Raw genomic sequence first — 144,179 nt, 5'->3', positions numbered from 1 at the left:
GATACGGCAGGGCACTGGAGGCAAGGCGAGAGAGAGAGAGAGATGGCTTCCCGAGGGACTAGTTATACCCCTCCTGGGAGTCCTTATCTCCCGCCAGATCAGCTTGTTCCTTTGTCTGACCTGGACGTGTTGAAGCTTATACAAAGGAAACCGATCTGGGCCCATCGACCTGGATGGCCGGTTAATCGGTTTTTGAACGTCTCATAAGTGTTTCCCTTTGTCCCACTGGTTTCGTGATGGGGCCATTCCAGTTTGAATGCCCCGTTGATCGTTTGCAAACAGTGCTGATGTCCTCTAACAAAGGTTTGAACGCAGCTATTACATATTGATTGACTGTGCAAACGGCCTTGATGGGTTTTAATCAGAGGCCCGAATGCCACTGGTTTGCTTCTCATGCATAAATGCAGAAGGTTTGCCTGCCTTCTAATTTCTGTAAAGTTCCTTCTTTGTCAGTGTGGTAAACCACTTTTATCGTTCACTATCGTTACACTATAGTTATCACTGTTGTATTGTTATCACTGTTCTCACTGTTGTATCACTATACGAGGTCGCCTCTTGTCGCGCTGTTATACCTGGGCTGACCACCTCCGACTCCGCCCATGGCTCCACCTACCTGCCCAGGTATAAAGGTAGTCGACTGGCTGGTATTCCTCCTTGTTGGACCCGATCACCCACGAGGGTGGGCTCTGTTATTTAGTCAATAAAAACCTTTAGTTACGTTCCTAACTCGTCGCTTTTTATTGGACGAATTGATAGGTATATCAATTTTATTGACTAAATTTTAAAGATGTCTACTACTGGCCAGCCAGAAGCCCTCCCAGAAGCACAGCCACAGCAGCTTTCAGACACCGGGCTACACCAGCCACACCAGCCGGCTTGGCTGCAAGCCCTCAAACCACCGTACCTGGATCTAAACCCACAGGCAGCAAACTCAGCCCTCAATTTCAAACACTGGCTGGACTGCTTCGAATCCTACCTGGAAGAATCCGGCGTCCCTCAGAGATCCAAACTAAGAGTTCTGAACGCCCAAGCGAGCCCGAGAGTATACGCACTCATCCAGGACACGACTACATACGAGGCCGCTATCAACCTACTGAAACAGCAGTACCGGAGCCCGGTAAATTACATGTACACCAGGCACCTCCTGAGATCCCACCCGCAACAGCCAGGAGAGTCTGTAGCTGAATTTTTACGGGCGCTAAGAGCACTCGGCAGGAACTGTGACTTTAAAGCGGTGACGGCTGTTGAAAATACGGAAGACAATATCCGCGATGCCTTTGTGAAAGGCCTACGGTCCGACTACTCACGGCAAAGACTGCTTGAAGCTAAAGACCTCGACCTGGACAAAGCTGAAGCCCTCGCTCTCTCCCTAGAGGTGGCCCATCAGGACCAGGAGGCGTTTTCCAGGTACTGCTCGCGACCCTGGGACTCGGGCCCGACCCCTACCGCAATACCCTTCGCAGCGCCGCCCCCGGGACCTACCTCAGCGTCGGCGTCCCGGACCCGACCGGGACCGCCACCCCCGGTACCGGCTCCGACATCGGGCACCCGCGATCGGGCCACTGGCTGCTTCTTTTGCGGCCAGGAGAAGCACCCGAGGTCGCGCTGCCCAGCCAGGAACTCTACCTGCTCAACCTGCAGGAAGAAAGGCCACTTCTCTAAGGCCTGCAGGAGCGGATCTTCAGAGGCCAGCAGTGCCTCATGCGAACTGTGGGGGCGGCCATCTTCTTTCAAGGCAACTGAGGCCAGCATCCCCACACGTGAGTCATGGGGGCGGCCATCTTTGATCAAGGCAACCGACCCCAGTAGTGCCTCATGTGAGTTATGGGGGCAGCCATCTTCTCCGCCATTTTGTCCTACCTCGTGGGAGACGCCATTTTACCCACCACGCCCGACTGCCACCGGGCCCCCGGACCTGACGACCGCCTCGCCCGCAGACGACAACGACTCGCTTACCTACACACTAGCCTCCGTCACTCTGGATCAAGCCCGCCCACACCACCTGTCCAAGTCGATGATGGACATCAAAGTAAACGGCCACGCCACGACCTGCCTGTTCGACAGCGGAAGCACGGAGAGCTTCATCCACCCAGACACGGTGAGCCACTACTCCCTCCCTGTCCTGCCAACGCGCAACCGAATCTCGATGGCATCGAGGTCCCACACCACGGACATTAGCGGCTACTGTGTTGTGACCTTGTCGGTTAAGGGTACGGAGTATAAAAATTTTAAACTCCTCGTCCTCCCCCAGCTCTGCGCTGCCGTCCTACTAGGGCTGGACTTCCAATCCCACCTCCAAAGTGTAACCCTAGCATACGGTGGACCCCTCCCCCCACTCACAGTCGACAACCAGCGAATGTTAAACCGCCCACCGCGTAACACCTGCAGCCTATCCACCCTCAAGGTGCCGCCACCTTCCCTGTTCGCTAACCTCACCCCCGACTGCAAACCCGTCGCTACCAAGAGCAGGCGGTACAGCGCTGGGGACAGAGCCTTCATTAGCTCTGAGGTGCGGCGCCTCCTGAAAGAGGGCATTATCGAGGGGAGCAACAGCCCCTGGCGTGCCCAGGTCGTGGTCATTAAGACCGGCGATAAAAATCGCCTGGTCATCGACTACAGCCAGACCATAAACAGATACACCCAGCTGGACGCATACCCCCTTCCCCGCATATCTGACATGGTCAATCAGATTGCACAATACCGCGTATTCTCGACCATCGACCTTAAGTTGGCCTACCACCAACTCCCTATCCACCCCGAGGACCGCCAGTACACCGCCTTCGAGGCGAATGGGCGCCTATACCACTTCCTTAGGGTCCCCTTCGGTGTCACCAACGGGGTCTCGGTCTTCCAAAGGGAGATGGACCGGATGGTTGACCAGAACGGACTGCAGGCCACATTCCCCTATCTAGATAACGTCACCATCTGCGGCTGCGACCGGCAGGACCATGACGTGAATCTGGAGAAATTCCTCCGTACGGCCCAACGGCTGAACCTCACCTACAATAAGGAGAAATGTGTGTTTAACACCTCGCGCCTTGCCATCCTTGGCTGTGTAGTAGAGAACGGACTCATCGGCCCTGACCCCGAAAGAATGCGCCCCCTCATGGAGCTACCCCTCCCCCACTGCCCTAAGGCACTTAAGAGAACCCTGGGGCTCTTCGCCTACTCTGCCCAATGGGTGCCCAATTATGCGGACAAAGCCAGACCCCTCATGAAGTCCACATCCTTCCCCCTCACGGAGGAAGCGTGCGCGGCCTTCTCCCTCATCAAGGGAGACATAGCCAAGGCCACAATGCACGCAGTGGATGAGTCCATCCCCTTCCAAGTGGAGAGCGATGCATCCGACTTCGCCCTAGCCGCTACCCTTAACCAGGAGGGGAGGCCGGTGGCCTTCTTCTCAAGGACCCTACAGGGCCCCGAGATCCGACACTCGTCGGTCGAGAAGGAAGCCCAGGCAATTGTGGAGGCGGTACGGTGCTGGAGGCATTACCTGGCAGGCAAACGATTTACCCTTCTCACCGACCAACGTTCGGTTGCTTTCATGTTTAATAACAATCTGAGGGGCAAAATCAAGAATGACAAGATCTTGAGGTGGAGAATCGAGCTATCCACCTACGATTATGATATCTTGTACCGGCCAGGTAAGCTGAACGAACCCCCTGATGCTCTTTCACGAATTACATGCGCCAGCGCGCATATTGATAGACTTCAGACCCTCCACAACGACCTCTGCCACCCCGGGGTCACCAGACTTTACCATTTCATTAAGGCCCGCAACCTGACCTACTCCATCGAGGAGGTCAGGACCATGACCAGGAACTGCCAGACCTGCGCCGAGTGCAAACCGCACTTCTATAGGCCGGACAGAGCAAGCCTGATCAAGGCCACCCGCCCCTTCGAGCGCCTGAGCATCGACTTTAAGGGGCCTCTACCGTCATCTGACCGCAATGTGTACTTCCTCAACATCGTTGATGAGTACTCCCGTTTCCCTTTTGCCTTCCCCTGCCCAGACATGACCAGTACCACGGTCATCAAGTGCCTGAACGACCTCTTCGCCTTGTTCGGGTTCCCGAACTATATACATAGTGACCGGGGCTCCTCCTTCATGAGCGAGGAACTCCGTCAGTTCCTACTAGCGAGAGGTATTGCAGCAAGTAGGACCACCAGCTACAACCCCCGAGGGAACGGCCAGGTGGAAAGAGAGAACGCGACGGTATGGAAGGCCGTCCTCTTAGCCTTAAAGTCTAAGAGCCTCCCAACCTCCCGCTGGCAGGAAGTCCTCCCGACAGCGCTGCACTCCATCCGGTCACTACTTTGCACTGCCGTTAATGCCACCCCCCATGAACGAATGTTTGTTTTCCCCAGGAAGTCGACTACGGGAACCACTCTACCAACCTGGCTGACCTCTCCGGGGCCCGTCTTGCTGCGAAAGCACGTGAGGGCCCATAAAACGGACCCCCTGGTCGAGAGGGTGAACCTCCTGCACGCCAACCCCCAGTACGCCTACGTGGCTTACCCAGACGGGCGGGAGGACACTGTCTCCTTACGAGACCTCGCACCCTCGGGCACTCCGGAGACACCACCTTTACCCCCCCCACCACCCCCCCAATTCCAGCCCAGGTAGACGGCATGCCGGAACCCCACGAGCCTTCGCCGACCACGCAGACACCAGCATTAACACCGGATAATGCAGCACCGCCGCTGCGACGATCGGAGAGGCTTACGAGGCCTCCGGACAGACTGACATACCAGAACTGGTAGTACACTTCACCCCGCCGGACTCAAATCTAAACAAGGGGTGAATGTGGTAAACCACTTTTATCGTTCACTATCGTTACACTATAGTTATCACTGTTGTATTGTTATCACTGTTCTCACTGTTGTATCACTATACGAGGTCGCCTCTTGTCGCGCTGTTATACCTGGGCTGACCACCTCTGAGTCCGCCCATGGCTCCACCTACCTGCCCAGGTATAAAGGTAGTCGACTGGCTGGTATTCCTCCTTGTTGGACCCGATCACCCACGAGGGTGGGCTCTGTTATTTAGTCAATAAAAACCTTTAGTTACGTTCCTAACTCGTCGCTTTTTATTGGATGAATTGATAGGTATATCAGTCAGCCCAAACTGAAACTTACAGGCCTTGGCCATGAGGTTGACCGCAGCCATCTTGTTGAGCCCTGGAGCCCTGGATTTTAAACCCAGTCCAGCCAGGGTTTCTCCAATAAGCCAAAAGTAAATCTTCGGGGGAGACATGAAATTTGTGAATCCTTTCAGTCCCCCCTAGGATACTGAAACTTGCTTGAAGTGTCCAATCAAGGTGAGCAAATTTCTGACCCCCCCACAAACAACCTTCCCCTATATTTATCTATCCATGATCCCTCGACACATACATTCCCCTTACTTAGAGAAAACCGCAGTGCACGACAGGCATCTATCGATAGAAACAATTACTATCTGTTACAATAGTCCAAGCACGGAGGGGGTCCAACACCCCTGCACTACTTGGGACATCATAAAACTTCATTACAACACACAACCTTTAATGAAAATAAACATCAGGCCAAAAAAACATATTTATTAAAAATAACAAATGGAAGGAACGAGTTTTATTAAAAATAGCAAACGGATCTGCCATTACTCGGCAGTGATATGACACAAAACTCACACGGGTGTTTCTTCTTCCACCCGGGCATACTGGTCCTTCCACAACCCTTTTGCTTTAAATTCTACCCCGGGACCCTTTCTCCTACACTGGACACAAACCAGGTAGAGGACGATCCCTAGCTGACAGACTACTAAGATGTGAGGCGCCATTCGAATCCAGGAGGGGACCTCTATACTCTCAAAAACATCCCACCAGGGCGGGGTCGTAATATCTAAAATGTCGGCCCCTATCTGTACAGTCTTCTGTTCCAAAGTGTAGAAGTGCTTTTGTGACACTAGAATGGCTTTTAATAATTTGGTAAGGTGCTCTGGGAGAGGGGGAATCAAGTAACTGAAGTGGGCGACATATTTCTGGAAGTGGGTAAAATTCTCCTCCACAGTGAGGTGAACAGTGGATGGTTCAGGAATGGGGACAATTCGTATCTGTGCCACTTGAACTTCTGCATCAGGTTTGAAACAGAAGCTGCTGTCACTCACCGCGCACCAGCTGTGCTGTCCGTGCTGGTAGTGAGACGCTCCTGTGGTGACGCAATATATCCCACCTCCTATATATGCTACCTGTGGGGGAACATGGCCTTGTGCCATGGCTTCCATGGTACAATTTATAGGTAGTGCGTCAGCAGCTCTGAACCCGCATTGTGGTTTTGAATAGGCATTCAAGTGCTGGGGACACAGGATGATGTGTGCTCCCCGGCTACGGCACCCGGAGAGGTCAGTACCCATCATAGCGTGCTCCCACTTTATGACATAGGGCGAGACCGCTGCAAAACGAATGTGTGCACCCCCTTGAATGATTCCAATGTTCTCCACCCATGACCGGCATTCTTACAATTATCCCTATGATGGTGTGGTTGGACCGCCCACAGTCCACTGGGACTGGGTAGGCCTCAGAAGCTAACCGGAGCTGGCATGGGCTTAATGCGTTCTCAGAAGGGTGGAGGGCTGCGAGGTGTTTGTTGCTGATCCAGGAGGGGACTAAACCTTGCTTTAAATCCTCCAGATTTCTGCGGCCCTCGTCCAGCAACCATGCCCCATACAGCACGCACACCTCGTTTTGCGCAGCCTGGTCAGAAGTGTTTCTGTCCTCCCTGATGAGAGCATTTACCGTCTTCGCATGTTTTTCCAGCTCCGCGATGATCTCCTTCAAATGGAGAGTCATGGCCTGGTCTTCATGCAACTCAGAACCTACCATCTTATTCTCATCAGTTAAAATGCCCTTTAATTGTGTTTTTAGACTATTAATCTGGGTCTGCAGTTCGATGTCATCTAGACTGTTGATGACCGAGGACCCTGTGTTAAAACCAGTTAAATCGTCATTAAAAACACCCCTTCTTTGCCTCCCAACCCCGTCCCAAATCTCGTGGTGAGTATACAATGCGGTCTTATTGACCACCGAAAAGTCAAATTCACAGAACTTTCAAAACATGTCTGTTAATAGGGCTTGATACAATTTGGCAGTCTCTGCAGGGCACCATGTGGGTAAGTGTACCTCAGTGAGGTTTAAAATCACCGAGGCCACCACGTAATGCACCCCTTGGTACAGCACCTGGTCTGTGGGTACTAGTGCCAAGCCGTTCCCTGGTCCCTTGGTGGTGGCGGGGCATCCCTCTGCTACTGTCCGTGACGTCGGGGTCGTGGGCAGGGGCCGTCGGGGGCGGGTCACTAGTTCAGTGGCATTAACCGAGATTGGGGAGTACGGGATCGCCCATGCATCCAGGCGGGACTCCCAGTCCATCCCCCTCCCGTTATTTTGCCACTGGCTGCGGAAAATGATGGAAACGCCTGTGGGGCAGTCTTTCTCTGATCCCCACATACAGACGTAGAACCCCTGATCCGGTTCCCACCAATTATCCCAGCACAGGCTTAACCTTCCCTGGGTCCCTGTAATGGTCCTGTGAGTGTCATTCCCTAACCTTTCCCACTCTACCCTGGGGTTCCCCATGTCTTTGCTTAACTTTCTGAGCCACCACCACCTATCCAGGGGAACGTTCCCTTTACAGGTCAAACATATTCTTTTGCCCACGGTGACGCTAATCCTTGGGGTGACGATTCATATCCTCGGGCACTGGAGGGAGGCCTCCATACGTGAAGCCGGTCTCGCTAGAATACTGGGTTGAATTGGATCCCAGCCATCCTGGCCAGCTCCCCTTGTGGACATACGAGGTGATTTCATCTGCCTCCCGTAGACCACTTCCATCGTGTGCTAGGGGCGCTCTCTTCCCCGAGCATCCGAAGATATGATGGTCCTCGAATTCGCCCCTTCTCGCGAGGCTCAGCCCGAACAGGGCGAGCAGGATTAGGTCTCCACACATTTCGAAATTCTGAAAAAACACATAAAAGCATCTAGCCAGGTTCCCTGGAGGCTCCCTGGCTCGGAGGAAGTGTGATCGGGTCCCGCGACCTTGGCTCACGTAGACAGCACTCTGGAATGGTTCCAAGCATAAAACTTATAGACTACCGGTTCCTTACGTAGAATTAAATCAAAAACACCCTAACTTAACCCTCTATACACATTACTTAGAATTATACTACCTAAACTATATACACCCGCCGCCCGTCTCCGGTCGGCCAGCCTAATCCCTGTTTGGGCTGCTGCAATGCCTGCGGCGTGGCTGCACTGATCTCCACTTCTGGTCCCTTGCAGTTTATGGCTGCTGGCTGGGGACCTCTGTCTTTTGGCTTCTCCCTGACACGAGAGTCCGCCCTTTTTAACTGAAGAGCCGGTGACCATACTTTTCTGGGCTGGGGTGGCCGAGGAGACCTCCTAGGGAGTGCTACTGGTGGGGCTACCCTGGCGAGCGGACCCTTGGCCCGTGTGTGATGAAATATTCCATTCATCACTGCCTGTGACTGTGGTTGGTTTCAGGTTTCAGTTCCCTTACCTCTATTGTATATTGTAATGTATTGTGTGTAGGGCTCCGCCCATACCTGGCCCCTATGTAAGCAAGCTCAGTCTGGCCTCATATCCAGTACTGCAGACCTCCAGATGGAAGATACCTCTCTCCACTGCGTGTTACCTTCTAAGTTAATAAAAGCCTTGTTTTGTTTCGCTAACATCGAGTCTCGGAATTATTGAGGCACATCAATTTTATTAACTTATTTTTCAACACAATGGATCAACTCCTAAAACCCGAACGTTTGGATTTGGACCAGCATGCTTCGGACGCATCGGCATGCTTCGGACACTGGTTTATGTGTATGGAATCCTTCCTGGACAATTCCGCAGCCGTCAAAGACGCTACGGACGCTGCGAGTATGAAACTCGGAATTCTGCGGAATTGGGTAAGCCACCGGGTTTACCCCCTCATCCAAGACGCCGACACGTACCTGGCCGCCTGCGACATCTTAAAGGCGCATTACCAGCAGCCTACGAATGAGGTGTATGCTAGGCATCTGCTCGCTACTCGCGCACAGCGACCTGGGGAATCGGTGGAGGAGTTCCTAGGCACCCTGAAAATGCTTGGCAAAGACTGCAAGTGCCAAGATGTAAAAGCCGCAGTGTACACTGACGAGCTTGTTCGCGATGCCTTTATCACAGGCCTCAGCTCCACTTACATCCGGCAGAGACTGCTGGAAAAAACGGGATTGGACCTGAAACAGGCTGCGGACACCGTGCGATCCCTGGATGTGGCCCAGAGAAACTCGGACGCCTACTCTTCAGCCCGCGCCGTCCACGCCGCCACGTGTGCACCAACGGCGCCGCCATCTTGGAAGGCATCTTCCCCGCCCGGCAGCCCGACACCGTCGGGGCCCCGCTCTCCCCCCCAGAAGCCCTACGACAGCTGCGACGCGTCGGGGACCCAACTGCTACTTCTGCGGGCAGCCAAAGCACACCAGAAACCTGTGCCCGGCGAAAGGCACCACCTGCTTTAAGTGCGGTAAGAAGGGGCACTTCGGGAAGGTGTGCAGAGGGAACCCCGCCGGAAAACCCGCCACCGCCGCGTGTGCACCGTGGGAGCGGCCATCTTGGACGCCATCTTGCCCGACCTCGTGGGGTCCGCCATCTCATGAGCAGACAGCGTGGACGCCATCTTGTCTCGATCAGGGCCCTACAGTGGCATCGGTCACAGTGGACCAGACCAGGCCGCACCCGCTATCCAAATCAATGGTGGACATCGAGGTAAACGGGTGCCGGGTTAAATGTTTAATTGACAGTGGAAGCACGGAGAGTTTTATCCACCCTGAACTGGCACAACAACTCTCCCTAAAGGTGGTCCCTACTCAGGGTACCATCTCTATGGCTGATAAAACCCAGACATCGACCATTCTGGGTTACTGCACGGTACAATTGTCCGTTAACGGAACTGTATACGATAATTTTAAAGTATTAATCATGAAGAATCTATGTGCGAGCGTGATCTTGGGCCTGGATTTCCAGTGCAACCACCAAAGCATCACGCTCAAGTACGGTGGGTCCCAGCCGCCCCTCACAGTCTGCGGTCTGGCTACCCTGAAGGTAAAGCCGCCTTCGCTATTCGTGAACCTTACCCCTAACTGCCGGCCAATAGCGACCAAAAGCAGGAGGTACAGCTGGGAGGACAGGCGGTTTATCGCGACCGAGGTAGACAGGCTCCTGAAAGAGCGCATTATTGAACGCAGCAACAGCCCGTGGCGCGCCCAAGTGGTAGTGGTAAGGGGTAGCGAGAAGAAACAGATGGTGATCGACTATAGCCAAACGATCAACAGGTACACCCAACTAGACGCCTACCCGCTACCCCGCATATCAGAAATGGTGAACCAAATCGCCCAATACCGGGTGTTCTCCACCATCGACCTCAAGTCAGCGTACCACCAGCTCCCTATCAGACCAGAGGACCGCCCGTACACCGCCTTCGAGGCGAACGGACGCCTCTACCAATTCCTCAGAGTCCCCTTTGGGGTGACGAATGGGGTCTCGGTCTTCCAGAGGGAGATGGACCGCATGGTCGATGACCACCACTTGCAGGCAACCTTCCCCTACCTCGACAACGTCACCATCTGCGGTCACAACCAGCAGGATCACGACTCGAACCTCGAGAGGTTCCTGAAAACCGCACAAAAACTCAACCTCACCTACAACGAGGACAAGTGCGTTTTCAACACCACGCGTCTCTGCATACTAGGCAGCGTGGTGGAGAATGGGGAAATCGGACCAGACCCCGACCGATTGCGCCCCCTACGGGAGCTGCCCCTGCCCAACACTCCCAAAGCCCTGAAAAGGTGCCTGGGGCTATTTTCTTATTATTCCCAATGGGTCCCCAACTACTCCGACAAAGCCCGCCCCCTCTTGAAAGCATCCTCTTTTCCGCTCTCTGCTGAGGCCCACGCCGCCTTCAAAAGCACTAAGCAGGATATTGAGCGGGCCACGCTACAGGCAGTGGACGAGAACACTCCCTTTCAAGTGGAAAGTGATGCGTCTGACTTTGCCTTGGCGGCCACCCTCAACCAGGCGGGGCGGCCCGTAGCTTTCTTCTCGAGGACCCTCCAAGGGCCCGAGATCAGACACTCCTCCGTAGAAAAGGAGGCCCAAGCCATCGTGGAGGCAGTGCGCCACTGGCGCCACTACCTAGACGGCAAACGCTTCACCCTACTTACCGACCAGCGGTCGGTAGCGTTTATGTTCAATAATAAACAGAGGGGGAAGATTAAAAATGATAAGATTCTTAGGTGGCGGATCGAGCTCTCCACCTTCGAGTATGACATCATTTACCGGCCAGGGGCCCTTAACGAATCCCCTGACGCCCTCTCACGAGGGATGTGTGCCAGTGCCACCGGGGATCGGCTACAGACCCTCCACAACGACCTCTGCCACCCAGGGGCCACGCGGCTGTTCCACTTCATAAAGTCCCGTAACTTACCCTACTCGATTGAGGAAGTTCGGTCTCTGACCAGGAACTGCCGCACTTGCGCTGAGTGCAAGCCTCGGTTCTACCGCCCAGATAGAGCCCACTTAATCAAAGCTACACGGCCCTTTGAGCAGCTCAGCTTAGATTTCAAGGGCCCCCTCCCGTCAGCCGACCGCAATGTTTACTTCCTGAACATTGTGGACGAATACTCCCGTTTCCCATTCGCCTTCCCCTGCCCAGACATGACCAGCGCCACGGTCATTAAATGCCTCAACAGCCTGTTCTGCCTGTTCGGTATGCCGAGCTACATCCATACGGATAGGGGGGCGTCCTTCATGAGTGAAGAGCTACGCCAGTACATGCTGTCCAGGGGGATCGCCACGAGCCGTACCACCAGCTACAACCCCCGGGGTAACGGTCAAGTGGAGCGAGAGAACGGGACAGTATGGAAAGCAGTCACTTTAGCTCTAAGGACCAAGGGCCTCCCTATCTCCCGCTGGCAGGAAGTCCTCTCAGATGTGCTCCATTCGATACGGTCGCTATTGTGTACTGCCACTAATGCCACGCCTCATGAACGAATGTTTGTCTTTCCCCAGAAATCCACCTCAGGCGTATCCATGCCGTCATGGCTCTCCACCCCAGGTCCGGTATTCGTGCAAAGGCATGTGAGGGGCCACAAGACGGACCCTCTCGTGGAGCCAGTGCACCTAATCCACGCCAACCCCCAATACGCGTATGTCCGGCACGCCGACGGAAGGGAGAACACCGTGTCCATAAAAGACGTCGCCCCAGCCGGTAACGACAACAACCACGGCAATAGCAACAACAACGATCACAGCAACTCTTACCCACCCACTACTCTTTCATCACCCCCGGAAGAACATCGACCAACGGCACCCCCACCAACTACCCCTTCAACAACCCTGGCGGCACCCCCGGCAGAGACCCAGGGGGCCACCGGGGACACCCAGCCGACACCCGCGACACCACAACAGCCACGTCGGTCGCAGAGGACTATCAAACCCCCGAGCAGACTAAATCTATAGAAGGGGTGAATGTGATGAAATATTCCATTCATCACTGCCTGTGACTGTGGTTGGTTTCAGGTTTCAGTTCCCTTACCTCTATTGTATATTGTAATGTATTGTGTGTAGGGCTCCGCCCATACCTGGCCCCTATGTAAGCAAGCTCAGTCTGGCCTCATATCCAGTACTGCAGACCTCCAGATGGAAGATACCTCTCTCCACTGCGTGTTACCTTCTAAGTTAATAAAAGCCTTGTTTTGTTTCGCTAACATCGAGTCTCGGAATTATTGAGGCACATCACCGTGTCACAGTCCTCGCTGGCTGGGGGCCTTCTCCCTCATGTCCCTTCCCTCCCAAACCCGAACTGAGGACGGGCAATCCCTCGCCACCGGCTGCCGGCGGCTGAGGGTCTTCCCCTCCAGGCTCAAAACCTGGTTCGGGCTCGGGGCCATCTGATTCAGGTTCCTTCTCCTCGGAATCCCATAAGAGGGGGGGAGTGGTCTGGACAAAGTGCTGGGGAACTTCTCCCTTGACGCACGCGACTGCGCCTGCGTGTGCAGCCTGCGTGCGCGTACCCACTGCGGGCTGAGGATCTCTATCCTCAGACCTTGTCCCAACTGGCTGCTCTTTCTTTTCGGGTTTAAACAACTTACATCGTTTAATATAACTAGCAGCCTGCCAGTAACCCTGTTCTAAATTCTTTCTCCTTACCAGGGCGGCCTTAAAGGCGGAATTTTGGGCTTGGACCTGCTTTTGGTCCGGGGCCAAAGCTATCCCCTGTGTGCCTCCCTTGTCCCGGATTGCTGCTACCGGGCCTGCTCTACAGGGGTCCCAGAACTCTCCTTCCCTGTCCCCCTGTTTGGCCACCTCGTCGGTCTTTTGGTTACCCTCCCACGTGATATGGAGGGATCCTAAACCTATGGCCAAAGGTTTTGACCTTTCCCCAGCCTGCTCGTTCCCTGTGGATCCCATTAAGCTAAATGGGACCTTGTTAGACCGGGGTGAATTGGTCAGGTCTTCTGAATGGACCACCGTGCTGGAAGCTCCAGTGTCCACCAAATATCTCCCCTGCACCGTCTTCACCCCCATCTTAACATAGGGCCTGCTCCCCTCAGCATTTTCGTGGGGACACAGGTCGACAGGCTGCGCTGGTTCTAGTCATTGCTGGGAGTGGGATGGGGCAGACGGGGTCAAAGCACTGGTGGTGGCTGCTATTTTCCCCTGGCTGGTCAGGAGGAGAGATCGTATCGACTTCAAGAGTGGCTCAATTGCAGCGGGAGGGATACCTGGCTCTGTCTTTTGGGCTGGGGCTGATGAATTCCCCTTCCAGGGATTCTTACAATCCTTGCACCAGTGGCCATCCTTCCCGCACCTGTTAGATCCGTGTATCTTAATGTTGTGTCCTTCAATAATCAGACAACAGACTGCAGGGAACGATTCAACAGGTGTTTACTGAATGAGGGTTACTCTAGAACTAACTGTACAGATCACTACTCAGGGTTTATATACAGGTGTGGTCACTGCCGGTACTACAGTATACAGGAGCTGTAAAAAGTAGTTCTCTCCCTTAAGGTATATATACATTACATACATTACAATTCCTCCCCTTTTAGATTAACAGTACCATAATACTCATTTAACAATTAACATTTTTAATATACAATGTTATATGAAAATAGTCCATTCATATATTCAGTCTCTGGGGAGGCTTCCTGATTCTTTTTGGATAACGCCTTTCCCGAGTGTCTCGCTCTTGGTGCGGAGGCGATTCTAGCACCCTGTCGTCAGTTGATTCATCAGCTTCCAATACTATTGTTTCTGAGGTAGATGCGACCTGTACGTCGGGTTCCTCACCAGGTACGTATGGCCGAGACATGGGGTTGACTCGTTCCTGTGACTCTAGGATCTGGTCAGCATGGCGTCTCACAATGTTCTCCCCAACATCCACTGTGTACATTAGTGGCCCCTGCCGTGTGCATATCGTTCCTGGTTGCCATTTCTCTGTTCGGTAGTCGCGGGCCAAGACTGGTTGCCCTACATTGAAGCTCCTTGTCGGCTTCTCATTGATGTGCTGGAATTGCTTACTCTCAACATCTCTTCGTACATTTGGTCTGAGCAAATCCAGACGAGATCTCAACCTTCGGTTAAAGAACATCATGGCCGGGGCCTGGTTGGTGACTGCATGTGTCGCATTTCTGTAGGCTAACAGGAAATTGTCCACCTTATGCTGTAGTGGAATGTCGTCATCGCACATGGCCTTTACTGCTTTTTTAAAGGTTTGTACGAACCTCTCAGCCAATCCATTTGTGGCTGGATGATACGGGGCGGATGTGTAATGCCTTACCCCACTCCTTTTCATAAACCTTCGAAACTCTTCGGACACAAACTGTGGTCCGTTATCAGAGCAAATCTGCTCTGGCAAGCCGTTCCTGGCAAAAATGGTCCGTAGGACTGCAATAGTTTTCTCCGTGCTGGTGGAGGACATTTTGATCACCTCAGGCCATTTCGAGTGCGCATCCACGGCTATTAAAAACATTGAGTCCATGAATGGACCAGCAAAATCAATATGCACCCGTTGCCATGGAGATGAGGGCCACTCCCATGGGTGTAGAGGGGCATGTGGTGTTGCATTTTGGACCTTCTGGCATCCTGAGCAGCTCTTTGTCAGGTCCTCGATTTGCTGATCGATCCCCGGCCACCACACATAAGCCCTAGCAAGGCTTTTCATTTTCACCCCTCCCAGATGACCTTCGTGAAGCTCATTGAGCACTCTCTCCCTTAACTTGGGTGGAATTACCACTCGGGATCCACACATCAAGGTCCCCTGGCATACTGACAGCTGTTCTCTTCTGGATGAGAATGCTGGCAACAGTGAGTCGCCATGTGCTGGCCATCCCTTCACCGTCAAATCATATATCCGAGACAGTGTCGGGTCATTTCGGGTCTCCTTCTCTATACCAGTGTTAGTTACCGGCAAGCATTCAATTATAGTCGAATGAAATATTTCGACAGGATCCACTGCTGGTGCTTCCTCCGCAGTAGGCAGTGGCAGGCGTGATAGCCCATCAGCGTTTCCATGCTGTTTCGTGCCTTTATACTCAATTTCATATTGGTGCGCCCCTAGAAAAAGGGACCATCTTTGTAGCCGTTGCGCAGTCATCACCGGAACACCCTTCTTTGGATTAAAGATGGAGACAAGTGGTTGGTGGTCAGTCAGCAAGGTGAACTTCTGCCCGTGCAGATAGTGATTGAACTTTTTCACTCCCCACACTAGGCTGAGGGCCTCCCTGTCAATCTGGGCGTAGTTATGCTCGGCTGAGGTTAGTGATCGTGACGCAAAGGCTATTGGCCTCTCTGAGCCGTCCGAGAATTTGTGCGACAGCACCGCTCCAATGCCGTAGGGTGACGCATCACATGCCAACCGAATTGGTAATGCCGGGTTGTAATGGGCCAATACCTCTTTCGATGTGATTAGTGTTTTGCTCTTCTGGAAAGCTCGTCTACATTCGTCACTCCACTTCCATGACACCCCAGTTTGCAGTAGGGTGTTCAGTGGGTGTAGTATTGCAGACAAATTTAGCAAGAACTTATGGTAGTAGTTTACCAGCCCGAGGAACGACCTCAGTTGTGACACATTTTCTGGTGCTGGAGCCTTGACTACTGCCTCAATCTTCTCTGGGGACTTATGTAACCCCTCTTTATCGATAACGTGGCCACAATACGAGATCTGTTTTCTAAAAAACTCGCATTTGGGGCGGTTAGCTCGGAGCCCATATTCCTGCAATCTAGTGAGCACCTGCTCCAGGTTGGCAAGGTGCTCACTGTCATTTTCGCCCGTGACCAGGATGTCGTCCAAATAACACTGGGTCCCTGGGATCCCTTGCAGGACTTGTTCCATTGCCCTCTGCCAAATAGCCAGATCTGATGCTACCCCGAATACCAGCCGGTTGTGTTGGTAGAGACCTTTATGGGTGTTGATTGTGAGGTCTTTTTTTAATGCTTCTTCTACCTCCATTTGCAGATACGCCTGGGCCAGATCAATCTTAGTGAAGCGTTTCCCTCCAGATAGCGAAGCGAAAATATCTTCAATCCGCGGAAGTGGATATTGTACGGTGTGAAGGACCGGGTTCACTGTTACCTTAAAGTCCCCACAGATGCGAACCTTCCTTGGTTCCCCAGGCGTGCTGCTCAACGACTTTTTCATCACAGGGACGATGGGTGTAGCCCACTCACTCCAGTCTACCTTGGACAGTACACCTGAACGTTCCAGACTCTCCAGCTCTGCTTCGACGGCTGGGCGGATCGCATAAGGTACCGGTCTGGCCTTAAAAAATTTTGGGCTTGCGTTTTCTTCAATTTTAATCATCGCTGTCATGCCTTTTAATGTTCCGAGTCCTTGCTGGAACACTTCTTTCGCGTCAGTTAGGATCTTTGACAGTCGCCCAGGTGTGACGTCGTCATCCTTTTTGTCAGCCACAGTCAGTGCCTGTATAGAATGCCAATCTAGCTGTGTCTTCTGGATCCATTCACGTCCTAGTAGTGGTGGTCCTCCATCTGGCAATACATATAGGTCCATTTTTGGTGTTTCCTTGCCGTTATATATAATGTTCACCCTTATTTTTCCTTTGGGGTAGACTTTTTGCCCCGTGTACGTCTTCAAGACAATCTTTGTATCTCTCAAGGGTATATGTGAGAATAGCCGCTTGTAGTCCCTTCGGTTTATGACTGTTAGGGCTGATCCTGTGTCCAATTCCATTTTCACTTGGACTCCTGCTATCTTGAGCGTGACCCAGATAGTTTGGTGATCCTCCGTTTTGATCACATTATGTAGTTTCAGACAACCCAGCTCCTTGCTTCCGGAGTCTGTATCACTCTTCTGTTCGTCTGAACTACTCTCCGTCACCTTATGTACCTTCTTGGACTTCTCCTGTGGAGATTTCTTGCTGCTGGTTTTCTTTCCCGACCTGCAGACTTTTGCTATGTGTCCTACTTTTCCACACTGTCTGCACACTTTGTCCTTGAACCAGCAATCATTATGGTCATGTGTTGTTCTGCCGCAGCGATAGCACTTCACTGTTCTGTATGACATTTCATTTGTGCCATATTCTTGCGGTCTCCGTTGTATCTCTGCAGTGCCCCGTGCTGCTGCTTCGTGTGATACTGCAACGCTGAAAGCCTTGTCCAGCGTAAGATCCTTTTCTGATAGAAGCCGTTTCTGGGTTCCTTCACTTTGAAGCCCACACACAAACTTGTCCCTTAAAGTATCTGCTAGTCCCGTTCCAAACTGGCAGTGTTTCGATAGCTTGCGCAGTGCCGTTAAATACTTAGCATTACTTTCATCTTTATGCTGGTTCCTTTTGTGAAACTTAAATCTTTCTGCTATCAGCAACGGTGTGGGGTTTAAGTGGTCCTGTAGGATTGACACTATGTTTTCAAAATCCTTTTCTACTGGCTTCTCTGGGGTTACTAGGTTTTGTAGTAAGCCATACATTTTTGCACCCATTGAATTCAACAATACCAGTGCTTTCTTGTCATCTGGCACTTCATTCGCCTTGCAGTATACTTCTATGCATTCGACATATGTCGTCCAATTTTCGACTTCATTGTCGAACGCTGTGATACTGCCACTCTTCGGCATTTTTGGGTGTGGTTAGACTGGCTTAAAATGGCGTCTCCCGCGCTTTCCTTTCTTCCCCGCTGCGGCTTAAAATGGCGTCTCCCGCGCTGCTGCCAACGCCGCTCTCGGCGATCCTCGTGGCAAATGGCAACGCCCTGTGGGTTTCGTGCACTGCTGCCAGCGCCGTTCTCTGCGGTCCTCGTGGCAATGGCAGCGCCTCACGTTTTCCTGCGCACCTCTCTCCCCCGTCGACGCTGCTCGGCCCTTGAACACCGGCTGCGCTCTGCTCTCTCTCGTCTCTCTCCCCCGTTGACGCCGCTCGGTCCTGAACACCGGCTGCGCCCTGTGCGCTCTGCCCTCTCTCTCTCCCCCGTCGACGCTGCTCGGCCTTTTTCTGTGCCGCTCGGTCGGGCTCTAGCCCGCAGCTGTCCGGGAAGGGTCTGCGCAGTACCTGTTGCCAGCCCGTTTCGCTGGACCACCGTGACTGGAAAGCCAAGCCTGGCTCTCGACAGCCTCCCCTGCGATGCTCAAATCTCCGCTGGATGACTGGGCGGTTGCCCATGGTCGACGCCCGTGCTTCTGGACTCGACCTTCTTCCACTGTTCTCCAGGAGCGAATCCCTGGGAGGTGATGCAGAGTTGCAGGTAGGTTCGAATCTGCCTCGTCGCCAATGTTAGATCCGTGTATCTTAATGTTGTGTCCTTCAATAATCAGACAACAGACTGCAGGGAACGATTCAACAGGTGTTTACTGAATGAGGGTTACTCTAGAACTAACTGTACAGATCACTACTCAGGGTTTATATACAGGTGTGGTCACTGCGGTACTACAGTATACAGGAGCTGTAAAAAGTAGTTCTCTCCCTTAAGGTATATATACATTACATACATTACAGCACCCATAGCAGTTTAACTTAGTCTGGGAGGGACGGTTCCCCTCCTGGTGCCACTCTTTCTTACTCTGGCCCCCAGGTTTAACCTCATGGACTTTTCCCTTGGGTTGGGGCGTCTCGATACCCCTCATATTTTTAAATGCTATCGTGAGCTGGCAGATCACTGTTTCCTCGGTGGTCTGGGGGCTACTAGGGTCAAACCAGGCCGCAGCCGGGCTCGGATTTGGGGCAGGCAGTTTGACATTAGACAACGGAGCCAGTGGGTCAATTGGACTTGATTCAGTAATGTCCGCGCTGGCATTCCCGGGCATGCGCCGCTCCGGTAGACTGGCCACAGCCTGTCTGCGAATGCCTGCGGGGACTCCCCTGGGAGCTGTATCGTTGTTTCCACCCGGGCGAACGGACTACCGTCATTGAGTCCCATTGCCTCCAATATCTCGTTCCTCAAATCCTCATAATCGTTCTGCCCCTTTTTATATTCATCAGACAGGGTCTGGAGGAGATCACTCCCCAGAGAAAACAGCAGCATCTTAGCTTGTTCTGCGTCATCGCAGTCATTGACGCACGCTGCCTGTTCTATCTCCCTGAAGTGCAGAGAGGGGTCTCCCTTTTCAGTGAGCTTGGGGATGTGACTAACCATGGCCCTGAGCTGTTGGGTGCCATGCAGCACCACAAACTGATTTTGGATGGCCCCTGGGTCCTCGTCATCAACAGGCGAGCCGTGCCTCCGTTGTCGGAGGGGGTACACCGGTCCTGGTCCCGGCCTATCTAGCGGGGCCTGCTGTGCTTCCCCTACCACTTCATCATCCACCCCCCTTTGCTGCCAGCACTCCTGAAAACTCGGAGCTATGGGTGGCGGCCGTGGGACCTCTGATTCCCTAGCCAACTTTGTTCTGGGTGCTGCCTGTGGGACGGTTCTGTTTGGGTTGCCGGTAAAGACCGACTGGCCCGCCTTCGGGCTGATAAGGCATATCATCCCCTTAGCCCTCGCTAAAGCCATACTCAAGGTTTCTATCTCTTCCCTACAGGGGCCATGATCTGCTTCCTCAAACCCCTGTTCGCAGGCTAGCTTGTATGCTGCCTTTACCTCCCTTACTTTCTCCTCCTGCTCTTTTAATTTTTGGGTGAGGCCGCAAATCGTGTCCTGCAGCCTTATCTCGCTGCCCCTCGCCTCTCTGACCTGGTATTCTAAGTGCTCCATCTTGCGCCTAGCGCTGGCTTTACTTTCAGCGGTCTGGTATTCCAGGCGCTCTACCCTTGCCTGATGTTCCCGTTGCACCTCGACGGCCCGGGCCTCCAGGTGCTCTACCTTTGCCTGGTGTTCCCGTTGCACTCCAAGGGCCTGGGCCTCCAGGCACTCTACCTTTGCCTGGTGTACCCGTTGCACTCCAAGGGCCTGGGCCTCCAGGCACTCTACCTTTCCCTGGTGTTCCTTGGCCGTCTGCTCTCTTTCTTGGCTTAACGCCTGAAGCGCCACTAGCACCTTCTCTTCCGCTAAAACCTTATCCTGCATTTCTAGGGCCAAAATCTTGAGCTTGGCAACCTGTGCTGCTACAACCCTGTCCAGCACTAGGACCTGTTTCTTATAACACATTAACCAGACTGCCTTTTCAATTGCCCTCTTATACTGTTTACTCGCCGTCCACTGGGCGGCGGCGTCTATGGGACGCTTGGCCTTTAACATAGCGCCCACCCATTTCTTGGCGATATTAACCTTTCTACACACATAAGTGGACAACCGCTCTTCCATTGCGGTTTCTCCCTCCGTACCACTGTCTGTCATATCGCATACCGTCACCGATGCTCCTACCTGGCTCGCCATTTCTGTAGGGGGGTTTTGGTTTGGGGTTTTTGTCTGGTCAGTCAGTCGTGTGCCTGAGCTGCCCCAGCCCCGTGTGGTTCGAATCGCTTCCCCCTTTTTAGTTCTGAGCACCGGACTTATTTATGAGTAGCGATATAGACAAACGCGACCAATGTTTATTAAAATAGAGAAATAATTATTATACAGATAAAATCACTATGGATGCAACACAATTACACTTAGCGGGGGAGGAGAAACGGACACATCGAGGGAAAATGACTAAAATGACAATTTTAGCAATCCCCTTTAATCCCACCCTTTACACCTATCTAGGTTGTCTTGTGATGGGCCAGAAAATTGATGCTCACCAGTCTGGGATGTTGAAACGCCTGCTCTGTGCCCTGTTGCCTGCCGATGTTTTAGGTTTTCACCGCCCCAGAGCAGAGATACCCCAGTAATTCAAACGTAACTGCGGGTGTCCTACTTCCCTGGACGGGCTCTTCGTCAACGATCCTCTCGCTGAGTTGATGATACGGCAGGGCACTGGAGGCGAGGTGAGAGAGAGAGAGAGATGGCTTCCCGAGGGACTAGTTATACCCCTCCTGGGAGTCCTTACCTCCCGCCAGATCAGCTTGTTCCTTTGTCTGACCTGGACGTGTTGAAGCTTATACAAAGGAAACCGATCTGGGCCCATCGACCTGGATGGCCGGTTAATCGGTTTTTGAACGTCTCATAAGTGTTTCCCTTTGTCCCACTGGTTTCGTGATGGGGCCATTCCAGTTTGAATGCCCCGTTGATCGTTTGCAAACAGTGCTGATGTCCTCTAACAAAGGTCTGAACGCAGCTATTACACATTGATTGACTGTGCAAGCGGCCTTGATGGGTTTTAATCAGAGGCCCGAATGCCACAGGGTTTGCTTCTCATACATAAATGCAGAAGGTTTGCCTGCCTTCTAATTTCTGGAAAGTTCCTTCTTTGTCAGCCCAAACTGAAACTTACAGGCCTTGGCCATGAGGTTGACCGCAGCCATCTTGTTGAGACCTGGAGCCCTGGATTTTAAACCCAGTCCAGCCAGGGTTTCTCCAATAAGCCAAAAGTAAATCTTCGGGGGAGACATGAAATTTGCAAATCCTTTCACCTTAGTTTTGGTCTTCTTATTTAAAAGGAGGGATATACTTGCATTGGAGGCAGTTCAGAGAAGGTTCACTAGGTTGATTCCTGGGATGAAGGGGTTGTCTTATGAGGAAAGGTTGAGCCTGTTGAGCCTATACTCATTGGAGTTTAGAGGTGATCTTATTGAAACATATGATTCTGAGGGGGCTTGACAGGGTAGATGCTGAGAGGAGGTTTCCTCTTGTGGGGGAAATCTAGAACTAGGGGGGCATAGTTTCAGAATAAGGGGTTGCCCATTTAAGATGCAGATGAGGGGGAATTTCTTCTTTAAGAGGGTCGTGAATCTTTGGAATTCTCTACCCCAGAGCTGTGGAGGCTGAGTCAGTGAATATATTCAAATGTAAGAAGTCACACAACACCAGGTTATAGCCCAACAGCTTTATTTGAAGTCACAAGCTTTCGGAGCGCTGCTCCTTCGTCAGGTGAAGTGGAGAGATGCATAAAGACACAACTTATATAATCAGAGAATAATGTCAGATGTTTACAGGTAATCTTTCTAACTGCCATTTATCACACCTCGGCAGAGAGATAATCACAGCAATCAAAGGTGTGAATGGTGTCCAAACAGGTCAGTCAGGAAAACATTACATCTTACAGAAACTCAGCACCCACGGACCAGTTGAACCAGGAACACTCCTCACCACGATGGATGTCTCGGCACTCTACACCAGTATCCCCCATGATGACGGCATCGCTGCGACAGCCTCAGTACTCAACACCAACAACAGCCAATCTCCAGACGCCCTCCTACAACTCATCTGCTTCATCCTTGACCACAATGTCTTCACCTTCGACAACCAGTTCTTTACCCAAACACACGGAACAGCCATGGGGACCAAATTCGCACCCTAATACGCCAACATCTTCATGGACAAGTTCGAGCAAGACTTCTTCGCTGCACAGGACCTCCAACCAATGCTATACACTAGATACATCGACGACATTTTCTTCCTATGGACCCATGGCGAAGAATCACTGAAAAGACTACACGGTAACATCAACAAGTTCCATCCCACCATCAAACTCACCATGGACTACTCCTCAGAATCGATTTCATTCTTGGACACACGAATCTCCATCAAAGACGGACACCTCGGCACTTCACTCTACCGCAAGCCCACGGACAACCTCACGATGCTCCACTTCTCCAGCTTCCACCCTAACCATGTTAAAGAAGCCATCCCCTATGGACAAGCCCTGCGAATACACAGGATCTGCTCAGACGAGGAGGAATGCGATGGACACCTACAGACGCTGAAAGACACCCTCGTAAGAACGGGATATGACGCTCGACTCGTCGATCGACAGTTCCGATGGGCCACAGCGAAAAATCGCATAGACCTCCTCAGAAGACAAACACGGGACACAACCAACAGAGTACCCTTCGTCGTCCAGTACTTCCCCGGAGCAGAGAAACTATGCCATGTTCTTCGCAGCCTTCAACATGTCATCGATGACGACGAACACCTCGCTAAGGCCATCCCCAAGCCTCCACTACTCGCCTTCAAACAGCCGCCTAACCTCAAACAGACCATCGTTCGCAGCAAATTACCCAGCTTTCAGGAGAACAGCGACCACGACACCACACAACCCTGCCACAGCAACCTCTGCAAGACATGCCAGATCATCAACACAGATACCATCATCACACGTGAGGACACCACCCACCAGGTACATGGTACATACTCATGTGACTCAGCCAACGTTGTCTACCTCATACGTTGCAGGAAAGGATGCCCCGGAGCATGGTACATCAACGAGACCATGCAGACACTGCGACAACAGATGAACGGACACCGCGCAACAATCGCCAGGCAGGAGTGTTCCCTCCCAGTCGGGGAACACTTCAGCAGTCAAGGACATTCAGCCTCCGATCTTCAGGTAAGCATTCTCCAAGGCGGCCTTCGAGACACACGACAACGCAAAATCGTCGAGCAGAAACTGATAGCCAAGTTCCACACCCATGAGGACGGCCTGAACCGGGATCTTGGGTTCATGTCACGCTACATGTAACCCCACCTGATGTAGGGTCATCCAGACTCGAGTCGTTGTTGGCTTGTTCTCTCTACACAGATGCGGCCGGACCTGCTGTGATTTCCAGCAATAAAAATGTTTTTTGTCTGTTTTTTTTGTTCTTCACACAGACCCCAGCATCTGCAACATTTGACCCCTTGTGACCCCACCTCATTGTTCTTTGATGTAATGTTTTCCTGACTGACCTGTTTGGACACCATTCACACCTTTGATTGCTGTAATTATCTCTCTGCCGAGGTGTGATAAATGGCAGTTAGAAAGATTACCTGTAAACATCTGACATTATTCTCTGGCTATATAAGCTGTGTCTTTATGCATCTCTCCACTTCACCTGACGAAGGAGCAGCGCTCCGAAAGCTTGTGACTTCAAATAAAGCTGTTGGACTATAACCTGGTGTTGTGTGACTTCTTACATTTGTCCACCCCAGTCCAACTCCGGCATCTCCACACCAGGGCAATATATTCAAGGCTGAGATAGTCAGATTTTTGAACTACAGGGGAGTCAAGGGTTATGGGTAACAGGCAAAAAAGTGGAGTTGAGGCCAAGATCAGATCAGCCATGATCGTATTGAATGGCGGAGCAAGCTCGAGGGGCCGAATGGCCTACTCCTGCTGCTATGTCTTATGTTCTTTCCAATCTTTCCTCATCGCTAAAATTCTCCAGTCCTGGCAACATCCTCATAAATCTCCTCTGTACCCTCTCTAGTGCAATCACATCTTTCCTTTAATGTGGTGACCAGAACTGTATGCAGTCCTCTAGCTGTGGCCTAACTAGTGTTTTTATATAGTTCAAGCATAACCTCCCTGCTCTTATATTCTATGCCCTACCAAACCTCTATTTAATAGACTACTAACTAAATTTCTTAGTTTAACCCACCGACCTACCTTGGAGAGAAAAGACAAAAAATATTTACTCAAGTTTAACAAGAACCACGGAGATACTAAACACAAAGAAATTAAATATCTAGATACTTAATTTAAAGTCCTCCTTTTGAGTTGGACATGAAAAACTGCCTTCCGATTCCTATCACCAAATTCTTCCACTCCACTCGCAATTTATGCAGATCTGTGCTTTTGCAAACTATTTATACCTTTTGAGAGTCAAACAAGTTACAACTGCTTAATCAGCTTCTAGCGCACAGCTTTTTACTACCTAATCAAGCAACCGCTTACAGCTGATAACTGCTAACTGCCACTGACCATACAGTTTCTTTTATGTTACAAGACAAAGCTAAATTCCAATCTGATGATTACTTACCTTATACCTACCAGTGAATTCCTCCTCTCCACCTATTCCTATAATCACGCTGCTTGCGATTCACTCTGATTGCAATTTACTCAGCTCTGTCTCCAAGCAATTTGTTGTTTACTGGATGTGCTAATCTTAAAAGCCACACTGGAACCAATAACAGACTATACAAACACATACACCCTTATTGCTTTTGTCCTATTGTACTCTACCTCTTTATTTTGTTTCACATGTTTATTTCCTTTCTCCTGCCACTCTGTGCTGTGATCCATTTATCAGCAGCAACCCCATTACAGGCATTAACATGTTAAAATATCTGAAGGCGACAGACATTTTCACATTCAAGGTCATTCAGGGGATAGTATTTTTAGCCTCCAAACCAGGCATGTTTTATTTTACTTATTTTAAATGAGGACAGGATATCATCAATTAAATACAGAATGTGCTGGAAATGCACAGCCTTCTCCGACGTGTCCATCCATGATCCCCTTTCCTTCATCATTTACAGGCTACCCTTCAGCAATATTATCTGGAACCATAAGGTAAGCTTCCTCAAATTGCCCACAAGTGCTCACTGTCCAGTTTCACGCATGAAAAATGGCTACTTGGATAAGGTACTGGAAGGCTTCAGGGGAGGAAGAGCAGCGGCAGAGAGTTGGAGGGAAAATAAATTGTAGTAATTGGAATCGCTAATTAAAAACTGCATTCTAATACAGAGAGAGTGAATCCTCACTGTTAATAACAAAAGAAAAAACAGGAACTGTCAGTTTTAGTCAGCAGCTTCCAGTGAAGGGATCAGGACTATATAATGTATCACCTTCACTGAACACCCCAAAGCCATTTGAAGCTCAGGTTCCAGCTACATGCAACTGGCGTCAGGAGGTAAAGCAAAATTATACAGGGGACACTTAATCACTGGAGGGTCAATAAAATCATCTGATACAGTTGAAGAGATTGTGCTAGGGTGATGTAAATGTCTGAGACATCCTTATTCAGTAAGAACTCCCCTGATGGCTTAGGAAGTAAAGGGACCACCTGGTGTGCTAGCAAGCCAGACTTATCAGAACATCCCAATCCCAACTTTGATCCTCAGTCTGTGCTGAGTTAGCTGACCTCAGCTAAGGCAGCATTATGGCTGCTAGACTTTGTCTCAGTGCCCTCTGACCTCAGCTAGGGCAGCAATATGGCTGCTAGCCTTTGCCTCAGTGCCCCCAGGTTAAGGAGGGAAAATAGCCAGGGTTTCCATTCCTAATGTGACACCTGCTTGAAAGTACATGTGTGGACTTTGTGAGAACAGAATTGAATGCAATTGTGATTCCCCACTGTTGAATAACCTGCTGATACTGACCATCACTTATGAAGAATGGCCAGTCAGGTGAGGTATCAGAGGGCTGTCAACACCTGTGGAACTGTACTTTAACATGGGTCAATGCCTTGAAGAGGAGAGATTTGGGAAAATGTTTTTCTTAAAACTTGTTTGCTATCAACTGCACCTGGTAATGCCCTCCACTGCATTCTCTCTTCCGACACAAGCACCAAGTGACAGAATTAGTCCATTTTGGATGGCATCTGTCAGTCATGAGGCAACCTCCAAGGAAAGCAGCAGGGATAAATGACATTCGAGCATGTGCACATGATGAGCAGAATGAGAGACTTGGGACGCTTGCCAATAATTTAATCATAAGGTAATTTCATAAGTATCCACAGCAACAAAATAAGCATTAATTTTCTGAGTATATCCACAGATCAATATTACACAAAGTGACATTGAAGCAAAAAGCAAGCAGAATAAAAAGTAAAGATAAAAAAGAAAAAAATGGAAACCAGAAGTAAAGTCTTACTTTTATATGGTGCTTTATTGTGTCTCCCAGAAAGGTCTCACTTACAATAAATTAATTTGAAATTCAATGACTCTTGTTGTGCAAGCTGGTGTGGACGACACCCAGCTCTCTCTCCCTCTACCACCTTTCTCGACCCCTCCACCACAAACGCCAGCATCGATTCTATTCCCCCTCCTTTGCCATTATATCAGGTTGAATCAGACTGTTAACAACCTCAGTGTACTATTTGACCCAAAGCTGAGCTTCTGACTCCATATCCTTTCCGTTACAAAGACTGCCTCTTCCACCTCCCTAACATTGCCCGCCTCCACCATGCCTTTGTTACCTCCAAACTAGACTATTCAAGTGCTCTCCTGCCCGGCCTACCATTCTCCACCCTTCATAAACTTCAGCTCATCCAAAACTCTGCTGCCTGACTCCTATCCAGCACCAAGTCCCGTTTCCCCATCACACTCTTGTCCACTGACCTACATTGGTTTCTAGTCCTCCAACACCTATAATTAAAAATTCTCATCCTTGTATTCAATCCCTTTTTCGTCTCACTCCTCCCTATCATTGTAACTTCCTTGAGCCCTACAACCCTCCAAGAACTCTGCATTCCTCTGAATCTGGCCCCTTGCGCAACCCCTTCGCCCCACTTTTGGCGGTCATGCCTTCAGTCATGTAGGCCCTATGCTCTGGAACACCCTCACTAAACCTCACTGTCTCTCCTTTAAGGCCCTCCTTAAAACTCACCTCTTTCCCCTCCTATTATCTCCTTGTTTGGCTCGTGTCGATTTTTGTCTGATTATGCTTTTGTGACGTGTCTTGGAATGTTTTTCTACATTAAAGGCACTATATAAATGCAAAAAAAAAATACTGCAGATGCTGGAAATCTGAAATAAAAACAGAAAATGCTGGAAATACTCAGCAGGTCAGGCAGCATCTGTGAAGAGAGAAACAGAGTTAACGTTTCAGGTCGATGATCTTTCGTCAGAACTGGAAAAAAGCAGGAAATGGAACAGATTTTTAAGCAAGTGTAGGAGCTGGGAAAGGGGGGAGGGGATGAAAGAACAAAAGGGAAGGTCTGTGATAGGATAGAAGGCAGGAGAGGTTAAGAGACATTAACGGATATTCAAGGCAAAAGGAGATGGTAATGGGACAGATTAAGAAACAAAAGATGGCTCCAGATGAAATGTAAATTGCGCTGGCAGAATGAAAGACAGCTGCCATGTGGGAGAGAAGAAAAGAAAACACAAAAAAAAGTGTGAAAAATATATGATAGGGGCAGAAGTTATGGTCCGAAATTGTTGAACTCTATCTTGAGTCCAGAAGGCTGTAAAGTGTCTAATCGAAAGATGAGGTGCTGTTCCTCGAGCTTACGTTGAGCTTCATTGGAACAGTGCAAGAGGCCGAGGACGGTGAGGTCTGAGTGGGAGTGGAGCGGAGAATTAAAGTGACAGGCGACCGGAAGCTCGGGGTCATCCTTACAGACTGAACGGAGGTGTTCCGCAAAGCGGTCACCCAATCTGCGTTTGATCTCCCCAATGTAGAGGAGACCGCATCGTGAGCAGGGAATACAGTATACTAAATTGCAAGAAGTACAAATAAATCACTGTTTCACCTGGAAGGGGTGTTTGGGGCCCTGGACAGTGGGAAGGGAGGAGGTAAAAGGGCAGGTGTTGCATCTCCTGCACTTGCATGGGAAGGTGCCGGGCGAAGGGGAAGGGGTGTAGGGGGTGGTGGAGGAGTGGACCAGGATGTCGAGTGGGAGCGGTCCCTTCGGAATGCTGAAAGGGGAGGTGAGGGGAAGATGTGTTTGGTGGTGGGATCACACTGGAGGTGGCAGAAATGGCGGAGGATGATCCGTTGAATGTGGAGGCTGGTGGGGTGAAAGGTGAAGACAAGGGGAACCCTATTGTGGTTCCGGGAGGGAGGGGCAGCGGTGAGGGCAGAAGTGCGGGAGATAGAACGGACACGGGCAAGGGCCGTGTCAACCACGGTAGAGGGGAATCCTCGGTTGAGGAAAAAGGAAGACATGTCGGAAGCACTGGTATGGAAGGTGGCATCGTCTGAGCAGATGTGGCGGAGACGGAGAAACTGGGAGAATAGAATAGAGTCCTTACAGGAAGCAGGGTGGGAGGAAGTGTAGTCCAGGTAGCTGTGGGAGTCAGTGGGCTTGTAGTGAATGTTGGTCAATAACCTGTCCCCAGAGATGGAGACGGAGAAGTCGAGGAAGGGAGGGAAGAGTCGGAGATGGACCATGTGAAGGTGAGGGAAGAGTGGAAATTGGAAGCAAAGTGAATTAAATTATCTAGTTCAGGGTGAGAGCAAGAAATGGCACTGATACAGTCATTAATGTACTAGAATAAGAGGTGAGGAATGGGACCTGAGTAGGACTGGAACAAAGAATGTTCCACCTATCCCATGAAAAAGCAGGCATAGCTAGGACCGATAGCAACACCTTGATTTGGAGGAAGTGAGTGGAGTCAAAGGACAAGTTGTTCAATGTGAGAACAAGTTCAGCCAGGCGGAGGAGGGTGCTGGTGGATGGGGAGTGGTTGGGCCTCTGTGCAAGGAAGAAGCGGAGCGCCCTCAGGCCATCCTGGTGGGGGAAGGAGGTGTAGAGGGATTGTACGTCCATAGTGAAAAGGAGGTGGTTGGGGCCAGGAAACTGGAAACTGTTAAAGTGGTGGAGGGCGTCGGAAGAGTCGCGGATGTGGGTGGGAAGAGACTGGACAAGGGGAGAAAAGATAGAGTCGAGATAGGAAGAGATAAGTTCCGTGGGGCAAGAACAGGCTGAAACGATGGGTCTACCAGGGCAGTCCTGTTTGTGGATCTTGGGAAGGAGGTAGGAGCGGGCTGTGCGGGGTTGGGGAACTATGAGGTTGGCAGCCGTGGGGGGGAAGATCTCCAGAGGAGATGAGGTCAGTGACAGTCGGTGAGTCGTCGGAGAGTTGGCGTTCAGCTTCCGCTAGGTAGAGGTCGGTTCGCCAAACAACAACAGCACCACCCTTGTCAGCAGGTTTAATGAAAATGTTGGGGTTGGATCTGAGAGAATGGAGTGCTGCAAGTTCAGAGGGAGGTAGGTTGGAGTGAGTGAGGGGAGCAGAGAAATTGAGATGGCCGATGTCACACCGGCAGTTTGCAATGAAAAGATCTAGAGAGGTTAAGAGGCCAGAGGGAGAGGTCCAGGTAGAATGAGAATTCTGAAAGCGGGAGAAAGGGTCAGCTGTGCGGGGGGAAGACTCCTGGCCAGAGAAGTGGGCACGGAGACGAAGGCGGCGGAAAAAGAGCTCAGCATTGTGCCGAGCTCGAAATTCATTGAGGTGGGGGCGTAAGGGGATGAAGCTCAAGCCTTTGCTGAGGACTGATCGTTCAGGGTCAGAGAGGGGATGGTCAGAGGGGATAGTGAAAACGCGGCAGGGGGTGAGATTGGGAGAAGGGATGGGGTCAGAGGAAAGTGAAGGGGAAGAAGTTTCTGGAGGGGCATTGGTGTCCATGAGTTGTTGAAGCTTGCGATCCTTGACACCTGAAAGGAAGAAAAAAGTTTTTTTTTAAAGCGCCGGATGAGGTGAAGGATGAAATGGAACTGCGGACCAGGACAGCTTTGAGATAGAGTGAGTCGGTGCTGCTGAAGAGAGAGGTCGAGAGTGTTCATGTGAGCGCATGGCATTCAGTGTGGATCTCAGGATACGGCGAGAGCAGTGGTTCAAGGAACGCTGAATGTCTTGGAGATATCTGTAGTCCTGGGTGGATCCAAAACACGAAGGGTGGAATTTCAGTTGGAATCCATGTGGAGTAAGTTGGAGCCGGAGACAGTTGCTGAGGAAAGATATGTGGCTGTGAAAGCAACCTGAAACGTTAACTCTGTTTCTCTCTTCACAGATGCTGCCTGACCTGCTGAGTATTTCCAGCATGGTCTGTTTTTATTCTATATAAATGCAAGTTGTTGTTGTTGAGCCTTTTTGCACATTGCAAGATTTCACTAACAATGAAGAGATGTTACTGAAAGACTACTTCATCTGTTTTTAGTAGTGTTTGTTGAGGGAGAAATGTTGTCCAGGCCACTGGGAGAGCTTCCTGTTGTTCCCCATTCATGCCATGGGAGTTTTATCACCCAAAATGAGCCAACAGAACAGGCAGACAGAACATCTCGCCTCCAAGTTCTCCTTCAAGTCACACACTATCCTAACGGACTGATAGCATCAATCGATCAATATCCTGGAATTCTGTACCTAATACGATTCTGAGAGCACCATCACCACAAGGACTGCAGTAGTTCAAGGGGAAAACCCACACTCCAAGAACAAATCTAAAACATAATTAATAATGGAAATCACCTATGTAAATTCATTAACCTGTAATTGCAAAATTTAACCACTGCAAGGCTTTCCCCCACAAATTACTCAAAACATTTTCTCAAAATTTTTCATCTGAAAATTTTTGAGTGCAATTTTTTTTCTTAGTAACTGAAATTTCCAATGTCTAAAAAAAACTTCTTAAAACCAGGAAACTTTTTTATCCGGCACCAGCGGGACCGGCGTGGTGCCAGTTTATCAAAAAGTCCGGATTACAGAGAGGTATAGTAAAAGGTACGAGAGCCCCGTACATGGCCACAGATCCAGGCGTCCCTGTTGCATGGCAACAGGTGCAGGAACCCCGGCCACAGACCAAACGTCCCTGTTGCACAGCAACAGGTGCAGGAACCTCGGTTTCACGGCCACGGATCCAGGAACGGCCACTAATATGTAGTAAAACTTACCTGAACCTACTCCTGAATTTTGCCGGTTAACAGAGATTTCTGGTTATTTAGATGCCGGTAAATCGAGAGTTTCCTGTATTTCACAATATGATTAAATTTATCAATTAAATCATCATTTGTGACTGTTAATGCTTTCATTAAAGTTTTTACTTAGAGTCATAGAGTCATAACGCCACAGAAGGAGACCATTGAGTCTGCACCGGCTCTCTGTAGAGCAATCCACTCAGTCCCATTCCCCCGCTCTATCCCCATAGCCCTGCAAGTTTATTTCCCTCAAGTGCCTATCCAGTCTCCCCTTGAAAACACTGAGTGTCTCCGCTTCCACCACTTCCATCGGCAGCGAGTTCCAGGACCTCACTACTTGCACCGATAGAAAGTACTCATTGAGTATTCTAGCCTTGCCCTGCGCCTCTAAGCATATATCACCTTCTTTGTCCCTAATAGGCCCCACCCCGCCTCTTACTACCCGCTTACTGTTCACATGCCGGTAGAAGACTTTTGGGTTCCCTTTTATGTTAACCGACATTCTACTCTCATATTCTCTCTTTGCCAATCTTATTTACATCTTCACTTCCCCTCTCAACTTATTGTATTTGGCCTGGTCACGGAGTGCAGCTCGGAACAGAGTGTAAAGCTATGAGTTTTGTGAGTGAGGGAGTTCGGGGAGGGAGGTGTTCCTTTCTTTTTCTATCTTTGTCAGCTTCCAGGAGAGCAGGAGTTAAAAAGCTGCACAAGAGGGGACAGAGAACCAGCGGGAGTTCGGCTCTGTGACACCCCCCAATCATATTTGGAGAAAAATAAAAGGTGACATCACAGGGAAAAGGCTAAGTGATTGGTTGGTGAGTCTTTTGCTCACTTCCCTTATCTTTTAAAGCCCAGGAAATGTATTAGTAATTGTAAGGTTTCATTAGTACTAGTTTACTAGCAGTAATAAATCTTATTAGGTGTAGTAGGGTTTATTAATTATTAATAAAAATAAATAAATTAAGACTCAATAAAGATGGCAGGGCAGGTGCTGTGTTGCGACTGCAGTATGTGGGAGCTCCTGGACGCCAGTGTGACCCAGGACGAACACGTCTGCGGCCTGAGGAGCTTCAGCTCAGAGTTGATGAGCTGGAGGCCGAGCTGCAGACACTGCGATGCATCAGGAAGGGGGAAAGTTACCTGGACACTTTATTCCAGGAGGCAGTCACACCCCTTAGGATAGGGTCTTCTGATTTAGTCAGTGGTCAGAGACAGGAGGATGTGACTGCGAGTGAGGCAGGTATGGGGACCCAGGAGGTGGAGGAGCCTCAGCCTTTGCAATTGTCCAACAGGTTTGAGGTTCTTGCGGCCTGTATGGATGAAAGTGGTGGCTGCAGGGTGGATGAGCAAACTGACCATGGCACCGAGGTACAGGAAGCCATTCAAGCGGGGGGAGTTAATAGGAATGTAGTGGTAATTGGGAACAGCATAGTCAGGGGGATAGATACAGTTCTCTGCGGCCAAGAGCGAGAGTCCAGATGGCGGTGTTGCCTGCCCAGTGCCAGGGTTCGGGACATCTGCTCTGGGCTGGAGTGGAACTTGCAGTGGGAGGGGGAGGAGCCAGTGGTCGTGGTCCATGTAGGTACCAACGACATAGGTAGAACTAGGAAAGAGGTTCTGCTGAGAGAGTATGAGCAGCTGGGGGCTAAATTAAAAAGCAGAACCTCAAGGGTAATAATGTCTGCATTATTACCTGAGCCATGAGCAAATTGGCATAGGGTAAGTAAAATTAGAGAGGAATGCGTGGCTCAAAGACTGGTGTGGGAGAAATGGGTTTCAATTCCTGGGGCACTGGGGAAAGTGGGATCTGTATCGTTGGGACGGTCTTTACCTGAACCGTGCTGGGACCAGTGTTCTGGTGAGTTGTATAACTAGGGTGGTAGAGAGGGCTTTAAACTAAATATTGGGGGCATAGGATCAAATTTGGGAAGATGTGGTAATTCAAAGATTAGAGACAAGGCAATAGAGAAAGGTATTAATATGGGAAATGATAAACAGACCGTGACAGGAAGGGATAGAGCGTACTAATCTAAGAGTAAATCAACAGATAAGGCTAGAGGTGACAAAAATAATAAAAGGACATAACTAAAGGCTCTGCATTTGAATGCACGTAGCATTTGAAACAAAACAGATGAACTGACAGCGCAAATAGAAATAAATAAATATGATCTGATAGCCATTACAGAAACATGGCTGCAGGATGACATAGATTGGAACCTGAATATTGAAGAGTACATGACATTTAGGAAGGACAGGAAGGTGGGAAAAGGTGGAGGGGTGGCTCTGTTAATTAATGATGGTATTAGCACAATAGAGAGGGATGACCTATGTTCAGGAAACCAGGATGTAGAAGCGGTTTGGGTAGAGATGAGAAATAATAAAGGCAAGAAGTCACTTGTGGGAGTGGTGTACAGCCCCCTAACAGTAACCACATGGTAGGATGGAGTATAAAGGAAGAAATAATGGGAGTTTGTCAGAAGGGTACGGCAATAATCATGGGGGATTTTAATCTGCATATAGACTGGAAAAATCAGATGGGCAAAGGTAGCATAGATGAAGAGTTCATGGAATATTTTCAGGATAGTTTCTTACAACAGCACATTCTGGAGCCAACCAGAGAGCAGGCTATACTAGACCTGGTATTGTGCAATGAGATAGGATTAATTAATGACCTCATAGTAAAGGCGCCCCTAGGTAGCAGCGATCATAATATGATTGAATTTTACATTTGGTTTGAGAGAAGAGTGGGTCCAAGATTAGTATTTTAAACTTAATTAAGGGCAATTATGAGGGCATGAAAGCAGAGCTAGCTAAAGTGAACTGGCAAATTAGGTTAAGGGATAGGTCAATAGAGTTGCAGTGGCAGACATTTAAGGGGACATTTCAAAATACACAGAATATATACATTCCAACAAGAAAGAAAAATTCCAAGGGGAGGACCCACCATCCGTGGTTAACTAAAAAAGTTAAAGATAGTATTAAACTTAAAGAAAAAGCATATAATTGCGCAAAGATGGGTGGCAGGTCAGAAGATTGGACAGAATATAAAAAACAGCAAAGAATGACTAAAAGATTAATAAGGAGAGAAAAATTAGAGTACGAGAGAAAGCTAGCTAGAAATATAAAAACAGATAGTAAGAGTTTCTATAGATATTTAAAAAAGAGTTAACAAAGTGAGCATTGATCCTATAAAAAGTGAGTCTGGGGAATTAATAATGGAAAATAAGGAGATGGCAGTTGAATTGAACAAGTATTTTGCATCGGTCTTCACTATAGAGGATACAAGTAATATCCCAGAAATAGTTGTAAATCAGGAAATGGAAGGGAGGGAGGAATTCAAGAAAATTATAATCACCAGGGAAGTGGTACTGAGCAAATTGTTGGAGCTGCGGGCTGACAAGTCCCCAGGTCCTGATGGACTTCATCCTAGGGTCTTAAAAGAAGTGGCTAGTGAGATAGTTGATGCGTTGGTGTTAATTTTCCAAAATTCCCTAGATTCGGGGAAGTTTCCATTAGATTGGAAAATAGTGAATGTAACTCCTTTATTCAAAAAGGGAGGGAGACAGAAAGCAGGAAACTACAGGCCAGTTAGCTTAACATCTGTCATAGGGAAGATGTTAGAAGCTATTATTAAAGATGTTTTAGCAGGGCACTTAGAAAAGTTCAAAGTAATCAGGCAGAGTCAACATGGTTTTGTGCAAGGGAAATCATGTTTAACCAATTTATTGGAGTTCTTTGAGGAAGTAACATATGCTGTAGATAAAGGGGAACCGGTGGATGTACAGGAAACTTTGGTTTATCCGGAGGTTAACTGTCTGGAATGCTCGAGCCACCGGCAAAATTCAGGAGTCAGTTCAGTAAGTTTTTTTTCTTTTCGTTGCTTTTTTTTCACTAGTCAGGCTCTGCAAGGTCTAGCTAAAGCTGCTGCTTAGCTACAGAGATGCTTGCAAGCTACAGCCGACTGTTTAGAAGCTGTTGCTAAGCAACAGGGTTTGTTGCTAGATACGGAACTCAAAAGCTTCCATATGTTTTAACATTAGCGCTGGTTTGTCCGGCAGTTTTGATGGGACGGCAACAGCTCGGTCCCGTCGGTGCCGGATATCACAAAGTTTCCTGTACTGTACTTAGATTTCCAGAAGGCATTTGATAAGGTGCCACATCAAAGGTTATTGCGGAAAATAAAAGCTCATGGTGTAGGGGGTAACATATTGGCATGGATAGAAGATTGGCTAGCTAACAGGAAACAGAGAGTAGGCATAAATGGGTCATTTTCTGATTGGCAAGATGTAATGAGTGGTGTGCCATAGGGATCAGTGCTGGGGCCTCAACTTTTTACATTTTTATATAAATGACTTGGATGAAGGGACCGAAGGTATGGTTGCTAAATTTGCTGATGACACAAAGATAGGTAGGAAAGTAAATTGTGAAGAGGACATAAGGAGGCTACAAAGGGATATAGATAGGTTAAGTGAGTGGGCAAAGATCTGGCAAATTGAGCATAATGTAGGAAAATGTGAAGTTGTCCATTTTGACAGGTAGAATAAAAAAGCATATTATCTAAATGGTGAGAGATTGCAGAGCTCTGAGATGCAGAGAGATCTGGGTGCCCTAGTGCATGAATCGCAAAAGGTTACTATGCAGGTACAGCAAGTAATTAGGAAAGCTAATAGAATGTTATCGTTTATTGCGAGGGGAATTGAATACAAAAGTAGGGAGGTTATGCTTCAGTTATACAGGGCATTGGTGAGACCACATCTGGAGTACTGTGTACAGTATTGGTCTCCTTATTTGAGGAAGGATGTAAATGCGTTGGAAGCAGTTCAGAGAAGGTTTACTAGATTAATACCTGGAATGGGCGGGTTGTCTTATGAGGAAAGGTTGGACAGGCTAGGCTTGTATCCACTGGAGTTTAAAAGAGTAAGAGGTGACTTGATTGAAATGTACAAGATCCTGAGGGGTCTGGACAGGGTGGATGTGGAGAGGATGTTTCCTCTTGTTGGAGAATCTAGAACTGGGGTTACTATTTAAAAATAAGGGGTTGCCCATTTAAGACAAGGATGAGGAGAAATTTTTTCTCACAGAGGGCCATGAGTCTTTGGAACTCTCTTCCTCAGAGGGCGGTGGAAGCAGAATCTTAGAATATTTTTAAGGCAGCAGTAGATAGATTCTTGGTAAGCAAGGGGGTGAAAAGTTATCGGGGGTAGGCGGGAATGTGGAGTGATCGGATCAGCCATGATCTTATTGAATGGTGGAGCAGGCTCGAAGGGCCGAGTGGCCTACTCCTGCTCCTAATCCGTATGTTCTCCCTTGAGGAATTTAGCTGACATGCATCATTTTTTTGTTTCATCTTCTTCTCTATCTCCCTCATCATCCAAGGAGCCCTTGCTTTGGTTCCCTTACCCTTCCCTCTTGTTGGAATGTACCTAGCCTGTACCTGGAACATCTCCTCCTTCAAGATCACCCATTCTTCCATCACAGTTTTTCCTGTCAGTCTTTGGTTCCATTTTACCCTGGCTAGATCCTTTTGCATCCCATTGAACTTAGCCCTATTCCAGTTTAGAACTTCCACTCTAGATTGTTCCTTGCTCCTCTCCATTGCTAATCTAAATCTTATGATACAATGATCACTCGTACCCAAGAGTTCTCCCACAGACACTTGGTCGACCTGGCCCACCTCATTCCCCAGCACCAGATCCAGCAATGCCTCATTCCTAGTTGGGCTAAGAACATGCTGGTCAAGGAAATTCTCCTGAACACATTTCAGAAAATTTTCCCCCTCCTTTCCCTATACCCTAGCATTATCCCAATCGATATTTGGGTATTTAAAGTTGCCCAATATCACCACTTTATAGCTCTTGCATATCTCTGCGATTTCCCTGCAGATTTGCTCCTCTACCTCCCTCTCACTATTTGGAGGCCTTTGGAATCCCCTAAATAGCGTGATCATACCCCTTTTGCTCCTCAACTCTAACCAAATGAATTCTGTCCTTGTCCCCTCAAGAACATCCTCCCTTTCCAACACTACAATGTCTTCCTTAATCAGCACTGCCACCCCACCTCCCTTTTTTCCTTCCCTATCTTTTCTGAACTCTTGTACCCTTGAATATTAAGTGCCCAGTCCTCATCATTTTTAAGCCACGCTTCCATTATTGCCACATCATATTGCCACACGGCTAATTGTGCTTTTAGCTCACCAACCTTATTCACCACATTTTGTGCGTTTCTGTTCATGCATTCTAAACACATTTTTGAATTTTTTGTAGTCTTTCTTAGTCTGCTCCTATCTAATATGGTACTTCTTCTGCCTCTAGTACTACTTTCTTCTCTAGTACTATCCAACACACTCACTCTTTTATACACCTTATTCCTCTTTTCTACTGCTATATGCTGGTGCCCATCCCCCTGCCAAGCTAGTTTAAACCCTCCCCAACAGCACTAGCAAACCTTGATGCAGGTCAGCTAAATTCTTCAAGGGAGAACATACAGATTAGGAGCAGGAGTAGGCCATTCGGCCCTTCGAACCTGCTTCGCCATTCAATAAGATCATGGCAAATATTGGTCCCAGCTCTGTTGAGGTGTAACCCGTCCGGCTTGTACAGATCCCACCTTCCCCAGAAATGGTCCTAATGCCTCAAGAATCTAAATCCCTCCCTCTTGTACCATCTCTCCAGCCACGCATTCATCTGTTCTATCCTCCTATTCCTGTACTCACTAGCACGTGGCACCGGGAGTAATCCAGAGATTACTACCTTTGAGGTCCTGCTTTTTAATCTCTCTCCTAACTCCCTAAACTCTGCCTGCAGGACCTCATCCCTTTTCCTGCCTATGTCGTTTGTACCGATGTGGACAACAACCTCTGGCTGTTCACCGTCCCCCCTCAGAGTGTCCTGCAGCCATTCAGTGACATCCTTGACCCTAGCACCAGGGAGGCAACATACCAACCTGGAGTCACTTGAAGGGCTCATCATCTCCTAGAGGGCTCGACTTAGACTTGATATTTCTGCCCAGAGCTATGACATTGTGAGCTGAATTTGGATTGCTCAGTCTGAGCGTCTTCAGGGTACTTGATTTCACAGGATGCATCAGTACCACTGTCATTTGTACAGATGGAATATTTTTCTTCAGCTTTGATCAGTTTCTACCCAATAATTTTGAAAAATAAGGAGAAATTTCAACAGTTTTATTGAAGTAAAATTTATATTGATTTTTTTTTTAAACAGGCTGTGTGCGTTGGTGTTTGTGTATGAGAAATTGAGAAACAAATCCCAGTGTACTAACTCCACCCCCATTGAAGCTTTTGAGCGGTGTTGCATAAACTTAAGAGAAAGAGAAGGGAAAGAGAGGAGTAATTTTCACCCTCACTGCTTGGGCGGTAAACTACCCCCTTTTGCCTTGCACCATCATCCTTTTTGTCATTTAATTTCTCCTGCCTTCCACCGTACCACAGACCTTCCCTTTTGTTATTTCCTCCCCTCCCTCTGCCTCTGTATTTGCTTAAAACCTGTTACATCTCTAACTTTTTCCAGTTCTGACGAAAGATCATCAATCTGAAACATTAACTCTGTTTCTCGCGCCACAGATACTGCCTGACTTACTGAGTATTTCCAGCATTTTTTGTTTATATTTCAGATTTCCAAAATTCGCAGTATTTTGTCTTTGTATAGTGCTAATTGCCCATCTGTTATAGGTGGCACTGTGCACAATCTTTAAACACTTTCAGAGACTCACCCAATTTGCACATGGTGAGTTGCACCATTTTTATGCCAGTGGCAAGAGTTGCACCCGCCAATAGTCTGGAGAGGTATATACGGCAGTTGTGATTGGTGTCATACCCGTGTGAAATAGGCTTAATGTGCTGGTCTACATGGAAATTAGAGTGCAGCCTTTAAAATGTCAGTTTTGGCTGAAAATTGCAGCAGCAGACTGGGGGAGCAGCAGGTAAGTAGAACCCAAGTTTGGCACAGTCAGCTAACTTCACTATATGTCTCACAGCTGTTTTTGTGCCACTTTCCAAGAATATCTAACACAGGAACAGTTAGCACAAGCAGCGAAACAGGATCTTACAGTAATGATACCCATCCTTCGTAACAGCACTTTAACAGGGCAATGCCGCTATATCTTTTACTTCAGTTCTCCCATACCACTTGGCACACATTCTTCAATGACGCATAATGCCCAAGAGATGCAGGTCATTGGAGGGGGCCTGCCCAAACTAAAGCACTTATGCCCTATGAGAAGAGGACCATGAGCTTATGTGGAGACTCTGCTCCAGCTGTGTGAGATGGCAAGTTAGTGACTGAACACCTACACTGTCACTGTGGCATCCCGGTGTAGAATCACACAGCCATAAGCTTCCATCCCTTTCTCTGTCCCTTAAAGTCCAAGGAAGTAATACTCACCCATTCTTAGCTTGTACCCTCATTTCCTACAGATCCACCACAGAAATGGGGGGGGGGGGTGCATAAGAGGAAACGGTTAATGAGAAGCAACAGGGCATGAATGTCTTCCTTGTTGACTAAAACAATGATGATTAGTAGCAAATGCAAAGCTCCAAGCAACACAGGATTCCCTGGAGAATGACCCTGCCTCATGGTCCTCTGACCCAATCGCCTCAAAGTTACCCGTTGCATCACTTGCTTTCTCACTCCTAGCACAAGCGCAGAAACTTTCACCCAGGGAGAATTATATAATGTTAGTGAGAATGTGGCACTAGCTGATTCAGAGCATGAGGGAGCAAAAGGAGGGGGAAACTGGGTGAGGATGTGCCACCTTCTCAGCAGAGACTGGGGTGAAGGCCCCTAGCCTTTATCCCAGAACCCTATGCCAGTGAAACATAGGAAGGGACACCAGGCTGCCCAGGAACAAGTTTCCTGCCAATAGCTAGCTGCTGCGAGAGGAGAGCCACCTCTGTCCCATGATCCTTTTGCAAAACATGGGCAACCAACCACCACTGGTGATACTGGCCCTCAGGCTACACCTAGAAGCACTAGAATAGGTTAAAAAAAAGGCATGTTTAGCTACCTGGAGAGGAGGGGGCGAAGGGCTGGGGGTGGGGAGCAGTGTTAGGTTAACCGGAGTTCACTTTGGAATACAACAAAATTACAACACAGAAGCAGGCCATTTGACCCAACGGTCCATGACTGCTTATTTTTATATTTATTCATTCACTCATTCACAGGATGTGGGCACACTGGCAAAGCTAGCATTTATTGCCCATCCCTAGCTGTCATTGAGAAGGTGATGGTAGGGTTTATTTTTGAACCGCTGCAGTGCGTGTGGTGAAGGTACACCCGCGGTGCTTTTAGGTAGGGAGTTCCAGGATTTTCAGCCAGCGACAATGACGCCAGCCAGTGGAGAATTTTCATTGACCTTTTCTTTCGGATCCTCATTGACTTCAGTGGCTCCTTGATGCTACACTCAGTCAAATGCTGCCTTGATGTCAAGGGCAGTCACTCTCGCCTCACCACTGGAATTCAGCTCTTTTGTTCACGTTTAGACCAAGGCTGTAATGAGGTTTGGAGCCGAGTGGTCCTGGCGGAACCTAAACTGAGCATCGGTGAGCAGGTTATTGGGGAGTAATTGCTGCCTGATAGCAAAATGATGGACGGTGTCATTGACGGTGCTGACGATTAAGGGTAGGCTTGTGGGGCAGTAATTGGCCGGATTGGATTGGTCCTGCTTTTTGTGGACAGGACATACCTGGGCAGTTTTCCACATTGTCGAGTAGATGCCAGTGTTGTAGCTGTACTGGAACAGCTTGGCTAGAGGCGCAGCTAGTTCTAGAGCACAGGTCTTCAGCACTACAGCTGGGATGTTGTCAGGGCCTATAGCCTTTGCTGTATCTAGTGCGCCTAGCCATTTCTTGATATCACGTGGAATGTACTGAATTAGCTGAAGCCTGGCTTCTGTGATGGTGGGGACCTCAGGAGGCAACCAGGATGAATCATCCATTCGGCACTTCTGACTGAAGATGGTTGCCTTGTCTTTTGCACTCACATGCTGGGCTCCACCATCGAGGTAGGGGATGTTCATGGAGCCTCCTCCTGTTAGTTGTTTAATTGTCCACCACCATTCACAACTGGATGTGGCAGGACTGAGAGCTTTGATCTGATCCGTTGGTTGTGGAATCGCTTATAGAATGCTGCTCCCACTGTTTACCATGCATGTAGTCCTGTGTTGCAGCTTCACCAGGTTGGCAGCTCATTTTCAGGACACCCAGTGCTGCTCCTGGCATGCTCTTCTAAACTCCTCATTGAACCAGGGTTGGTCGCCTAGCTTGATGATAATGGTAGAGTGAAGGATAAGCTGGGCCGTGAGGTTACAAATCATGGTGGAATACAATTCTGCTGCTGCTGATGGCCCACAGTGCCTCATGGATGCCCAGTTTTGAGCTGCTGGATCTGTCCTGCATCTATCCCATTTAGCACAATGGTAGTGCCACACAACACGATGGAGGGTGTCCTCAGTGAAGACAGGACTTCGTCTCTACAAGGACTGTGCAGTGGTCACTCCTATGAATCATGGACAGATGCATCTACGCCAGTAGTTGAGGAGGATGAAGTCAAGTAGGTTTTTTCTTTGTGTTGGTCCTCACTTGCCGTAAGCCCAGTCTGGCACCTATGTCCTTCAGGACTTGGCCAGAGGTGGTATTACTGAGCCACTCTTGGTGATGGACATTGAAGTTCCCCACCCAGAGTACATTCTGTGCCCTAGCTCTCAGTGCTTTCTGCCAAGTGGTGTTCAACATGGAGGAGTACCGATTCATGAGGGCCGGAGTCAATGTTGAGGGCGCCCAGGGCCACTCGCTCCCGACTGTATACCACTGTGTCACCACCCCTGGATGGTGATGAAGGAGTCTGGGACTTTGGCTGATAGGTACGACTGAGTATGACTAGGGCAGGCTGTTGCTTGACTAGTCTGCAGGACAGCTCTCCCAACGCGGGCACAAGTCCCCAGATGTTAGTAAGGAGGACGTTGCAGGATCGACTGGGCCAGGTGTGCCTTTGTCAGTAGCCAAATTCAGTTCCCAGGTCGAAATCAAGTGGTCCGTCCAGTTTTATTCTTCTACTTATATAACAGTTTTAATACAACGGAGTGGCTTGCTAGGCCATTTCAGAGTGCAATTAAAAGTCAACCACATTGCTGTGGGTCTGGCGTCATATATAGACCAGACCAGGTAATGACAGCAGATTTTCTTTCCTATAAGACACTAGCGAACCAGTTGGGTTTTTACAACAAGCGCCTAGCTTCATGGTCACTATAACTGATACTAGCTTTTTATTCCAGATTTATTTAATTGTTTTAAAAAAACTGAATTCAAACTCCCACATTGCCATGGTGGGATTTGAACTCACTTTTTCAGATTATTACTCCAAGCCTCTGGGTTACAAGCCCAGTAATAACCACTACACTAATGTACATGTTTCCTCCACACAAGCAAATAATTCTGATCATAATTACCCACCCTGTCCCCAGATCTCATCAACTCTTTTTCCTTTATTTACCCATGTTGAAAATAGAATCTGCACTTAGGTCATGCTTCATTATTCATGGAGGTTAGAATCAGAGGACAGGGTGCACTTATTGGTGCTGATATTCAATCAGGTGATGATTATTGAGTTATGTAATGGGCTCATTATCTCTCCCCCCCCCCCCCCCCCAAAAGTCAGAGGGCTGAATTTTGAAGAATGCATCATGACATCATCCAGCATCTCACATGGACGTATAGGATCCTTTGAACACTATGTACATTCAGAGAGTGACCAACGTCAGATAGAGTGTAAAACTAGCAATGTTATAGGATTATCCAAATTTAAGATATCCACACCAAGCTTCAAGTATCTGTGTGCGTGGGCCAATTTAAACTGAATTATGGGTCATTGTCAAGTTCTAATTTCACATAGGATCCTACCAAAGTGAGAGCTTGATTTGATTTGATTTGATTTATACTGAATTTTAAACCAATGTTCTCCAACCACTCCCCATGCATTAGTGTTGCGCTCAACGCAAAACCAAATGGCTAACAGGCTGCAGAAACTCGAGTTTACAGTTTGACATTATTGCAACTATAGTATTGTATTTTAACTGATTGACATTCAACAGTTTGGTTTTATAAACTGAGGAATAAAAATAACAGAATATATCACAAACTCTTTATTAAGATTAATATTTAAAAAATGAAAGTTTCCCTCATTATTTAGCCTTTTGCACATGATTTATTTACAAAAAACCAAGAGATACTGATGACAAAACAGACCCCAACACAGCTTAGACATGCATTGCATTTGAAGTCATCATATTGAACCCTGAAATTTCACCCTCTTGGCAGAATTAAGAGTATAGCACTACAGTGTAGTGTTTGAAATACAAGGGGCTTTTTGTTAATTTTCTTTCCTTTCAAGACACACCTCTAGCTGGGATATGATTCCATGGGCACTTTCAGGAATCTTGCCGAAGTGACCATCCTGCACACAAGAGTCTAAGCAGTGTGTTGGCAGGTTATTTGTGGGGAGGAAAAAGAAAGAACCTGACCCTTTCCTCAGACCTCCCCATGTACACTTTCCACAAGGGAAAGCAAATCAGAAGTGTGAACTCTGGCCAATTTTCCAGTCCCTAGCCCAGAGGCGCTTAAACCGATTTCAACACTCCAGTATCATGCTATCCGAGATCAGCTAACTCAGCACAGGCTAGGAACAGAACCTGGTATCGTCTTGGTCCATATGGCTGGCTGTTCCCAGTACCTTTGTTCAAATGTGCCGTTCTAGAAGCTTCCAAAAACATTAATAATGGCATAATACACTTGCGGTCAAATATTCTTTAGTTAGGAAAGTATTTGTTCCAGTGGAAATGCTAGAATCCTTTTCAAAATGTGTTCAAGATGAGGGACATTCATGCTGGGAATTGGAAAGTGGCCTATTTCAAGCACCCAATATCAAGCACTCTAGGTGCAGGTGTACAGCCGGATGCACAGTAAAGCCCCTTGTACTCTGCCCCAACCCCAACTATAGAAAAGTACCCTCTACTGCACGGATAGGATCTCACCCCCCCACCCCCTCCCAAATAGGCAGTGAGCTTGCCAATTAGGGAGTTTTGTGCTGTACGCTCATGCCCACAGTATGAACTGAATTGAGACTTCCATAAGCATTTTGTACATGACCCTTACATAAGGCAGGCAGGCAGAGACTTTTATCAAATCAGGATTCGAACCCAGGCACCAAATACTACAGTCTAATGAAAATGAACTAAACAAATCCCAGTGTATTAAGATGCAAAAACCGCAAAAACAAACATGCTCAATAAAATTCCTGAAGAGCAGCTGACCAAGCTGCTTATCTGCAAAATATTTCATATATATATTGACAGAGGTAAATCAGGCAAGAAAGACGATATAAAAAAGGTCAAAAACTGTGACAGAGCAGGAGAGTTTCACTCCTTACAGTACTTGGAATGTCATTGTAAAATACCACAACAGGGACAGTTCAGTATTTCTTAAAGCCATAGGGCATGTTCTTAATGCTGTTTGATTGAGGTGGCGAATGCCAAACTGCAGAACTGGTGCGTTTCAGGTAACGTGGCTTGCTTTTGCCGAAGATGGTCTCAAGGTTGGGGGGTTGAATGACACCAAAGAATTTGTCCAGGTCAAGAGGGTGGTAATACTGCTTTATGAGTGCTTGCTGCAGTTCTTTACCTGATGATAGAAAAACAAATTCCATTACAATTATGGCAAACACACACAACGTGATACACAGGAGCTGGAAAGCCGGGCTACCATAACTCCAGAGTTGAAAATGCAAACTAATTTAGCCGGTTTAGTTGCATTGCTGATGCAAGCAGGGGGTTAGATATTTCCCCACATGAAGTGGAGGGAGGTGGAAAGGAGGAAAATCACATTTGGCCCTGATGAATGGTCCACACCTGAAACATCTGTTCCCTGCACAGATGCCATCTGACCTGCTGAATGTTTCCAGCATTTTCACAGAATCTACAGTGCAGATAGAGGCCATTTCAGCCCATCGAGCCTGCACCGACACATATCCCACCCTATCCCCGTAGCCCCACGTATTTAATCCCCTAACACTAAGGGTCAATTTATCATAGCCAAATCAACCTAACCTGCACATCTTTGGACTGTGGGAGGAAACCGGAGTACCCGGAGGAAACCCACGCAGACACAGGGAGAATGTGCAAACTCCACACAGACAGTCGCCCGAGGCCAGATTTGAACCCGGGTCCCTGGCGCTGTGAGGCAACAGTGCTAACCACTATGCCACCGTGCCCCTATTTTTATTTCAGATTTCCAATATCTCAATTTTTTTGCTTTGAGAATGACCGAGTCTGATCTATCTGTCCTCCCACTGTGGTTCAGAGAAATTCAGAGGTCTGAAAAGGAGGCAGTTTGCACATTCTGAAAGTGATTTAGGACCTCCGAGGGGAGGCGGTTTACACTTAGTTACTGGTATATGGAAAGATTCTGCCAACATGATAAAGAGGATCAACTGAAATTCAGAAGGAAGAATTTACTTGGTAATCTTAGAGGCAAAGTGCACCTTTAAGATTTTGCCTCAGGTACAGTGGCCTTCAGTGAGATGTACAGTGTTGCAATTGTAGCCAGGGTGCAACATGCATGTCTGCTCCATTAGGTAAAGTCAAGTAAACTCATCTGGCTGCAAGCCTAGGTTTTCCAGAGTCTATTGCCCTCAAAAGAGAGACACAGCACAAGAAAGAGCACAGCATGTTTTTCATTTCACGAAATTATAATCATAACTTGTATTTATATAGAGCCTTTAACATAGTGAAATGTTCCACGGTGCTTTGCGCAGTATCAAACATAATTTGGCACTGAACCACAAGGCGATATTAGGCCAGATGACCAAAGAGGTAGGTTTTAAGGAGCTTATTAAAGATGGGGAGAGGGGTAGAGAGGCGGAGAGGTTTAGGGAGGGAATTCCAGAGCTTGGGGCCTAGGCAGCTGAAGGCACAGCGCCAATGGTGGAGCAATTAAAATCGGGGCTGCGCAAAAGGCCAGAACTGGAGGAGCGCAGATATCTGGGAGGGTTGTAGGAGGTTACAGAAATAGTGAGGGGCAAGGCCATGGAGGGATTTCAAAACAAGGTTGAGAATTTTAAAACTGAGGCGTTGCCAGACCAGGAGCCAATGTAGGTCAGCAAATACGGGGGTGATGGTGAACGGGATTTGTTGCGAGTTAGGATACAGGCAGAGTTTGGGATGAGCTCAAGTTTATGTAGGGTGGAAGATGGGAGGCCGGCCAGGAGAGCATTGGAATAGTCAAGTCTCGAGGTAAAGAGAGCATGGGAAAACATGTAGATGAGAAATGGGATGGGGCCAATGAGGGATCCTTTGGGGGGGGGGGGGGGATTCCTGAGGAAACAGTGCAGGAGTGGGAAGAGAGGCCATTGCAGGTGATTCTCTGGCTACGACGGATAGACAAGATTGGGCACGGATTTGGGAGGCGACTTGTTATAGGACTTGAGATGAAAGGGAGGTTGGAGATGGGGCAAGTTTGGACAGAGGAGTCATGGGTGGGTGCACAAATTGGCTGCCACATTTCCTACATTACAACAGGGACTACACTTCAAAAGTACTTAATTGCCTATAAAGCACTTGGGACATTCCAAGGTTGTGAAAGGCACTATATAAATAGAAGTCTTTCTTTTCTCTTTATGTGGGATATAAGGAAGCGGAACAGACATGTTCTCATCTGTGATTGAGACCAAGGGAGTGGACAGGCCATGTGAGACAAGGTTGAGGAATGGGCATGAATATGCGTAGAATATTTATATGGAGGGAGGGAGACGTTTTGGGAAGGGCAGTGAATTCAAAGGCAAGGGGAAGAGACAAAAGGTATGACTTAGTGAGAAGGGCCACTACCACAGCGATTTGGGCAGGACAGGTGATGAAAAGTATAGCCAGGCAGGGCGGCTTTGGTAAGAGGTAAAGTGTTGCTACTCACAAGCCAAGTTTGTCAAAACCAACATGTCAATGCAATCATCCACAATATGGTTGTGGATGACAAAGGCCTCGTTTGCAAATAGACAGACATTCTGCAAGGAAATGCTGAAGGGGTGGGTGATTATTGATCAGAGTCGAAGAATAGTGGTAGGTGGGGGTGAGGACAGAGCTGGGTGAGGTTAGCAAACACACTGGGCAGGAAGAGAGCAGGAATGGAGCAGATGAGGTTGCTGTTCGTAAGAAGGTCCTTCAGAGAAATCCAAGAGAGGTACAGAGTAGTTGTGGGCTTATTCAAGCCTGAGATGGCAGGAGTGCAAGAGGACAGAGGTGAAGGATTAGGAATGAGATGGAAGAGACAGAGCAATTTGGTCTGTCTTCAGTAACAAAAGAAGCATTTAGTAAACTAATGCGGCTCTTTGCAAGGTTTTGGAATAATCTGCAGTACATTGGTGAAGTTCGGTCAATAGCATCCCTACCAGTTTATGCACACATCCTCCAACAACCTACAATCCCTATTTGTTAACCCATATGTAAACTAGGTTTAAGCAAAAACGAACACAGAACTGATCAAAGGTCATCAATCTGAAATGTTCATTGTTTTCCTCTCCACAGATGTTGCCTGACTTGCTGAATATTTCCAGCATTTTCTGTTTTTATTTCAGATTTTCAGCATCCGCAGTGTTTTGCTTTTGTTCCAACAAGAGTTACTGCACAACAAATAAAGAGCAGGAGGACTCGATGATATTCCCTTCCCAGACATGGCCAACTGTAGCACTCCCATTGCTGCCCTGACTGAAATCAGCTAACTGAACAGATATCAGAATCGAACTTCGGATCTTGCTGATTTGTGTGGATTAGCTGCTCACTGAATAAAATTGCTGAGCCATTGGGTGTGCTTTCAGTACAAGATTGAAAACAGCAGAGCTACAACAGGGTTTCCTAAACAAAGAAAATTGTTTCAAAAAGGTGAAGCCTCTCCCATAATAGCCTGTAAATCAGATGTGGGCAACTGTATACAATGTTTAAAAAAAATGACCCATAGAACGCCCTCTCCTTAGACAGAATGATGGCTGAAAGTGTGGGTCATGAACAGATGAACTGTAATTCAGTAAGCTTTCCATTTCATTGCAGAAATACAAAACAGATTTTCTTTCTAAATTGATCTGAAGTTAGTCACTTACCATCAGCCCAAGCAGGGATGGGTTTACGTGGCGCTCCCTCGTCATCTGTCGAGTCATCACTGTTCAGGTCCATTCCATAATTATCCAGATTTATTTTAGGCAACTTGAGTTTGGAATACCCATTGGGAGTCATAGCATAAGACTGCAATGCTGGAGAGTGCTGGAAAACAAGTTAATCCTTTAAACCCCATAAATTGTTGCATTATCAGCAATTTTTAACAAAACTCCAATTCAGTTTTTCATTTTTCAGTTTTTCCACTCATCTTTCCTCCTGCCCGCATCCCCCTCCACCTCACCCAAAACCAGATAACACTTCACTCCTAGTTTCCTCCCCTTTCCAATAACAGGCCACAGATCTCCTGTGGCTGAGTGGGTCACTTACTCCAAAGCAGGGACCAACAGCATTTTGGGCAGCTGCCAGAAGACATGCAAGCAAAGCCCATTGAAGAGTCTCCAACTTATCCCAGCAACAGGATGCACCCAACCTCTGCTCTACACCTTTCCTATGCAACGATGCTCAATTCAACAACTCTTGGAAGTGGTGGTAAGCAGGGGGCATGGAAAAAAGAGAGGATTCAAGAATATAGTTATGATTTTACATTGTTTTAATATGGAACAAAGACAGAACAGCTAATATAGCAATTATGGTTAAACCACACAAGGTGGTCAGAATTGGTTTGAACTGTATGGTCGCAAATCCTATCATTTGAGCACAGTGACACTGATAACATTGGAGAAGGGTGAAACTTCAGACAATGCAACAGGATGTTGACCAGGACACGAGGACCCCCTGTGACTGTGTGCTCAGCAATCGGTTTGATGACCCAAGGATCATAAAACACCCAAAGTTAAAATAAGCAAGAATCAGACAATGTATGATTATTTCTATACAATTTTTAAAAACAGAGATACACAAAGCAAAACTCCGTTTGTAACTTTGGCTACATTCAAGGAAAGCTACCGTGAGTCAATGTTCCCTTTAAGCTGTGTAGCTGTCTGGATCTCCTGTGCAGCCGGCTCACCAGTTTTTAAATGAAAAAACCGCACCTGCGCGGATTTTTGAACGGGCTATGTGACCCAAAAAAAGAGGGGGAATGTTGCTGTGAATGGCAATAGAATCAGATTGATGCAGTGCAGAAGGAGGCCATTCAGACCATTGTGCCTGTACCGGCTCTTTGAAAGAACTATCCAATTAGTCCCACACTCCCCTGCTCTTTCCCCATAGCCTTGCAAATGTTTTCTTTTCAAGTATTGATATACCTATCAATTCATCCAATGAAAAGCGACGAGTTAAGATAGTAACTATAGGTTTTTATTGGCTAAATAACAGAGCCCACCCTCGTGGGTGATCGGGTCCAACAAGGAGGAATACCAGCCAGTCGACCACCTTTATACCTGGGCAAGCAGGCGGAGCCATGGGCGGAGTCAGCTGTGGTCAGCCCAGGTATAACAGCGTGACAAGAGGTGACCTTGTGTAGTGATACAACAGTGTAAACAGTGATAACCATAGTGTAACGATATAAACAGTGATAACCATAAGTGTAACGATAGTGAACGATAAAAGTGGTTTACCACATTCACCCCTTGTTTAAATTTGAGTCCGGCGGGGTGAAGTGTACTACCAGTTCGGGTATGTCAGTCTGTCCGGAGGCCTCGTAAGTCTTTCTGATCGGCGCAGCAGCGGCGGCGGTGGTGCAGTATCCGATGTTAATGCTGGTGTCTGCGTGGTCGGCGAAGGCTCGTGGGGTTCCGGCATGCCGTCTACCTGGGCTGGATTTGGGGGGGGGGGGGGGGGGGTGGGGGGGTGGTGGGGGGCAACGGTGGTGTCTCAGGGGTGCCCGAGGGTGCAAGGTCTCGTAAGGAGACTGTGTCCTCCCGCCCGTCTGGGTAAGCCACATAGGCGTACTGGGGGTTGGCGTGCAGGAGGTCCACCCTCTCGACCAGGGGGTCTGTTTTATGGGCCCTCACGTGCTTTCGCAGCAAGACGGGCCCCGGAGAAGTCAGCCATGTTGGTAGCGAGGTTCCCGTAGTCGACTTCCTGGGGAAAACAAACATTCTTTCATGGGGGGTGGCGTTAATGGCCGTGCAAAGCAGTGACCGGATGGAATGCAGCGCTGCCGGGAGGACTTCCTGCCAGCGAGAGGTTGGCAGGCCCTTAGACTTTAAGGCTAAGAGAACGGCCTTCCAGACAGTCGCGTTCTCTCTTTCCACCTGGCCATTCCCTCGGGGGTTGTAGCTGGTGGTCCTGCTTGCAGCAATACCTCTCGCTAGTAGGAACTGGCGAAGTTCCTCGCTCATGAAGGATGAGCCCCGGTCGCTATGTATATAGTTCGGGAACCCGAACAAGGCGAAGAGGTCGTTCAGGCATTTGATGACCGTGGTACTGGTCATGTCTGGGCAGGGGAAGGCAAAGGGGAAACGGGAGTACTCATCAATAATGTTGAGGAAGTACACATTACGGTCAGAGGACGGGAGGGGCCCCTTAAAATCGATGCTCAAGCGCTCGAAGGGGCGGGTGGCCTTGATCAGGCTTGCTCTGTCCGGCCTAAAGAAATGCGGTTTGCATTCAGCACAGGTTTGGCAGTTCCTGGTCATGGTCCTGACCTCCTCGATGGAGTATGGCAGGTTGCGGGCCTTAATGTAGTGGTAAAGTCTGGTGACCCCGGGGTGGCAGAGGTCGTTGTGGAGGGTCTGCAGTCTATCAATTTGCGCGTTGGCGCATGTACTTCGTAAGAGCGCATCTGGGGGTTCGTTCAGTTTACCAGGCCGGTACAAGATATCATAATCATAGGTGGAGAGCTCGATTCTCCACCTCAAGATCTTGTCGTTCTTGATTTTGCCCCTCAGCTTGTTATTAAACATAAAAGCAACCGAACGCTGGTCGGTGAGGAGGGTAAATCGTTTGCCTGCCAGGTAATGCCTCCAGCGTCGTACTGCCTCCACGATCGCCTGGGCCTCCTTCTCGACCGAAGAGTGTCGGATCTCAGGGCCCTGGAGGGTCCTTGAGAAGAAGGCCACAGGTCTCCCCGCCTGGTTAAGGGTTGCAGCTAGGGCGAAGTCGGATACATCGCTCTCCACTTGGAAAGGGATAGACTCATCCACCGCGTGCATTGTGGCCTTAGCGATGTCTCCCTTTATGAGGGAGAAGGCTGCGCACGCTTCTGCCGTCAGGGGGAAGGAGGTGGACTTCATGAGGGGTCTGGCTTTGTCCGCATAATTCGGCACCCATTGGGCATAGTAGGCGAAGAGCCCCAGGGTTCTCTTCAGCGCCTTTGGACAGTGGGGGAGGGGAAGCTCCATGAGGGGGCGCATTCTTTCGGGGTCGGGGCCGATGACTCCGTTCTCTACTACACAGCCGAGGATGGCAAGACGCGAGGTGTTAAACACACATTTCTCCTTATTGTAAGTGAGGTTCAGCCGTTGGGCCGTACGGAGGAATTTCTCCAGATTAACATCGTGGTCCTGCCGGTCGCGGCCGCAGATGGTGACGTTATCTAGATAAGGGAACGTGGCCTGCAGCCCGTTCTGGTCAACCATCCGGTCCATCTCCCTTTGGAAGACCGAAACCCCGTTGGTGACGCCGAAGGGAACCCTAAGGAAGTGGTAGAGGCGGCCATTCGCCTCGAAGGCGGTATACTGGCGGTCCTCAGGGCGGATAGGGAGTTGGTGATAGGCCGACTTAAGGTCGATGGTAGAGAATACCCGGTACTGTGCAATCTGATTGACCATATCAGATATGCGGGGAAGGGGGTATGCGTCCAGCTGGATGTACCGGTTTATGGTTTGGCTGTAGTCGATGACCAGGCGGTTTTTATTGCCGGTCTTAACGACTACGACCTGGGCACGCCAGGGGCTGTTGCGCCTCTCGATGATGCCCTCCTTCAGGAAACGCTGCACCTCAGAGCTAATAAAAGCTCTGTCCCCGGCGCTGTACCGCCTGCTCTTGGTGGCGACGGGTTTACAGTCGCGGGTGAGGTTAGCGAACAGGGAGGGTGGCGGGACCTTGAGGGTGGATAGGCCGCAGGTGGTACGCAGTGGGCGGTTTAAAGGCTGCTGGTTGTCGACTGTGAGTGGGGGGAGGGGTCCACCGTATGCCAAAGTGACACTTTGAAGGTGGGATTGGAAGTCCAGCCCTAGTAGGACAGCAGCGCAGAGCTGGGGCAGGACGAGGAGTTTAAAATTTTTATACTCCGTGCCCCTAACCGACAGGGCCACAACACAGTAGCCGCTGATGTCTGTAGAATGGGACCTCGACGCCATCGAGATCCGGTTGCGTGTTGGCCGGACAGTGCGGGAGTCGTGGCTCACCGTGTCTGGATGGATGAAACTCTCCGTGCTTCCGCTGTCGAACAGGCAGGTCGTGGCGTGGCCGTTTACTTTGATGTCCATCATGGACTTGGACAGGTGACGCGGGCGAGCTTGGTCCAGTGTGACGGAGGCTAGTGTATGGCTGAGCGAGCTGCTGTAGTCTGCGGGTGAGGCGGTGGTTGGGTCTGGAGACAAGGTGGCGGTCGAGTGTGGTGGACAAAATGGCAGCGCCCACGACGTTGAATAAAATGGCGGAGAAGGTGGCCGCCCCCACAACTCACATGAGGCACTGCTGGCGTCGGTGGCCTTGATCAAAGATGGCCGCCCCCACGACTCACACGAGGGGATACTGGCATCTGTGGCCTTGATGAAAGATGGCCGCCCCACAGCTCGCATGAGGCACTGCTGGCGTCTGTGGCTCTCCCCCTGCAGGCCTTCGCGAAGTGGCCTTTCTTGTGGCAGTCGGAGCAAGTCGCGTTTCTTGCAGGGCAGCGCGTTCTCGGGTGTTTCGCCTGGCCACAGAAGAAGCAGCCGGCGGCCCGATCGCGGGGCTCCGATGTCGCAGCCGGTACCGGGGGTGGCGGTCCCGATCGGTTCTGGGATGCCGACGCTGAGGTAGGTCCCAGAGGCGGCGGTGCGAGGGGTATTGCGGCCGGGGTCGGGCCCGAGTCCCAGGGTCGCGCAGCACAGTACCTGGAGTACACCTCGAGGTCCCGATGGGCCACTTCCAGAGAGCGAGCGAGGGCTGCAGTTGTATTCAGGTCGAGGTCCTTTGATTCGAGCAGTCTTTGCCGTGAGTAGTCGGACCGAAGGCCTTTCACGAAGGCATCGCGGATATTCCCTTCAGTATTTTCTGCAGCTGTTACAGCTTTAAAGTCACAGTCCCTGCCGAGTGTTTGTAGCGCCCGTAAAAATTCATCTACAGACTCTCCTGGCTGTTGCGAGCGGGATCTTAGGAGATGTCTGGCATACATAGAATTTACCGGGCTCCGGTACTGCTCTTTCAGCAGGTTGAGGGCGTCCTCGTATGTGGCAAGGTCCCGGATGAATGCAAATACTTTAGGGCTCACCTGGGCGGTCAGAACTCTTAGTTTGGATCCCGGAGGCACGCCGGATTCTCCCAGGTAGGATTCGAAACAACTCAGCCAGTGTTCGAAGTCGAGGGCTGAGTTCGCTGCCTGTGGGTTTAGATCCAGGTATGGCGGTAGGAGGGCTCGCAGCCAAGCCAGCTGCTGTGGCTGTTGCAGCTGGCCGTTTGGCTGGTCGTTTGGCTGCTCCGATCCACTCATTTCAAAATTTAGCCAATAAAATTGATATACCTATCAATTCATCCAATGAAAAGCGACGAGTTAAGATAGTAACTATAGGTTTTTATTGGCTAAATAACAGAGCCCACCCTCGTGGGTGATCGGGTCCAACAAGGAGGAATACCAGCCAGTCGACCACCTTTATACCTGGGCAAGCAGGCGGAGCCATGGGCGGAGTCAGCTGTGGTCAGCCCAGGTATAACAGTGTGACAAGAGGTGACCTTGTGTAGTGATACAACAGTGTAAACAGTGATAACCATAATGTAACGATATAAACAGTGATAACCATAGTGTAACGATAGTGAACGATAAAAGTGGTTTACCACAAGTATTTATCTAATTTCCCTTTGAAAGCTACTATTGAATTTGCTTCCACCACCTTTTCAGGCAGCACATTCCAGATCATAACTCGCTGCATAAATCTCCCCCCCCACCTATTGATCGCCGCTGGTTCTTCTGCTAATTACCTTAAATCTGTGTCCTCTGGTTACTGACCCGTCTGCCACTGGAAACAGTTTCTTTCTATTTACTCTATCAATACCCCATATAATAATTTTGAACACCTATTAAATCTCCTCTTAACCTTCTCTGCTCAGAGAACAATTCCAGCTTCTCTAGTCTCTCCACAAAACTGAAGTCCCTTATCCCTGGTACCATTTCTAGTAAATCTCCTCTGCACCCTCTCCAAGACATCCTTCCTAAAAAGTGTGCTGCCCAGAATTGGCCACAACACTTCAGCTGGGGCCTAACCAGTATTTTATAAAGGTTAGCACAACTTCCTTGCTTTTGTACTCTATGCCTCTATTTATAAAGCCAATGAGTCTGTATTCCCTTTTAACAGACTGCTGAACGTCCTGCCACGTTCAAAAATGTGTGTACGCACACCCCCAAGTCTCTGCACCTCTTGAACCATTTAGGTTTTATTACCTCTCATTCTTACTGCCAAAATGAAGCACTTCATCTGCCATGTGTTTGCCCATTTCACCAGTTTGTCTATGTCCTCCTGAAGTCTGTTACTATCCACTTCACTGTGTACTACATTTCTAAGTTTTGTGTCAAGTGCAAACTTTGAAATTATGCTCTGTATACCAAAGTCCAGATCATTGCTTTTATCAAAAAGCGCAGTGGTCCTACTATCAACCCCTGGGGGGGTGCAAGGGGACACCACTGCATACTTCCCTCCAGTCTGAAAAACAACTGTTCACCACTACACTCTACTTTGTCCCTTAGCCAATTTCTTATCCATGCAGGCACTGCCATTTTAATCCCATGGGCTTCAATTTTGCTACAAGTCTATTATGTGGTACTTTATTAAATGCCTTTTGAAAGTCCATATACACATCTCATTTTCCAGAACTCCCTGGACTCAGGAAAGGTCCCGGCAGATTGGAAAACTGCTAATGTAACACCCTTATTTAAGAAGGGAAGTAGACAAAAAGCTGGAAACTATAGACCAGTTAGCCTAACATCTGTGGTTGGCAAAATGTTGGAGTCCATTATTAAGGAAACAGTAACAGAGCATTTGGATAAACATAATTTAAATAGGACAGAGTCAGCATGGTTTTACGAAGGGGAAGTCATGTTTGACAAATTTGCTCGAATTCTTTGAGGATGTAACATACAGGGTGGATAAAGGGGAACCAGTGGATGTAGTGTATTTGGACTTCCAAAAGGCATTTGACAAGGTTCCACACAAAAGATTACTGATCAAGATTTAAAAAAAAATCACAGGATTGGGGGTAATATACTGGCATGGGTGGAAGATTGGCTATCTAACAGAAAACACAGAGTTGGGATAAATGGTTCGTTCTCGGGCTGGCAATCAGTAACTAGCGGTGTTCCGCAGGGGTCAGTGCTGGGACCCCAACTCTTTACAATCTATATTAACGATTTGGAGGAAGGGACCGAGTGCAACATATCCAAGTTTGCCGACGATACAAAGATGGGAGGGAAAGCAGTGAGTGAGGAGGACATAAAAAACCTGCAAAAGGACATAGACAGGCTAAGTGAGTGAGCAGAGATTTGGCAGATGCAATATAATGTTGGAAAGTGTGAGGTTATGCACTTTGGGAGAAAAAAATCAAAGAGCAAGTTATTATCTAAATGGAGAGAAACTGCAAAGTGCTCCAGTACAAAGGGATCTGGGGGTCCTGGTGCTTGAAACACAAAGTTAGTATGCAGGTACAGCAGGTGATCAGGAAGGCCAATGGAATCTTGGCTTTTATTGCAAGGGGACGGAGTATAAAAACAGGGAAGTCTTGCTGCAGTTATACAGGGTATTGGTGAGGCCACACCTGGAATACTGTGTGCAGTTTTGGTTTCCATATTTAAGAAAAGATATACTTGCTCTCGAGGCGGTTCAGAGAAGGTTCACTCGGTTGATTCCGGAGATGAGGGGGTTGACGTATGAGGAAAGGTTGAGTAGGTTGGGCCTCTACTCATTGGAGTTCAGAAGAATGAGAGGCGATCTTATCGAAACATATAAGATTGTGAGGGGGCTTGATCGGGTGGATGCGGTGAGGATGTTTCCACTGATGGGTGAGACTAGAACTAGGGGGCATAATCTTAGAATAAGGGGCCGCCCTTTCAAAACTGAGATGAGGAGAAACTTCTTCACTCAGAGGGTAGTAAATCTATGGAATTTGCTACCCCAGAGAGCTGTGGAAGCTGCAACATTAAATAAATATAAAATGGAGATAGACATTTTCCTAGCAGATAAGGGAATTAGGGGTTACGGGGAGAGGGCAGGGAAGTGGACGCGAGTCTAGATTCAGAATCAGCCATGATCCTATTGAATGGCGGAGCAGGCCCAAGGGGCCGTATGGCCTACTCCTATTTCTTATGTTATGTTAAAGACACTACCCTCATCATTCCTCTCCATTACTTCAAACAACTCACTCAATCAACTTAGTCAAACACCATTTGCCTTTAACAAATCTGTGCTGGCATCCATTTATTAACCCATAATATTTTTCCAAGTGCCAATTAATTTTATTCCGGATTATTCTCTCTTAAATGTTTCCCCACTTCTGGGTATATCCCTCTTCCTTTTTTGAACAGGGGTGTAACACTCTCGAAGTTTACAATTCCCAGGAAGTTCTTTACACGTTTCTAGATGTAGTCTGAAGATGAATATTTTGAAACAGCAATAAATGTTTAATTGTCAGATATATTATTGTCTCTAGATTCCACAAATCTGTTATTAAAAAGGATAAGGATTATCCCAACAAAGGAGAGAAGAAAAAAGTGAAATGATAAAGAATGGCAATACTAACCAATATTGACCTGCACACCAGTGTTCCAACATATCCCTCAATTTAAATCTGAAGAATTTCACGATTATACTAAACTCAAATAAGAGTCTCCTGTCCTACTTCAGTCTTCCTCCCCCACCCAATTACTAAAAACACTCACATGCACCTCCACAGTGATGTTCAGTTTATTTTTGTTGGAGGCCTCTTCCTCAGCTTTCCTGTCTTGTTCTTCCTTCCATTTTCTTTCCTGATCTTCACGAAGTCTATTCTCATTTTCTTGTTGCTCATGCTCCAATTGCTCTTTTCTAGTTTTCTCTTTTTCTAAACACTTACTTGCTAGCTCTGCCAATCGCTGTTCTTCCTACAAACAGGGATATGCAAATATTAACCACAAAGCCTACGGTGTTGGAAAAGCCAAAACTCTAAAATTACTATTCCCAAAAACCATAGAAAGTTATGAATCAGCTCACCATGTTGGCTCCATTTGCTACAAGCTAGCCAGATAAGCTGAACAAATGACTAGGAATTCACTCAAGTATCTACCTAATCAAATTTTCTCTCTCCCTCCCATCATGAACAAAGTGACCCTTGCAGGGGGGGGGTGAAAAGAGAAGAGGGATAAAAAGAGTAGCGTCACACCACAGTCTAGCCCAATTTTGTCCTCACCAAGCACCTATAGGGAATTAGTGGACAGCGGTCAGAAGTGGCTCCTTCCCCCTGCTGATTTATATTGGCTCCTGGTTGAACAACGCCTCAGTTTTGAAATTCTCATCCTGGTTTTCAAATTCCTCCATGGCCTCACCCCTTGCTATCTCTAACCTTCTCCGGTCTCTGCGCTCCTCCAATTCTGGCCACTTGTGCATCCGATTTTAATCACTTCAACATTGGCAGCCGTGCCTTCTGCTGCCATGGCCCTAAGCTCTGGAACGCCCTCCCTAAACCTCTCTATCTCGCTTTCCTCCTTTAAGACGTTCCAAAAAACCTACCTCGAACCAAGCTTTTGGTCATCTGCCCCAATGTCAAATCTTTGTTTGATAATGCTCCAGTGAAGCGCCCGAGGACGTTTTACTCTGTTAAAGGCACTATATAAATGCAAGTTGCTGTTGTTGAAACCTCATTATTTTCACACCCGCTAATAGAGTCCAATTGTAGCACCCTGATTTCTCCGCAGCAGAGATCAGTTAACCCAGAGACCTTCCTGGTCTGTATAGCTCAGCTACTCACTGAATAGTTTCACCAACTTAAATTAGGGAAGCATTGGATCAGACTTTCCAAAACAGAAGCAATCTTTCGAAAGTGCAGAGACTAAAATTAGGCACCTACTTTGCATCGTCTAATTAGTGCAGTAGTGTCATTACCAATTGAAATCATACCCTAAAATTGAATTTTACCTTCAAATTGCTGAAACATGCAGTATAAATATTTCAGTAACTAGACAATTTCCCCACCCAAGCCCCTTTATTCTTTTGTACTTCTACTGCAAAACTTTCAGTCTGTGTAATTTAATAGAGAGGTCAGAGAATGTGGAGTCAGGGGACAAGTAGCAGAATGGATTGCTGGCTGGCTTCAGGACAGAAAGCAGAGAGTAGGAGTAAAGGGGTAGCTATTCAGTGGTAGAAGGTGGGTAGTGGTGTTCCACTAGGATCAGTGCTGGGACCACTGCTGTTCACAATTTACATGAATTATTTAGACTTAGGAATCAAAAACACAATTTCTAAATTTGCAGATGACACCAAATTTGGGGGGCGGGGGGAAATAGTCAATACCGAGGAGGACTGCAACAAGTTACAGGAGCACATTAATAAACTTGCAGAATGGGCATACAATGGCAAATGAAGTTCAACACAGATAAATGTGAAGTATTACATTTTGGTAGGAAGAATAGAGAGGTCACATCACTTGGAAGGTTCGAGTCTAGGTGGGATAGAGGAACAAAGGGATCTAGGAGTACAAATACACAAATCACAAAGTTACGGCACAGGTTAGCAAGGCCTTAAAAAAAAGCAAACCAAGCACTAGAGTTTATTTCTAGAGGTATAGAATTGAAAAGTAGGGAAGTTATGCTAAACCTGTATCGAACCTTGGTTAGACCACACTTGGAGTACGGCGTGCAGTTCTGGTCGCCATATTATAAAAAGGATATAGAGGCACTGGAGAGGGTGGAGAGAAGATTTACAAGGATGATACCAGAACTGTGAGGGTATACATATCAGTAAAGGATTAACAGGCTGGGTCTCTTTTCCCTTGAAAAAAGGCTGAGGGGTGACCCAGAGGTCTTTAAAATTATGAAAAATTTCAATAGAGTGGATACAGAGAGAATGCTTCCACTTGTGGGGAAGAGCATATCTAGAGGCCATCAATAAGAGTCACCAAGAAATACAATAGGGAATTCAGAAGAAACTTCTTTACCCAAAGAGTGGTGAGAATGTGGAACTCACTATCACAGGGAGTAGTTGAAGCAAATAATTATTGTGGCTATAAGTTTCGAAGGTCTGTGTATCGGGGAGTGCTAGTAACCAAGGGCCCTTGAATATATCATTTAATTGCAGTGTAATTAGTGGTATGGATTTGATTTAATTTAAATTAATGAAAGGGTAAATCATAGCAGGACAGCTCGGCCCCGTGGCATGCTCCTCCTGCGCCATGTGGGAAATCAGGTCCTGTGTCCCTGACGACCATGTGTGCGGGAAGTGTATCCAGCTGCACCTACCGACAGACCGCACTGTGGCACTGGAGCTGCAAATGGATACATACTGGAACATTCACGATGCTGAGAACATCGTGGATAGCACGTTTAGGGAGTTGGTCACACCGCAGGTAAAGGCTGTACAGGCAGGAAGGGAATGGGTGACCACCAGGCAGAGTAGTAGGTGCAGGCAGGTAGTGCAGGGGTCCCCTGTGGCCATCCCCCTCTCAAACAGATATACCACTTTGGATATTGTTGAGGGAGATGGCTTATTGGGGGAAGGCAGTAGCAGCCAACTTCCTGGCACCATGGATGGTTCTGCTGCACAGGACGGGAGGAAAAAGAGCGGGAGAGCAAAAGTGATATGGGATTCTATTGCAAGGGGAATAGATAGGCGTTTCTGCAGCTGCAAACGAGACTCCAGGATGGTATGTTGCCTCCCTGGTGCAAGGGTCAAGGATGTCGCGGGGCGGCTGCAGGGCATTCTGGAGGGGGAGGGTGAACAACCAGTTGTCGTGGTGCATATAGGTAAAAAACGGGATAAGGTCCTAAAAGCTGAATATAGGGAGTTAGGAGGCAAATTAAAAAATAGGACCTCAAAAAGGTAGTAATCTCAGGATTGCTACCAGTGCCACGTGCTAGTCAGAGTAGAAATAGAAGGATATTTCAGATGAATACGTGGCTAGAGGAATGGTGCAAGGGGGAGGGATTCAAATTCCTGGGACATTGGAACCGGTTCTGGGGGGAGGTGGGACCAGTACAAACTGGACAGTTTGCACCTGGGCAAGACCAGGGCTGATGTCCTAGGGGGAAGTGTTTGCTAGTGCTGTTGGGGAGGGTTTAAACTAAAATGGCAGGGGGTTGGGAACTTGTGCAGCGAGACAGAGGAAAGGGAAGCAAGGATAGAAACAAATGACAGGAAGGAGAATAGCAACAGTGGAAGGCAGAGAAATCAAGGGTGTAAATCAAACAGGGCTACAGTAAATAATAATTCTAAAAGGACTAAGTGTTAAAAAAACAAGCCTGAAGGCTTTGTGTCTTATGCGAGGAGCATTCGTAATTAGGTGGATGAATTAGCTGCGCAAATAGATGTAAATGGATATGATGTAATTGGAATTACGGAGACATGGCTCCAGGGTGACCAAGGCTCGGAATTCAACATCCAGGGATATTCAATATTCAGGAAGGACAGGCAAAAAGGAAGAGGTGGGGTAGCATTGCTGGTTAAAGAGATTAACACAATAGTAAGGAAGGATATTAGCTCTGATGTGGAATCTGTATGGGTAGAGCGGAGAAATACTAAGGGGCAGAAAACGTTAGTGGGAGTTGTATACAGACCCCCAAACAGTAATGCGGAGGTTGGGGATGGCATTAAATGGGAAATTAGAGACGCGTGCAATAAGGGCACAGCAGTTATCATGGGCGACTTTAGTCTACATATAGATTGGGCTAACCAAATTAGTAACAATACTGTGGAGGAGGAATTCCTAGAGTGTATACGGGATGGTTTCCTGGACCAATATGTCGAGGAACCAACCAGAGATCAGGTCATCTTAGACTGGGTATTATGTAATGAGAAATGATTAATTAGCAATGTTGTTGTGTGAGGTCAATTGGGGAAGAGCGATCATAATATGATGGAATTCTTCATTAAGATGGAGAGTGAAGTAGTTGACTCAGAGACTAGGGTCCTAAATTTAAATAAAGGAAACTACGATGGTGTAAGGCGCGAGTTGGCTAGGATGGATTGGGGAACGTTAAAGGGTTGACGGTGGATAGGCAATGGCAAACATTTAAAGATCGCATGGATGAACTACAGAATTTGTTCATCCCTGTTTGGCATAAAAAAACAAAAAAGGTGACTCAACCGTGGCTAACAAGGGAAATTAGGGATAGCATAAGATCCAAGGAGAGGACATATAAATTGGCCAGAAAAAGCAGCAAACCTGAGGACTGGGAGCAGTTTAGGATTCAGCAAAGGAGGACAAAGGGATTAATTAAGAGAGGGAAAATAGAATGAGAGTAAGCTTGCAGGGAACATAAAAACTGACTGTAAAAGCTTCTATAGGTATGTGAAGAGAAAAAGATTGGTGAAGTCAAGCGTAGGTCCCTTGAAGTCAGAATCAGGGGAATTTATAATGGGGAACAAAGAAATGACAGAACCAAAGTATGTATTTAATTGGTCTGTCTTCACAAAGGAGGACACAAATAACCTTCCAGAGATGTCGGGGAACATAGGGTCTAATGGGAGGAATTAAATGAAATCAGTATTTGTAGGGGAATGGGGTTAGGAAAATTGACGGGATTGAAGGCCGATAAATCCCCAGGGCCTGATAATCTACATCCTAGGATACTTAAGGAAGTGGCCCTAGAAATAGTAGATGCATTGTTGGTCATCTTCCAAAATTCTGTAGACTCTGGAACAGTTCCCATGGATTGGAGGGTAGCTAATGTAACCCCACTATTTAAAAAAGGTGGTAGAGAAAAACGGGGAATTATAGACCGGTAAGCCTGACATCGGTAGTGGGGAAAATGCTAGAGTCCATTATAAAAGAAGATGTAATAGCAGAGCACCTGGAAAACAGGGACAGGATCGGACAAAGTCAACATGGATTTACAAAAGCTAAATCATGCTTGACTAATCTACTGGAATTTTTTGAGGATGTAACTAGTAGAATAGATAGGGGAGAACCAGTGGATATGGTGTATTTGGACTTTCAGAAAACTTTCGATAAGGTCCCGCATAAGAGATTGGCGTGCAAAGTTAAAGCACATGGGATTGGGGGTAAGGTACTGACTTGGATAGAGAACTGGTTGGCAGACAGGAAACAAAGAGTTGTAATAAACGGATCTTTTTCCGAGTGGCAGGCAGTGACTAGTGGGGTACCGCAGGGATTGGTGCTAGGACCTCAGCTATTCACAATATATATTAATGATCTAGACGAGGGAACTAGATGTAATATCTCCAAGTTTGCAAACGACACAAAGCTGGGTGGGCGTGTGTGCTGTGAGGAGGATGCAGAGAAACTCCAGTATGATTTTGACTGGTTGGGTGATTGGGCAGATGTATGGTAGATGCAGTATAATGTGGATAAATGCGAGGTTATCCGCTTTGGTGGCAAAAACAGGAAGACAGATTATTATCTGAACGGCAACAGATTGGGAAAAGGATAAGTGCAACGAGACCTGGGTGTCCTTGTGCACCAGTCACTGAAGGTAAGCATGCAGGTGCAGCAGGCGGTTAAGAAGGCAAATGGTATGCTGGCCTTCATAGCGAGAGGATTCGAGTACAGGAGCAAGGATGTCTTGCTGCAGTTGTACAGGGCCTTGGTGAGACCACACCTTGAGTATTGTGTGCAGTTTTGGTCGCCTTATCTGAGGAAGCATGTTCTTGCCATGGAGGGAGTGCAGCGAAGAATCACCAGACTGATACCTGGGATGGCAGGAATGACATATGGAGAGAGATTGGGTCGATTAGGCTTATATTCGCTAGAGTTTAGAAGAATGAGAGGGGATCTCATTGAAACTTATAAAATTCTAACAGGACTAGACAGACTAGATGCAGGAAAGATGTTCCCGATGGCGGGGGAGTCCAGAACCAGGGGTCACAGTCGAAGGATATGGGGTAAGCCATTTAGGACTGAGATGAGGAGGAATTTCTTCACCCAGAGAGTGGTGAACCTGTGGAATTCTCTACCACAGAAGGCAGTTGAGGCCAACTTATTAAATATATTCAAGAAGGAGTTAGATATATTTCTAAAGGCTAAAGGGATCAAGGGATATGGGGAGAAAGCAGGGACCGGGTACTGAATTTGGATTAACAACAGAAAATGCTGGAAAAACTCAGCAAGTCAGGCAACATCCGTGGAGAGAAATTTGAGTTGACGTTTCGGGTTTGACCCTTCTTCAAAACTGGAGAGAAAAGGAACTAGATCGAAGGCAGGGCTGCGATCGGACAAAAGAATAAAAGAACCAAAAGAAGTAAAAGAGATTAGAAGCTAGACGAGATGGTAATAGGCTGTGATTAGGTGTAAAGTGTACTGGCAGGGCAAAAGATAGCTGCCAGGTGTGAGAGAGAAACAAAAGGAAAGGAGGGGGGGGGGGGAAAGGAAAGGAGTGGAAAAATATAAGTGAAAATGAAATAGGGGCCGAGGTTATGATCTGAAATTGTTGAACTCGATATCGAGACCGGAAGGCTGCAGACTGCCTAATCGGAAGATGAGGTGCTGTTCCTCGAGTTTACGTTGAGCTTCCGTGGAACAGTACAAGAGGCCAAGGACGGTGAGGTCCGAGTGGGAATGGAGCGGTGAATTGAAATGACAGGCGACCGGAAGCTCGGGGTCACCCTTACGGACTGAACGGAGGTGTTCCGCAAAGCGGTCACCCAATCTGCGTTTGGTCTCCCCAATGTAGAGGAGACCGCATCGTGAGCAGCGAATACAGTATACTAGATTGCGAGAAGTACAAGTAAATCGCTGTTTCACCTGGAAGGGGTGTTTGGGGCCCTGGACAGTGGGGAGGGGGGAGGTATAGGGGCAGGTGTTACATCTCCTCCGCTTGCACGGGAAGGTGCCAGGCGAAGGGGAAGGGCTGTTTGGGGTGATAGAGGAGTGGACTAGGGTGTCTCGGAGAGAGCGGTCCCTGCGGAATGCTGAAAGGGGAGGGGAGGGGAAGATACGTTTGGTGGTGGGATCACTTTGGAGGTAGCGGAAATGCCGGAGGATGATCCGTTGAATGTGGAGGCTGGTGGGGTGAAAGGTGAGGACAAGGGGAACCCTATCGTGGTTCCGGGAGGGAGGGGCAGGGGTGAGGGCAGAGGTGCGGGAGATAGAACTGACACGGTCGAGGGCAGTGTCAACTACGGTAGAGGGGAATCCTCGGTTGCGGAAAAAGGAAGACATGTCTGAAGCACCGGTGTGGAAGGTGGCATCGTCGGAGCAGATACGGCGGAGGCGGAGAAACTGGGAGAATGGAATAGAGTCCTTACAGGAAGCGGGGTGGGAGGAAGTGTAGTCCAGGTAGCTGTGGGAGTCAGTGGGCTTGTAGTAAATATTGGTCGATAACCTATCCCCAGAGATGGAGACGGAGAAGTCGAGGAAGGGAAGGGAAGAGTCAGAGATGGACCATGTGAAGGTGAGGGAAGGGTGGAAATTGGAGGCAAAGTGAATGAAATTGTCAAGTTCGGGGCGAGAGCAGGAAACTGCACCGATACAGTCATCAATGTATCGGAAAAAGAGGTGAGGGAGGGGACCTGAGTAGGACTGGAACAAAGATTGTTCCACATAGCCCACGAAAAGGCAGGCAGAATTTGGATGATCAGCCATGATCTCATCAAATGGCGGAACAGGCTTGAGGGGCCGAATGGCCTACTCGTGCTCCTATCTTATGTTTCTATAGTATAGGTGCATTTAAGAGGAGGCTAGACAAGCATGAGGGAAAAGGGAAGAGAGGGTTATGCTGATAGATTTAGATGAGGAACGACAGGAGGAGGCTCGTGTGGAGCATAAACGCTGGCATGGTCTGGTTGGGCCAAATGGCCTGTTTCTATGCTGTATCTATATATATAAATCGGTACTTCTGTCATTCTGTCTACCTGTCTGTCATCGCGTGTGCGTTGCGGGTATGCACTCAAAAGTTACAGGGCGTACCTACGCGCGCGTTACCTCCAAAGAAAGCTTACGCTTCCGAGACGGTTTTAAGCGTATTTACGTTTCGGCCGGGCTAAAATTGCGCCCGCGGTATCCCAAAAACCTTCAACATTCCGCTCATTAGCATCTCATTATCCGCTCATTAGCGACAGAGTGACCTCGAGCTCGACCAATCGTACGCCGGGTTGCTGGCGTGTGCCGCCGGGCCAATCGGTGCGCGTGTGGCCGGGCTTTATCGTTCTGAACCGAGGTGAGTCGCCGCCATCTTGATTCCAAACTTTTCATTTCTTTTTCCCGCTTTCTGCGTCTTAAAAAAAAACGTTGCTTTTAAAACACATATTGTTTTAAAAAAAAATGATTTAGAAAGTAATTAACTTATCTAATCTCATTAATTTTCCTACCTTTCCCCGTTTTTCCAGGTAGGCCTAGAAGCCTCGGCATCTCCTCCGCACCCACGCCCGAGCTAGGCACCTCCCGGCCCCACTCGAAGGCTGGAGGGCAGAGCCTCAGCCCAGCGCCGCTAGGGTGCGCGCGCAGCAGGAGCTGAGACGTCTCTCTCTGCCGGGGCTTGCTGAGCGTCCAGCGTTACCCTGGCAACGGGCGCAATCGGCGGTCTTCACCTCGGGGGGGAGGGGGGGGGCGGCCGCGACCCTCGGGGGGGGGGGGGGTGGTGGGGGGCCGCGCGCGCAGCAGGAACAGCTGAGACGCGGCGTCTCTCTCTCTGGCTTGGTCAGCGTCACGGTTGCCCGTGGCAACCCGCCGGCCGAGACACACGCCGCGTCTCAGCTCCTGCTGCGCGCGCAATCGCCGGTCTTCACCTCCGGGGGGGGGCGCGACCCTCGGGGGGGGGGGGGCGCCCGCCGCCCTCCCTCCCCTCCCGCCCTCCATCCCCCCTCCCCCCCCGCCGCCCTCCCTCCCCTCCCGCCCTCCATCCCCCCCTCCCCCCCCCCGCCCTTCCCCCCCGCTCCCCCTCCCCTCCCCCCCTGCCCTCCCTTCCCCCCCCTCCCCTCTCTTCCCCTCTCTTCCCCTCCCCCTCCCCCCCCTCTCTTCCCCCCCAGTCGCTCTCTCTCTTCCCCCCAGTCGCTCTCTCTCTTCCCCCCAGTCGCTCTCTCTCTTCCCCCCAGTCGCGCTCTCTCTTCCCCCCAGTCGCTCTCTCTCTTCCCCCCAGTCGCTCTCTCTCTCTCTCTTCCAACAACAACATGCCCTCGAAAAAGCCTCGGCACCGCCGGGCACTTCAGCTAGTATCCTATGTAATATAGGAAACTTTGCAATATCCGGCACCGGCGTGATGCCGATCTATGAAAACCTCCGGACAGACCAGCGCTAATGTTGAAGGATACGGAGGTTTTCATCTCCGTATCTGACAACAAACACTGTTGCTTAGCAACAGCTTGTAAACAGTCGGCCCGTACCTTAGAAGCGTCTCTGTAGCTTAGCAACAGCTTCAGAGAGGCTTTTCAGAGACTGTTTAAAAAAATGCTAGAAGAAAAAAAAACGAACAAAACGGCTGCTGATTTCTGCCATTAGATCGAGGTTTCCGGACATACAACCTCCGGATAAACCAAAGTTTCCTGTACATATATAGGACATTTGCTATGCAATAATGAGCAGAAATGGCATGCAACAACAGAAATTATGGTCTGAAATGGAACAGTTCCCAAAATGCTATACTGTAAATATTTTAGTTTCACATACACTTGCCCGAACCCGAAGTCATGAACATAACTTTTGTATTTCAGTTAACAGTCACACTTAGAAACTTCAAGATTGTTATATAACAGCAGTGGCGGGGGGGGGGGGGGGGGGGGAGAGAAAAAAGAGAGGAGACACTGGACTCCCAAGATGATGTCCCTTACCCGCTTTTTGTCTTTCCCTTGTGCTTCCTTGCGAAGCCTTTCCTTTTCTTGCTGAGCCTGCAGTGCAGCATCCTCCCGTGCTGTTCGCTCCAGCTCTCGCTGTAACTGGAGGGCTCTTTCTTTCTCCAGACGTTCACGTTCTCTGTTAAAAGTTAAATTTGCTATTAATTCTAGGTCTTGCACAATTCTATTTTTAGAGCAATACATTCAACATGAATCTACTAATCTTGAACTCCAGCAATGAAGGAAATGATACACATCAGGATCCCATTAAATGTAAACACATATTAAAGTATTACATTGATTCTTTGGAGATTCTCTCATTTGCTCAAGTTTGTACAGCTTATATCGGAAGCTTGTTCTATTAGCGTTGGGTTGAATCTGTTCAACTGCTTGTAGGTTCCGTTCAATGAACATCCGCATCGCACATTAAGACGGACAAATTTGGCAATTTTTGAAAAGATAGACGAGCTTTAAAAAAAAACTTGTTTGCTTTCAGAATTACATTAGGCTTGGGGAGGGTTACTAATGTTCAGTCTTTAAAAATGTAATTCACCCAGCTCCCTAATATTGTACCTAACTATATTCCAAACACATTCAACTCACTTGAATCAGGTAGTAAAATGGAAAGGAACCACCTCCAAAGAACTAATAAGTTTCAAAAGGGTGTGCAGTCAGGATTAATTCTGACTGACTGAAGATTCAAGCAATACTATCCTTATTACTTGAGTGGCCAAACAGCTTTAAGAAAGTCAGAGAAGAAAATAGGACCATATTTTCTCCAACCCCCTAAAAATGGGAACAAAAACACCTTGTTGACTTACTGAGTCAGAAACAGCTTCTGCCCCAGCAAGGTTGTAACAGATGCTGACCACACAGTAGTACAAAGAAATACCAAGAATACAGAGACCGGTTTTATTTAAAAATTAGAGCTTCCATGGTGCGCCTATTCAATCACACTCCTACCTTGAGCCTCTCCACCATCCAAGGTGGAAGTTAGGAGTGTGATAGAATACACATTGCTTGCCTGGGTGGGTAGTCACAACACAAAATATGAAACCATCCAGGACAGAGCAGTTTGCTTGACTGGTGCCCCTACCAATGGACTCAATATTCACCCCTTCCATCACTGATGCACTGTGGCTGCAGCGTGTACTATCTATAGGAAACACTGCAGCAATTTACCAAGATTACTTTGATAGCACCTCCCTCCCAGTGACCTCTACGACCTTGAAAGACAAGAGCAGCAAGGTCATGGGAATATCACTTACAATTTTTCCAAGCCACAGATCATTCTGACATGGATTTAAAATAGTCTTCCCTTCATCATTACTTAATCAATATCCTGGGCGACACAATCTTGCTAACACTATTACCATAAGGGCCCACCATCTTCCCAGGGAGTCAGTGTATATAATTATTGAGTTTGCAAAGTTAGCCCTTGCTTGCAGTTAGACATTTATTCCATCAAAACAGCACACCAATTTGAAAATGGTTATGATTTGGGTAAAAGCATGAATAACATATTCACTGGACTTCAGTGCAGTCAGCTCTCTTCCTTGGCTGAACGGGGAAGGAGGAAGGGAGGAGACAATTTACAAACAGTAAGTCCTGGGATACTGAATGACATGTCAAATAAAAAGAAAAAACCCAGCTCTTGTAGGGCAAGTTTTAGACTAACCAGTGAAAGAACATTAAACCTTCACTATAGTACTACTGCAGCTAATGTGGAAAACAGTTCCATTTCATAGGTACTACTCAGTGGCTGCAAATAGGTCCCAATATCTATAAAATCCAGTTACAGCGACACTTAAGAGGAAGAACAGCAATATAAATGAAACCAGTGTCAACACACCATTCCAAATAAGTCACATTATGGTACTGCAGGAAGACAACCAAATTTAGCTTTACTTACAAAGAACATGCATAGTAAAGAGTTTGTTATTTCAAAATCGACTGTCTCTGGAACCTTATACTGCATCTACTCCAGCCTTGCTACAAGGCAAGGGTTGGCATGGCACCAACAGAATGAATATTGCTTAAGTAGCATTTAATAAACGATTTTAATAACGTATTTATATAGCACCTTTAACGTGGTAAAACATCAAGGCACTTCACAGGAGTATTAGAAAACAAAACTTTACACCAAGCTACACAGAGAAATTAGGGCCGATGACAAAGAGGTAGGTTTTTAAGGAGTGTCTTAAGGAGGAAAGAGAAATAGAGAGGCGGAGAGGTTTAAGGAGGGAATTCCAGAGCTTAGGGCCTAGGCAGCTGAAGGCACGGCCAATAATGGTTGAGCTGTAGGAATGGCTAGATTCCTAACTAAAGGACTGAGGTCGAGTCAGTCTATCAAACAAACGATGTTTAATACCATTCAATAGAGTTTAACATGAAAACACAGGAAAACTAAATTACAGGTCTGTACTCTTTGCTGGCTCCACGAGGACTGGCTAGGGCGGCTCCCCAGCCTGACGTCATGACGTTTTCCCGCCGCTGGAGGATCACGTGATCAACGTGACGACGTCATCGCGTTTGGTCTCATTCTTAAAGGGACCGCACTATGTACATGCAATAATATGAACAAAGATACAGATTCATTCTGTAGCTAATAATTTGTTAAAGATAATTATGTACATTAGATCAGAGTCCCCTGGTGGCTCTGCCACAGAGCGATTATAATCAGGGACGCTCAAGAGGCCAGAATTAGAGCGCAGATATCTCGGGGATTGTGGGGCTGAAGGAGATTACAAAGACAGAAAGGGGAGAGTCCATGGAGGGATTTGAAACGATGAGAATTTTAAAATCAAGGCATTGCTTAACCGGGAGCCAATGTAGGTCAATGAGCACAGTGGTGATGGATGAACAGGTGCAAGTTAGGACACAGGCAGCCGAGTTTTGGATGACCTCAGGTATACGTAGGGTAGAATATGGGAAGCCAGCCAGGAGTGCGTTGGTTTCAGCAGCAGATGAGCTGAAGCAGGGGCAGAGGTAGGCGATGTTAGAGGTGGAAATAGGCAGTCTTAGTGATGGCGTGGATGTGTGCTCAGAATGAACGTTTATTGTCTCCATTAATCAAAAAAGTCTACTTGGAATGTCAGTTTCACAATACTTCAACTGCCTATCCTTTTGATATAGAACAGTGATCACTTACTGAACCAGGACTGCTACACTATGTAATAGACTCCAACTCGCCTACTTGCAAGGCAGTATAGATCGGCACTCTCCAGTTACCACAACCCATTTAAGACATCTATTCTGGTCACAACCGACTCGTTATACCTACCACTGCCCCCCAAAAAAAGACATTAATCCACCTAAAACCTGTCTTATCCTTCCAGCAGGATCGTAAATAGAGTGTTGAATGGGGGGTGGCGGGGGGGAATCTGTTGTCCAGATTTAAAATGTAAACATTTCCATCTGCTTTCTAGGAATTCTGAGAAAAGCTTAAGAGCTGGAGCACTTTTACCAGCTTGCCAATTCAAGTTGCAAGTAACAAATGGTTACTCTGATCATCTCATTAGCATAGCTCATTATACTCACTACTGTCACCAGGATTTCTGCAACAATGGATGTAATGATTTCATTTTATATCCACTTGATCTGTGTAAATACTCAGCAGTACAATTATAGGTTCTCTCCTTCAAAACCTGGGTTCAAGTCGAGTGTATTTTTAGCTGTACAATACTAAGGTAAACTACTGGAGGTTACAGTTCTCACTGGTATAGTGGGAGCAAAAATTTGAAGTCGAGGGAATGGAGCAAGAGTACCAAAGGTGGTCATCTTACATTAAAGCATTTGGTTTTAAGAGTAATTTTATCTACAATGTGAGCAGCAACGACAACCGCAGCATTTTATTGCTACATACTTCTCTGCCTGGATGCTCTCTTGTTTCCTCTTTCTTTCCTGTTCCCTATCTGCAGCCAGTTGCAGCTCACGCTGTCGCTCTCCCTCTAGCTCAGCTTGCCGCTGCTCTTGAAGCTTTCTGGCTTCTGCCATTTTACGCTGACGCTCCAGTTCTTCCTCCTTCTTGCGTTGCAGTAGCTCTTGGCGTTCTTCCTCCTGTATGGGTAAGTACTGATTAATTGTGCTCAGCTTATCATTTGAATTAAGCAGTTGGACCTGCAAGATGTCCAAGTGTTGATCAACAGGATTAAGAACCATATACAGGAAACTCTCTGGTATCCGGCACGGACGGGACCGACCTGGTGCCGGTCCATCAACAATGCCGGATAACCGAACGCTATAGTTAAAAGATACGGAGCTTCTGAGCTCCGTCTGAAGCAACAAACCCTGTTGCTTCAAAACAATCGGCACAACTTGCAAGCGTCTCTGTAGCTTAGCAACAGCTTCAGCTACATGCTTGCACAGCCACAAATGAGTAAAAAAAGTAAAAGTAAAAAAAAAGTTATCGGAATCGACTCCTGAATTTTGCCGGTGGATAGAGCGTTCCGGTTAATCGAAAGTTTCCTGTACTACAAATGGCACATTTTGCAAGTTTAAAAAAAAAGAGCTGCTGAAACAGTTGAAGAGTCTGAGTTGCAGGAAACAAAATCCAGTGTCAGCTTCCTTGTGCTCAAGAGTTCCTGTAGTTAGATACTCAAATAAAGGAAAATGATAAATCATGCACCCCATGCTGGGGGAGGGGAGAAACTTAGCCAAGGAAGGAAGGAATTGAGAACTCTGTCTTCTGACATTATAGCATTCAGCACATTGATTATGGTCACCTGCTATAATAAGGTGATAAGCAATTCATTTTTAAAAAGTATCCAACTTAACATTCCCAGGTGGGTTTTGAAGTTTGCTGCGGTAGTCCAAATATTTAATTACTAGCATTTCTTTTGGCGAGATAGAAGGAATAAGACTTTGCTAGGATAGGGTGCAGTAACTTCAACTAGTATGCCACTACGATTAAGGCTCAAGGAAAGTAGACACTTGGGTGAGGTACCAGGAGATTATCAGCTTCCATGGAACTATATCCTAGCACAAAATAACTTCTTGCCCTGGTTTACTGGAATGGGGGTGAGAGGGAAGCCCAAGAAGAGATACCAAGTAAAATATTTCATAAACATCTAGGTCCAATATTAAAAAGTGTCTCTTCTCCATCCCCAAAGAAAAATGTAAATTTTCAGAAGATCCAAAAACAGCAAAAGATAATTAACTTCATCTCATTTCATCAATAGCACATCATGTGATATCAAAACCGCCTCAGCTCATTATAGCCCATATAAACACAACTACTGCGTGCACTAGGAGAGTTACTATTCTTGTTACAGCTGTGTGAACAGAGCATCATCCCAAGTAAGCTGCATCTCCATAATACTGTAATCTTTGCTGAATATATACAGATACTCTGTCAATGCTTTACATTCCATTTGGTGAGAAAGGTCAGCCACCTCGGTGTTCTCTTACACCTCCTGGTAAACACTGGTAGAGGTTTGCAGGCGAGTTGACAATTAGCTCAAATAATGCCTCACAATTCAGGGGAGTAATCACCAAGCCAATTATCTTAAAACAGCTTCAAAGTTTTTTTTTTAAGAAAAGGTGCTACAATACTTGATGGTCTGGAGTAAAAGCACTAGAATTGGTCATTATGCCAAATTGACAAAGAAATGGAATCAGACTCAGCTATGATCCTCTCATGTCAAAAAGCCTGCTGGCACTCCTAGACTGAACGTGAAGTTGACACGAGCACTATACCAGCAAAGGTCATCACTTCAGGTTGAGGGGAAGAGAAGTAACTGAATACAAAAAGATACTTCAATGGTACAGCAGCCATACCAGTTGTTGCAATTTCTGTTTTCGCGCTTCCTCCTCTTGCCACTTTCGAGCTTCTGCCTCCTCCATCCTCTTAACAGCTGCTTTCTTTTTTGCTTTTTCGTCAGCAAATCTTTCTTCACGCACCTGTAAAAAGAGATACAGAATACTACATCAACCCCTCCAAGTGAAGGGAAAGAAATTGTGGCTGCCCCCAGCTTGTTCGATGCCTGGGTTACCTGCAATGTGCTAGGTTTAGGCAGCTTCAGTTATTGTACCTTTTCATTCTTCTCATCAATTTGAGAAAGCTTTTGTTCAATTTTTTTCTTTTTCCTCTCCTCCTCTTGCTGCTCAACTCGGGAACGAGTTTCCAAAACACGTTTCAGCCGGATCTCCCGCTTTCTGTGCAAGGTAAAAATATAAAATCAGCACTTGTATTCAGAATCGCTATTCAGAGAAGCGCAGATGGAAAAGAATGACACAGCATATCTTGCATTGCGCATGCACTTCCTTTCCACAAACCTTACTGTGTTGTCTAACTTTTGGTCATGCCAACATTACCCATTCAATTTTGCTGCATCAACTGTAATGCAGTTGAAGGTTTCAGCCATTAGATTTCACTGTAGGCAAATTTCTAAACTCTCAACTCCATCCACTGTTTTACCATCTGTAGAGGAAATACTTAACGTTTTTATTTTTATTTTACACGTTTGTTTCCTTTTCCAGGCTCTTGCCACCTTTCTGCCCAGGCTTAATTTTCAGCTACTTAGCCCAGACACACTATTCCCCAGACTGCCTTCATGGTGACCTCCCTCAGCCTTTGCCTGCCACACCCTATAGGTCCTGTCCTCAGGTCCTCCACATTGCCATCTAACTGCTAAATTGCCATCTAACTGCTAAATTCCCCCCTAAGAACCAATTCCAAGACCGACTGCTCCATTTCCATCCTGCTTTAATGAAGTACCCGCTATTCCTCTTGCTCTAATCCCCTAATGCTGCCCTGACCGCAGAGGCCTGATACTTGGTCAAACTAGGCATTTAAATGTCCTTTAGCTTCTCCTGCTGGGCCTACTACTCCTCCCCCTTCCCCACTTAAACAAAACACCTACTGCTTGCCTTTCTCCCATCTCCAAACACTGTCCCAACTCCATGACCATGTTTCTTCCCAGCCATTCTGCTCCTATTTTTTTTTTTTCCTTTGAAAAATCTCTGCTCTTTGGAAAATATGCAGCTTGCCCAGGCCACCATCTTTCCCCTGGACCCACCTCCACTCTTCACTAGTTCCCAGCACTAATCTGGGAATCAGCAATTTGTTTATCCAGTGTTTAGAGCACTATAATGCTATAAGCACTTAAAAAATAACTTCCTCATTCTAAGATTAGTGCCAAGAAATATACACTATGGGGCATAGAACAATGAACCACAGTCCCTGTCCTGACCCCATCTATACTTTTCTCCAGCTGCACTTAAAACGTCAGCCTCAACCTCTACTCCTTCCGCGCACCTCTTGCTAACTGCATATTCTGACATACTAAGAGCAATGCTACAGCACACAGTACATAAACACAAACTTCTTGTAGTGTTGTCCAGAGTCAGTTAATGAATATAAGGGTTTATTGTATGTAACCCCTTCACGGTTCTCTAGATATATGTGAGATGTGGTCTCTGTTGTAGACAGTATTCTATAGTCCAGTAAGGAGATCACTACTACAATGGCTTAATTCTAATGATCTTACTTTATAGTTTTAACGTCAGACAGTATAAGATGATTACGGGTCAATGACCTAAATTAGACATTTGCATACATTAGAATGAATCTAGACATAATAAACATACATTCTCCATTTATATGGATTCAAAGGAGAATCTGTCCCCGTGTCCAAATTCGAGTGCACTCTTTCGTTGGCGCGCTTAAGTTGGAGCTCATGGTATGTATAATGTCTGCAAGACTTACGACTCCGAACCCCTTCGTTGAATTCTCTTCACGATCACTGAATCCCACTGTGAGTTCTGGATGCAGAGCTACTAATACGAAGGGCGGCGGCCGAGTTTGGAAGCCCGGGACGGGATGCGGCAGCCATTTGCCTCCTGAGCCCTCTTTTCAGAGCTCCTGCCCGCTTTTCTTCCAGTCGCTCCCGTTTCCCGCTCGAAAAACCCGACTCCACCCATTCCTCCTGGGGTTTCTGCCTGGAGACTGCGCAGCCTCACTGTCTGCAACAGTTGATACTGGTGCAGAATTATGGAAAGTCTGCTCTTAGTCACATTGTGTCCTTAAAAGTTCTTGCCGTACCTTCACATGGGCAACTTTAACCCAGGGATTTATAACAATGATAATAGTGTCTAAGTTAAAGATTGATAACCATACTTAGCGTACATAACATTTCCAGTGGGTATTACACTCCTTCCCCCCCCCCCCCTCCCCTACCAAATATAGGCACGTCCCCATGACTAATGAACTTTACACAAGTGGTTGCATGCTTCCCAACCATGTATAAAGGGAGGTAACATATCGAAGCGTAGGGGCTATCATTACACTTGGCACTCCTAGTGTACTGTATGTCAATCTTTCAGGAACCTTAACTTGCTGTGAGCTCCTTATTTCGGATACCCGGTCTTCAGTTCCTTCAACTACGTTGGAGGCGTTGGTTCCTTTGTTATCATGCCTTTCAGTCTCTTATCTCCTTCTCGGAAGCATCTGGTTCTTCCCAGACCATGTCCAAGTCTGAGCTAAATGGTTCAGACAATTCATCCAGATTCTGTCTTATGCGTCTTTCTGGGAGGTCGTACCATAGATCCCATTCTTCATCTTCCGACTCATCAGGTTCCTCATGATCCACACACTGTCATGGGTTTTCTGTCTTCTGGAACAAAGTTTTCCTGGTTTCTCATTTTTTTCCTTCTTCTCTGCAGGGTTCTCCTACTAGGTGTCGGCTCATTATCCACTGGCGGATCCAGACGCACTTGCTGTCCCAATGGCAGGATATGATTCCGGTGCAGTACTTTTATGGGTCCATTCCCACCTGCAGGTTTTAGCCGAAACACAGGTAGTTGTAACATTTGACTTTCAACAATGTAAGGTGTAGAAGCCCAGCGGTCTGCTAACTTATGTTTCCCTTGAAGTCCTAGGTTCCGTATGAGAACTCGGTCACCAGGCATGAGTTGGGAAAAACGGATCTTCTGGTCATACCTCTGCTTATTTCCTTTATTCTGTTTGGCAGAAACAGACTCAGCAAGTTCATAAGCAGCTTGCAATTCCTTTCTCATGTCAGATACATACTTGAGGTAAGTTCTCCGTGATGTGCCATCACTGGATACTCCGAAACACAAATCCACCGGCATCCTCGCTTCACGTCCAAACATGAGGTAGTACGGTGAAAAACCAGTAGCGTCATTTCGGGTACAATTATAAGAATGAACAAGATGTCCAATGTGCCGACTCCACTTGTTCTTTCGCTTTGAATCCAGCGTTCCAAGCATGTCCAACAAAGTACGGTTAAACCGCTCAGGTTGAGGATCTCCCTGAGGATGGTATGGAGTTGTTCTTGACTTCTCAATCCCGAGCATGGACAACAACTCATGTATAAGTCTACTTTCAAAGTCTCTACCTTGATCACTGTATTCGCTTTGGCAGTCCATAGTGGATGAAGTATTTCTCCCACAACACTTTGGCAACGGTGGATGCTTTCTGATCCTTTGTGGGAAAAGCTTGGGCATAGCGAGTATAATGATCTGTAATGACCAAGACATTTGCGGTATTGCTGGAATTGGGTTCGATGGACAGAAAATCCATACAGACAAGGTCTAGAGGTCCATCACTTTGCATGTGAAACAGAGGAGCAACTCTTTTAGGTAAAGTCTTTCTCTGGACACAACGTGCACAGGACTTGCAGAACTCCTCAACCGCAGACTTCATACGCGGCCAATAGAATCTGTCCTTGACCAACCCATAGGTCTTATCTACTCCCAGATGACCTGCGTCATCATGCAAAGACTTCATCACTATTTCCCTGTACTTTTCAGGCAGGACCAACTGTGAATGACATGGTTTAGTGGGTGGGTGAGTGATTCTACACAACACTCCCTCTTTAATTTCCAAGTGGTCCCATTCTCTTAGGAGCAGACGACAGTCAGGATGTTTTGATTTGTCGATCTGTGTAATATCACCCAGACGGAGAGCTGAAAACACCTCATGAATACAGGGATCCTCCTGTTGTGCTTTGGATATTTCAGATGAACACAACATGGGTAAGTTTTGTACATCCAAACTGGAAAGGTTGCAAAATGCCTGGGGAACAGCATGCATTGACGCTCCCAAGTGGTCAATCTCTCGGGCATGAAATGAATTCTTTGGTCCAGATACCACGGACATCTGACACATTACTTTCACATCTGCTGAAGCAACATCTTTCCACTCTGGTTTCTGGTAGTGTGGGCGACGAGACAGAGCATCTGCGTCAATGTTCTGGTTCCCAGGTCTGTACCCGAGGCTAAAGTCGTAAGCAGATAGTGCAGCAAGCCAGCGGTGGCCGGTGGCATCAAGTTTTGCCAAAGTCAACACATAGGTTAATGGATTATTGTCTGTCCTCACTTCAAACTTTGCTCCATACAGATAATCCTGCAGCTTATCCACCACCCCCCACTTCAACGCCAAGAATTCTAGCTTATGAGCTGGGTAGTTATGCTCTGATGGCATAAGACTGCGACTGATGAACGCTACAGGTCTCAGCCCTGCTCCTTGGTCCTGATACAACACACCACCCAACCCTTCTTGACTGGCATCCACGTGTAGCACATATGGCAGCTGTGGGTTTGCAAAAGCCAACACGGGGGCTTGAATAAGACTTTGCTTTAAGGTGTGGAAGGCCTCTTCGCATTTCTCATCCCATCTAACACCAAAAGGCTCAGAAGGTTTGAAGTAGTCCTTGTTCTCTTTACCTTTAGCCTTTTTCTTCCTCTTGGCTGGTGGGAGGTAACCAGCCAGCAGCTGATTCAGAGGATGGGCCACTTTGGAGTAATCCTGCACAAAGCGCCTGTAATATCCGCAGAACCCAAGAAATGACCGCAAGGCAGTCACTGTGTTCGGTTTGGGCCATGTGGTAACAGCTGCGATCTTGGATGGATCTGTGGCTACTCCATCCTGTGATACAATATGCCCCGCATAGGACACGGACGTTTGGCAAAACTGACACTTGTCCAATGATAGCTTGAGACCTTCATCCTCCAGGTGACCAAGCACTTTCAGCAACCGAGCTTAGTGTTCTTCAAGGGTTGCCCCAAACACAATGATATCATCCAAGTACACCAATACTTCGAGCAAGTTCATGTCCCCAACTGTTTGTTCCATTATTCTTTGAAAAGTTGCTGGAGCGCCTGAAACTCCGTGGCATCCTTTCAAATTGGTGGAACCCAACTGGACATATAAAGGCTGTCTTTTCTTTGTCCGATTCACTCATCGGTATTTGGTAGTATCCACTTCTGAGATCCAACACACTGAACCACTTGCTTCCATTAAGACAAGCCAGTGCATCCTCAATTCTTGGAACGGTGTATTGGTCGGGAATAGTACGTCTGTTAAGCGTCCTAAAGTCCACACACATCCGAATCTTTCCGTTCTTTTTCCTCACCACCACTATAGGAGATGCATAAGGACTCCTGGACTCGGTAATGATCTCAGCTTCTTTTAACTGCGACAGGTGCTGTCTCACTGCTTCGATGTCAGCTGGTGCCAGCCGTCGAGACCTCTCCCGAAAGGGTTTATCCTCGGTAATTCTGATAGAATGGCGAGTACTCTTACTACAACCAACATCAAACTCATGAGTAGAGAAAACTCCTCTCCGCTCCATCATCTTCCTGACTAATCGGTCCTTCCATTCTTTAGGAACGAATGAATCTCCAAAGTTGAAGGAGGAGGGTGTCAGATCTCCGGTTGAGTTAACTTTGGACTCTTCCTTCACATGCGACGACAGTACATTTACAGGAAACAGATGCGCAATCGGCATTCCTTTCCTCAATGTGATTCCTTTGCCTGACATATTCCTCACGGTCACTGTAACTCTCCTTGACATCACAGCTGTCAGGGTCTGCAACTCTGGTCTCACCAGAAGCTCATTTGGAAATCGTGACTCTTCTGCAGGATCATCAGGTGACTATCAGAATGGCTTCAGTACCTGGCGTTCCAGGGAATTTTGGTATCCCAGGGATTCTAGCCACTCCTCCAGGACGCAGGGTGATAGGTTTGGCTCGAACGTACCACACAGTTCCTCTTTTGCTATCATCTACGTCGGAAGAAAGTTCAGGCAGTTTCTCAAAAGCCTTTTTGAAAACAGGGTGAATGTGTCTGGTGCTCAAGAAGTTTTCACCTCCCTGCTCTTTGCAGCTTATCAGGAGTCGTCTCACTATGGGTGTATTACTGCCAACCAGTATGGAAACCTCACCTTTCACCATGGGGTCAGGGCAAACCAACACAAGTGCATCAATGGTCTCAGTGGTCCCTATATCAGCTTCCAAGAACTCCAACCTCAGCGACAAATAGCCATCATATGGGTAATCAGCAGGACTAAGGCCCCAGATCTGCAGAAGACTGATTGGGGTTAACGGCAAATGCGTCAGGTATCGGTCATAGAAGGATCTGTACAGTATGGTAACCTGAGAACCCGTGTCGAGGATAGCTTTAGTATAAATGCCTTCAATCTGTATTGATACAGCAGAACTCGGCCCTACTAAACCTTCAGGTATGATGTCTTTCATATCCCCTCGTCTATTATTGCACTTAGCGGAACGTGTCTTAACTACAGGGACAGCAGGCCGTTCCGTTACTGTGCCCCTTTGTAGTTTCCCGACTTCTTGGCAAGTTTTATGAGACGGTCATTTACTTTTTTTAGATTTTCCTCACCTCTACATTCTCGCTTGAAATGTCCATCCTTTCCACAGTTATAACAAAAGACTCCAGGTCTATCTCCTTCATGGGGATATCCTTTAGAGGAATCATTCATTTTGCTGTTAGACTTCGCAGGGTGTTCAACCTTTTGCACCCGTGCGTCATCCCTTTCTGTGTTGGGCTTAGACCGAAAATATGCCATCTCGGCTCTCATGACATTTATTTCCTTCTTCAGCTGTTCCATCTCAGGGTTGACATCACCCTTAGGAGTAGGAACTGTAACTGGAGTCACAAGCTTGGACATCACAGCACTCTTTGCTACATTCCGGGCCTGAAGCATATCCTCCTCCTCTCTGACTTCCCTTAGCAGCTCAGTGAAGGTAGGTGGATCTCGCAACTTATGGGTCATGCGTATGCGAAGAGCAGTCACGTCTTCGAGCAATGCACCTCGCACAACCTGTTCAATACGGAACCGATTCATTTCAGGCAACTCAATCCCTCTTTTCCGTAACATACAATGCAGCAGTTTGTCTATTCTCAGCAGATAACTGGACAGCTTCTCTCCCTCACACTGGAATGTGCTTCTGAATCTGACCATCAAATCTGAAATGGTTTCAGTAGTTCCAAAGGCAGTTTCTAGAGCCTGCATGTAGTCAAAGGAAGTAGCAGAGGTGTTCTGCGCCTTTAAGAATCTTACAATGTCAGCAGCAGGACCCTTAAGGCTTTCTACTATTCTCTGCCTCTTCACATTGTCACTGCACTGCCATTCCTCTAGCAGAGGCAGGGTCTGCTCAGCCCAGGCGTCGTACTCCTCTTCCCCACTGGGAGTTGGTCTCACTCCTGAGAACATACGGAGCTTACGGTATCCCTGAGCCTCGAAGGGCAGATTGGTGCATTTATCCACCAGAGAACTAATGGCACTGACCAACTGAGTGTTCATTTTCAGGGCCGAAGGACCTATCAGACCTTTGACATCAGCAACAGTCTTTCCTTCTTGTCTCAAGAATGACAACAACTTGGTCTGAAACCCTTCTTCTTCCTTAGTAGTAATAGGGACAAACTGAACTGGCCAGGGACCAGCCTCTTCAGAAAGCCCAACTGCCTCAGGTAAACCATGACCTCTCAGGTTCTCTGATGTCTGGATCAACACAAACTGCTTCTTGGTAGCTGTATCGAAGCAGCGCTCAACTATCCTAACCTTTCCAAAGGCTTTGACACAATTCAGAGCCCTTAGCAAGACATCATCAGGGTCATCGTTAGCAACACCATTCAGCACAATGGCATGGGTAGTAGCTATCTGCTTCCGTTTGCACCAAGCTTCAACCTCAATAACATCCATCTTTTATGCTTAAACAGCCCAGTAGAAACCACAAACCACTCTCTTAGCAATGAGCATTCAATACTGTTAGTTTACTGACATAAATAGACCACAATCCCGGACGAGCCCCCAAAATGTAACCCCTTCACGGTTCTCTAGATATATGCGAGATGTGGTCTCTGTTGTAGACAGTATTCTATAGTCCAGTAAGGAGATCACTACTACAATGGCTTAATTCTAATGATCTTACTTTATAGTTTTACCGTCAGACAGTATAAGATGATTACGGGTCAATGACCTAAATTAGACATTTGCATACATTAGAATGAATCTAGACATAATAAACATACATTCTCCATTTATATGGATTCAAAGGAGAATCTGTCCCCGTGTCCAAATTCGAGTGCACTCTTTCGTTGGCGTGCTTAAGTTGGAGCTCATGGTATGTATAATGTCTGCAAGACTTACGACTCCGAACCCCTTCGTTGAATTCTCTTCACGATCACTGAATCCCACTGTGAGTTCTGGATGCAGAGCTAATACGAAGGGCGGCGGCCGAGTTTGGAAGCCCGGGACGGGATGCGGCAGCCATTTGCCTCCTGAGCCCTCTTTTCAGAGCTCCTGCCCGCTTTTCTTCCAGTCGCTCCCGTTTCCCGCTCGAAAAACCCGACTCCACCCCTTCCTCCTGGGGTTTCTGCCTGGAGACTGCGCAGCCTCACTGTCTGCAACAGTTGATACTGGTGCAGAATTATGGAAAGTCTGCTCTTAGTCACAGTGTGTCCTTAAAAGTTCTTGCCGTACCTTCACATGGGCAACTTTAACCCAGGGATTTATAACAATGATAATACAGTGTCTAAGTTAAAGATTGATAACCATACTTAGCGTACATAACATTTCCAGTGGGTATTACATGTATTATTGTCTTGTATACATTTCAAGCAGATACTTCAGTAACACTCTTCAGAGCCATCTAGCAGAAGCATGAAGCAGGAAAAGGAGACGTACGACAGATGTCAGGTTGAGAATACAAGTGAGAACCAGGCTGAATATAGAAAGTTCAGAGGGAAAGTGAAAAAGGAAATAAGAGGAGCAAAGAGAGAGTATGAGAATAGACTGGCAGCTAACATAAAAGGAAATTCAAAAGTCTTCTATAGGCATATAAATGTAAACGGGTAGTAAGAGGATGGGTGGGGCCGATTAGTGACATGGAGGCAAAGGGCATGGCTGACGTACTAAATGAGTACTTTGCATCTGTCTTTACCAAGGAAGATGCTGCCAAAGTCATAATGAAAGGAGGTAGTTGAGATACTGGATGGGATAAAAATTGATGAGGAGGTACTAGAAAGGCTGGCTGTACTAGCAGATAAGTCACCAGGACTGGATAGGATGCATCCTAGGATGCTGAAGGAAGTAAAGGTGGAAATTAGAGGGGTACTGGCCATAAACTTCTAGTCCTCCTTAGACATGGGGGTGGGGGGGGGGGGGGGTGGTGCCAGAGGACTGGAGAATTGCAAATGTTACACCCTTATTCAAAAAAAGGATGCAAGGATAAACCCAGCAACTACAGACCATAGAAACATAGAAGATAGGAGCAGGAGTAGGCCATTCGGCCCCTCGAGCGTGTTCTGCCATTTCATGAGATCATGGCTGATCATCCAAATTCAGTACCCTGTCCCTGCTTTCTCCCCATATCCCTTGATCCCTTTAACCTTCAGAAATATATCCAACTCCTTCTTGAATATATTTAATGAATTGGCCACAACTGCCTTCTGTGGTAGAGAATTCCACAGGTTCACCACTCTCTGGGTGAAGAAATTTCTCCTCATCTCAGTCCTAAATGGCTTACCCCTTATCCTTAGACTGTGACCCCTGATTCTGGACTCCCCGAAATCGGGAACATCCTTCCTGCATCTAGTCCTGTTAGAATTTTATAAGTTTCAATGAGATCCCCTCTCATTCTTCTAAACTCTAGCGAATATAAGCCTAATCGACCCAATCTCTCTCCATATGTCATTCCTGCCATCCCAGGTATCAGTCTGGTGATTCTTCGCTGCACTCCCTCCATGGCAAGAACATGCTTCCTCAGATAAGGCGACCAAAACTGCACACAATACTCAAGGTGTGGTCTCACCAAGGCCCTGTACAACTGCAGCAAGACATCCTTGCTCCTGTACTCGAATCCTCTCGCTATGAAGGCCAGCATACCATTTGCCTTCTTAACCGCCTGCTGCACCTGCATGCTTACCTTCAGTGACTGGTGCACAAGGACACCCAGGTCTCGTTGCACTTATCCTTTTCCCAATCTGTTGCCGTTCAGATAATAATCTGTCTTCCTGTTTTTGCCACCAAAGTGGATAACCTCGCATTTATCCACATTATACTGCATCTACCATACATCTGCCCAATCACCCAACCAGTCAAAATCATACTGGAGTTTCTCTGCATCCTCCTCACAGCACACACACCCACCCACCCAGCTTTGCGTCATCTGCAAACTTGGAGATATTACATCTAGTTCCCTCGTCTAGATCATTAATATATATTGTGAATAGCTGGGGTCCTAGCACCAATCCCTGCAGTACCCCACTAGTCACTGCCTGCCACTCAGAAAAAGACCCGTTTATTCCAACACTTAGCATCCTGTCCGCCAACCAGTTCTCTATCTAAGTCAGTACCTTACCCCAATCCCATGTGCTTTAACTTTGCACGCTAATCTCTTATGCAGGACCTTATCGAAAGCCTTCCGAAAGTCCAAATACACCACATCCACTGGTTCTCCCGTATCTATTCTACCAGTTACATCCTCAAAAAATTCCAGTAGATTAGTCAAGCATGATTTACCTTTTGTAAATCCATGTTGACTTTGTCCGATCCTGTCACTGCTTTCCAAGTGCTCTGCTATTACATCTTTTATAATGGACTCTAGCATTTTCCCCACTACCGATTTCAGGCTTACCGGTCTATAATTCCCCGTTTTCTCTCTACCACCTTTTTTAAATAGTGGGGTTACATTAGCTACCCGCCAATCCATGGGAACTGTTCGAGTCCATAGAATTTTGGAAGATGACCAGCAATGCATCTACTATTTCTAGGGCCACTTCCTTAAGTACCCTGGGATGTAGATTATCAGGCCCTGGGAATTTATCGGCCTTCAATCCCGTCAATTTTCCTAACACCATTTCCCTACAAATACTGATTTCATTCAATTCCTCCCTCTCATTAGACCCTATGTTCCCCGACATCTCTGGGAGGTTATTTGTGTCCTCCTTTGTGAAGACAGAACCAAAGTATGTATTTAATTGGTCTGCCATTTATTTCTTCCCCATTATAAATTCCCCTGATTCTGACTGCAAGGGACCTACGCTTGACTTCACCAATCTTTTTCTCTTCACATATCTATAGAAGCTTTTACAGTCAGTTTTTATGTTCCCTGCAAGCTTACTCTCATTCTATTTTCCCTCTCTTAATTAATCCCATTGGCCTCCTTTGCCGAATCCTAAACTGCACCCAATCCTCAGGTTTGCTGCTTTTTCTGGCCAATTTATAGGTCCTCTCCTTGGAACTTATGCTATCCCTAATTTCCCTCGTTAGCCACGGTTGAGTCACCTTTTTTGTTTTATTTTTATGCCAAACAGGGATGAACAAATTCTGTAGTTCATCCATGCGATCTTTAAATGTTTGCCATTGCCTATCCATCGTCAACCCTTTAAGTAACGTTCCATCCTAGCCTACCCGTGCCTCATACCATCGTAGTTTCCTTTATTTAAATTCAGGACCCTAGTCTCTGAGTCAACTACTTCACTCTCCATCTTAAGGAAGAATTCTATCATATTATGATCGCTCCTCCCCAAGGGGCCTCGCACAAGATTGCTAATTAATCCTCTCATTACATAATAACCAGTCTAAGATGACCTGATCTCTGGTTGGTTCCTCAACATATTGGTCCAGGAAACCATCTTGTATACACTCTAGGAATTCCTCCTCCACAGTATTGTTACTAATTTGGTTAGCCCAATCAGTAATGTAGATTAAAGTCACTCATGATAACTGCTGTGCCCTTATTGCACGCATCACTAATTTCCCTTTAATGCCATCCCCAACCTCAGCATTACTGTTTGGGGGTCTGTATACAACTCCCACTAACGTTTTCTGCCCCATGGTATTTCTCAGCTCTACCCATACAGATTACAAATCATCAGAGCCAATATCCTTCCTTACTATTGTGCTAATCTCTTTAACCAGCAATTCTACCCTACCTCCTTTTCCTTTTTGCCTGTCCTTCCTGGATATTCAATACCCCTGGATGTTGAGTTCCCAGCCTTGGTCACCCTGGAGCCATGTCTCCGTAATCCCAATTACATCATATCCATTTACATCTATTTGCGCAGCTAATTCATCCACCTTATTACGAATGCTCCTCGCATTAAGACACAAAGGGGGAAAAATTCGGTATCGCCCCATTTGGGGCGCAATTCTTGGCCGGGCGCAAAGTTTTGCACCCGGCGCAAATTATCGCCACCTGTGGAAATTGGTCTGTCTCGCCCCTGGAGCCAATTGCAGCGCTAAATCAGGCGCTGCACGACTCTCAAAGCGCTAAGCCGGAGGAGCGAGGCGCTAACTCAGAGGGCGGGCGCAGCGCAGGTGCTGTCAGTTAGCGATTGCACACAGACACACTGGCGCTGGTCAGCTCTTAAAGGGGAGGGTCAATCTTGATTTGCAGCCGCACCCTGCGCATCAGAGCCCTGAATCTCGGCCTGGACAGACCTGTTGCCAAATCCTGCAGCCAAGGACCATGGAGGGGGCCAGGGAGCGAGCGCAGCGTTTCAGCGAGGGGGCCTTGGAGGCTCTGGTTGGCGCGGTGGAGCGCAGGCGATCTCTCCTGTACCCGGAGAGTGGCAGGAGGCCTCTGCCCAGCGAGTACCGAAAAGCTTGGAGGGAGGTGGCTCACAGAGTGACCTCCAGCAGCATGGTGCCTAGGACCCCTGTGCAATGCAGGAAGAAGTTTAACGACCTCACTCGGGTCATCAGGGCGAGTGCCTTTTTCAGAAACCTCCATCCCTACCTCGCTTTATGGCCAAAGGGTCTTGAAAGCCCCAATGCCCAGCACTCCTCCAACACTTTTGGCCCCTTCAGGAAACTCACATGCACATTCAGCACTTTGTAAGGGCTATTCCACCATGGAGGCATTTCAACCAAGATCATGGCTGCATCTTTACTCAGACCCCGTCCTTTTTCTTGCAGGGCAAGCTGGCACATAATAGGAAACAGCAGCAACGGACCAGGGGAGGCCAGCCTCACCTTCAAGCCCTGACCGGTCTAGAGCAGCGAGTCCACCGGATTGTGGCAAGCCGGATGCTTGGCCCCGTTGCCACTGGAGACGCCGACCCCGTTCTGGCCAGCAATGGTAAGGTCATCACCTTTTTGACCTCTCTCCTTCCACTTGTTCCTCAACAGCATCCTTTGACACTCTCGATCCAAATCAGTACATCGCTGCACTCATTCCTCCCTCGCTGCCACCCTGTCCTCACGCTAAAGCCACTTGTACCTCCCTGCTTTCAGATGCTGATTCACCAGGTGAGGAGGCGGGCCCTCAAGCTGCCACTGGGAGTGAATCTGAAGGCGAAGAGGAAGCCAGATCATCAGCGCAACCCTCTGCCGAGGCAGCCCATGGCCATACTGGGGACACGCCTTCCCTGGAGGGGAGCGGGGGGGGGAATGGTCTGATGAGGGTGAAGCTCCAGGACCCAGCAGGCTGCAGCAACGCGAGGGGGGTAGGGAAGCTCGGGGCCTTCTCCCCGGAGGGAGAGTATGGCCTCCAGTCCTGCTACAGTGAGCGCAGAAGAGGTGCGGCTCCTCGCTGAAATGAGCGCCCAGGCGGAGCAAAGGCACACTGAGCTCATGGCTGCAGTGGCAAGGATGCCCGAATCCATTGAGTCACTGGCAAGGCGTGTCCAGGACTTCGGTGCAGCACAGGCGTCTGCCACGCAAATGCTAAGTGCTGCAATGCAGTCAGTGGGTGGTCTCATGCAGATGCAGATTGAGGCCACGCGAGCACTAACTGCTGCCACCCTCGCTGGATCGGGCAGATTTCCCCGGGGCTCTCACCACGCCGCAGCAGGCCAGCAATCTGTGCTCCGCAGATTGCTGCGCATACTGAAGTGCTGCCCTGTGGGATTGCCAGTGTGTCGGTCGAGCGGGGAGTTGCTGTCCTCTCTCAGGATGACAGCATTCCTGCTGCCAGCACTGTCACTCCTCCACTGCAGTTGCCACCACCTGTAGGACAGACTGCCGCCGCCCATGCAGAGTTGGAGCAGTCAGCCCCTCCAGGCCCAGACCGTCCCTCAAGGGCATCTGCAGTCTCAGTTTCTGACACTCAGCAGCCTTCCCCCAGCCTTGCTGCAGCCACTGGGGTCCCAGTGCAGAGGAGCTGCAGGGTGGGAAGGGGGCAATTTCGCAAGGGAAGCAGATCACCCTCGAAGGGCAAAAAGTAGGTGTGGCAAAATGTGGTTCATTGTTTTTTTGAAGGCCGAGGATCGTGGTCATATCTTTGTTACCGTTTTGGACGTTGTCTCCAGGTTGCGAGAGCCAGTTATGTGATTGATTGTTTCTTTGTGTCTTTCTTTCTATTACTTTGTCATGCGAGAAGGATACATAGTTTTGTTCATAAAGAAGTGTGTTAATTCAAAATGTGCATGTTTGCTCTTTGCACGCATTGTTGCCTTGACCGGCTTAGGGGTTGCGGCATGGTTCCATTCAGGTTCTTTGAATGGCAGAAGCCATACCCTCAGAGGGGGCCTAGAAGCGACTTGCGATAAGCCTTTGACGGACGGTCCTTGCACTTTGTGCCTCCCTCCCGTCTTGGTGCTGCTGCTGCTCCTCCTCTGCTAGTGCTCCAAGGCCCGCTGGCATTGGCTGGGTCCTGAGGATTGCCAGGTTATGCAGCATGCAGCAGACAACAACGAAGTGGGAGACTCGCTCAGGCGAGTACTGCAGGGCTCCTCCAGAGTGGTCCAGACAGCGGAACCGTTGCTTGAGCACGCCGATTGTGTGCTCAATGATGTTCCTGGTAGCTTGATGGCTCTCGTATCGTTCTTCTGCAGGGGTACTGGGCGAACGGAGCGGGGTCATCAGTCAGGTGCACAGAGGATAGCCCTTGTCCCCGAGAAGCCAGCCTCCTGGGTGAAGCGGGGCCTCAAAAAGGTCTGCCACAGAAGTCTGGCGCAGGATGAAGGCTGCTGCCTGGAAATTGGGCACTGACAGCGAGTATCAGCTGTCTGTGGTCACAGACCAACTGGACATTCAAGGAATGGAAGCCCTTCGGTTGCGGAAATCCTCGGCATTCTCTTGCGGTGCCCGCAAAGCCACATGGGTGCAATCAATGGCGCCCTGCACCATGGGGAAGCCCGCTATTCTTGCAAAGCCCGCTGCGCGATCTTGCTGCTTGTCGGGGTGCATCAGGAAAGAGATGTACTCTCGTCTGCTTTTAAAGAGGGCATTTGTGACTTGACGGACGCAGCAATGCACCGCGAACTGGGAGATATTGGCAATGCCCCCAGTAGCAGATTGAAAGGAGCCGGTGGCATAAAAGTAGAGCCACTGTTGCCTTCACTGCCACCGACAGAGATGTCCTGCTCCTCAGTTGCGGTTGCAGATCTGGCTGGAGGAGGTGGCAGAGCTCAGTGACCACCTCCTTGCTGAATCGCAGCCTTCGCAAACACTGCTCCTCAGACATATTGATGTATGAGAACTGTTGTCGAAAAACCCTGGGACGGTAAGGTCTCCTGTACCGACACCTGCTGGCCGCCCTCCGTCTGGCCATGATTGCCACTCTATCTCTGCGTCTCTGTGCCCTCTCAATGTGATGGAGAAGCACGACGTGCCCATCCATTGCAGCCCCCATAATATGTGGGCAATCAAAGTTATGCCGGTGAAAAAGCAAAGCAACTACAAAGTTATGGGCAGAAGCCAAAACTACCTCAGACAGCATTGACTCAATGCAGAAGTCTCTCTTTCTCCCTTTGTCTCTCTGCAAATCTCTCTCTCTCTGAACGAGTGGTCCAAAAATGGCTACCACACAAAAGACAGGAAGAGCCCCCTTTAAATAGCATCCCCCCCCAGCCCCACAGCGTCTGGGAAGCGTTCCAGTCAACCTGTCGTTGGTAGCGACAGGCGGAAAGGAGGGGAGCGCCACTGAATTGCTGGTCCGGGGCGCCCCAAGGGCGTTGCACTCTGGAATGACGTCAAGATCTGCGTGCGCAGGAGAGCGGGCGGTAGGGTTTAAGCGCCGCCGCTAAATGTCCGCTCAATTTCACAAGAGGCGCAGGGCTTGCCGCGCCCGGGCGCTAGTTGGTTAGCGCCCCACTTATCGCCCTCTTAAGGAGCCAACAGGTGGCGCTCACAACTGAATTTCTCCCCCAAAGCCTTCAGGCTTGTTTTTTTAACAGAGTCCTTTTAGAATTATTATTTACTGTAGCCCTGTTTGATTTACACCCTTGATTTCTCTGCCTTCCACTTTTGCTTTTCTCCTTCCTGTCTTTTGTTTCTATCCTTGCTTCCCTTTCCTGTCTCCCTGCACAGGTTCCCAACCCCCTGCCATTTTAGTTTAAACCCTCCCCAACAGCACAAGCAAACACTCCCCCTAGGACATCAGTCCCGGTCCCGCCCAGGTGCAAACCGTCCAATTTGTACTGGTCCCACCTCCCCCAGAACCAGTTCCAATGTCCCAGGTATTTGAATCCCTCCCCCTTGCACCATTCCTCTAGCCACGTATTCATCTGAAATATCCTTCTATTTCTACTCTGACTAGCACGTGGCACTGGTGGCAATCCCGAGATTACTACCTTTGAGGTCCTATTTTTTAATTTACCTCCTAAACCAGTCAGTTTAACCTCAGTAGTGGAGAAGTTTTTAGAAACAATAATCTGGGACAAAATTAAGTCACTTGCACAAGTGTGGAATAATTAAGGAAAGCCAGCACGGATTTGTTTAACGAACTTGACTGAGTTTTTTGATAAGCTAACAGAGGGTTGATGTGGTGTACATGGACTTCCAAAAGGTGTTTGATAAAGTGCCACGTAATAGGCCTGCCAGCAAAGATGAAGAACATGGAATAAAAGGGGCAGTGGCAGCATGGATTCGAAATTGGCAAAGTGACAAGAAACAGAGTAGTGGTGAACGGTTGTTTTTTTTTTTTTGGACAGGAGGAAGGTGGTGTTCCCCAGGGTACTAGGACCACTGCTTTTCTCGATATATATTAATGACTTGGACTTGGGTGTCCATAGTACAATTTCAAAATTTGCAGATGACAAAACTTGGAAGTATAGTGAACAGTGAGGAGGATAGTGATAGACTTCAAGAGGACATACAGGCCGGTGGAATGGGCGGATACATGGCAGATGAAATTTAATGCAGAAAAGTGCGAAGTGATACATTTTGATAGGAAGAATGAAGAGAGGCAATATAAACTGAAGGGTACAATTCCAATTCTAAAGGGGGTGCATGAAAAGGGAAACCTGGGGGGTATATGTGCACAAATCGTTGAAGGTGGCAGGGTAAGTTGAGAAAGTGGTTAAAAAGCATACGGGATCCTGGGCTTCATAGAGGCTGCGAGTACAAAAGCAAGGAAGTTATGATGAACCTTTAAAAAACATTGGTTCAGCCTCAACTGGAGTATTGTGTCCAATTCTGGGCACCAGACTTTAGGAAGGTTGTGAAGGCCTTCGAGAGGGTGCAGAAAAGATTAACGAGTATGGTTCCAGGGACGAGGGACTTCAGTTACGTGCATAGACTGGGGAAGCTGGGGTTGTTCTCCTTAGAGCAGAGAAGGTTGAGAGGAGATTTGATAGAGGTGTTCATAATCATGAGGGGTCTAGACAGAGTAGATAGAGAGAAACTGTTCCCATTGGCAGAAGGGTCAAGAACCAGAGGAAATAGATTTAAAGTGATTGGCAGAAGAACCAAAGGCAACATGAGGGAAAACTTTTCTACGCAGCGAGTGATCAGGATCTAGAATGCACTGCCTGAGAGGGTGGTGGAGGCAGATTCAATCGTGGCTTTCAAAAGGGAATCGGATAAGTATCTGAAAAATATTTGCAGAGCTATGTGGAAAGGGCAGGGGGTGGGACCAGTGGAAGCACTCAGAGCTGGCATGGACTGGTTGGGCTGAATGGCCTCCTTCTGTGCTGTAATCATTCTGTGATTCTAGTGGCTAGGGTCTATAGCTACATTGTGACAGTTGAAACAGACCAAAAATCATGACAAGAACAAAAGTTTGGACAGAATGATATAGAATATATAGCACAGAAATAGGCCATTTGGCCCAACTAGTCCATGCAGGTGTTTATACTCCACTTGAGCCTCCTCCCCATTTTCCTCATCTAACCATCAGCATAACCCTCTATTCCTTTCTCCCTCATATGTTTATGTAGCCACCCCTTAAATGCATCTACCCCATTCGCCTCAACCACTCCGTGGTATGCATGCCCTATTCAAGACTTTAAATACAGATATTCCCCTCTCCATGGTCCAACAGCCTGCCAATATTTACTGTCAAGGTTCACAAATGGCCACTTGGGCAGGATATCGGAAAACTACCAATTCCCATGGAACAATACTCCAGCAAGAGCAAGGAGTATCTGGCCGAGTGGGGCAGAGCATTTGAAAAAGAGGGACAAAAAGGAGGGGGGGGGGGGGGAATACATCCAAGACAAAAAAAAGCTTGGGCACTCAATTGAGGATTATAATAAAGTCATTGACATTTCTAACAAACTCCTGAAACTGACTAAAAAGCAAGATAAGATTTGAAGTGATATTTATGGCTACTGAAATGAGTAATAGTGGAGTTATTCAATTAAACTATTCAGGAACAAAGATTCAGTTCCTGTTTTGTAACCAATATTTATCAAACTTGCATTTATATAGCAGTTCATCACACTCCAATGTACATCATATACAATTAATTACTTTGAAGTGGTCCCAGTAACAAATGAGAATCTACTTTTGGGTGGTGTTGGTTGAAGGAAAAATGTTGGCCAGGATATCAAAACTTCCTTTCTCTTCAAATTGTGCCATGGGACCTTATGCCTTTAAGTCTCATTTTTGAAGAGAGTGGAAGATATGGCTATATCTGGAGCCAGCAGGGCACGAATCAGGTATACATTTATGGGGGGGAAATGAAAAACTGCAACCAAACAGAAACTAGAAAAAATTTCCTCTGAAATAATTATGTTCTTGATGCAGACATGTTTTATCAGATGTATTCTGTTACTCAGCTAGCCTCAGTCTGGAATACTGCATTCAGATTCACATAAATTACCACATTTGCTTACTTTTTAAGCTCTTCCAATTTGCGTTTCTTCTCTTCCTTCGCTTTCTGTATTCTTTCTTCCTCCTGCTCTTGCTTCTTCTTTAGATTTGCCAGGCAGATCTGCTCTTTTTCCTAAAGTTTACAGGGGTGGGGGGGAATTACAAGGCAGCTGGATCATACACACTAGGTGATTTTTACATTATTTTACTGCCCAAGTCGTGATAAAATACCCATTAAAAAGAGGAAGATGGTGAGAGTATGGGTCAGATCAAGAGTGGTCCATTGTACTCAGATTTACATTTAAAATCAAATGTAGTTATAATTTGTTTCTCCATTATCTAACCAATTCTCCCTCTCCAGAGTTGTTTGGATAGCCAGAAGCCCACAGGACAAGACACCTTTAGAAGCCAGCTCCAAAGAACAGGAAAGTAGGATAATAAAGTTCCAAAGAGAGTAGCAGAAAAATGTGGTAAAGGCCATTCCCAGGATGGTCCAAATCTGTTCATACCAACCCTCAAAATCCAGTCTGCAAAGAATCTTTTAATACTTACACTGTCAGACTGAGAAAGTTAAAAAAAAGCTATTAAGCATTTTAATGAATACAATAAATTGTTACATACAAGACAATTAAAAGCAATTCTCACACTAGTAGCCAGTGAGGCATCCAGCTGAGGACTACATTCTTCTATGTAACCTCAGGGTCTCCTTGCATACAAAGCTATGCAAACATCCTAAAGATGAGGCAGAATGCACATACCTTGGGATCAATTTTCAGTGGAGTGTTGCGTTTAATGAAGGACTTCATCACTGTGCGGCCAACAGACATAGGAGTCATCAGCAATTGATTCTTCTGAACTGCGTGGAGGAAGCTTTTGTGCTTTGGTCGAACCACCTACAAAAGCAAAAAATGTGTTCAGGTAAACTCATTGGTCTCAAGTGCCGTATGTTGGATTCAGGGAGTGGGAGCAGAAACATTTAGAAAAGCAGCTTAAATGTAGAGAAACAAAATTGATGGTGAAAATAAGTCTCTTAAACCACAAGGATTGCAATCTTATTTCTGCACCAAGTGATAAACTGGACAAGTATATCATTTTTCAAACACTTTAAATGTCAAGCCTTGTAGCATTCAGTTGAACTTTCCTTCCAAGCACATCAAACTATGTTGAATGTGTATATGTTCAACATGAATTGGATTGTAAAGAATGAAAATTCTATACACTGTCAGACCTTATAAACCAAGCAAGTTGTTGATGTCTTATATGGTGTTCCTCATTCTTATGAAATGCATCTCATTGGTATTAGGAATAGACCAACGTTGAGGGCAAGCAAAACAAATTAGAAAAGGATGAAACACAAACTGGCAGATAAATGGAAACTGCAAGGGATTTTATAGACTCAGGGTTTGAAAAAAAAAGTTAAAGAAAGGGTAGGACCAATTAGAAGTGAAAGAGGTAATGCCAGAGCTACTAAATTGAGTACTTTGCCGTGGGTCTCAAATACAACAGGATAATAGAAATAAAAGGTTGATGGGGAGGAGCAATTAGATAGGATGGCTTAAAAACAGGTGGAACGCAAAAGCAGAAAAGGCATTAGGCCCCAATAGCATGCATCCTAAAATGTTGAAGGAAATCAGAGGAAATAGCAGAGGCTTGGACGACAATTTTTCAAACATCCTTGGACATGAAAGTTGTGCCAATGCCACCAATGATCCCTTTAAGCACGGCCACGCAGCACTCTGCAGCTCCCGCGTGCGGGGAATTTTGAATGGGCCGCGCGGCCCCCCAAAAAAATTGAATGCAACACCCTTGTTCAAGGAGAGGAGAAAAAAAAGTTAAGCCAAGTAACTACAGGCCAGTCAAGCCAACAGTGGTGGTGGGTAGTATGGGATAAAATTCATTCTCACCTAGAAAAAAGTGTGTCCAGTTTTGGGAACCTTACTTTAGGAAGGATGACAAAGCCATGGATAGGGTTCAGCGGAGATTTACCAGGGATGATTACCAGGAACGAAAAGACTTTAGTTAGGACATTCGAAAAACTGGGGTTCTTTGTTACCAGAGAAGGTTAAAAGGAGATCCAATAGGTATCTAAAAGTATAACATTTATTGGAGGATTAAGTAGAGAAAATCCATTTCCATTGATTGGGGAGTCCATTGCTTAAACACAAATTTATCACAAAAAAAGGGAGCGGAGAAAAATATATATACACACATTTTTAAATTATACAATGGCCCACCAAAACAGTAGTGGAAGCAAAATACAAGATAGCTTTTAAAATGGATGTGGTAAATATTTGAAACAAAGTTAAGGAGGGTATGGTGAACAGGCAGGAAATGAGAGAGAGAGAATTGCTCCACTAGAGCAGTGTTTCTCAAACGGGGTCCGTAGAGACTTTCCAGGGGTCCGCGGACAGTCTGCTCTCCGCCGCCCTGCCTGTACCAACTTGCGCCGCCGGTGTAAAGGTTTTCCTCAAGCTCCGGGACCAGGTATGACCCATGCTGCGGCCACTGCTTGGGCCTGCGAGCCGGGGCCAGTGACTGGACCCTGAGCCGAGCCGCTGGGGTGCTCTTCTCCTGCCCCTCCCCCAGAATCAGGGCTCTTTAGTCGCTGCCACCCCCAGTTGTGATGGGGATTCACCGATTCCCCCCCAGATTACTCGTACAGTGCTGGGTCGCCTCCTCCACCGAGATTTGCTGGTCCCTGGGCTCCTTTAGTCTCCAGCTGATTTAATTTGGTTTGAGGCTAGGCCGCTGGGTTGTGATGGATCGGGGGAGGAGGGGTGTGGGAAAGGGGTGACTTGCACACACGGTGCCCCTTTGATGGGCTGGGGGTCTAGGTCTGTACTTTGTGCACGTGCTGAGTTCTTGATTTGAGCAAGATCCTTCCTGCTGAGTGTGGAGGCTACAGCAGGTGGCGAAGGAACTACACTGCGCTTTGCATATCTGTTTACACACAGATTGAGTGGCAGAGGTCACGTGCCTGGCTTCTTAATCAGGACTAGTACTGGGAGAAGTAAACCTCAGTCAGTGGCAGTTGGTATATCTTATCCAATATATGTTGATGGTACCAAAAGTCAGCCTGATTCATGAAACTGTCCAGTAGTTTGTGATCATAGAATCAGACAATTTCAAGCGTGCTCCTCTTTATAAAACAGGCAATAATTCAGTTCTTGCGAATTATCAACAGCTGGGCCCGCCTCCTCATGCAGGGCCACAGCTCTCACTTACTTTGCAACAAGTGCTCCCTACCAGTGAAGCCGATTCCTCTCTCTAGCGCCGCGACCAATGTTTCCTCTAATTTTTTTTCCTGTGCGCGGTATTTTGCCAGAGGCAACAGCTGGTGAGCGGCCTGCGTGATTGGTGGTCTGCCACGCGCCCGCACACCCCGGGGTGGGGGGGGAAGGCAGAGTCACGTTTGCCGTGACCTTGCCATCCTCCCGACACGTGATCAGAGCGTCTCTGGGGCCCTTCAAACACCTGCCTGAACATGTTTACACCAACACTTACAATTCCACAGTGCAGCTGTTACAGAACATGCCAGTGAGACAGTATGGCAGTGAGTCATGCTTTCAGCAGCATCCCAATAGGTGTATGGGTGCTCGTGCCCTCACTCACCTTGGCCAGCCTGCCGACGGCTTTAAAAATTGTCCAGCACGAAGTGGCTAATAATGGCCATCTGTTGCTGCTTAGTACCCAGAATTGGGGCGAGAAGCAGGTACACCCATCTCACTGATATGTCAGTAAACACCTGTTTTCTTAAAAGCATCATTAAAACACTTTTTACATGTAGCACTTTCATATTATGAGTATTATAATTTAGATGGGGGTCTGTGATTACTAATCGATTTAAAAAGGGGTCCTTCAATCAAAAAAGTTAGAGAACAACTGCACTAGAGAACTGGCACAGGACCAATGGGACAAATGACCTTGTCCAGTCCTCTAAATGTTTTATGAGGGGAAAATAAATAGTGCAGGAGCAGGAGACCATTATGTGGTTCTCCCAAGGATAAGGTGAAGACCATCAAAAAGAAGACTGCATCCCTCATTCACACCCACTGGACAATGGGGCGTAGTATACTTTTTAATAGGTAATGCAAAGATTACAGAAGGTTTTGCTCGCACAAATTACCTTGCTAGCAGGACAAAGTGGTGGGGGAGTCTTCTTTCTCGGTGGAGAATCATCACGGTTCAATACCCCAGAGTTATTAAACACATTTTCCACTTCTCGCTTGTAACTATTCTTGCGTCTAAGAAAGAGCGATATAGGAAGTTAATGATGCTCCAAAGCTGATGACCAAAACAAACAGCATGACCCGAGTCTATTCTCGGTGCCATTTTATTTCACCAAAGGCGTTCTGTAATCTTTTTCATATCTATGTTTCAGTCCACATGACAGAATTTGATTCCTTGCTTGATTCAGGTCCCCTTTCTCTCAAGAATATTTAACACTGGGATTACACTTCCTGATTCACAAACTGAAACCAGAGTATACACTTAAGTCTACTCAGATTTTGTTCACATAAACACGTGGTAATAATGCTACGGAATTTACTCGAGATTATCTCCACTCCTCTATTAATTATTGCACTTCTAAACAAGGAAGCAGGAAAAGGCCCTTCTAATGACCAAGCTCATCCACCATCGAGTCCAGCACAGGATTTTCATCTCATGTCACACGTTTAACACCAGGCCTCAGTTCTAACAAAACTATGCCACCCTCTGTCCCAGGCTAAGAATCAGACGGTTTTCCCACGTTGCAGGGATGACTATCCACAACATTAACAAGAATTGTGACAACAGCCTCACTTTTAGGAAACTTGGATTCCTAGACCATTTAAGAATTTTGGATACTACCATAACAGAATTTCACAGTCCAGCCCCCTTCACACCAACACGTGAAATGTGCAGAACAGTCCACCAGGAATTTTGTATTTTGGTATATGGAGCTACAAATACAAGTTAATAGTAAAGTATCGGTCATATTACCAGTATTATATTTAATTTCAGGACATTAAGCTCTGTATGCAGTTAAAACCCAGCACACAATAGTGCACACAGAAACTCACCCAAGTCTCTGGCTGCCAGAACTCAGTTTACCAGAATTGCTGCTATCTGTGAAGTTAAAACATACAAGTATCAAAACACCAAAAAAAGACAAGAACATCCTATTTTAACAACTGCAACTGTTACTAGCTTCAAAACTGCAGTTCAATTCCACTTATTCCGTAGCTTTCAATCTGGTGCTTCAATTCCTGTTACGTATCAACCCGTTTCCCTTCAGGTCCATTGCAAAAGATATGCGCTGGAGAATGAATCCCTTTCTCGCTCCTTTATTGCTCTTGTCCCGCCACCCTCATGTTGAGCATGAAGCATCAGGTGCTCCCAGCCAGGTAAAAGCACAGCTAAGATGTACAGGAAACTTTGAGCTATCCGGCACCGACGGCACCGAGCTGTTGCCGTTCCCTCAAAACTGCTGGACACTCCAGCGGTAATGTTGAAGCATACGGAGCTTTTCATCTCCGCATCTGACAACAAACACTGTTGCTTAGCAACAGCTTCTAAACAGTCGGCCCGTACCTTGGAAGTGTCTCTCTGAAGCTGTTGCTAAGCTACAGAGACTTTGCAGAGCCTGACTGTTGAAAAAAAACCTAACAAAACGGCTCCTGATTTTTGCCAGTGGCTCGAGCTTGCCGGACATTTAGCCTCCGGATAACACAAAGTTTCCTATAGTTAAATCCCATCATTCTGATCCAATCACACATGCAAACTTTTTAATTTTCGATATTTCCCATTCTTCAAAACCCCAAATTAATGCCATACTAATCAGTCTAACGTCAGCAGTGGGGGGAATTTCCTAGAGACCATAGGTCAAAGACAAAATTAATTCTCACTTGGAGAAGCACGGGTTAATAAGGGACAGCCAGTGTGGATTAAATTGTGTCTGATTAACCAGATTGAGTTCTTTGATGAAGGTAGGGCAGTAGATGTATATATACGGATTTGATAAAGTACCACACAACAGACTTATTTCGGAAAATAGAAGCACATGGTATTAAAGGGACCGTGGTAACTTAGGTACATAATTGGCTACAGATAGGAGGCAGAGAGTAGTGATGAACAGATGTTTTTCTAACTGGAGAGAAGTATCCAATGAGGTCCCCCAGGGGTTGGATTTGGACCCTTGCTTTTCTTGTTATATATAAATGACCTGGACTTTGTAATTGTATTCATTATACACAAGTTTGCGGATCAAACTTGGAAAGGTAGCAAATAGTGAGCAGGAAAACACAGACTGGAGAAATGGGCAAACACATGACTGATGCAATTTAATGCAAATAAGTTTGAAGTGATGCACTTTGGGAGGAGCAATATGGAGAGGCAGTATAATCTAAATGGGACTATTTTGAGGGGGTAGCAGAGCAGAGGGACCTGGGGGTGCATATTCACAAATCTTTGAAGGTGACACAGCAAGTGAATAAGGCAGTTAAGAAAGCATATGGAATATTTTGTTTTGTAAATAAGGCATTGAATACAAAAATAAGGAAGTCATGCTAAACCTTTACCAATCACTGGTTACAGCAACTTGCATTATATAGCACCTTTAACATAATAAAACATCCCAAGGTGCTTCACAGGAGCATAGAACATCCCAAGGTGCTTCACAGGATCAAACAAAATTTGACATCAAGCTATAGAAGTTCAAGCTCAGAGTTTGAGCACAGAACGTGGAGACAGAACTGGGTGAACGTAATCAGAGTGGATTGCAAGCAGAGTGGAAGAATTTGGTGACAGCAGGAATTGGTGGAGAGGAGGAAGGCGGTTGAGACAGCTAACTGAAAAGGAGGAGTGGAGCCACAGAACCCAAGGACCCTAAGTTAATAGGCCAGAGAGCGGACCTGCAGGAGAGCGAGAGGAGCAGCCGGAGATAAAGGTAGGCCTGAGAGCCCAGAGCCTGGAGAGGGAGTGAGGTAAAAAAAAATTGCATCAGCACAAGGGAAGGAGCTGATTGGTGAATAGCTGGTGACTTTTTTTAAAGTCTTGAGTTTATTTCTATTTAGTTAGTTAATAGTCTATTAAATAGAGGCATGGCAGGGTAACTCATTCCCATGGAATGCACATCTTGTGCCATGTGGGAACTCCAGGACGCATCCCGTCTCCTGGACAACCACGTGTGCAGGAAGTGTCGTCAGCTGGAGGAGCCCAAGTTCTGCGTTTTGGAGCTTGAACAGCAGCTAGTGCTGTTTTGGAGGGTTTAAGCTAATTTAGCAGGGGGATGGGCACCAGGATGTAGCATTAGAAAGGCAAAACAAGGTGCACAAAGGATTGGGAGACAGATAGCTTTAGGGTAAAAAAAATAGTACGGTATTAGGTGGGGTCAGACTAAGAGAATACAAGGTCCAAGATAGGTTTACTGTGCATATGTGTGAACACACGAAGCATGGTAAATAAGGTTGGCGAGTGGCAGGCACAAATAGCCACATGGGAATATGATGTTGTGGCGATAACGGAGACTTGGCTCAAAAAAGGACAGGATTGGGTACTAACTATTCCTGGATATAAGGTGTTCAGGAAAGAAAGGAGGTGGGTTGGTAGTATTGATTAAGGAGAATATTACAGTGCTGGAGAGAGAGTATGTCCTGGAGGGGTCAAGGACAGAATCTATTGGATTAGAGTTAAGAAACAATAGATGTGCCATTACACTACTAGGTGTATTCTACAGGCGACCAACTAGTGGGAAGGATATAGAGGAGCAAATTTGCAGGGAAATTAGAGAGGTGAAAGAACTACAGGAAACTTTGGTTTATCCGGAGGTTGTATGTCCGGAATACTCGATCTAACGGCAAAAATCAGGAGCCGTTTTCTATAAGTTTTTTTTAGTTCTCGTTGCTTTTTTTCCCCCCAGTCAGGCACTGCAAGGTCTGTAGCTATAGCAACAGCTTCAGCTAGAGACGCTTGCAGCTGCAGCCGACTGTTTAGAAGCTGTTGCTAAGCAACACAGTGTTTGTTGTCAGATACGGAGATGAAAACCTCCGTATGCTTCAACATTAACTTTGTATGTCCGGCAGTTTTGATAGATCGGCAACAGCTCGGTCACGTCGGTGCCGGATATCAAAGTTTCCTGTATAGAGTAGTGATAATGGGGGACTTCAACTATCCCAATATCGACTGGGATAGTATTAGTGTAAATGGCAAAGAGGGGGAAGAATTTCTGAAGTGTGTTCAGAAGAACTTTCTTGATCAGTAGTTTCCAGCCCAACAATGAAGGAAGCATTGCTGGATTTGATTCTGGGGAATGAGGTGGGTCAAGTGGAGCAAGTGTCAGTATTTCAATAACAGTGGTCATAGTATCATAAGGTTTAGATTAGCTACAGAAAAGGACAGGGAGCAATCTAGAGTAAAAATACTTAATTGGAGGAAGGCCAATTTCAGTGGGTTGAGAATGGATCTGGCCCGGGTAAATTGGAATCAAAGATTGGCAGGCAAAACCGTAATCGAACAATGGGCCACCTTTAAAGAGGAGATGGTTCGGGTACAGTCGAGGTGCATTCCCACGAGGGGGAAAGGTAGGGCAACCAAAGTCAGAGCTCGCAGAATGACAAAAGAGATAGAGAGTAAGATGAAGCAGAAAAAGGAGACGTACGACAGATGTTAGGTTGAGAATACAAGTGAGAACCAGATTGTGTATAGAAAGTTCAGAGGGGAAGTGAAAAAGGAAATAAGAGGGGCAAAGAGAGTGTATGAGAATAGATTGGCAACCAACATAAAAGGGAATCCAAAAGTTTTCTATAGGCATATAAATAGTAAAATGAGTAGTAAGGGGAGGGGAGGAGTGGGCCCGATTAGGGACCAAAAAGGAGACTTGGGCATGGCTGAGGTACTAAATGAGTACTTTGCATCTGTCTTTGCCAAGGAAGATGATGCTACCAAAGTCAGTGAAAGAGGAGGTAGTTGAGATACTGGATGGGATAAAAATTAATAAGGAGGTGCTAGAAAGGCTGGCTGTACTAGTAGATAAGTCACCAGGACCAGATGGGGTGCATCCAAGGATGCTGTGGGAAGTAAAGGTGGAAATTGCAGAGGTACTGGCTATAATCTTCCAATCCTCCTTAGATACAGGGGTGGTGCCAGAGGACTGGAGAACTGCAAATGTTACACCCTTGTTCAAAAAAGGGTGCAAGGATAAACCCAGCAACTACAGGCCAGTGAGTTTAACCTGGGTAGCGGGGAAACTTTTAGAAAACGATAATCCAGGGCAAAATTAACAGTCACTTGGACAAGTGTGGATTAATTAAGGAAAGCCAGCATTGATTTGTTAAAGTCAAATCATGTTTAACTAACTTTTTTGATGAGGTAACAGAGAGGGTTGATGAGGGCAATGCAGTTGATGTGGTGTACATGAACTTCCAAAAGGCGTTTGAAAAAGTGCCACATAATAGGCTTGCCAGCAAAGTTGAAGAACATGGAATAAAGGGGACAGTGGCAGCATGGATACAAAATTGGCTAAGTGACAGGAAACAGTAGTGGTGAACGGTTATTTTTCGGACTGGAGGAAGGTACATAGTGTTGTTCCCCAGGAGTCGGTACTAGGACCACTGCTTTTCTTCATATATATTAATGACTTGGACTTGTGTACAGGGCACAATTTCAAAATTTGCAGATGACACAAAACTTGGAAGTATAGTGAACAGTGAGGAGCATAATAATAGACTTCAAGAGGACACAGACAGGCTGGTGGAATGGGCGGACATATGGCAGATGAAATTTAATGCAGAAAAGTGCAAAGTGATACATATTGGTAAGGAGAACGGGGAGGCACAATATAAAATAAAGGGTACAATTCTAAAGAGGGTGCATGAACAGAGAAACCTGTGGTTATGTGCACAAATCATTGAAGGTGGCAGGGCAGGTTGAGAAAGCAGTTAAAAAAAGCATACGAGATCCTGGGCTTCATAAATAGAGGCATAGATTCAAAAGCAAGGAAGTTGTGAACCAGCTTTATAAAACACTGGTCCGACCTCAACTGGAGTATTGTGTCCAATTCTGGGCACCGCACTTTAGGAAGGATGTAAAGGCCTTAGCGAGGGTGCAAAAGAGATTTACATGGTTCCAGGGATGAGGAACTTCAGTTACGTGGATAGACTAGAGAAGCTGGTGTTGTTCTCCTTAGAACAGAAGGTTGGAGGAGATTTGATAGAGGTGCTCAAAATCATGAGGGGTCTAGACAGAGTAGATGGAGAGAAACCGTTTCCATTGGCGGAAGGGTCGAGAACCAGAAGACACAGATTTAAGGTGATGAGCAGAAGAACCAAAGGCGACATGAGGGAAAACCTTCTGACGCGAGTGGTTAGGATCGGAAATGCACTGCCTGAAAGGGTGGTGGAGGCAGACTCAATCGTGGCTTTCAAAAAGGAATTGGATAAGTACCTGAAGGGAAAAAAATTGCAGGGCTACAGGGAAAGGGCAGGTGAGTGGGACTAGCTGAAGTGCTCTTGCAAAGAGCTGGCACGGGCTCGACGGGCCGAATGGCCTCCTTGTGTGCTGTAACCATTCTATGATAAAGGCGATATTAGGACAGGTGACTAAAAGATTGGTCAATGTAGTAGGATTTAAGGAGCAACTTAAAAGGAGGCGAGAGGCTTAGGGAGGGAATTCCAAAGCCTAGGGCCCAGGTTGCTGAGGCCTCAGCTGGACTATTGTGTACAATTCTGGGCACAACACTTTAGGATGGATGTCAAGACCTTGGCGAGGGTACAGAGGAGGTTTACCAGGATGATGGGTCTTCAGTTATGTGGATGATTGGAGAAGCTGGGATTGTTCTCCTTGGAGCAGAGAAGGTGAAGGGGAGAACTAATGGAGGTATTCAAAATCATAAAGGGGTTTTGATAGAGCAAGTAGGGAGAAACTGTTTCCTCTGGCAAGTGGGTCAGTAACCAGAGGTCATAGATTTAAAATAATTGGCAAAAGAACTAGAGGGGAAATGAAGAATTTTTTTTCACACAAGGGTTTTTAAAATCTGGAACCCACTACCTGTGCTGGGATAGAATTCCCTGGACACCAGCAGCACTATTCTATCTCGTCCAAGTGACCATTCTTTATTGTACATCAGTGAATGTGAGCTTTTCAATATTTTTGTGGGTTGCAGGGTTTTTGGGGGGGGGGGGGGGGGGGGGGGGGAAAAGAGGGCGGGCACGGGTTGGGAGTGGGAGACAACAACCCTGATCTTGTCCTTTAACATCTACGCACATGCAACTTACAGTAAAGGTCACTGCATATTAAAAATCAGAGCTTATTTTCCTCTACCTAGCTTAAGAACACTGAAGCCACCTGCAGTGCCTTCACTGCCACCAACTCCAAACAGACCAAGGGTTGGAACTGGAACCTTTTGGATCAGTAGGACTTAGTAATACACCATGTGATGAATTTACCAACTGACATTGAAGAACCCATCCTCTTTCAAGTTTCAACTCAAGGTTTATAAAATTTGCCAAGTAAACCTTCTTAACTTGTACCACTGATGCAGAAATATAATATTGCTATCCTTTGGGATGTTTATCTAAGTTTAGCAGTCTACAGTATATAAATGCAAGTTGTTACTAGATTTAATGTGCTTTTCTAGTCACGATACAAGTTTTATGTTTTGTTAAAGCAGCAGTCAACAAGCTCAGTTGAGATGAGCCTACTCCTAAAACTTATTTTGGCTACCACTAAACCATATACTGTAGTACAAGCAATAGTTGCTGAAGCACAGCAAAGGTTACTTTTATTAAAACTTAACACTGACAAAGTCACTCCCTCGTATTGCCCATTGTAGAACATTTTCCTTACAACTTCTTGGAGGCGACAATGCCCCCAGTTATAGGAGTTAGAAAATCTTAGCCATTTGAGCTATAGACAGGGCTCAATGCTTTACTGAGTATTTCCAGCATCTTCTGTTTTTATTTCAAATTGCCAGCATCTGCAGTACTTTGCTTTTGTCTCAGTACTTTACTGTTCCTTCTGTCTTAGCATTCTACAAGCTCTAATGTATTTTAGACAGGGGGCCCAGTCTTTAAGATCAATACGCACAGCATCTCAGAAAATAAATCTTGCAACTATGTTGAGCTGCTCCACAGTAAAATTGAAATGCAGCCCACTGAAGTTATAAAATTGACCAATTACAGACCTTTTCTCTGAATTTTTGATGAAGTTCTACAAGCTTGTGGATTAGACACAGCAGCTGCCACATCCTCCTCTAGATTGCTCGTGGCAGCTTTGGTGGCACTTCGTGTGCATCTACGATCTTGTTTTTCAAGAACCTGTACACAAAAAGCAACTCGGAGCCTTAGTTTACATGGTTAGTTATTTTTGAGTTACTCACACCTTACCAATTAAACAAAAAACAAACAAACCACAGAAATTAAACGTCAAAAATGTTTAGAAAAGCGGTGCCATTTGTTTATATACCTACCAATGTGGCTGGCTGCTTCTCCTCCTTTGGTCGCTCAAATTCAAGGATTGCGCTAGAACTTGCTTCAACACTACAATGACAAGATATTGCTGTTTTCAAGTGTCTTACAACATACAACATTTTGCAACTAAAAAAGCCAGGTAATGGATCTATTCTTAGACTTTTAGTAACACTAACTTAGCTATGGAGACCAACAGTAATACCTTCCTTCTTAAGAGAGTGGAAACAAACCAATAACCTATGATTTAATTTTAATAACCAAGGCGAGTTTGTTTCCTACCACAGCAAGTTTAAATTGTTCAGATCCAGCCACTTTTTGCCCGTTTATAAAGAAATTGCACACAAGAACAAGCCAATCTACTTTCCCGTCTCCCCCACCCAAGAACTAGCCCATGACTATTTAAACACCTGAAACTCATTCGGGTTAAAGGTGTAACAAGCTGCATTATACAAAACATTTTCAGCGCTGTACAAGGTGACCAACTCAAAGAACTGCAGTTTTGAGAATGGGATACATTAATAATAAATTCTTTATATACACCACAATAATATTATGGCTACACCATCCAGATCTGTGGTGGGTACACCATTATAATCCAGGCTTGTAAAAAAAAGTGGGTCAAGGATTTGCCTGGCCACTCTGGCATCAAAACATCAGCCTTTAGGTTTCTACCACTCCACTGACATAAAAACTACTGAAAACTCTCCCTAAAGTCAAGAAGCCATTTTTTTCAAATGAGTCCCATTTCTAAAAATGGCAAATAAAAAAGTTTAAACTTGATGAGTACAATAGGATGTAGTCAGAAATCTTAGTAAATGTTAAATTAATTAAGCTTTTAAATTAAACACGGTTATAAAGTTGTTTATTTTCCAGTTACTAGGAGGAAGCTATCTAGCCCTCTATATAGAAATAGTAGAATTTCAAGTGGAAAGGTACAAGCATCACTTCTGTAATGAGCTAGATTACCTCTATAGGTCTTTGAAGTTAAACAGATAAGCATAAACACTCAAACCTGATTGGAATCATTCCTGTACTCCAAGTTTCTCCCATATTGGGAGAACTTGTATCCTATACTACACTGGGTTACAACAGATTTAAAGGTCGCAACTTTTCAGATACGGCAGTAACTTCTGCAGAATTGAGGCTTGCAGTTTAAATGCCGAAGCCTTACAGACAAATCCCAAATTTAAAAAAGAGTTGTCGACACCCAGTACTACCCAATAGCAAGATTGTTGCTTGCATTCATTGACGACAGGACATAAATTTTTTCAATAATCAGAACATTTCACAACAATTATGAACTCCTCACCTTGAATTACTAGAGCAGAATCAGAACCTGCCAGTCTATAATGCAGTGACTAATGGTTAATGCTCCAAATTAGTCGGACCTCAGCTGAGAAGTAGGGCCACTAAAAAAGGACTGAGAGCCTGGTTCAGAAAGGATTTTGAAACATATTTTTGAAGCCACGAGGGGTTCCCCGTAGTAACACTCGCTGTCTGGGCTCACTTGAAGAATTGCCATTTGGCAAGGTAGTAGAGGGCAACAAGCACTTATTAGAAGTGTCCCTAGCTAAAGTCAGCACCTCCAGGAGGAAATGCCCAGGCTCCTGCATGAAGTCTAGCTTCTTGGGCAAGCTATAGAATGCCTGACATGAAACCATGTCCAACTTAAAAGCACAACCTTTAAGATTTCTGTAAGAGATACCTCTAGATCATATATACAAATATAATTGGCAGGCGAAAATTTCATTTTACAGGAAGATATACATTGCTGTACTGCCCCTTGTAGTGCTATCCCTATTTAAATAACCACAACTTTAAAGGATTACACCTCATTGAGTAACACATTATGAGATAGCTACTCCAACAAAAATCTCACCATTCTTTCTCTGCATTTTCCTCCATTTTCTCAATGGAGCTATGGTCTACGGAGAAAAGACATGGACATTATTGAAGTGAAACATTTATATGTAAAGCTGAAAAGAATACTGGCATTAAACACAAAATTTGATATACTGAATTGCTCAATTAATTAAATCAAGAATTCTGAAATGACAAGTCCTTTCATAGCTGGATTCAAGGAGCCAGCAAAAAATTCCGCACAGTTAGCAGTCTGGCACAATAGGCCAAACTTTGTAAAAGGATTTAATATACGAGATACCCGCAAAGATTTAGAAGTGTCTACAGTCCTAGACTCGAATACATTGAAATCAGGATGCATTGGGTGGGGGTGTTGGGAAATCAGGATCGTGAATTTTCTAAGTCACCACTGCAATATGGCAGTCAAGGAATATGCATTTCATATCACTATCTGGATTTTTGTGTTTTCTCACTTTCAACGATCCCTCTCATCTTGTAAAATTTCACTATCCCACCTCATTTACTTAGAGCCTTGATCTCCATTTTAAAATATATTTTGCTGGTCTTCACACACAGCTTCTGTTTGGAATAATAGGTTTATTCCAGTGAGAGAATGACAGTTATTCCCCATCCACAAAATCTGTTTAGGAGAAGAGGAGAAAGCAAGAGCCCATAACTGAAGACCAGGTTTTGCGCCAAAATGTGAGGGGGATAAAAAAGGCCAATCACACCGCCAAAGAAGCTGCTGGACAGGGCAAAAATGTAAAACACAAAAATAATTGAAACATTACACATGAAGAATGTGTCTAAATATATGCTCTTTGATCTGAAAGTGAAAATGGAGTTGAAACAGACCGAGTGACAGTATTAGTAGATTTAGACAGGAAATGACCTTCAGCCCATTGATCCACAGTATTCCCTTGTTGTATTTCCAATAACCCTGAATCGATTTATTGACAAGAGCCTGTCTTGTTCCTTCTTGAAACCCAACAAGTTTTCTTGTTCCACTACCCATGTTCCACAATTTACCACCCTTTTAATAAAAAATCTTCCTCCTGCATTTCCTAGTTTCTTTAGTTACACTTAATTTGTAAATATGATCCATTGTGCTTAAATTCTGTGCAAAGCAGAAAAGCTTATTTAGATTCAATTTGACCAAACACTTCAATCATATCCCTTCAATCTTCTCTTTTTAAAAAGAGAAAAAAAAAACAGGGTCGTCAATCTTTCCTCATACATCATTCCTTCAAGTTCTGGGATCAACCGTGTAGGCTTTCCTTGTACCCCTCCAATAACTGATTCTTTTACTACATTATAGGTCCACCATCTAGTGAGAGGGAGCGTTGCAGTTACCATTCTGCATGCAGAATGCAACATGTAGGTGCGAATTTTCCTTAGACAGTTATACTTACGACTGGAAGCAGAGGACGCCAACATATTCTTTCTCCTGGCAATAGATTTACGCATTGATTTTCTGGTGGATTCCTGCACCATGGTAGTCCGTTGAACATTCAATGAATATTTATCCATTAACCTGACACAGCTGGACCTGCGGCTGGCAATGCTTTTCCGTACTGACCTACGGGTACGTCTAGTGCTTTTATGAACCGACTTATTTTCATCTTCCTCAGAGATGGAGCCCTCACCAGCAGCTGGAGCATTACTCAATTCCCAATTAGCTGAGCCAGACTCACCATCAACTGCATTTTCTTTAGCAGTAGCAGCATCTATTTTCAGCTTAGTTCCTTCATGACTTGGGCCGCTGGGGTTCAGTGGAGTGGCAGCAAGAGTCAATGTTTCCAAAACAGGTCCACTTTGAGGAGATGGTTTTGCCACAGCTGCTTTTTGAAGCAGGTTCACATGTTCAAAAGTCAGCAGAGATTGAGCCAAGTTGGCCGCCTGACCCTTCTGGTAAAACTCCACATTCCTACGGTCATTCAGAGACAGTTCAACTAATGGAATTCGACCATTAACTGTGACAATAGGGCACACGCTGTTTTTTTCAGTTTCTAGACTGGCAGTTGCTGCTGCACGTAATGCTGATCGTGTCAGACGTACAGGATGTGCCTGCTCAACTATTTTATTGCAGTCACTGCTATCTTCTTCAAAGACTCTACTTGAGAGTTTTGGGCGCTGAATTAAAGAACGCCTTAAACTCTTTCTGCTTCTAGAAAACCTGGAGGAATAAAATTTATAAAATTGAAATATGCCTAAACAACTAGCAGATGAGTTTATGAATTGCCCCATTCAAATGAGTACAGTAAAATTCATACCAATTACAATCAAAACACTGAAGCAAGCCATTTTTTCTGGATTTCTCTGCCATTTGTAATTATATTTTTGTTTAAACAGAATTGAAGATCTTTCCCTCCCAATTTTCGCCCATCCTCTTCTAAAGACATAGAAACTAGTAGTTGTCTCCCACGTGGCTACGACTGCCAAGACAGTGAGTGTCTGTAACTGTTTTATCATGGGATAGGATGGAATGGAGCGGGGCGGGAGAAAGGAAGAGAATCACAATGAGCCAAATTGTACTTTCAGAGATGCACACTTCTCCGTCATCAAGTTGATAACCACCAGGCACTGGGATCTTTAATGTTCTCCTCACCCCACCATCCCCCTCTTCCCCCACCACCACCCAGTAGGCCCTAGGACATTAAAGTTGCCCATGGCATCTGGTTGGTCAACTAAGTGACCAGAGATTGGTAATTAAGTCATAACTTCAAATCTATATGACTAAGCTACATGTTACTTTTACCTACTGAGCAAACAAGAACTGAAAAATTAGCAGGATAAGCGTGAAGTTTTTCCATTAGCTCTTAGCTGAACCGGACAGGCTTAGTCCTTCCCCATGTCACAAATACTTTAAAGAAATTATATGGCATAATGAAACTAAACCCTTCCCTTCCACCCGCACCCCCCGCCCCGCCCCCCACCAACCCTAATTTATTTTCCATTTGGTCTTTCAAGATCAGGTTTTGTGCATCTTCTTCTTCTGCTATACAAACTCTTTCCCCTTTCTTTTCCACCCCCCTTTACCCCATAGATTTCATTAAAGCCTTCTGGCATAAGCAGAATACACCATTTATTACACACAAGGGAAGCCAAGCAACTCATTCACAAATTATTACTCCAGTTGGACAAGTATCTTCTGTAAATAAGAGTTTACACTTTCATGCAGTCACTTTGGGTTTGCTAAATTAATTATCCCAAACCATTCTGATATCTCCCAACTGATTGCTCAGAGCAACATTGGTAGAGGCCAGCACAGGTGGTTCACGGTCAGAGGAAATACTCCTTTCAAAAAAGGAAACAGCTATGAGAAATTAGATCACTTAAATCCAGTTGTTGAACATGCGCAGATGATTTTGATGCCGTTGAACTGTAACTTCTCATTAAACACCCATTGATACCCTTACCTCTTATTGGGATCTTGGGCCACAGATGGACGTCTCCTTCGCCGCTTTCTCTCTGAAGGTGTTTTTGGCATCAACTCAGGCTCTGCATTAAAGTCACTGAAAAACATTTTCAATTTGTATAGATTGTTGAGCCCAGCAATTCTTTGTTACAATGTTCCTTCATGAAGTTAGTGAAGGACAAATTAAAGTTACTACAGTCCCTGCCATTTATAGTAAGCGCGTTGGTGATATCATGATTTGCCCGCTATAAGCGTTGGACGGTTTAAAGTGAAGCGCTATGGCCACCATGTAGCAAGTGATGCCAAGCCTAGGGAGTGAGTATTTGTGCGTGGGAATATCCTAGTGTTTTCACTCGAGGTCCATACACCTGTACTTTGCAGGAGCACCGCACAGGCCCCGCAACGACCTCATGGTGTCTGGCTGCTGATGGCTCTTCCAGTGCGAGTTTGAGGGGAGAACAGGCATTTGGATCACAAAGGACAAATTGGCATAGGAAGCAAGATAAATGGGCATCTGGAGACGAGAAGCTGCCTCAGAGAGAAGGAAGCCAGAGCTGTTCTGGGAGAATTGAGGTGATTGAATCAGTTGGAGGATTCAGAACCAAAAGAAGGAAAAGAGATCAGAGGTGAGAAATTGAACATTATTAAATAATAACTGGATAAATTCAAACATCATCATGAATTGATCACACTCAACACTTTAGTAGCATTTATCAAGAAGCTTATTTATTGAAGCAGTCAACTATTGAGTAAACACCAGTTCTGCCCAAAATACAGAGTGCTTAACACACAAAGCAGCAACTTTGTAATTGACTTATGGAAATGAAAATGGATTGCCTTATTTAAAATTGGACGTCTAAGTGGTGGGGACTGTATACTCCACTTTAATCAGAAAACTACAGATGACTGTATAGCATAGAGCAACAATTAAGTGATTTTCTTAGCTCATGAACTAGCATGAAAGGATTGGAAGACAATTTAGCTCAATATCACTTCATTGTGTACACTTTTTTGCCAATTGCCTACTTCCCTCTCCCAAAGGCAACGGCTCTTGCTGGGGGTGCTGTTCCATGCCTGCTGACACTTCATTCAAATGCTCTTTCCTAGAGTGATCCAGACAGCATGTGGTGGTAGGCTATTTGGCGATAGAAGGACATAACAATCAAGCCAGATATGGTCCTCTCAATTTTCATATACATAGTTTTCAGGCGAGGCCACTCTACTGCAAACAAACAGGAACCATGGCAGATTTTTAAAAACATTTTAAAATTCATTTTCTCCCCATCCCAAACCAAGGTGCAATGAAATCAATTGTAGTATACCTGCCATCCTGGCACAGGCCAAGAACCAAATTGGAGAACTTTTTAACCCATTAAAAAGACTTGCATTTATATAGCACCTTTCACAACTTCAGGACATCCCAAAGCACCTTACAAACAATTAAGTACTTTTGAAGTATAGTCACTGTTGTAATGTAGGAAATGTGGCAGCCAATTTGCACACAGCAAAGTCCCACAAACAGTAATGTGATAATGACCAGATAATCTGTTTAGGTGATGTTGGCGGAGGGATAAATATTGGCCAACTCTCCTGTTCTTTGAATAGTGCCATGGGATCTTTTACATCCATAGGCCCAGAGAGTCTACTCTGCCATTTTGTTTGGTCTTGGCACCTCTTATTTTTTTAAGTCCCAAATCCCCAACCTTTCTTACTTTTAACCAAGTGTCTTATTTTAATCCACCTACCTCCATTTGAACCATTTTGCATCTATGGCATTCCACATTCTCACAACCCTTTACGAAAAAGTTTTCCTGAATTTATGTTTATCCCACTTAATTTGATTTTTTTTTTACATCACTTTATTCTGAATTCCCTCATCTGTCAATTCCTTTTGTTATTTAAAACAGCTGGGCGGTACTGCTCTGGCCTGGTTCCATTATCTATCCATCCAGTTGTAGCCAGAGAATCACCTGTAATGGCTTCTCTTCCTGCTCCCGCACCTTTACCTCTGGAGTCCCAAGGATCTATCCTTGGACCCCTCCTATTTCTCATCTACATGCTGCCCCTCGGCAACATCATCCGTAAACACACGTTCCACATGTACGCTGACAACAACCAGCTCTATCTCGACACCACCTTTATCGACCCCTCCACTGTATGATTTATCACAATGCTTGTCCGACATTCAATACCGGATAAGCAGAAATTTCCTCCAGCTAAATATTAGGAAGCCTGAAGCCATTGACTTCAGTCTCCACCACAAGTAGACACAGAGTGTGTTTCCACTTGTGGGGGAAAGAGCAAAACTAGAGGCCACCAATATAAGATAGTCACCAAAAAATCTAATAGGGAATTCAGAAGAAACTTCTTTAACCAGAGAGTGGTGAGAATGTGGAACTCACTACCACAGGGAGTAGTTGAGACGAATAACATAGATGCATTTTAGGGGAAGCTAGATAAGCATATGAGGGAGAAGGGTACAGTGGGTTATGTTGAGTTAGAGGAGGAAGGATGGGAGGAGGCTCATGTGGAGCATAAACACCAACACGGACTGGTTGGGCCGGATGGCCTGTTTCTGTGCTGTACATTAAGAGCTGAGAAACTGTAACTTGCTAGTACAGGTGTCCGCAATTCCGAAAACCAAAAGTTTTTTCGTGGAGCGTCACTCGTGTGCACGACATGACCCGAGTGGCGCCAAACATGACCCGACGCGGCCGATGCTTGACCCACGCAGGTGTGAGGCGTCAGTTGTGTCTCAGCGCTGCTACCAGTCACACGTGCGTCTGCTGCTCTGATATTTTTTGTTATTTTGTGATTTTGAGTTTAATTTCACTGTGAAAATGTCAAAAAGAGCTGCAGATACCCCTACCATTCTGAAATCCGAAAAAATCCGAATTCCGAAACACATCTGGCCCCAAGGGTTTCAGATAAGGGATTAATAACCTGTACTTATTAAATTAATAACTTAAACTAAATAAAATCAAACTAAATAAAATAATCAAACAATAAACCTAAAATATCAATTGAATAAAATCGTTAACTAATTAAATAAATCAAACAAGGTTAGAGCTGGCAGGGCAGGTGATTGGTCATAACTGCAGCATGTGGGAGTCTGAAGAGCATCGCGATCCCGAGCAACCACATCTGCAGCAAGTGCCTGCAACTCGAGGAACTTCGGCTCACAATTGTTGAGCTGGAGGACGAGCTGCAGACATTGCGATGTATCAGGGAGGGGGAGAGTTACCTGGACACTTTGTTCCAGGAGGCAATCACACCCTTTAGGTTAACTAGTACTTCAGAGTTCGTCGGTGGTCGGGGACAGGAGGGTATGACTGCGAGTCAGGAAGGTATGGGGACCCAGGATGTAGTGATGAAGGAGCCTCAGCCCTGGACATTGACCAACAGGTACGAGGTACTTTCTACCTGTATGGATGAGGAAAAGGACTGCAGGGAGGATGAGCAAACTGACCACAGCACTGTGGTACAGGGGGCCATCCAACTGGGGGGAGAAGGAAGGAATGTGGTGGTAGTAGTAGGGGACAGTATAATCAGGGGGATAGATACTGTTCTCTGCAGCCGCAAAAGAGAGTCCTGAAGGCTGTGTTGCCTGCCCAGTGCCAGGGTTAAGGATATCTCCTCGCGGTTGGAGAAGAACTTGGAGTGGGAGGGGTAGGATCCAGTTGTCGTGGTCCATGTAGGAACCAACGACATAGGTAGAACTAAGAATGAGGTTATGCGGAGGGAGATTGAGGAGTTAGGGTCTAAATTAATAAGCAGAACCACAAGGGTAATAATCTCTGGATTACTACCTGAGCCACGTGCAAATTGGCATAGGGTCAAGCAGATCAGAGAGTTAAATGCGTGGCTCAAGGAGTGGTGTGGGAAAATGGGATTTCAATTCATGGGGCACTGGCACCATTGCTGGGGAAAGAGGGAGCTGTTCCATCGGGACGGGCTCCACTTAAACCGGGCTGGGACCAGCGTCCTGGTGAATCGAATAACTAGGGCTGTAAACCAAAAAAGGTGGGGGGGGGGGGGGGGGGCGGTGGTGGAGAAAGGAGGGTCAGGTGAGGGGAAATTTAGAAATCTAAAGAGAGGGGTCAAGGCAATACAGCAATGTAGCGATTTGGGTAAAATAAGCAGAGTGTGACAGGAAGGGACAGAAAGTTTTTGTGGCAGTGCAGAGAATAAGGTCAAAGCAGGGAATAATGTTAAAAACTATTTAAATTAAAGGTTCTTTATCTGAATGCACAAAGCATTCGTAACAAGATAGACAAACGAGTGGCACAGAGATAAATGGGTTTGATCTAATAGCCATTACAGAGGCATGGTTGCAAGGTGGCCAAGGTTGGGAACTAAATGTTCCAGGGTACTCGACATTTCGAAAAGACAGGCAGAATGGAAAAGGAGGAGGAGTAGCCCTGATAATAAAGGATGACATAAGGACAGGATGGATTGATGAAGGGAAGGCAATGGATGAAGGGAATGCAATGGATGTTGTCTACATGGGTTTTCGGAAGGCATTTGACAAAGTACCATATAGAAGGCTGGTTAACAAAATTGAGGCTCATGGAATAGGTGGGTCAGTGGCAGCTTGGATAGGGAATGTCAGAGACAGCTTGGATAAGGAATTGGCTTAAGGACAGAAAACAGCAAGTTGTGGTAAATGGCTGCTTTTCAGACTGGAGGATGGTAGACAATGGTGTTCCCCAAGGCTCAGTGCTGGGGCCACTGCTTTTTCTGATATAAATATCCTGGATATTGGAATACAGAGTAGAATTTCTAAATTTGCCAATGACACCAAACTTGGGGGTGTGGCAAACAGTGATGATATCAAGCGACTGCAACAGGACATAGAAAGGCTAGCAGCATGGGCAGACAAGTGGCAGATGGATTTTAACAGAGAAGTGTGAGGTGATGCATTTTGGCAGAAGGAACAAGGAGAGGCAATATACACTTAATGGCACAGTTTTAAAGAATGTGCAGGGACAGAGGGACCTGGGAGTTAATGTGCATAGGTCCCTGAAGGTGGCAGGACATATTGAGAGAGTGGTTAACAAAGCATATAGGATCTTGGGGTATTGAATACAAAAGTAGAGAAGTAATGCTGAACCTTTATAAAGCGCTGGTTAGGCCACAACTGGAATATTGCGTCCAGTTCTGGTCACCACACTTTAGGAAGGATGTGAAGGCCCTTGAGACGGTGCAGAGGAGATTTACCAGAATGGTTCTGGGGATAGTGGATCTTAGCTACAAGGACAGATTGGAGAAGCTGGATTTGTTTTCATTAGAGCAAAGGAGGTTGAGGGGTGATTTGATACAGGTGTACAAGATTATGACTGGTTCGGATAGGCTGGACGGTGAAAGGCAGTTCCCACTAGTTGATGGTACAAGGACTAGAGGACACAGATTTAAGGTTTTGGGCAAGAGATACAGGGGGGATGTGAGGGAAAACTTTACGCAGCAAGTGGAGAGGACCTGGAACTCGCTGCCAATGGAAGTGTGATGCGCTATCAATTCTAATAAAAGGCTGGGCAGAGTTCAGAACGACAGGCTTTTATTAACTACTGAATTGCACTTCAGACAGATCAGGACTATGCCTCTAGTGGACGACCGAATGCCAGGAGCTGCCATGCGGCCGCTCTTATACTCGGTAGCCCAGGGGCGGAGTCAGCTGAGGCATAGTCAGGCACAACAGTGAAACAAGAGTGAACGACAACAACAACAGTGAACACAGTGAACGACAGTGGTTTACCACAAAGTGGTAGAAGCAGAGACACTCAATGTTTTCAAGGGGAGACTGGATAGGCACTTGAGGGAAATAAACTTGCAGGGCTACGGTGATAGAGTGGGGGAGTGAGACTGACTAGATTGCTATAGAGCCAGCAGACTCCAATGGCCTCCTTCTGTGCCGTTATAACCCTATGACAGTAGCGAGAAAGGATGTCGGCTCGGAAGATCAGGAAGTAGAATCAGTATGGGTGGAAATAAGGAACAAGGGGCAAAAAACGCTGGTAGTATATAGGCCCCCTAACAGTGGCTATACCGTTGGACAGAATATTAATCAAGAAATAGAAGGAGCTTGCAACAAAGGTAATGCAATAATCTTGGGGGACTTTAATCTTCATATAGACTGGACAAATCAAATTAGCAAAGGTAGTCTGGAGGACGAGTTCATGGAATGCATTCGGGACAGTTTCCTAGAACAATGTGTCATGGAACCAACCAGGGAACTGGCTATTTTAGATCTAGTATTGTGTAATGATACAGGGTTAATTAGCAATCTCATAGTAAAGGATCCTCTGGGGCAGAGTGATCATAATATGATAGAATTACACATTAATTATTGAGAGTGACTTGCCAAGTCCGAAACTAGAGTCTTAAATTTAAATAAAGCCAATTACATAGGTATGAGGGGCGAGTTGGCTAAGGTAGATTGGAAAAATAGATTAAAAGGTATGGTGGTAGATAAGCAGTGGCTAACATTTAAAGAAATTTCATAATTCTCAACAAAAATACATTCCATTGAGAAACAAAAACTCCACAGGAAAAGTGATCTAACCATGGCTAACTAAAGAAGTTAAGGATAGCATTACATTGAAAGAAGAAGCTTATAATGTTGCAAAAAATAGTAAGCCCAAGGATTGGGAGAGTTTCAGAAACCAGCAAAGGTTTACCAAAAAATTGTTAAAAAAGGGAAAAAAATAGAATGAGAGAAAACTAGCAAGAAATATAAAAGCAGATTGTAAGAGTTTCTACACGTATGTAAAAAAAAGTTGCAAAAGTAAACGTTGGTCCCTTAGAGGCTGAGACAGGAGAAATTATTATGGGGAATAAGGAAATGGCAGAAATATTAAACAAATATTTTGTATGTGTCTTTATAGTAGAAGACACAAAAAGCATACCAAAAATGGTGGGGAACCAAGGGTCTAATGAAGGTGAGGAACTTAACGTAATTAATGTAAGTAGAGAAAAAGTACTAGAGAAACTAATGGGACTAAAAGCCAACAAATCCCCATGACCCGACAGCCTGTATCCTAGGGTTCTAAAAGAAGTGGCTGAAGAGATAGTGGATGCATTGGTTTTGATCTTCCAAAATTCCCTAGATTCTAGAATGGTCCCAGCGGATTGGAAGGTCGCAAATGTAACACCGCTATTCAAGAAAGGAGGGAGAGAAAAAACACAGGGAACTATAGGCCAGTTAGCCTGACATCAGTCGTCAGGAAAATGCTGGAATCCATCGTTAAGGAAGTGGTATCAAGTCGCTTAGAAAAATCATAACATGATTAGGCAGAGTCAACATGGTTTTATGAAAGGGAAATCGTGTTTGACAAATTTATTAGAGTTTGTTGAGGATGTAACTAGCAGGGTAGATAAAGGGGAACCAGTGGATGTAGTATATTTGGATTTCCAAAAGGCATTCAATAAGGTGCCACAAAAAAAGGTTATTTCGCAAGATTAGGGCTCATGGGGTTGAGGGTAATAGGCCGTATTTTCTAATTGGAGGCCTGCGTGCGGAAGCCTCCGACCTGGAAAAATCTACAGACTTAGCCAAGGGCTCCCGAGGTGCCTACACTTCCGATCCTGGGCCTCTCCAAACTCCAAGTACGCGGGGCCCACGTATCCCAGAGGCGCATGCGGTTCGCAAGCGTCCCTGGGATCACGTGGGCCAGGCCATCCAATAGAAGGGGAGAAATCTCCCTTCATACACTTGACAGATCAGATAGACCTATCAAATATATGAATGGAGATCAATGAAAAAATACAGTAAAACTTTAAATACATTTTTTTAAACCATCACCTTTTAAAAATTAGTTGAAATTACAATAAATTAAATATTTTAAACAAAAATTTAATTTTGAAAAAAATTAAAGTTTCTTTTACAGGGCTAAAAATAAACTTACTTTAAAAAAAGTATTTTAAAATGATAAATGACAAATTTTATTTTTTAACTTTTTTTCAACTCTTATCCTGATAAAAGCAGGTCTTCCGCCTGCTTTTACCAGGCGTAGGAATTCATGGGGTTTTCTGCGGGCGGAGGGTCTCCAGAAAGCGGAACTATCCGCCCACAGAGGCACTTCTCTAAGAGCATTCTTGACAGATCGGAAATGCCAGTTTTCAGCGCATGCGCTGTGCATGCCTGAAACCGGCATTTCCGATGTCCCTACGGGTGGGTACACAGCGCATACCCACCCGTAGGGATCGGAATATCCGGGCCAATATAATATCATGGGTGGAGGATTGGTTAACGGACAGAAAACAGAGTAGGGATAAACGGATCTTTTTCAGGTTGGCAGGCTGTAACTCGTGGGGTGCTGCAAGGATCAGTGTTGGGGCCTCAGTTATTTACAATCTATATTAATGACCCAGATGAAGGGACCGAGTGTAATGTATCCAAGTTTTCTGATGATACAAAGCTAGGTGGGACAGTAAGCTGTGAGGAGACCACAAAGTGTCTGCAAAGGGATGTAGATAGACTAAGTGAGTGGGCAGTAAGTGGCAGATGGAGTATAATGTAGGGAAATGTGAGGTTATTCGCTTTGGTAGGAAGAATAGAAAAACAGAATATTTTTTTAAATGGTGAGACACTTCAAATGTTGGTGTTCGGAGATTTGGGTGTCCTCGTGCAAGGAACACAGAAAGCTAGCATACAGGTACAGCAAGCAATAAGGAAGGCAAATGGCATGTTGGCCTTTATTGCAAGGGGGTTGGAGTATAAGAGTAAGGAAGTCTTGCTACAATTGCATTGGGGACTTGGTGAGACCACACCTGGAGTACTGTTCACAGTTTTGGTCTCCTTATCTAAGGAAGGATATACTGGCCTTGGAGGTGGTGCAACAAAGGTTCACTAGATTGATTCCTGGGATGAGCAGGCTGTCCTATGATGAGAGGTTGTGTAGAATGGGCCTATGCTCTCTGGAGTTTAAAAGAATGAGAGGTGATCTCATGGAAACATACAAGATTCTGAAGGGGATTGACAGGGTAGATGGTGAGAGGTTGTTTCCCCTGGCTGGCGTGTCTAGAACGAGGGGGACATAGTCTCAGGCTAGGGGGTAGGCCATTTAAGACTGAGATGAGGAGGAATTTCTTCACTCAGAGGGTTTGTGAATCTTTGGAATTCTCTGCCCCAGAGGGCTGTGCATGCGGAGTCTGAGTATATTCAAGGCTGAGATAGACTGATTTTTGGACTCATGGGGAATCAAGGGATATGGAGATCGGGCGGGAAAGTGGAGTGGAGGTCGATGATCAGCTATGATCTTATTCAATGGCGGAGCAGGCTCGAGGGGCCATACAGCCTACTCCTGCTCTTATGTTAACTGTGAAGCGCCTTGGGATATTTCACTAGGTTATATAAATGCAAGTTGGTGTTGTTGCTAAACTGGCAGTATGGTCATCTCAGCCAATATACCTCTTGCGCGACATACTACCACCCAAGAGTTGAGCAGCTTGCCATATCCAGGACAATTCTCACCTGATAAACATCTTCTTGGCCTCCTCCTGGATTTCTTGTAGCCATACTTCATTGGCTTTGAAACCTTCAATAACAGCATTGAGTTTTTCACCAAAAAACATCAGCAGGTTATCACTGTCCACCATTGTGATGGCTGTTCTTGAAGCCATGGTGTCCCTGAATGGCAAAAAAAAGCAGGTTAAAGCTGACAAAAAGGTAGCCAAAAGCAAGTGGCTTAAATTACCCAATTAAAATTCAAGTGCCACTGCAAATCTAATTTTATAGCTTACCCATAAAAAGTGCAATAGTATTCCTGACTAAAATAGGCTCATAATCCAAGAATTATTACTCTTGTCCACCCTCCATTCCCCCCAATAAAGATAATTAACAGCAGATTAGTATCAGTGCTACTTCCAGATCACAGCCAGGGCAGCAGTTCAATCACAATTGGTTTCAGCACCTTCAGCGTGGAAGGGCAAGAGAGAGGAATAGTGGAAGTAATTAGGTGTACTCGAGGAGATAGAGCAACTGTTAAAGATAATTGTACAAAATGAAATGGTTCCGGAAAATAAAATGTACAAGTCACCAGGTCTCAATGATATGCAGCCTAGGCTGTTTATAGAATCATAGAATGATACAGCAGAGAAGGAGGCCATTAGGCCCATCGTGCCTGTGCCGGTTCTTTGAAAGAGCTATCCAATTAGTCCCCTACCCTGCTCTTTTCGCCCATAGCCCAAGTATTTCCTCCTTCAAGTATTTATCCAATTCCCTTTTGAAAGCTAATATTGCATTTGCTTCCACCACCCTTTCAGACAGAGCATTCCAGATCATAACAATTCGCTGCGTATTTTTTTCCTCATGGCACTTTTGCCAATTATCTTAAATCTGTCTCCTCTGGTTACTGATGCTTCTGCCATTGAAAACAGTTTCTCCTTCAAAACCCTTCATGATTTTGAATACCTCGAGCAAATCTCCCGTGAACCTTTTCTTCCAGAAGTAGAACCACCCCAGTTTCTCTAGGCTCTCCACATAACTGAAGTTTTCTCTGCACCCTCTCAAAGACCTTAACATCCTTTCTAGAGTGTGGTGCCCAAAATTGGTCACAATATTCCAGCTGGGACCAAACCAGTGTTTTATAAAAGTTTACCATAACTTGCTAATGTCAGAGAAAACAGCAGAGGCTCAAACACAATTTTTCAAACCTTCTGGATATTAAGTTATGCTGGGGGATTGGAGAGTAGCCAATATTGCAGTTCTATTCAAGAGAAGAAAAGGATAAATTGGTTAACTATAGACCACTTAGTCCAAGGTGAATTGTGGGTGAACTTATAGAATTTATAATAATTCAAAATAAAATTAGGTGAGCATTTAGAAGTGAGAAAATTAACACATTTCAACTGATTCCCTCTCCTCCACTCAGTACTGAGGCCAACTGACCCATGATCTGGGTTAGCAGAGATCATAAAAGCACACACAAGGACTCCAGATGGAGTACAGAATAACAAACTTCTCAGTACAGCCAACGTTCGCTCTCAGACAATTGGTTAAATATTCCGCCCTTGCCCCCACATTCTGACTCCATCCCTCTTCCCATCAAGCTCAGTTTAATTTTATACAGATATGAAATACCCTTCTATTCTGTAAGGCACTTTTATTCTGCTGGTTTTGGAATGGTACTCTACTGGCCTGCTGATCCCAATCTCTCTAGTTTACTTTCTACCCACCGCTCTCCATGGGTATTTTCCGCCATCTTTCCTTAGACAAGTTAGTAGAGGGGTCAATTCCTTAGTAGAGGGGTCAATAACCAGGGGGCATAGTTTCAAGGTAAGGGGCAGGAGGTTTAGAGGGGATTGGAGGGAAAACCTTTTCACCCAGAAGGTAGTTGGAATCTGGAACTCACTGCCTGAAAGGGTGATAGAGGCAGGAACCCTCAACATTCAAGAAGCATTTAAATGAGCACTTGAAACGCCATAGCATACAAGGTTACGGACCAGGTGCTGGAAAATGGGATTAGAATAGACAGGGCTTGATGGCTGGTGCGGACACGATGGGCCGAAGGGCCTATTTCTGTGCTGTATAACTCTATGACTATGACAAGTGAACTGTCCACCAAAAGTGATTACAGAAACCACTGAATTTCTAAGGCTTAAATTGGACACAATATTATAACCTAGCCAGGTACACATATGAAGAAGCAAACTTTAAAAATGGTATGTCACAAAAGTCCAAGAGAAGCAGAGAACAAAATACTTTGTTGATGGCTTGTGGAATGCCAAACCATTTGTCATCTTGGGCACTAACCCACCTTCGAGACCTGGACTGGAATCTCTTTCCCTCCGTTGGCTCAAAAAAAATCACAACTAGCAACAAAAAAGTCAACAGAACAATGCACCACATCACAGCAAGAGCTGGGAATTGCAGCTGGGAACAATCATTCGGACAGATGCTCAGTCTCAGCTGTGGCATCATGAGACAGCAGCAAGAGCCCAGAATGCTTCCCCACAAGAAGGGAATACGGAAGAGAAGGTTCAAAAGGCCAGTCACATCATAAAATGTTACTGCACAAAAACAACCCCAAAAAGCCCATCACGTTCAAGCCAGTCCTTTGCTCCACAAGCCACTAATCTAATCCCACTCTCTTGCATGTTCCTCACATTCTTTGAAATTTAGTATTTGCTGACCTCCCCTTTAATTTGCTGTTGTGGCGGAGCCACCAAGGGTCTCGGAACAATTGGTAATAATCCCTTTAACTACAGTATAGTGCAACCGCGGACTGCACCTTTAAACTGCCTGTTAACTGTACTATATTGTGTTTTCCTGCACTCCACGTGATGACGTCATGACGTTGCTCACGTGACCCCCAGTGGCGCAAAGAACGTGATGACGTCAGCTTCCAGAATCTTCCAGTAGTCGTCGAGTGCCCAGCAAGCTGTATAGACCTGTATACCGTTTCTCCTGTAGTTTCCCTGCTAACTTCGTTGTTCATTAAAACCTGTTGATTTGATTCATCGAGTCGAATACTTTATTCAGATAGGAACCTCCGTTCCTACATTGGTGACCCCGATCTCGTCGAACAACTTTCGTCGAGGATGAACACGAACGCCGTCGCCCTTAAACTGCCGCAGTTCTGGGAACAGCAGCCAGCAGCATGTTTTTTCCAGGCAGAAGCACAGTTCGCTCTCCGGGAAGTCACAGCGGATGCGACCCATTATTATTACGTGGTTGCCGCTCTCGACAGTGCCACGGCCTCGCGGGTCGTCAGCATCCTTGGAAGCCCACCGGAGGAGGGCAAGTACGAAACGCTTAAAGCCCGTTTGCTACAGGTATTTGATCTTAATAAGTCAGAGTGGGCACGCAAGCTTATTTCCATGCCCGGCCTCGGGGACTCAAAACCGTCAGAGCTGATTAGTCAAATGCTCACGCTGTTGGTTGCGGAACCCCAATGCTTTTTATTCCGTGAGCTTTTCCTCTGCCAGCTACCCGAACCGGTTCAGGCGGCATTGGCCAACACAGCCATCACAGACGGTGCTGAACTCGCTGCAGAGGCAGACAAGATATTTACTATCACTCAGCAATGTTGTGCGGCTGCGAGGCGCTTTTCCCCCACGAGAGAAGACCAGCCCGCCCCCAGCAGGATGGTGCGCGTACCACACCCGGTTTGGTGCCAAAGCTCGAGGCTGCCGGCCTCCTTGCAGTTTCCCTCAAGAAAACAAAAAAAAAAACTCCAACAAGCCCACGTCCTCCTGGACGGACAAGGTCTAAAAAGCACAGCAAGTTAGCTATGGCGGCGGGCTCAGCGGGCAAACTCATTTATGTTACGGATTCCGTTACGGGCCGCCGATTCCTGTGCGACACTGGTTCACAGTGCAGCATCCTCCCGGCTTCAAAGCTGGACCGACTATCCGGCAGTCAAGGGCCTTCCCTCGTGGCAGTAAATGGCGCTGCCATGCGTACGTTCGGGAAACGGACGGTAAACTTAACCTTCGCCGGTCAACGTTTTGTCTGCGACTTTATTACAGCCAAGGTCTCTCAGGCCATCCTGGGGGCCGATTTTTTCTGCGCCAACGGTCCCACTGCTGGTCGACATCCAACACTGCCGACTCATTAATGTGTCCACTTTCCACGCAGTGCCCTGCCACCGCAGCACCGCCGTACCGCCGTGTCCTGGCCGGTGGCCTGTGCGGTTCCGTCGCAAGACGCTTTACGCGCCTGCTCGGCGAATTCCCGGAGCTCACCAGGCCCACTTTTTCAGCTACAAGCACACGGCACGGGGTGGAGCACCATATCTCCACAACCGGAGCACCAGTTTACGCTCGGGCGCGGCGATTAGAAGCCGGCAAGCTGGCAGCCGCAAAGGCTGAGTTCCAGACCATGGAGCGCCTCGGGATCATCCGGCATTCGGACAGCCCTTGGTCTTCCCCACTGCACATAGTACCGAAACCAGGCGGCGGATGGCGACCTTGCGGGGATTACAGACGCTTAAACGACGCCACGACACCGGACAGGTACCCTATTCCCCACATCCAAGATTTTTCGGCTCATCTGGCTGGAAACGCTATATTTTCTAAAGTGGATCGCGTGCGTGCATATCACCAAGTTCCGGTACACCCTCCAGACGTCCCCAAAACGGCAGTCATCACTCTGTTCGGCCTTTTTGAGTTCCTCCGCATGCCATTCAGTCTGAAAAATGCAGCCCAAGCATTCCAGCGTTTGATGGACTCTGTATTACGGGACACCTACCCTTCATTTTTGTCTATTTGGACGACATCCTAATAGCCAGTAAGGATTCGACAGCTCACATGGCCCATTTACGTACACTTTTCGCCCGACTCAGCCAACACGGCCTTATTGTCAATCCGGCCAAATGCACGTTCGGAGTATCCTGCATTGATTTCCTGGGACACAGGATTACCCCAGAAGGTGCCGTCCCACTAGCCACCAAGGTAGAGGCAGTTACCGCATTCCCGCAGCCTCGCACGGTCAAATCCCTGCAAGAGTTCTTGGGGATGGTAAATTTTTATCATCGTTTCGTCCCCAAAGCGGCCCGGTTGATGCAACCTCTGTACGAAGCACTAAAGGGAAAGTCGGGCAAGGATGTTCTCACTTGGACACTGCAAATGGACCAGGCGTTGCGCGATACCAAGGCGGCGTTGGCAGATGCAACTATGCTGGCACACCCACTTCCGGGCGCGAAGGTTGCCCTCACTACGGATGCCTCCGACTACACCATCGGAGCAGTTCAAGAGCAATGGGTCGACGGGGGTTGGCAGCAGTTAGCCTTTTTCAGCCGCCAACTGCGCAAGAACGAGCGAAAGTATAGCACTTTTGACAGAGAGCTGCTAGCCCTGTTTTTGGCCATCAGGCGTTTCCGTTTCCTCCAAGAAGGCTGCCCGTTCACTGCCTTCGTGGACCACAAGCCGCTCACCTTCGCCATGGCCAAAGCGGCGGAGCCTTGGTCAGCTCGGCAGCAGCGCCACCTCACGTTTATATCCGAATTCACGACGGATTTGCGGCACGTGTCAGGCAAGGATAATCTCGTGGCAGATTGCCTTTCCCGAGTTCCAGACCAAGCAGTCCACCTGGGCATCGATTTCGTCGGACTGGCAGGAGATCAACTGGCAGACCCAGAGGTACAAGCATTTAGGACCACGCCTTCCAGTTGGCAGGTTGCAGACGTGCCGTTTCAAGAGGCAGGAACCACGCTCCTGTGCGACACATCCATGGGAGTGCCCCGGCCCATCGCATGGCGCAAGGTGGTATTCCAGGCAATCCACGGGTTATCTCACCCGGGGATGCGGGCTTCTCAACGGCTACTGTCCCGCAAATTCGTTTGGAAAGGCATGCATTTGGACGTCCGGGACTGGACAAACAATTGCGTTGATTGCCAAAAGGCCAAAGTTCACCGTCACGTCAAGGCCCCGCTGGCAAACTTCCCGGTGCCTGAGCGCCGTTTCGACCACGTTCACATTGATTTAGTAGGCCCCCTTCCCGGGTCACGTGGATTCACACACCTCCCGACAGTCGTAGACCGGACCACCAGGTGGCCAAAGGCGATTCCCTTGGCCGCCACCACTGCAGCAGACGCAGCCAGGGCATTTCTTTCGTCGTGGGTAGCTCGTTTCAGGGTGCCATCGGACATCTCCTCGGACCGCAATTCACCTCAGAGCTGTGGAACGCAGTGGCACAAGGCCTGGGTACCAAGCTGCACCGTACCACCGTGTACCATCTGCAGGCGAATGGCCTGTGCGAAAGGTTTCATCAGTCCCTCAAAGCGTCCCTCCGTGCCAGCCTGAGGGGACCCAACTGGGTGGCTAGGCTCCCATGGGTGATGCTAGGCCTCCGGACAGCACCAAAGGAGGATCTTCAGTCTTCATCGGCTGAGCTGGTTTATGGCCAGACACTCAGAGTGCCAGGTGACTTCCTCCCTCCACACACCGAACCATGGTCTGCAGCTCAACAGCTCCTACTTCATCAGGAGGCGGCTAGGAATTTCCGGCCCATCCCAACCTCGCAGCACGACCTGCAGAGGCCTCACGTTCCGACAGAGCTCATGAGTTTGGACTATGTCTTTATTCGGCAAGACGGTCACAGAGACCCACTCAAGCCACCGTATACCGGACCTTTTCGTGTCATCTCATCAGGGGAAAAGTTCTTCACGGTCGAAGTCGGTGGAAAGTCTGATACTGTTTCTGTCGACCGGCTCAAACCAGCCCACCTGGATCGGACTGAGCCTGTCGTGGCTGCCCAACCGCCTCGCCGTGGCCGACCGCCGTTAGCCACCAGGCCAGCTGTGCATCAACCCACTGTCGAACAGCCCGATTCGGCCTCCGACGCGCCTGCACCTCTGATTACCGTTTCTGCCTCGCCCAAGACGCCGCTTCTGTCGCAATCCGGCACTGGTTCTTCGAATAACGCCCCGTTTCCGCTGCCTGAGTTTCGTTGCCGTTCGGCCAGGATCATTAAGCCTCCTACTCGGTTGACAATGTCTGTTAAAGTGGATTCTGGGGGGGCGCCTGTGGCGGAGCCACCAAGGGTCTCAGAACAATTGGTAATAATCCCTTTAACTACAGTATAGTGCAACCGCAGACTGCACCTTTAAACTGCCTGTTAACTGTACTATATTGTGTTTTCCTGCACTCCACGTGATGACGTCATGACGTTGCTCACGTGACCCCCAGTGGCGCGAAGAACATGATGACGTCAGCTTCCAGAATCTTCCAGTAGTCGTCGAGTGCCCAGCAAGTTGTATAGACCTGTATACTGTTTCTCCTGTAGTTTCCCTGCTAACTTCGTTGTTCATTAAAATCTGTTGATTTGATTCATCGAGTCGAATACTTTATTCAGCTAGGAACCTCTGTCCCTACACTGTGATCTTAAATTTGTGCCCGCTGATTACCATCTTGCTCACCAGTGGGAGCAATCCAACACTAGTTACATCAGAATTGTTACAAATTTGATCTACCATCGATAAAGCAACAATTTTAATTTTCATAGGACATTTAACTTCGAAAAATATCCTTTTTTGGAGCACTCTGGGATGATCAAAAATGGATACTGAGTCAAAGGAGATATTAGGAGCGATGACCAAAAAAAAAGGTCGGTTATAAGGATGCGAGGGAGGGGAGAAGTTTAGGAAGGTTTTTCCAAAGCATGCCTGCCAATGGTGGGCAAAGGGGGAGTAATGAACAAGAAGCCATAATCAAATCAGAGGAACAAAGGCTTTGGTGGGAAGCAAATTGTAAGGCTAGAGGAGATGGGGATAGGGTGATGAGCTGAAGGGATTGCTTAAATTTGAAGCTTTGTGGAAACTGGGAACCAATGTACCTCAGTAAGGACAGGATTGATGGGCAAGCAGAACTTTGTGCATGACAGGATACAGACAGCAGAGGTCTGGATGATCTGAAGTTTATGGAGGGTGGAAGATTGGCCAGGAGAGTATTAGAATAATGATGTCTTGAGGTAACCAAGGTATGGCCCATTTACTACAAGATTATTAATTAACCCTTTCTCATTGCACAATACTAGATCTAAAATAGCCTGTTCCCTAATTGGTTCCTCAACATACTGATCTAGAAAACTATCTTGCATACATTCCATGAATTCATCCTCCTCACTATTACTACAAATTTGGTTTGCCCAGTCTATATGTAGATTAAAGTCCTTCATGATTACTGTATTACCCTTGTTACATGCGCCTCTAATTTCCTGATTTATACACTGCCCTACATTACAATTACTGTTTGGGGGCCTATAAACAACTCCCACCAATGTTTTCTGTCCCTTGCTGTTTCTTAGCTCCACCCAAACTGATTCTACTTCTTGATTTTCGGAGCTAAGATCCTTTCTCTCCTGTCTTTATTCCATCCTTTATCATCAGGGATACCCCTCCTCCTTTTCCATTTTGCCAATCTCTTCTAAAAGTTAAGTATCCTGGAATATTTATTTCCCAACCTTGGTCACTTTGCAACCACATCTCCATTATGGCTATTAGATCAAACCTGTTAATTTCTATCTTCGCTATTAATTCATCTATTTTGTGCATTCAGATATAGTGCCTTTAGCTTTGACTTATTTCTATTTTTTCCCTGATGTCACCTTAGTCACTGATGCCTTATTACCTTTGTTTACTCTCTGTCCCTTCCTGACCCACTCTGCTTATTTTTACCCAAAACTCTACTCTAGAGCCTTGACATTTCTCTCGCGGCTTTTAAATTTACTCTTTCCTGGATCCTCCCACCTCCCCCACTTCATTAGTTTAAAGCCTTGTCTACTGCCCTAGTTATTTGGTTCGCCAGGATACTGGTCCCAGACGGTTTAAGTGGAGCCCGTCCCAACAGAACAGCTCCCGCTTTCCCCAGTACCCCATGAAGCAAAACCCCTGCCTCCCACACCACTGAGCCACACATTTAAACCTCTAATCTGTTTGTCCTTATGCCAATTGGCTCAATCCAGAGATTATTACCTTTGAGGTTCTGTTTTTTAATTTGGATCCTAGCTCCTCAAACTCCCTCTGCAGAACCTCATTCCTAGTTCTACCTATGTCGATGGTTCCCACGTGGACCACGACAACTGGATCCTCCCACTTCAAGTTCTTCTCCAGCTGCAAGGAGATGTCTTTAACCCTGGCACCGAGCAGGCAACACAACCTTCGGAACTCTCAGTCGCGGCTGCAGAGAACAGTATCTATCCCCCCGACTATACTATGCCCAACCACAACTACATTCCCTTTCATTCCTCCCACTTGAATGGCCTCCTGCACCATGGTCAGCTTGCTCATCCATCCTGCAGGCTTTTCCCTCATCCACACAGGCAGCAATAACTTCATATCTGTAGAAGGGTTTTGACCCGAAACGATTACTCTATTTCTCTCTCCATGGATGTTGCCTGGCCTGCTGAGTTTTCCCAGCATTTTCTGTTGTTATTTAGAACTGCATAACTTTTGGACAAGGGCAACACTGCACCTGGGGTCCCCTTACCTGCCTGAGTTGCAGTCACACCCTCCTCTCCCTGACCACTAACCAGACCTGTACTACTACCTAACCTAAGGGGTGTGGCTGCCTCCTGGATCAAAGTGTCCAGGTAACTCTCCCCATCCCTGATGGCGAACAATGTGTGAACCTCAGACTCCAGCTCAAAAACTCTTGAGCTGAAGTTCCTCAGGATGCAGGCACTTACTGCAAACGTGGTTGTCCAGGATCACAATACTCTCCACAAACTCCCACATGCTGCAGTTGTGACACACCACCTGCTCTGCCATCCCTATATGACCTTGTTTTATTTAATTAAATTTGTAATTAGGTAACTTGGTTTACAGTGTAGTTTTTTGACTACTTACTTGATCTAGATTAAGTTAAATATCTACCTGTAACACAAAGCACTACAAGTAGTGTAGGCAAAATGCAGCAACTCCTTCCCCCTCTTCTCCAAATAAAACACTCTGTTCAAGTCCACTCCATTTAATCCCGCTCTGTGCAGACCACTTATGGAGGTGGAAGTAGGCAGCTTTGTGATGGAGGGATTATGACAGGATTGGAATCTCAGCTTGGGTTCAAAGAGAACACCAAGGTTGCAAACAGTCTGGTTCAGCCCAATACCCGGGGGGGGGGAATGAGGTCGGTGGCAAGTTTGTGATGGGGACCAAAGAGGACGACAATTCTCAACATTTAGCTGGAGGAAGTTTCAGCTCATCCAAGGCTGGATGTCAGACAAGCAGTTCACCAACAGAGAGGCAGTGGAGGGGTCGAGAGAGGTGGTGGAGAGGCCAAGCTGGGTGCCATCAACCTACATGTGGAATGCTGACCCCATGTCTGCAAATAATGTCACCAAGGGACAGCATGTAGAGGAGTAGGCCAGACAATAGATCCTTGGGGGACTCATGTGGGAGACTGGACAACTACCGTCTGGGGAGTAGGAGAAAAGAGAAACAAATTCTTCAATTTAAATAACAGACAACAGAACTATAGGAAATCTGAAACAATTTTAGATCCTACCACTCCCAAATCAGTACAAGAATATGCATCACCAGCAAAATAATTGCTTGCTTAAAAAAGTTACATTTTGCTCATTTCAGTCACAAGCTTATTCAAAGTAACTATAGAAATGCAGAATGCACATTTAAAACTTACTTTGGAGGTAGAAACTATGCTGCAAAGTACTAACAGATGGAAAGGTCATACAAGCAAATTTCTTATCACCTCTGTCTTGACAGCTTAACTGCTTTGGTACAACAGCATTAACAGTCACACCACATTTTATACTTCAATACATCAATGACCTCACCAAGCTTATTTAAATCAATTAGTAAAAATACACAGGGAAGAAAAAGCAGGGGGTGGGAGAGAATAAAGTGATTACTTTTGAAACCAAAGTACATGACCTTTGTAAACATAGTAAATTATGGCAGTCATTCCAGAGCATCTATATTGCAGAGTCCTTTCACCACAATGAATGCACATGCCGGTCAAACTGTCTTGGGACAAGAAATGCTGGAATATGTTACTTGGAGGCCAAGTATGACAATACACACTTAGCCCCCTAGATTCAAGAACTTCCATAATTGACTCGAGAGGAAAGCAGCTGCTGGGAAGCTCTAAGCCTCCAATTGATGGAACTGTCGTTTGATAGGATATGTAGCAGCCATCCTTTGGTCTAAATGACAGGACAATTCACACAGTTTGAGGGCTCTGCTACGCCACATGCCATTTGAGGTGATGGTATCCACTCTCCCATTCCTTTCTCCATCACATTTGCGCTGATTACTTCAGTTTCCACACCAGAATTTCTGAAAGAACGCATTTAGTGACAGAAGCTGCATCAATGGTAGCTTGTGCAGGCAGGGCAGAGATAACTGCGTAGATGTTATGTTAAACTTATATCGAACCTCGACACCAGAACTTAGAGAATATACTTAGAACTTCAAGGATATACATATCAAGAAAGGATGAACAGGCTGGGACTCTCTATGGAAGAGAAGGCTGAGGGGTGATCTGATAAAGATCTTTAAGATTCTGAAAGGGGTTTGATATGATAGACCAGAGAAAATGTTTCCACTTGTGGAGGGAGGCCAAAACTAAAAGGTAATAAATATAAGATAGTTACTAATAAATCCAATAGGGAATTCAGGAGAAACTTATTCCTAATTCTGACCACTCAGTGAAGTTGCTACCACAAGGAGTAGTTGAGGCAAATAGCATTGATTCACAAGGCACAAGGGGAAGCTGGATAAACACAAAGGAATAGAGGGGTATTTTGATAGGGATCAGGAGGAGACTCCCGCAGAGCATAAACACCAGTATAGGTCATTTGCCCAAATGGCCTGTTTCTGTGCTGTAGACTCAATGTCAGTCCAGTGGTCAAAGGAATCTCTGACCACGTCCATCCTATTTCCCAGGTCTCGCCTCTAACTCCCTCCCATCACCCTGTTCAGTGATATCCTCTTCACCAGACCCCTCTCCCACCCTTTCTTTAAAAAATTAATTCACAGAATGTGGGCATTGCTAGCAAACCAGCGTTTATTGCCCATCCCTAAATGTCCTTGAGAAGGCAGTGGTGAACCTTCTTGAACCGCTGCTGTCTGTGTGGTGAAGGTACTCCCACAATGCTGTTAGGTAGTGTTCCAGGATTTTGACCCAACAATGAAGGAACTCGATGTATTTCCAAGTAAACCTCTCTTAGACCATCCTGTGTTCTCTCCGAGTCTGACCCCACCTAATACTTTACTATTTCTTACTTTAGTGCTATCCATCTTTCCCAATCCTTTGTGCCCTTTGTTTCTCCTTTCTAATGCTACATCCTGGTGCCCATCCCACTGCCAACTTAGTTCAAACCCTCCCCAACAGCACTAGCAAACCTCCCCGCAAGGATATTGGTAGCAGCTCTGTTGAGGTGCAACCCATCCAACTTGTACAGGTCCCACCTCCCCCAGACCCAGCCCCAGGAATCTAAAGCCCTCCCTCCTGCATCATTTCTCCAGCCACACATTCATCTGCTCTATCCTCCTATTTCTATGCTCATCACAGTATTTATGTGGTTGGCTCAGTTAAGTTTCTGGTCAATGATAACTCCCCAGGATGTTGATGGCAATGCCGTTGAATGTCAAGGGGAGGTGGTTAGGCTCTCTTGTTGGAGATAGTCATTGCCTGGCACTTGTCAACCTAAGCTGGAATGCTGTCCAGGTCTTGCTGCATTATCTGAGGCGTTGCGAATGGGACTAAACACTGCAATCATCAGCGAACATCCCCCAAACAACCATCCATCCCTTCTATTCTAACTTCCACATTTACCTTGTCATCTTCAGCCATTTCTCTACCTACAGCGTAATCCCATTTTAACCTCATCACAGGAACTAACTCCGGGATGTGTCTCATTGTCCCCGCGGCCTCATCGCGCCGGACATTTAAAGCCAGGCCTGCAGCAGCTCACGGACAGACGGCAGCCCTCTCTCGGTTCTCGGCCCAGCGCTCCCAGGCCGCCTGCTGTCCTTATTTACCCTTCTCTGCGGTTAGAGAGCTGCTGAAGCCGCCCCTCCTGCCGCAGCACAGCCCGGGGAAGCAGAGACGTCAGGCGCTAGCCCGACAACCGGGCCTGAACCCGGACCCATCGCAACAGCTTCACCCGCCGCGAATCGTGTCACCAGCACCCGGGCTGCACTCCCATCCTCACACACAGACACGACCCAGCCGCTTACCGGAGGCTCCCGGACAGAGCAAGCGCTGCGGGTTCGCTGAAGCACAAACCGCCCAACACAAAACCACCGTCCCCCCGGTCAGCGCGCGCTCGCACCCGCTTAAACTTTTAAATTCAATGTCAGTTATACAACCAGCCAATCACGGCGAGGCAACCCGCCGTGACGCAATCGACGCGCGAACGGACGCACGACGTCGCTCTTCTCCGCACCGAGCTCTCGGGCAGCAGCGGAAGGTCTCGCGATATTACATCACTTTTTTTGTGAGCGTTTTGGTTACTTAGGCCCGCAGACAGTTGCTCAGGCCCAAGGATCCTCTACATATATGCACTGATATTGATATCAGCAAACGTGGACCAGAGGGTGTGAAGTTGTGGTGGTCAGGAACTGGGATGAGAGGGAAAAATGTATGATCCATGTATTAGGAAATGGGTTCTCAAACTGGGGTCGCCAGAAGATTTCAGGAGGTCCACAAGCGCCTACGATATTCCCTTACCACTGTACGCATCACCATATTGTCCCAGAGCCTCCCAGGACTTCAGTGGCTGTAACATGCTTTGGGACATCCTGAGGTCGTGAAAAGCGCTATATAAATGCAAGTGTTGCTTTCACTCACTGCAAATTTCCCTTAGAAATCTTTTTGGAAATATTGAAAGGACCCCACTTCTATTCACTCACTTCTAAGTAAATACCGACTCATAATCAGGGAATCCTTGGCAAATATTGACCCACTGCTACGGATATCTCTGTAATTCTTGACACTCTCACAGAACCCCAAGGATTCTCTGCAAATATTAACTCACCAGTAACCCCTAAGAATACCCCACTAATAGTGACTCGCCAGGGATCCCTTTGAAAATATTGCCACAAGCTCAGGGACCACCTACAAATAGGACTCATTTGTAGGGCCTCTTAGATATATTGACACACTCTTGGAGACTCCATGACAGGATCTTAGGTCCCAGGACTTCTGGTTCTCACCTCTGAAAGGCTACCCGAAAGGAAAAGTATTTTTTATTAATTTATAACAGCAAAAATAATGTAGTAGTAAATCAACAGCAATCGTAGGTGCTTGTGGACCCCCTGAAATCTTCTGGCGACCCCAGTTTGAGAACCCATTGCCTAATACATGGATGATACATTTTCCCTCTCATCCAAGTTCCTGACCACCTAACTTCACACTCTCAGGTCCATATTTGCTGATATCAATCTGTTTCATTACTAAGAATGCCACAATAACATGCCCCCCACCAAGAAACCTATGCTCAACCCCTGCCATTCTTTCCAACAAATGCCCCAACTCCAATATTCCCTTACCACTACACCCACCACTCCTTGTTCCAGACCCTCCATGTACTTCATTGGCTGTAACGCACTTTGGGACATTGATGTCGTGAAAGGCTATATAAAGCCAAATGTTTCTTTCTCCAAATTTGGCTTCTGCTCTGTCTACAACACTCTTCATGTTGGTCCCTCACCAGATCTTTCCCTTTTTAATTCTTTTCTGCATCTGCTGTTTTTTCCCCCCATGCAGTTAACTGTTATCATCCAGTTTTAAAATAGTTCTAATTCTGCTCCAAACATCAGATAATAACCCAGGTTGGGACTCTGATGGTGCCAATGCTGTTAGTACTTGCAGTCTATTTTCAAGTTCCACAGCAGCATTTTTTTAATGCTGCTACATCATACTACAAATTTAAATAAGCCACAGCTCTTTATCTGTCCTTCAGTCCACCCGCTAGGGGTCAGCTTCCATATGTAGGCTGATGTCACTCAGCTCTACCTTACCAGCAGTTCACTTGACCTCATGACCTCCTCGGTGAACACTGGGAAAATAATTTGTCCTTTCTCCCAGAGGTGCCATCTGATGCATGTTTGTAGTGCTTGCAACTGTCAGCATGCATTAAAATCTGGGGAATCAGGATACAGATGGATCATATATTTTTCCCTGTCATCCCAGTTCTTGATCACTCACCTTCACTCCTAAGAATGTCACTATATGTCCCAGGCCTCCTTCCCCCCGCCCCCCCACCCACCCCAGAAGAAACCTACACTAAACTCCTGTCTTTCTCTCCCACAAATACTCCAACTCCAATATTCCCACCACTCCTTGTTCCAGACCCCCCATGTACTTCATTGGCTGTAGAGCATTTTGGGACATCCAGAGGTCATGAAAGGCACTAGATAAATCCAAGTGTTTCTCCAATTCCTTTTAAATTCTTTACATTAAGCATAAAAAAACAGCAGATGCAGCAAAGTTATTTAACAAGATTTCTTGCACATGGGGAAACACTACAGAAATACAAGCTATTGTTTTTGTTAACTTGCATGACAGAGGACAATAGGTAGGGTGGTTAAAGTTAGGCTATGGACTGATGACTTACCTTTTACCAGCATGAAGAGAAGAATGTGCAACGATTTTCCAGATCTGGATTTAAAAGAGAACCAACATGCTCTGCTGGAGAGATAGGCTGCTAATGGAAGGAGGACCTGGATTGGCCTGCCCTTATATGTGCTGTTGCAATCTTATTTTATGAGATGAAGGAACTCAAATAACAGTTGGAAGATCAAAGGTACATGGCCAACCTTAAAGGAGCAGTATAACATTATTGTAGGTTTGTTCATAAATGAATGGCGGGGGAGGTGGCAGTAGGTGGTGGTGAGAAAGAAGAAAATAGCAATCTAGATTTCCTGCTCCTGATCACTGTTCAGCAAATGTGCATAGTTACTGGCCAAGGACAAGGTCAGAGTTGACCATGAGGGTCACTGTCCAGTATCATAAAATGGCTACTTAGATGAGGCACTGGAAGGATGTTGGCACCTTATAAAAAGGTATAAAATTAGAGGGAAAATAAATTACAGTAAATGGAATCAAGTAAAAACTGGCTTTCCAACAAGTGAATTTTCACTGTTAATATCAATCAAAAACAGGAACAGAATTGTCAATTTTAGGAAGCTGGTTTCAATAAAGGGATGAAGAGTACATAAACACCTTCACATATCACCCTAAACAAGTTGAAGCTCAGGTTTCAAGTACATATAATTGCAGTCTTTTGTTTAATGATACAGCAAACCCTTGACAAAGGGTTTCACCCGAAACATTGACTATTTTCTCTCCATGGATGTTGCCGGGCCTGCTGAGTTTTTCCAGCATTTTCTGTTATTAGGGAATATTTAACTTCTGGATAGAATACCAAAATATATCTGGAATTTCAAGAGATATGGTGTTATGAAACATTCCCTTTAATAGCAACATTTCTGATAGGCAAATGTATGGTGAGACACATAGTTACCTCTGGTGTCCCCCAAGGATCCATTCTTGGCCCCTTATTTCTCATCTACAGGTTGGCATCATCCGAAAACTGTCAGTTTCCATATATACGCCGACGACACCCAGCTCTACCTCATTACCACTTCTCTCAACCCGCCCATGGTCTCTCAATTGACACTGCTCATCTGACATCCAGTACCGGATGAGCAGAAATTTTCTCCAATTAAATATCTGGAAAACCAGCGTCTTCAGGCCCTGCCACAAACTCCATTCCCTAGCCACTGACTCCAACCCTCTCGCCATCTTGGTGTCATATTTGACCTTGAAATAAGCTTCTGACCACATATCCATGGCATAACTAAGACCGTCTATTTCCACTTCCATAACATTGACAGTCTCCGCCTCAGCTCATCTGCTGCGGAAACCCTCATTTATGCTTTGGGTACCTCTAGACTTAACTATTCCAACGCACTCCTGACTGGCCTCCCACACTCTACCCTACGTAAACTTGTCATCCAAAATTCAGCGGCCCACGTCCTAACTCGCACCAAGTCCTGTTCACCCATCACCCATGTGCTCACTGACGTACATTGGCTCGCGGTTAAGCAATGCCTTGATTTCAGAATTCTCATCCTGGTTTTCAAATCCCTCCATGGCCTCGCCCCCCCCTATCTCTAATCTCCTTCAGCCCCATAAGCCCCCCCACCCAGAGATATCTGCCCTCTTGAGCATCCCCAATTATAATCGCTCAACCATCAGTGGCCGTGCCTTCAGCTGCCTAGGCCCTAAGCTCTGGAACCCCCCTCCCTAAACTGCTCTACTTCTCTTTCCTCCTTTAAGACGCTCCTCAAAACCTACCTCTGACCAAGCTTTTGGTCATCTGCCCTAATTTCTTATGTGGCTCGGTGTCAATTTTTTGTCTAACACTCCTGTGTAGTGCCCTGGGATGTTTTACTATGTTAAAGGCACTATATAAATACAAGTTGCTGCTGCTGTTGATGTATGGCATGCCGGAAAGTAATGATATTTGATGCCTGATCTTTGCAGTTAGTCGATCACAGGAAATATCGCAGTGGGAGTGCTGGATTGTTCGACTAGGAAAAAGACAAACCAATTCAAGTTTCTTGCTCTTGATTGTAATACACTAACAGATTGTTGGAAAGTGCACAGGATTAGAGTTGGGCAGACTATAGCCAAATTGTCCACCAACACCTACTGGCTTAGTTAACACATGAGAATGTATTAGAGAGCTACCGCCACCAGTGATGGAATTTTAAGACTAAACAGCTTCTGGAACCTAGGAGAAAAAAGTCAAAGTTATTGAAAAAAAAATCATGGCAAGACAACCCTGCATGTGCAGATACCACCAATAGCTGCAGCACTATAAGGAGTTCTTCGAGATGATGCTATTGGGTTTGAATGATCTCAATTGTTGAAAAGCTGTTGGAAAATAGGATGGACTGTTTGAGGGAGCCCAGATAAGCCAACTTTCGATAACATTGGAAAACATGCTGCAATTTGAGGAAAACATTAGTGACGAGCACCTGAAAGCCAAATAAGAGAATTTAAGGCAGTTTTCTTTCCATTGAAATAACAGAAAATGCTGGAAAAACTCAGCAGGCCAGGCAACATCCGTGGAGAGAAATTAGAGTCAACGTTTCGGGTCGAAACCCTTTTTCAAAACTGGAAAGGAAATGAAATAGATTGAAAGGAGGGAACAAAAGAAGTGAATAGACATTAAGAGGTATTCAAAACGAGACGGTGATAGGACTAGTAAGGAGACAAAAGACGGCTCAGATTAGGTGTGAAAAATGTAATAGGGGCCGAGGTTATGATCTGAAATTGTTGAACTCGATATCGCGTCCGAAAGGCTGCAAAGTGCCTAATCGGAAGATGAGGTGCTGTTCCTCGAGTTTACGTTGAGCTTCCATGGAACAATGCAAGAGGCCAAGGACGGTGAGGTCCGAGTGGGAATGGAGCGGTGAATTAAAATGACAGGCGACCGGAAGCTCGGGGTCTCCCTTACGGACTGAACGGAGGCGTTCCGCAAAGCGGTCACCCAATCTGCGTTTGGTCTCCCCAACGTAGAGGAGACCACATCGTGAGCAGCGAATACAGTATACTAGATTGCAAGAAGTACAAGTAAATCGCTTTCATCTGGAAGGGGTGTTGGGGCCCTGGACAGTGGGAAGGGGGGAGGTATAGGGGCAGGTGTTACATCTCCTGCACTTGCACAGGAAGGTGCCAGGCGAAGGGGAACTGGGGGTGATAGAGGAGTGGACTAGGGTGTCTCGGAGGGAGCGGTCCCTACGGAATGCTGAAAGGGGAGGGGAGGGGAAGATGCGTTTGGTGGTGGGATCACTTTGGAGGTAGCGGAAATGGCAGAGGATGATCCGTTGAATGTGGAGGCTGGTGGGGTGAAAGGTGAGGACAAGGGGAACCCTATCGTGGTTCCGGGAGGGAGGGGCAGGGGTGAGGGCAGAAGTGCAGGAGATAGAACGGACACGGTTGAGGGCCGCGTCAACCACGGTAGAGGGGAATCCTCGGTTGAAGAAAAAGACCTGTCGGAAGCACTGGTGTGGAAGGTGGCATCGTCGGTGCAGATGCGGCGGAGATGGCGAAACTGGGAGAATGGAAGAGAGTCCTTACAGGAGGTGGGGTGGGAGGAAGTGTAGTCCAGGTAGCTGTGGACTTGTAGTGAATATTGGTCAATAACCTATCCCCAGACAAGTTGAGGAAGGGAAGGGAAGAGTCAGAGATGGACCATGTGAAGGTGAGGGAAGGGTGGAAATTGGAGGCAAAGTGAATGAAATTGTCTAGTTCGGGGCGAGAGCAGGAAACGGCACCGATACAGTCATCACTGTATCGGAAAAAGAGGTGAAGGAGGGGACCTGAGTAGGACTGGAACAAAGAGTGTTCCACATATCCCACGAAAAGGCAGGCATAGCTAGGACCCATGCGGGTACCCATAGCAACACCTTTGATTTGGAGGAAATGAGTGGAGTTAAAGGAGAAGTTGTTCAATGTAAGAACAATGCTTTCCATTGAACCTGATTACTTGTTTGTCTTTCTTTCTTCTGCCCATTCTATAGCAACAATTGACATTGATAAAGCATCTTTAACATAGCAAAATGCTTCACAGGTCAGGTTACACAGCAGGAGTGAAATTGGAGGAGGTTACAAGGTGGAGTTAAAGTGAAAGGCTTTCTGGAGGCTTTTGTTGGTGTATGGTTCATGGTTCACAGAAGTAGCTCTGACCATGTAGTTAAACAGTGCATTAGCAAGCTGTTCTGCCACACAGCACATTACATAGGGTATACGGCACAAACAGGCCATTCAGACCAACCAGTCTATGCCAGGGTTTATGCTCCACTCGAGCCTCCTCCAGTCTTTACTCATCTAAATCTATCAGCATAACCCTCTATTCCCTTCTCCCTCATATGCTTGTCTAGCCTCCCCTTAAATGCATCTATACTTTTTGCTTCAACCACTCCCTGTGGTAGGCAAGTTCAACATTCTCATCACTTTTTGGTTAAAAAGTTTCTCCTAAATTCCCTATTGATTTCTTGGTGACTATCTTATATTGATGGCCTCTAGTTATGCCCTTTCCCACAAGTGGAAACATTTTCATATTCTGTGTTGTGACTGTACCCACCCAGGCAAGCAATGTGTATTCTATCACACTCCTAACTTCCACCTTGGATGGTGGAGAGGCTCAAGGTAGGAGTGTGATTGAATAGGCGCACCATGGAAGCTCTAATTTTTAAATAAAACCGGTCTCTGTATTCCTGGTATTTCTTGTACTACTGTGGTCAGCATCTGTTACAACCTTGCTGGGGCAGAAGCTGTTTCTGACTCTAAGTCAACAAGGTGTTTTTGTTCCATTTTTAGGGGGTTGGAGAAAATATGGTCCAATTTTCTTCAGACTTTCTTAAAGCTGTTTGGCCACTCAAGTAATAAGGATAGTATTGCTTGAATTTTCAGTCAGAATTAATCCTGACTGCACACCCTTTTGAAGCGCATTAGTTCTTTGGAGGTGGTTCCTTTCCATTTCACTACCCGATTCAAGCGAGTTGAATGGGTTTGGAATATAGTTTCATGTTTGAAGGAACCACATTTTGTGTAAGGAAACACTTTCTTCATTTACAATGGCTATGCCTGCTATTTACATGCATCTTGCCCTTCACGGGCTTGGGGGTATCAGAGCGGTTCCATTCCTGTTCTTGGAATGGCAGCAAGCATTCCACGAGAGGGGCCTAGAAGCTACTTCTGATCAGCCTCTGACGTGCAGCCTGAGAAGAACCGCTCGCGTATAAGTTCAGGCCAGCAGGCATCTTCTCAGCCACCGACAGAGATGTCCTGCACCTTATCTGAGGCTGCAGATCTGGCTGAAGCAGCTGGCACAGCTCAGTCACCACCTCCTTTCTAAATCGCAGCCTTCTGACACATTGCTCCTCCAGCATGTTCATGTAGGAAAACTGCTGTCGGAAAACCCTGCCAACGTAAGGTCTGCTGTGGAGACGTCTGTTGGCCCTCCTTCATCTGGCCATGCCCGCCCCCCTCTCCCAGCGTCTCAGTGCCCTTTCCACATGATTCAGCAGCAGGACGTTTCCCTCCAATGCAGCCCCCATAATAAGTGCCCACAGGAAGGCTCCCCGTTGTCAAGGCTCACCAACAGCAAGGTGATGGTCAGAAGGCTGAAGATCTCTCTGAAGAGTCAAATGGCTCTCAGTGTACAGCTCAGCAACTCTTTGTAGCTTTCGAGGAAGTTGTGCTCCAAAAATGGCTGCCGCTTTTAAACCACTCCAGTCCCCTTTAAATAACGCTCCTCCAGCCCGAGAGCGACTTGGTAAGGTCCAGGTAAGCTGTCACTATCAGCGCCAGGGAGGGGGGCGCTACTGAATTTCCGGTCCGGGGCGCCCAAAAGGCGTTGCACACTCAAATGACGTCATAATCAGCCTGCGCCCATGAGCGGGCGCTAAGATTTAGCACCGGCGCTAAATGCATGCTCAATATGGGGCGAGGCACTTGCGCCCACCCGGAAATTGGCTAGCGCCCCACTTCTCGGCCTCTTTAGGCGTTAATCGGTGGCGCTAACAACCGAATTTCTCCCCCCTAGAATTAATAGCAAATTTAACTTTGAACAGAGAACGTGAACGCCTAGAGAAAGAAAGAGCCCTCCAGTTACAGCGAGAGCTGGAGTGAACGGCACGGGAGGATGCTGCACTGCAGGCTCAGCAAGAAAAGGAAAGGCTTTGCAAGGAAGCACAAGGGAAAGACAAAAAGCAGTTAAGGGAAAGACAAAAAGCAGTTAAGGGAAAGACAAAAAGCAGTTAAGGGACATCATCTTGGGAGTCCAGTGTCTCCTTCTCTTTCCCCCCCCCCCCCCCGCTGTTACATAACAATCTTGAAGTTTTTAAGTGTGAAATTCTTAAGTTATGTTCATGACTTCAGGCAAGTGTATGTGAAACTAAAATATTTACAGTATAGCATTTTGGCAACCTTGGGAACTGACTCCATTACAGACCATCATTTCTGTTGTTACAAGTGCCATTTCTGCTCATTATTGCATAGCAAATGTCCTATATATGTATTCTAGGATATACGGCACAAAAACAGGCCATTCGGCCCAACCAGTCCATGCCGGCGTTTATGCTCCACACAAGCCTCCTCCAGTCGTTCCTCATCTAAATCTATCATAAAAACCCTCTAATCCCTTTTCCCTCATATGCTTGTCTAGCCTCCCCTTAAATGCATCTATACTATTTGCTTCAACTACTCCGTGGTAGCGAGTTCCACATTCTCACCATTCTCTGGGTAAAGAAGTTTCTTCTGAATTCCCCATTGGATTTCTTGGTAACTATCTTGTATTGATGGCCTCTAGTTATGCTCTTCTCCACAAGTGGAAACATTCTCTGCATCCACTCTATCAAAACCTTTCATAATTTTAAAGACCTCTATTAGGTCACCGCTCAGCCTTTTTTCCAAAGAGAGAGAGACCCAGCCTGTTCATCCTTTCCAGATATGGATACCCTCGCATTTCTGGTATCATCCTTGTAAATCTTCTCTGCATCTCTCCAGTGCCTCTATATCCTTTTTAGAATACAATCACAATACAGCACAAGACAGAAATCAGCTGCAGTTTTTTCCTCCCCAACATAAAGGCACAGAAGCCAATTGTAGCACTCCAATTGCTGCCACAACTGAGATCAGCTAACTGAAGCAATACACACTGGTTTGAATCTCAAGTCTGTACTTAGCATTACACTAGGTGGAAAAGCACTTAAAACACATACTTTTAATACAATTACCATACCCATTGCAAGTGTGCCTCTGATGTAGTCACTAGCCAGGCTTTGAGAAAATTAATATGGTAATATTACCATCTTCAACTGGTTTCATATTGTCATATGAAATAAAAGGTCAGAAGCCTCCCATGGCGTCATGCATAAAGTAACCAGGGCTGGCTTCTTGCTTTCATGGAACTTTCCATCACCAAGGCATAACAGAATCGGAACCTCACTTCCAACTGGAAGAAAGGTGCTGAAGCACAAAGAGGGAACTAGTAAAAGCTTCAGGGAGGCTGCTGGGCCTCAGTTGGTCTGGGTATCACTGTCAGAATTCTGAACAACTTTTGATTGTGTGTGTTTAAGGACTAGTGACAGAATGTGCACCACTATAACCTGCCTGTTGGCAGAATGGTGGTAATTCAATTGATAAAGTGGCCTTGAAGAAAATGTACATCTTAAAATGGAAAAATATCATGACGTAATAATAGTGAAAAACAAGTTCAAAATGTAAACCTTAAGCAACATAAATGTGACTATTAGTGGTTTAAGCTAATTGATCTATTAAAGCTACAAACTTCAAGCATTGGCTATATATGGTGAGTTTTAAGATCTTCAAAAAAAAACACTGATGACTAAACTGTACAAATTAATAAAGGAACATGTACTAGGCAGACAAAGGCTCGGATTTTCTACTTCTGTAAAATGATTGGGTGGGAAGGGAACAGTAAGTAGTGTGTGCAAATCATGGGCAGTGGAGCACAGAAGCTGAAAAGCCCAGCCATTGTGTTTCTGTATGCTATTGGCAGATACCAGTATCGAATCAAAATGTAACTGCACTAACTCACCAGATTCAAAACAATCCCACCTGAAGCATAACTGAGTGACTTGATTCCTGCCTGTG

General features: G+C 46.6%; 1 protein-coding gene across 3 annotated transcripts; it reads right to left on the bottom strand.

The window, feature by feature from the left end:
* Positions 1-44,034: 44,034 nt before the first annotated feature.
* Positions 44,035-133,826, bottom strand: LOC147106698 (inner centromere protein-like). 3 transcript variants are annotated; one of them, XM_086007749.1, is made up of 18 exons: positions 133,721-133,826; positions 120,556-120,711; positions 111,085-111,180; positions 109,078-109,841; positions 107,685-107,730; positions 105,805-105,874; positions 105,520-105,652; positions 98,423-98,468; positions 97,486-97,603; positions 94,118-94,252; positions 93,383-93,492; positions 74,139-74,262; positions 73,885-74,007; positions 71,972-72,165; positions 68,104-68,245; positions 58,074-58,274; positions 49,045-49,204; positions 44,035-45,581 (listed from the first exon to the last, which is right to left on the bottom strand). In XM_086007749.1, exons 2-18 carry the CDS (start codon positions 120,702-120,704, stop codon positions 45,373-45,375), a joined length of 2,820 nt encoding a protein of 939 aa, XP_085863875.1. In that variant the 5' UTR covers positions 120,705-120,711; positions 133,721-133,826; the 3' UTR covers positions 44,035-45,372. The 3 variants fall into 3 exon arrangements, with proteins under 3 accessions (XP_085863875.1, XP_085863876.1, XP_085863877.1); XM_086007750.1 differs by having other exon boundaries at positions 58,080-58,274; XM_086007751.1 differs by lacking the exon at positions 58,074-58,274.
* Positions 133,827-144,179: the final 10,353 nt, after the last annotated feature.

Source organism: Somniosus microcephalus, chromosome 15 (assembly GCF_052327205.1).
Source record: "Somniosus microcephalus isolate GS21.2 chromosome 15, FLI_Smic_1.0, whole genome shotgun sequence".
Classification (NCBI taxonomy): Eukaryota; Metazoa; Chordata; class Chondrichthyes; order Squaliformes; family Somniosidae; genus Somniosus; species Somniosus microcephalus.
Note: the sequence above shows the minus strand (reverse complement) of the source record. Positions and strands in the feature narration are given on the sequence as shown.

Excerpts from the sequence above, each read along its gene's own strand:
- LOC147106698 (XM_086007749.1), bottom strand. The coding sequence starts at position 120,704 with ATGGCTTCAAGAACAGCCATCACAATGGTGGACAGTGATAACCTGCTG. Across the intron at positions 111,181-120,555 it reads GCCAAGAAGATGTTTATCAG|TGACTTTAATGCAGAGCCTG; the intron begins GTGAGAATTGTC and ends AATGTTTTTCAG. Across the intron at positions 74,008-74,138 it reads TTGATGAGAAGAATGAAAAG|GTGCGTGAAGAAAGATTTGC; the intron begins GTACAATAACTG and ends CTCTTTTTACAG.